Source organism: Acinonyx jubatus, chromosome B3 (genome assembly GCF_027475565.1).
Source record: "Acinonyx jubatus isolate Ajub_Pintada_27869175 chromosome B3, VMU_Ajub_asm_v1.0, whole genome shotgun sequence".
Classification (NCBI taxonomy): Eukaryota; Metazoa; Chordata; class Mammalia; order Carnivora; family Felidae; genus Acinonyx; species Acinonyx jubatus.
This window is the reverse complement of record NC_069386.1, coordinates 60,652,171-60,765,442: the sequence shown is the minus strand read 5'-3', so window position 1 is coordinate 60,765,442 and position 113,272 is coordinate 60,652,171. Positions and strand designations below refer to the sequence as shown.

The window sequence follows — 113,272 nt, the reverse complement described above, 5'->3', positions numbered from 1 at the left end:
GTTTCCTAATTCCCAAAGTAAAAGGGTCAGATTGCATATAAGAAGTTCTAATTGTAGGTCATGTACAGAAAGGTGAGATTAGAAGTCAGACCTGAGTACAAGAGATGCGGGAAATTAGTATAAACTGCAGCAAGACCCCAAGAGTTTGGGAAACCATTTAGTAAGTTTATTAACTCTCAACTAGAAAAATACAGAGTAACTAAAGAAGTCAATGGTGGGTGGGAATAAGAACCTAGGATTTCCCAAAATTCTGGGCAAATGGAGACAAGAAGTCCGAGTAATGGCACATAGCACTTGACAGGGCTTGAACAACACAGGGATTTTTCACTCTATTTATTTTTCTATTTATTTGGGAGAGACAGAGACAGAGACAGAGAGAGAAAGAGGGCAAGTGCATTCACACACAGAGGAGAGGAGCAGAGGAAAAGAGAACCTTAAGCAGGCTCCATGCTCAGCGCAGAGTCCCAGTAGGGCTCAATCCCTCAACCTTGGGATCATGACCTGAGAGGAAATCAAGAGTCAGGCCACTCAACCAACTGAGCCACCCAGGTGCCCCATGGGTTTTTCACTCCAGCCGAAAGAGAACTTCACAGTAGGAGCTGGACACATACATGGGGTTTAGGTTGGCACTCCAGGCTAGAATGAGGCTGTGGAGAACACTGCAGTTCCAGGCATATGAGTGTCCACTGAGAAAATACTGTGATGAAACCCAAAAGTTTCATTTAGTTCTGGGAGTCAAAGTACTTCTCAACTAGCACTGTCCAAAAGAACTTTCTCAAACGATGGAAATACTCTTCATCTGTGACATTCAATACTATATAGTCCCTGGGCATATGGGACTACTGAATACTGGAAATATGCAAGTCCAACCAAGGAACTGAATTTCTAAATTTAATTAATTTAATCTTAAATTTCAATAGCCACACATACAGCTAGTGACTACCATATTGAGCAGCACAACAAAGGCCTAACACAGCCCAAAAGTTCTTTTTAAATATAGCCAAAACAGGGTGCCCGGGTGGCTCAGTCGGTTGGGTGACCGACTTCGGCTCAGGTCATGATCTCACAGTTCATGAGTTCAAGCCCCGTGTCGGGCTCTGTGCTGACAGCTCAGAGCCTGGAGCCTGCTTTGGATTCTATGTCTCCCTGTCTCTCTGCCCTATTCCCACTCATGCTCTGTCACTGTCTTAAAAATAAATAAAACATTAAAAAAACTTTTTTTTAAATTACAGCCAAAACAAACATAATGAAACAAGAAAGCTTTTTTTGAATATGAAGGATATTTCATTTTTGTTTGTAGCCTGTATGTATATATGTTGTGTGTAGTAATTTAATAGTTCCATAAGAAGTTAAATCAATTCTAGGAATTTTACAAGAATTCAGACCCTTTCCAGAGTAAACTTAGATTAACCACATTCTGAAATACATCTGAAATACATCTGAAGATGTATTTACCCAAGATGAAGCAGAAGCCATCTTGGCCCCACATGACCTTCTAAACTAAGGAAAAAGTGAGACACAGCAACAGTAGGGCTGTTGGGCCTGACTGTTCTTGGGCCTGACTTCATCTTGAGTTTAGACTAGATCTGGGCTTTGGAGTTTGGAAGGGCACAACTAGTCTTTCAATGGCACTCATAATAGAATCAGTGAGTGCAGACAAGGATGTTTCTAATTGTAGACTGTCCCTAAGTTTCCTACAAACACAATAAATAATAGAACCTGTATGAGAGTCAACTTATAGATTTCTAGACTGGACTCCGGACCGAGAAATCCAGACATATTCTAACATATTCCTACTGTGATAAAACGAAGAAAAGAGATAATCCAATGCCAAAACAGGTTTATTGGTTATTGTATACAATAGAACGTGAGCACCTTGCAAGTATTCAATATAAAAAGGGCTCCGTACAAGCTGCCTTCCTTTCACCCTAAAAAAGTATACCAACTGGGTGCCTGGCTGGCTTGGTTGGTAGAAAATGTGTCTCTTAGCCTCAAGTTCGTGAGTTCAAGCCCCATATTGGGTGTGGTCTACTTAAAATGAAAAAAAAATTTTTTTTAATTAAGAAAAAAAAAAAAGTATACCAACTCCAGGCAAAAGAGGGAATCAAACTTCAAGTTTACATAATAAACATACTCAAAAGAAGCCCCTGCTTTCTTACAAAAATGGACAAAACCTTCTGAAAGTAAAGCGAATCAAAAGAAATTAAAACTGGGATACTGATGCCTGTTAATAACATTAACTAGTGCCTGTCTATGACACAAAACAGACAAAACATTAAAATTTTTAAAAAGTTGGTATTTTCTCAGCTTTTTTGAGGTACAATTGATAAATTAAAGTTAATATTTTAGGAAAATGTTACTAAGGAAAAAAGTACTGGTAAAGTTATCAGTTCCCAATTTTTTAAAACTTATTGGCAAAAGTTTTACCAACCTTTTTCAGACCAAAAAATACAACAAAAGTCTAAAAGTAGGGGTGCCTGGCTGGCTAGTCAGTAGAGCATGTGACTTCAGATCTTGGGGTTGTGAGTTGGAGCCCCAGGTTGGGCATAGAGCTTAAATTATTAAAAATAAAAACAAAAAAAACAAAAGCAAAACAAAAAGTTTAAAAGCATATAGCTTCCAGATACTAAGTCCGAGATTTTTCCCCTCCTCAAATCCTCCAAACCCAAACTATGAGAAATAATTTGCTCTGACCACTGGGAATATTTCCGCACAGTGACATAATAAAAAAATTTACTTCTTCCATTATTTAACTTATTCATTCCCATCCTAATCAAACTCCAGGCATGTAGAAGTAAGCAACAGAATATCATTTTCCCTAAGGCGTTCCTTCGTGACTGAGGCAAAACTAAATTTCCAACATGACAAACTTAAGCTCTGAGGAAGGTACTGCTGGTAGAAGAAGTGAGCCACCTTCATGGTCTCAAAAACAAATCGCACATTTCTAAGACAGATATGGAGAGGGATTTATCCAAGAATCAGTTTTCTCCAAGGCTGGACAGGGAGGAAACGTAGGAAACGCGGCTTTTCTAAAAGGATGAAAGGTGTCACTTGGAGAGACTCTGGTTTCCTGAGGAAGGGAAGGAGACACTGAAATATCTTGTTTTGTGCATTTTAGATCTTCCTGGTTTTGCACCATCAGTAACTGTTCTATCTCCTCTTTCAAAGATAAACTTGTCTGAAACTCCTGTTTGGGTGTCTTACTGTGTTCTTTTTGAGCTATTCTCTGGTCCTCTAGCCTCTCTGACTCAAGGCAAATGAGTTTATTGATAGAATCCTCGTTGGTTTCTTCCTTCATGGGAGGTACATGTTGAGGTTCTGTTGAAGTCTGTTTATTCTTAGATTCTTCCTTCAGCAAATTTACATGATGAGTTTCATCTAGTACAGAATTTTTACAAAGTAAGGAAAACGCTACTTTTCCCTCTTTCCTTGCTGTCTCTGGCACTGATTTCTTTGGATGTACCCTTGTCCTTATTAGGAGTCCCTGTGCATTCACCCTATATTCTTTTGCAGCTCTCTCTCTGCGCTGCTTCTGGAAATCCTTGAGTTGAAGAAGCTCTTCTGGAAGCTCCATACATGTAGGCTAAGAAAAGAAAACAACACAAGTCTGCTGTAACCAAACTTCTAAATATGGTCCTTAAAATCACTTGCACTACACTTAAAAGTATTTAGTAAGTGAGGATCAACTCAAATGTGTTCTTATAGCTCCCTCTAGTGTATTCAACTATAGTAGTGCTATTTTTTTTTATTATTAACAAATATATTTTAACTTTATTTTTTTTAAGTTTATTTATTTTGAGAAAATAGAGAGAGAGAGAGAGAGAGAGAGAGAGAGAGAGAGAAAGCACACAGGAATGGGGCAGAGAGAGAGGAAGAGAATCCCAAGCAAGATCCTCATTGTCAGTGCACAGCCTGATGTCGGGCTCAAACTCATGAATCATGAGATCATGACCTGAGCTCAAGTTGGAGGCTCAACCGAGTGAGCCACCCAGGCGCCCCTTAACTTAAATATTTTGAATCCACAATTATGTGTGTGTATGTGTGTGTGTGTGTGTGTTGTGTGTTATGCATGTGTGTGTGCATGTATAAAGATTACACAATGAGAAGTGTTCCCTCCAACCTGTGGTCCCAATTGCCTTAGCAAGGGCACTTTCTAAAAAGCAATTTCTTATGTAGCCTCCCAAAGATAGTCTATGCATCTGTGATTATGTGTGTATAAATATCCTTTACTAAATATTTATCTTCTCATTGGATTGCATTTTTCAATTTTTGTTTTCTCTCAAACTTTTATTTTGATAACTCTTTCTAAAAATTATTTTATACAAATGGTTAACAGTGTTATATATCCTTCTGCATTTTGATTTTTTTTAAAGTTTCTTTATTACTGAGAGAGAGAGAGAGAGAGAGAGAGAGCGAGCGAGCATGGGCGGGGGAGGAGCAGAGAGAGGGAGACACAGAATCCAAAGCAGGCTCCACAATGCAGGGCTCGAACTTGCGAACTGCAAGATCATGACCTGAGCCAAAGTTGGACGCTTAACTGACTGAGCCACCCAGGTGCCCCTGCATCTTGATTTTTTAAGCCATAAAGTTTACCTTGGACATTTTTCTATAGTAGCATTTTTAAGGGCTGTATGGATATGCCATAATTTATTTAACCAAATCCATATAGATGGATATTTGGGTTGTTTCCAGTATTCTGTCATTACATAAATGCTACAATAAAGAACATATTAAGAAAATGTTCTCTTTGTTACACGAGGCAAATAATTTTTCCCAGGTTGCTTGCCTTTTGACTTTCTTCACAGTATTTTCACCAAACAAAAATTTTAAACTCAAATTTATTCATCTTTTATGATTTCAGAGTATTTCTGCATTACATAGAAAGGCATTCCCTCATACAACTCAGTAGCAAAATAGCAAATGGTAATCCAATTTAAAAATGAATGAAGGACCCGAATTGACATTTTTTCCAAGAAGACATTCAAATGGCCAATAGGTATATGAAATGTATCTGACATCACCAATCATCAGGGAAATGCAAATCCAAACCACAATGAGTTGTCACCTCAGACCTGTTAGGATGGCTATTATCAAAATGATGGCAAGAATGTGGAGAAAAGGGAACTCTTATGCACAGGTGGCAGGAATAGAAATTGAATTGGTATAGCTATTATGGAAAACAGTATGGAATTCCTTAAAAAGCTAAAAATAGAACTACCATACAGTCCAACAATCTCACATCTGGGTATATATACAAAGGAAATGACTGCACTATCTCAAAGAGACATCTGCACTCCCTTTATATTGTAGCATTATTCATAAGAGCCAACTTGTGTCTATCAATGCATGAATGGATAAAAAAAATGTTACTTTCTCTCTCACTCACACACACACACACACGTATGCACGCACAATGGAATATTATTTAGCCATAAAAAAGAAAAAATCCTGCCATTTGTGATATTGATGCACTTAGAGGGCATTATGCTGAGTGAAATAAACCAGACAGAGAAAGACAAATACTGTATGGTATCACTTATATGTGGAATTAAAAAAAAAAAGCTGATTTCATAGAAACAATAGAATGGGGGTTGCAAGGGGATGGGGGGGAAGGGAAAAGAGGGAGATGTAGGTCAAAGGGTGCAAACTTTCAGTTACAAGAGAAATAAATTTTGAAGGTCTAATGTTCAGTATGGTAACTATAGTTAATAATTTGGTATTGTATATTGAAAGTTGCTGAGATCAAATCTTCAGCATTTTCACCATACACGCACAGAGTTAACTATATGAGGTGACAAATGTGTTAATTATCTTAGTGTCAATAATGATTCCCACAATGTATATGTATAGCAAATTTTCACAATGTACGCTTTAACTATACACAATTAATTTTATCAATTATTCCTCAATGAATTGGGGCGGGGGGAAGAAAAGCATTCCTTATTGTGAAATAATTTTCTTTTAATTCTTTTTTCTCCAATAATTTTATAATCTCACTGTTTACATAAATACTTGATCCAAGGAGTTTACTTTGGTAATAAAAGAAATAGTAATCCAACTCTGATCTCCTCCCCTACAATAGTTAGTCAATTGCCTAAAGCCATTTATTGAATAATTATCTTTTTATCATTAATTGGAAATTCTACCTTTATCCCAACTATACCGATAGATATATATTGGAGCTACTGCTGGGTTCTCTACTATTTTCCATTGATCTGCCTACACACATACCAGTCACAAACTTTTAATTTTTAATTTTTTGTTTGTTTGTTTTTAACTAATCTCTGTACCCAAAGTGGCAAACTCACAGCCCCGAGATCAAGAGTCATATGCTCTACTGGCTGAGCCAGCCAGGCGCCCCACACCTGTTTTATTTAATATAGACTTAAATGTTTTCATAGCTGACAGGATTATTCTTATTTATATTTATCTTTATAAACACTACAATCATAGTTTGCAAAAATAAAGCTGCTGTTAATATTTTTCTTAGAATAGAGGTAAATTCAAAAGTTAATTCAGGAATAACTGATTGCTAAAAATACTTAGTGTCACCATTCATTTAAGTCCTCTTATGTCATTCAGTAATATTTTAATGTTTTCTTTATCTCTATATTTAACATTTCTTATAATATTTATTTCTAGGTATTCTACCTTTTGTTACAATCATATAAGTGGATGTTTTCTCCCATTATGTTTTCTTGCTGTGTGTATGGATGTAGGAAAGCTATCACGTTTTATATCAGTATTCATTTTACTAAATTGTTCCTTTGTGGTAATCTTTTTCCATTGATTTTCTTCAGTTTTCAGTTGTATCATAGGCCAGGCATAATTGTGATTCATCCTGTTCAATTTTTGTAGTTTGTCTTTTTTTTTTCCTTCAAATTTAATTGGCTAATAGCTTCAAAAAAATGTTAAAGTAGTTGTGGTAGTCACAATTTTTGTATTTTCTTGATATTAATGGGAATGCTGTCAGTGTTCCCAATCAAACATTATGTAGACTTCTTGCTTGTGATATATGTTTTATCAGGCATTCCAACTTTAATCAGTAATGTATATAGAATATTACCAAAATTTTTCAGCACTAAACAGTGAGAACAAAATAAAGTTATAAAACTCCTTAGTTTTATGATGATAAATGAGAGATATTTAAATTCTCCAATCAAACCAGGTATGCAAGAATTTTTATAATTTTTTGTTGTTGTTAAACAGTGAGAGCAAAATACAGGAAAGTTACATTTTTTTCAGCATGCATGAGATAATCATAAGACTTTGTTTGTTCCAGTAAAATGGATAATTTGCTAATAGTAAAGCAGAAACCAGCAGCACGTTAAAAGATACTAAAAGATGTATTAGTATAATACATCTAAGTAGGGATCATACCAAAAATGCTATTACTTTATTTAGGATTTTGCTTCAGTATTCCTAAGTGAAAATGGCTAATAGCAGCAGACTGTAACCCTTTTATGTAAGGAGCCAAATAATAAATATTTTAGCCACAAATGCTCTCTGTTGCATACACTTTTTTTAAACAATCCCTTAAAACTATAACAACCATTCTTACCTTCGAGCTGCATAAAACAATCTGTGGGCCAGATGTGGCCTTAGGGCTATAGTTTGCCAACTCCAGGTCTACAGTTCTGTTACATTATGCTGGCTTCTTAAAAATTAGTAATTAAATCTTAAATTTATTCATTCCTTGACAGAACATAACTTAATATTGTGAAAAAGTACTCAAAGAGATGAATTAAGCCCAAGCTATAGCCCCTTCAAAAATATATTACCAAGTTGGCCTCAGGATTTGCTGTAGCTGTGAAAAGTAGGCATCACTGTGCCCTCCACGAGGACCAAGACAGAAGTGGAAGTCCTAAAAATACAGTCACAGACAGCTGTACCTACCTCGGTGCCTCCCAGGCGATCTGCGGACCCTTCTCGATAGGTGTTTAGATAACCATCCACAAGGGTGGTTAGGTCAGACATCATCTCATCCAGGAGTACCAAACGAAGGGGTAGTAGGTAGGTAGCCTCTAGGGCCAAAATTTTCAGTAAAGATGGTGAAAGAGGTCGTGTGAACCACACTTCTGGATTTTCCTAGAAACACCAAAACAATTTTCTCTGAATAATAAGCAAAACTTTAAAGAAAGTAAATGTTTATTCAAGAGTTGCTTAGGAGTTACTGTCATTTTCTTCAGTTATTATCTTCTATCTTCACACTCTGGCTAGCCTTCCAAAAATATACACACACAATTCAAGTATGTATGAGTGTGTGTATGTTAGAGGGAAAAGATGGAGTGGGAGGGTGAGAGAAAGAGAGAGATGGATCAATCAATTGATCCATCAATCAATCAGGACTTCTCATTCAAAACTGAAGTAGACTTAATTATAGGACCAAAACTGAGGCCAATATAGTCATGACCTAAGTTTGTAGGCAGAGCTATTAGGAACTAAGGAAAATTTACCTTACTTTTGGAGAAATAATTGGGATGATTTTTCTTCCATCACCTTAATCCATATTCCCAACAATATGGGAATTCTCTTCCCCTGGAGAATTGCAAATTTATTTCAGAGTACAAATCTGAATCCTGGCTTTTATTCACTTGAGATCACAAACTATTTCCATTTGAAACAATTAAGATTTTGGCAATGCTCATACGCTTACATAACAACTGTCAGTTGTCTATATAATGTGATGATAACCCTGCTCACAAAACACTTGAAAAAATTAATGTCACATGTGGGACATTCTTTAATACCCACCTGAATCAATTTTTGTCTCTCTTCCAGAAAGGAGAGATATTTAGGGGCTACTTTAAGGTGTCTGATTAAACTCTCCTGTAAAGAACTGATGCAATTTGGAAGAAAGCCACCTGTTTCCATGGAAAACTGAAGGACATCTGCTACCTGTGGCATTAAAAAAAAAAAAAAGACTTGTCTGTACAATATAGAATATTTATAGAGACCTATCTCATGGCATAAATAGAGATATATTTAGAAAAATGTCATTAAATACCATTTTCCCCAAACACCCACATGATAGATAATGCCAACAGAAAAGATGTTCAGTCAACTTATTCTAAAAAATTAGGAGGAAAAAAAAAGGAAAAGGATCACCCAACTTTAATGTATCCTTGTCTACTTTGTCTTCTACTCCTTTTATTTGCCTGCCTTACAGTTATCTATTACTCTTTGGTGCCTTTAGACAATGGAGAAAGGAAAATAAATTTCAATAAGTGTTTGTATTACTTATCAGCAACTCTGGGAAAGTGTTGGTAAGGAAAGCGAATAAAATTAAGAAATGGAAGGGCACCTGATTGGCATAGTTGGTAGAGCATTCGACGACTCTTGATCTCAAGGTTGTGAACTGAAACCCCATGGTGGGTGTAAAAATAACTTTAAAATAGTAAAATCTTTAAAAAAATTAAGAATTGGACATATTATTTAATCTGTGTGTGGCAGGCTAAATAATGGCCCCCAGAGACATCCATATCCTAACCCCTGGAATCTGTCAATGTTATCTTATATGGCAAAATGACGTTGTAGGAGTGATTAAGGTAGGGATATTGAGGTAGGGAGATTCTCTTGAATTATATGGGTGGGCCCTAAATGTAACAATAAGAGGGAGGTGCAGAGAGATTTGATTATAGTCACGGGAGAAGGCGATCGGGTGATAGAAGCAGAGGTTGTAGTGGTGCACTCTGAAGATGGCAGGAGCCACAAGCCAAAGAATACAGGTAACACCTGAAAAAGCAAAGAAAGAGACTCCCCTCAGAGCCTCCAAAAGAAACCAACCCTGCTGACATCTTGACATTAGTTCAGTGAAAATGATTTCAGACTGCTGATCTCCAGAACTGTAAAAGAGTAAATTTATTTTGCTTTAAGCTGCTAAATTTGTGGTGATATGTTACAAAAGCAATAGGAAATCAATACATTGTGTTAAAGGGAAAAAATTGGAAAAATTCTGAATTCTTGCTTCCTGTACTATGGAAATGTGAAAAGAAAATATGGAAAGATATGCCAACGTCTCCATATGGGGTCTAATCAAGAAGCCTAACATGCTGACAGCTCAGAGCCTGGAGCCTGCTTCGGATTCTGTGTCTTCATCTCTCTCTCTGCCCTCTTGCACTTGTGCTCTCTCTCTCTCTCTCTCTCTCTTTCAAAAATAAACATAAAAAAAAAGCCTAATGGCCTCAGGAGAACAATGAGAAATTCTCTTACATTAAAAAAATTTAATTTAATTCAAAGTTTATTTATTTGAGAGAGGGATGGAGAAGGAGTGGGTGAGGGGCAGAGAGAGAGGCAAACAGAGAATCCCAAGCAGGCCCCTCGCTATCAGTGTAGAGCCAGATGCAGGGCTTGAATTCATGAACCGTGAGATCATAACCTGAGCCAAAACCAAGAATCGTACTCTTAACTGATTGAGCCGCCGAGGCACCCCCATTTTTATTTATTTATTTATTTATTTATTTATTTATTTATTTATTTATTTATTTATTTATTTATGTTTATTTATTTTTGGAAGAGAAAGAGAGACAGAGCATGAACAGGGGAGGGGCAGAGAGAGGGAGACACAGAATCTGAAGCAGGCTCTAGGCTTTGAGCTGTCAGCACAGAGCCCGATGTGGGGCTCAAACTCACAAACCGTGAGATCATGACCTGAGCCAAAGTCAGATGCTTAACCGACTGAGCCACCCAGGTGTCCCTGCCACATTTTATTTTTTTTAAAGAAGTTTTTATTTTTTAATTTTTTAAATGTTTATTTATTTATTTATGAGACAGAGAGAGAGAGAGAGCAAGCAGGAGAGGGGCAAGAGAGAGAGAGAGAATCCCAAACAGACTCCACGCTGCCAACACAGAGTCCAATGAGGGGCTCAAACCCACAAACCATGAGATCATGACCTGAGCCAAAATCAAGAGTCAGATGCCCAACTGACTGAGCCACTCAGGCACCACTTAAATTTTTTTGAAAGAGAGCACACACACACACACACACACGCATGCACGTGTGCACACAAGCAGGCGAGGGGCAGAGGCAGAGAATCTTTTTTTTTTATATACATATTTATTTTTGAAAGAGAGAAAGTGGGAAGGAGGGACAGAGAGACAAGGAGACAGAGGATCCAAAGTGGGCTGAGAGCAGAGAGCCTGATGCGGGACTCAAACTCACAAACCAGGAGATAGTGACCTGTGTCAAAGTTGGACGTTTAACTGACTGAGCCACCTAGGCACCCTTCTCTCTTACATTTTGGAGGAAGCCAGACATAATCTCCATATAGTGAAAGATCCTGAAAGAAGGTCCAAGGAACATGTAAACAAGAGAAATGGTATAAAGTTCATCATGAGCAGATATATAAAGAGCAAACATGAACTACATTTAACAACATAAAATTGAACTTTTAGGAATATCTGCTAAAAATAATTGGCTAGGGGACACCTGGGTGGCTCAGTTGGTTAAACATCTGACTCTTGATTTGGGCTCAGGTCATGATCTCATGGTCATGAGATTAAGTCCCATGTTGGGCTCCCTGATGAGCACGGAGCCTGCTTGAGATTCTCTCTCCCTCTCTCTCTCTCTCTTTCCCTCTGCCCTTCTCCCCCACTTGCCTGCACTCTCTCTCACTAAAATAAACACTTTTTAATTTAAACATTTTTATTTTTTATTAAAAAAAATTTTTTTTAATGTTTATTTTTGAGAGACAGAGCGTGAGCAGGGGAGGGGCAGAGAGAGAGGGAGACACAGAATCCAAAGCAGGCTCCAGGCTCTGAGCTGTCAGCACAGAGCCTGATGCGGGGCTCAAACTCACGGACTGTGAGATCATGACCTGAGCCGAACTCAGATGCTTAACTGATTGAGCCACCCGGAAGCCCCCAAAATTTTTTAAAAATTAAAAAAATATGGGTGCCTGGGTGGCTGTCATTTAAGCGTCTGACTTCAGCTCAGGTCATGACCTCCCAGTTCTGAGTTCCAGCCGCATATTGGGCTTTGCACTGACCATGCAGAGCCTACTTGGGATTGATTCTCTCTCCCTCTTTCTCTCTGCCCCTCCCCCACTTACACGCACACGTGTGCATGCTCTCTCTCTCTCTCTCTCTGAGTGAATAAACTTAAAAATTTCTTTAAGAAAAAAAAAAGAGGTGAGAGTGGGAGAGAGCCAAAGCATAAGAGACTCTTAAAAACTGAGAACAAACTGAGGGTTGATGGGGGAGTGGGAGGGAGGGGAGGGTGATGGGTATTGAGGAGGGCACCTTTTGGGATGAGCACTGGGTGCTGTATGGAAATCAATTTGACAATAAATTTCATATATTGAAAAAAATAAAAAAAATTTTCTTTAAATTGGCTGGGGCATAGAGATTATTTAAAATATAGTAATAATAATAATAATAATAATAATAATAATAATAATAATAATAAAATGAGGGATGACTGTGTGACTCAGTCAGTTGAGTGTCTAATTCAGCTCGGGTCATGATCTCACATTTCGGTTCCTAAGTTTGAGCCCCACATCAGGTTCAATGCTGTCAGTGCAGAGCTGGCTTTGAATCCTCTGCCTCCTTCTCTTTCTGCCCTTCCCCCACTTATGTGCACGTGCTCTCTCTCTCTCTCTCCCTCAAAAATAAGTAAACATTAAAAAAAAGATAACTGGCTAACTCATTATTTTAAACCTCTCCAAAGGCACTAGGCTTATGTATTCAACATGTCCCTTTAACTGGCATAAACCTAGAAGACTAGAAGAACCTAAAGAAAACATAATGAAAACTAGTGGTTTTACTATTCTCACAGCCAAACCAGAAACACACATGAGCTCTAAGAGCTAGTTAGTATAAACTAAGGATTTCTTATTTCTCTAGAGTTCTTTAGAGCAGAGAAAAACCACATATATTCAGGCTATTTTGGCCTAGAATAGGCTTTGGGGGCATATCTAAGACAACCTGCTTCTCTGAGCTACATGCTGACTAGCCATCAATCCTAACTGATACATATGTGCTAAAGGCACAGATGTGATTATTCACCTCACATTAAGTGATTCATGTCAGACTTCTGAATGACCTCCAAATCCTTTGAGTTTTTGAATGCTGTAGAATATTGAGCTTGCTTCTTTTTTTTTAATTTTGAGATTTTATTATTATTATTTTTTAAGTAATCTCTACACCCAGCGTGGGACTCAAATTCATGACTCTGAGATCAAGAGTTACATGCTCTACCAACTGGGCCATCCAGGTGCCCCAGAGTTTGCTTCTTATTTGACAAATTCTGGAGCAAAATGAGGGGGAAAAATCCTAAATAATTTTAAGTAACTTTTCTGTAGTGCTTTCACAGTTCACCAAGTGACAAGTGGACAAGAATGAGGCACACACAAAAATTCAATCACTCATCAGATAAGCCCTATTTCCTATAAAAGCTATATATGCTGGACTGAATGTATGGTTTCCCCGCATGTACCTGTGTGTCAAAGACATTATTCAGCAAAATTCCATACTGATGAGAGAGGCAATCAGAAAGCCAACGACAATCATGGATAACCTAAGGAATCAGAAGACAAAGACAGAGTAATTAGAACCTGGTTGCTAATCTTAATAGCTGAGGAATCAGCTTACACACTCACCTTCAAAATTCTCTTGTCTTCTAATACCATCTGAAGTCCATTGTTGAAAGCACGACTTCCCAGAAGGAAAATGTCAAATAAGTAAACTCGGCTATTTGTGGCTACCTACAAAAGACCATCCAGACATACAAAGGATAAAAAAGAACTAGGGAAGGGGATCTGAGGATCAAGAAAGACATGTGATAAAATATTTCACATCCTCACTTTTATTTTTTTTAGGTTTTATTTATTTATTTTGAGAGAGACAGTCTCTGGGGAGAGGGCAGAGAGAGAGAGGGAGAGAGAGAATCCCAAGCAGGCTCCTCACTGCCAGTGCAGAGCCCAACACAGGGCTCAAACCCATGAACCACGAGATTATGACCCCAGCCAAAATCATGAATCAGATGCTGGGGTGCCTGGGGGGCTCAGTCAGTTGACTGTCTGACTTTGGCTCAGGTCATGATCTCAGGGTTTGTGGGTTCGAGCCCCACATGAGGCTCTGTGCTGACAGCTCAGAGCCTGGAGCCTGCTTCAGATTCTGTGTCTCCCTCTCTCTCTCTGCCCCTCCCCTGCTCACACTCTGTCTCTCTCTCTCAAAAACGAATAAACATTTAAAAAAATTTTTAAAAAAAGCATCGGATACTCAACTGACTGAGCTCCCAGGCACTCCTCACATCCTCACTCTTTTTTTTTTTTTTTTTTTTTGGTTTATTTATTTTTGAGAGAGTGAGAGACACAGAGCCCAAACAGGGGCGGGGCAGGGCAGAGACAGAGGTAGACACAGAATCCAAAGCAGGCTCCAGGCTCTGAGCTGTCAGTGCAGAGCCAGATGTGGGACTCGAACTCATAAACCATGAGATCATGATCTGAGCCAAGGTCAGACGCTTAACTGAGTCACCCAGATGCCCCTCTCAGATTGTCACTTTTAAAGTAAACAATAGGCACTCAGTGATTCTTAGGAAAAAGAAGTTTAAATTAATCTAAGAAAAACTATCACTGATTTTTCAAAAGAACAGAAAGAGACACAAGCTAGTGGATTTAGCCTTTTGCTTTTTACAGTCTCAAACTTAATGTTTTACCTTTCACGCATGGCCTTTTAGCAATCCAAGGATTATAGGTTGAAAGGGAAGGAACAGCATTTCATTGTTAATAACAAAAAATGCTATTTCTCTGAGTCTCATAATATGCATGGTTGTGTTAGGTGTTACATAAAATTACTCATAAAAAGGGCATGTGGGTGGCTCAGTTGGTTGAGCCTCCAACTCTCGTATCGGCTCAGGTGGTGATCTTGCAGTCGTGAGGTCAAGGCCCACATCAGGCTCCAAGCTCAGTGAGGAGCCTGCTTGGGATTCTCTCTCTCCCTCTCTTTCTGCCCACCCCCCAACCCAAGCACATACGCACATACTCTCTCTCAAATAAATAAAGATGAAAAAAAAATACTACTCATAAGACAAGATCTCTGCCCTTTAGCAGTTTTAAAAAGGCAACAAATAAAGTGCCACTAATGGTAGGATGTGAAACGTGGCTTTTTAGATCAATTTTATACGATTATAAGAATTTCAGATTGTTTCTGATCATAAAGGTCACAAAGGCAGTACTATATTGCTGGATAATCTACTAAGTCAGAGAATGAAGGCAAAGAGAGATCAACTAAGGTCTAGAGAGCCAGTGACATGGCAGTCTAATGCCATCTTTGTCATTTTAGGAGCTGTTGATATAGCTACAATTTCCAGGCCTACCTGGCACCCATTCTCAGATCTTTCATGTTGTCTGCTAGAATATGACACTTAAAACAGACACTCCCTGTGTTTTCTCTACTTCCTTAACTATACGAACTGAACAGGCACATTAGAAAAGTTTGGAGAGTAATTCTCTGCTAGACTATAAACTCTGTGAGAGAACAGATTCACCACTGCACGTATATCAACTAGAACAGAACTAGGAGCATGGATAGCTTAGACATTTCTTCGGTGAACCAATACATGCCACACATTGCTCCTTTCCATTTTTCATATGCAAACAATGTATATGGTTCTGAGAATATGCCTTCGGTTCTATATCCTGCTGTTTTCCACTCATAACTTTTCAAACATTTTTCTACATTGTACTCGTCATCAATTTTTGGCAACTGTGTAAGATCTATCAAATCTACAGTAATGTCTCCTATTGTTAACTAAAGTGGTTTCTGATTTTTCACCATAAAATGATGCCAGGAGACTAGGTTCTCACATAATTTTTTTCATATTTTGAATTGAATTATTTAGGATACATACTTCAGTGTAACCCTGAGAAGTGGGCAGATAGCCAATAATAATAAAATTGATAATCTCAATAGGTAGAGGTAGTTCCTGACTCAAAGAATATTCAGCCTGTTTTCTTGCCCCCCCTTAAAAACTGATGCTGCCGAGGTTGATCCAAAGCCCATCGTATAACTTTTCAAGGCTCACTACAAACATCTTTTGACATAATTGGGATCCTTACCTGACATCTCCCAGGTCCATGAAAATGAAAATGATGTGGCAGAATACTGCTGTGGAACGCTACCAACCAGAAGGTAAAATAAAAATTCTTCATGTGTCTTTGTGGGTTTTTTTTAAGATTTTATTTTTGGGACGCCTGGCTGGCTCAGTTGGTAGAGCATGTGACTCTTGATCTTGGAGTTGGAAGTTCAAGCCCCACATTAGGTGTAGAGACTACTTTAAAAAATTAATTAAATTAAAGATTTTATTTTAAGTAATCTCTACACCCAACGTGGAGCTTGAACTCACAATCCCAAGATCAAGAGTCGCACACTTCACTAAGCCAGCCAGCCGCCTCTGAAATTCTTCATAGATCTAAGGTGAGAGAACAGAGCTGGGAAAGAAGACCTCAAACAGAGCCTTGATGAGCACAGCAATGATGATTATAAAAGTGAACCTATAAAGTGACAGAAGCTCTTTCCTTTTTTTCAAATTTTTTTAATTTTTAGAGACAGAGAATGAGCGGTGGGTGGGTTGGGACAAAGGGAAAGAAATCCCAATTGGGCTCCACTAAGTGCAGAGCCCAACCTGGAGCTGAATCCCACAAGCCTGGGATCATGACCTGAGTTGAAATCAAGAGTTGGACGCTCAACTGACTGAGCCACCCAGGTGCCCATCTTTCCTTTTGAAAAGAGAAAGTACTAGAAGAGTAAAAGACATTCCAAACAAGTTATAGGACAGTGACACTGAGGTGACATTAAGAAAACAATTAAAATTAATTTGCCAGTAAATCCACAATTATTTCAAAATAAAAAGTTTAAAGTATCTTTTACCTGAAGCCAACACAGCTTCCCATGACGACACACATTAGCACCTTCTGTTGCCACACTCAGGACACTCTGCTTCTTGATGTGAAGCATCTGGTGAGAAAAAGGAAGAAAATCTCTAGGGAATAAATGTTCCAAGTATGACATCATGAATGGCACAAGTAAAATGGCTAGCAATTAACAAAATGGGATAATGTTTTCTAAACTTACAAAATTTGACTTACCCATAACACAAGTCTGCTTCTCTCTCTGTCTCTCTCTCTCTCTCTCACGCACAACACTGAACATTTCTAATCCTCTTTTTATTTTTTGCAAAATTGTTACACAACTGGAAAATAAATCATATTCTAGATGCTAAGAGTTGAAAACTCAGATACCTTTTGTTATCACTGATACTATAGCAAAAGATTTCTATCTTTTTTAAAATGTTTATTTATTTATTTTGAGAGAGAAAGAGAGAGTGTGTGAGTGAACAGGGGGAGGCGCGGAGAGAGACAGAGGGAGAGAGAGAATCCTGAGCAGGCTCTGGGCTGACAGCACAGAGCCCGATGTGGGACTCAATCTCCCGAACCATGAGATTGTGACCTGAGCTGAAATTAAGAGTTGGATACTTAATGACTCAGCCACCCAGGAACCCCCAAAAGAGTTCTGTCCTTATGACCAGATTCCTCATGCAAAGAACACTGCCCTGACACAGGCAATTTACTGTACCAGAAGGGAACTCACATAGTGGCTGAGTCTCACAGTATATACTGTTCAGAATGAGAGAAACAAGAACTCAATAGGTCCCTTAAAGTCTTAGATTCATTAAGTGACTCAAAACTGATGTCACGGTATTCCAAGAACACATGCTGGTCCTTCAATTATCTATAATCTTATCCTATTTCAAAACATTATACACTTCTAAAATCCTTAACCCATAATCTATGAAAACATCTATATGATACAAGATTCTCCCCATTTTACAGGCAGGCAAATTACTCAAGAATAGAAGGACATGGTAACTTTCACTAGCATGATATCTTCCTCTAGAGAGCATAGAGTGTTCTGCATTGAGTATCTTTCATCAATGATTAAAAAAAGGGACTGAATTTTAGTTCCATCCTCAGGCAATAGCAAGAAGGCTGCAGAACTTTGAAAACAAACCTGAATTTCCCTATTGACAAGAATTTCCAACAACCTCTCCAAATTTCCAGGTTCTTACCTCATTTTTTGTTATTATCATTTGACCCTTCAAAGAATATGTTGATATATAAAGAATTCTTATAAGTCAATTTAAAAATGGGCAAAGGAGGGGCACTTGGTTGGCTCAATTGGTAAAGCATGTGATTCTTTGATCTCAGGATCATGAGTTTAAGCCCCAAGTTGGGCGTGAAGCCTATGTAAAAAAAATGGGCAAGGGAATAGACATTTCTCCAAAGAAGATATATAAATATGCAGTCAGCACATGAAAAACGTTCAACATTATTATACATCATGGAAATGTAAGTCAAAACCACAATGAGATACCACTTCACACCACTAAGATGGTTACAATCAAAATGACAGATAACAAGTTTTGGTAAGAATGTGGAGAAATTGGAACCCCCATATCCTGCTGATGGCAATGTGAAATGGTATAGCACCTTTGGAAAACAATGGTCGACTCTCAAAAAGTTAAACACAGAGTTACTAGATGATCCAGCAATTGCACTCGTAAGTATCTATCCCAGAGAAATGAAAATATATGTGCAAACAAAAACTTGTACATGAATGTTCATAGCAGCATTATTCAAAATAGCCAAAAAGTAGGAAGAACTCAAACGGTGAAAGGATAAATAAAATATGGTATATCCATATAAAGGAGTATTATTTGGCAATGGAAATAAGTGAAACACTGATAATTGCTATAAAATACATCAACCATGAAAATATGCTAAGCAAAAGAAGCCAGTCACGAATGACTACATATTGTATGACCCCATTTATACAAAATGTCCTAAATAGGCAAATCCATAGAGGCAGAAAAGTTGCCGAGGGCTGGGGACTGGGGAGGAATGGAAGTGACATCTACCAAGTGTAGGGTTTCTTTTGGGGGTATCAAAAATGTCTATGGGTGCCTGGCCTGGCTCAGTTGGTAGAGTGACTCTTGATTGTGAGTTTGAGCCCCACATTGGGTGTAGAGATTACTTTAAAAACAAAAACAAAAAAACTTCAAAAAAAGGAAAATGTTTTCAAATTCTTTGTGACATATTTACAACTCTGTAGATATGCTAAAATCCAGTGAACTATACATTTTAAATTGGTGAATTTTAGGGCATGTGAACTACACCTCATTTAAGTGGTTAAAGAAAAAAGAATCCATGGAAAGCTAATGCTCTCCCAATTAAAAAAATGCACCCATGCGCAAGTATAAGCTTGCATCTAAACAGAAAGCTTAATGACTCCCCTGAAGTCCATCTGTGAACTGTACGCTAGGCTGAATAGTTACTGTCATGTCTGAATATATGATTATAGATGCCTAAAAAGAGAATCTAGAATGAATTTTTTTAAATAGGAGTAAAAAAAATATCTGACTCACCTCTAAAACTGCCAATGGCTTTTTATCCTACTCAAGTCAAACTCAAAATCCTTATAATGTCCAAAATGCCCTGCCCGATCTTCCACCTGTCCCCTTCCATTTCCTATCCTTCTTCACTGTGGTCTTGCATCCCTGCTGTTTGTTCCTTCACACAAGTTAAGTGTGCTTCATCCTCAGAGTCTTTGCACTTGATAATTATGCTTTTTTCAAGTTCTTTACCTAAATATCCAATAGCTAGTTCCCTTCTTTGGGGTCTCTGTTCCAATGTCCTCTCTTCACAGAGGTTTTCTCTGTCCACCCTATATAAAATAGGAACTCCTTGTACTCTACTCCTCAAACCACACTTCATTTTTCTTCATAGCACTTCTCACCAGGTAATATGCAATTGTTTATTTTCTTGCATTAAAATGTAAACTCCCTTAGGGGTGGAACTTTGTCTTTATTATTTTTTTTTATTTTTTTTAACGTTTATTTATTTTGGAGACAGAGAGAGACAGAGCATGAACAGGGGAGGGTCAGAGAAAGAGGGAGACACAGAATCTGAAACAGGCTCCAGGCTCTGAGCGGTCAGCACAGAGTCCGATGCAGGGCTCGAACTCACGGACCGCGAGATCATGACCTGAGCCGAAGTCGGACGCTTAACCAACTGAGCCACCCAGGCGCCCCTATCTTTATTATTATTTACCCCAGACCTCAGAACGAGGCCTGACATATAGCAGGCACTCATATATTTTGTTGAATTGTTATTTTTAAAAAAATGTTCTTATTTATTTTTGAGACAGAGAGAGACAGAACATGACAGGGGGAGGGTCAGAGAGAGAGGGAGACACAGAATCTGAAACAGGCTCCAGGCTCTGAGCTGTCAGCACAGAGACCAACACAGGGCTCGAACTCACAGACTGTGAGATCATGACCTGAGCTGAAGTCGGACGCCCAACCCACTGAGCCACCCAGGCGCCCCTATTTTGTTGAATTATTAGGGAAAATATCAATGATCCTTTAATAAGAGACAAATTTATCAGACATAAACATGATACCTACATGCAGACAATAGCAGGAAGGTCAATACTTACTGCAGCACCAAACTTCTGCTGGAACTGATCAATGACTGTGTATGTCACCTCCTCTTCTTCTGCAGGAGAATGATGGTAATAGGTATGTTTGTCTTCTCTGGCAATAGAATTGCCCTCCCACTAATTTTAGCCATACTCATAAATTCCTCCTCTATTGCAACTCAAAGGTCTAATGTTATTTCATTATCACCTGCATCAGCCCATTACACAGTGAACACTCTAGAGAATAAACAAAAGCCCCACCAACGATAATCTGATGAATTAGATTATTTAATCATCTCCTGTGAAAATCCAGTAATGTTTCCCTCCTCATAGATTTATGTCTTCAATATTTTAAGACATGCCCTTTTTGAAAATCATTATTTTTAATCTTTATTTATTTTTGAGAGAGAGACAGAGTGGGAGTGGGGAAGGAACAAAGAGAAAGGGAGACACAGAATCCGAAGCAGGCTCCAGGCTCTGAGCTGTCAGCACAAAGCCCAATACAGGGCTCAAACTCACGAACTGCGAGATCCTGACCTGAGCCTAAGTCATACACTCACCTAGACATGTCCTTTTTAAAAGGATGCTCATAATAATAAAAAAAAATAATAGTTTAGGGGTGCCTGGGTGGCTCAGTCGGTTAAGCGACCAACTTTTGATTTTGGCTCAGGTCATGATCTCACAGTTTGTGGGTTCAAGCCCTTTGTTGGGTTCTGTGCTGAGAACGTGGAGCCTGTTTGGGATTCTCTCTCTCTCTGCCCCTCCCCTGCTTGTGCAGGCTCTCTCTCTCTCAAAATTAATGAATAAACTTAAAAAAAAATAATGCTTTAAAACAAGTCAGTCCTGGAGATGGGCCATAGCCCATACTTTTGGATTTCTCTGGGTCCTTACGTTTTTAAATCATGCAATTTAAATACTTAGAGGTATAACATAACATACAGTTTCTCTTCATCTCCAACCTCTAAAATTTTGGAGTGGCATAGGACAGTCCACACACCTGTTTTTCTCTATCCATACTCACTCTTCTGGTGATCTCATCTAGTCTCAAGGCTTTTAATATCATCTATGGGCTAACTCTTGCATTTGTATCTCCATGTCAGACCTCTCTCCTCATCTCTAGGCTTACATTCAGACTTCAGTGGACCAAAACTCTTAATCATCTCTCCAAACCTGTTCCAACCAGCATGGTTCTCATCTCAGTTAAATCACTCTCCATACTTCAGGCTACTCAGACCAAAATCCCTGAACTCACCCTCGATTCCCTTCTTTCTCTCACATCCCCATCTAATATGCCAGTACACTGTATTGGCTATGCCTCAACATACATCCAGAATTCCACCACTGTTTAAGATACTGCTACCACTAGAGTCCAAGCTACTGTATCAACTCGTCTTAAAATTATTTCAATAGCCTAACAGGTATTCATGCTTTTACTTTTGTCCTTCTCTCAGTATCTATATAGCATCCAGAATAACTTTGTTAAAACAGAAGTCTGATCATGTTACTCTTCTGCTCAATACTATCCAGTGGGAAGTAGAAATTTTTTAAAATGTCATTTATAATAATATAAAATGTGAAATACTTAGGGATAAATACAGCAAAAGATGTGTAGAACTTATAACTGAGAACTACAAAACACTGCTGAGAAATTAAAGATTTCAGGGATGGATACACTGGGTTAAAAGACTGGAATACTCAATTTTGTTAAGATGCCAATATTCCCCAAACTGATCTACTAATTTCATTGCAATCCCAGTAAAAATTTCAAAGGTTTTTTGGCAACCTGATTCTAAAATTCATGGGGAAGGGGAGCCAGGATGGCTCAGTTGGTTAGGCAACAGACTTCGGCTCAGGTCATGATCTCATAGTTGGTGAGTTAAAGCCCCGCATCCGGCTCTGTGCTGACAGCTCAGAGCCTGGAGCCTACTTCAGATTCTGTGTCTTCCCCTCTCTTTACCCCTCCCCTGCTCACACTCTGTGTCTCTCTGTCTCTCAATAATAAATAAACATTAAAAAAAATTAAAATTCATGGGGAAATGCAAAGAACATAGTATATCCAAAACAACTCTGAAGAAGAACAAAGTTGGAGAACTAACACTACCTGATTTTAAGATCTATCATCAACCAATAGTAAACAAAACAGTTTTTAAAAAAGCAGTAAACAAAATAGTCTTGTATTGGTATATATACAGAAAAATAGATCAATCTAACAAAATATAGCGTCCAGAAATAAACCTACATATATATAGAAAACTAATTTTTGACAAAGGTGCAAAGGTAATTTTAGAAAATAACAGTCTTTTCAAAAAAGGGTACTGGAACGATTGGCTATTCTCATCCAACAACAAAACAAAACAAAACAAAACAACAAATGCTGATCCATACTTCACATCGTGTACAAAAATTAAGTAAAAATGGGTCCTAGACCTGAATGTAGGCTGAAATCATGAAGCTTCTAGAAGAAAACATAGGAGAAAACCTCTGTGACTGAGGAAAAAACTTCTTGATATCAAAAGTACAATCCATAAAAGAAAAAAATGTATAAATTTTACTTTATCAAAATTAAAAATGTCTGCTCTTTGAGACATACTTTAAGAGAATAAAAAGACAAATTACAGACTTGCAGAAATATTTGTAAGCACATATTTGAGGAAAGATTTATATCCAGCATATATAAAGAACTCCCAACACTGAATAATAATAAAACAACCCAATAAGAAAATGTGCAATAGATATGAACAGACATTTCACCAAAAATATTCAGGCGGAAAATAAGGACATGAAAAGATCCTTAACATTCTTAGTCATTAGAGAAATGATAAAACCAAAAATCTTCCAATGGCTTTTCCTCTCATTTCAGAGTAGAAGCCTGAGTCTCTTCAATGATCTACAATGACCTCCATGATAGGCCTACCCGACTACATCTATCTTTCTCCTTGCTCCAGCTACACTGATCTTGCTATTCCTTCAAGATCCTGGCACGTTCCTATCTCAGGGCCTTAGTAGTTCTTCTTTTTTCTGCCTAAAAAACATTTCCCTCAGATACACACTGCTCAATCCTTCATCTCCTCAGGCCTTTGCTCAAATGTCACCATTTCAGTGAGGCCTGTCCTAAATACCCTAAAATTGTAAAACCACTCTCTTCACACACTCTTTCCCTTTTTTCTATTTTTTTTCTCCTTAGCATTTGGCACCAGCATACTATATTTTATACTGATTTATCTTATTTAGTGTCTGCTTCCTATAATGGAGCTCAACGAGGGCAGAGATACTACACTTCAGTATCCTCAATGTCTGGTATATAGTACACCCTAAAATATTAAATAAATAAATGAATCACAGTATTTTATCTTAATTCAGAGCCTAGAAGCAATGGCCCTGCTGAGCATTCCATACAGAACCTTGACTCACAGTTACGTCAACTCTGAAGAGCTCTAGACCACCAAAGAGCTAGCCTAGACAATTCAGAGCCCCAGTACTTACCTGATGGGCTATACTTGAGGTGATTCAGCAGAGAGGTGGTTGGTGACTCAGGGACAGGAGAAGTAGGCTCACATATGTTTAGATCTTCACCTTTCATTTTATCCATCCTTGTTCTTTCTGTATTTAGACTATGCTTACAAAAAACAACACTCAGGTGAACTTGTTCTTTGTTTGCTGATGCCTTACACAGATTTAGCCACACATTGATTTAAAGGTGCCATCAAAAGATAGAAGAAACATCTATTTCTTCTCATTTCTATTACCTCAGGCCATTGAGGAATTATTTAGATCATGAATTAGAGATAACGCTTTCTACCCTAATGTGTACATTTGGGTAAGATAACAATTAAGAAAATTACTCCATCATACCTAACAGAAGATGCCTTTTCTCTCTCTGCACCTTGCTCCACTTCATCCAGCAGTTCCACTGTAAAATAACCAAATGGATTCCAACAGAGGGTCCAATCTGAAAGCAATTAACCACTCCCCTTCCACCCACAGTCTAATGAGGTATCACAAACAGTAATTGGAAATGAAACGTTAGTCCATAGAGGTCTTCATCAGGCAGCAATAGAGCAGAAAAGCCTACCCAAAGTACTGAAGATACCTAGTATCTCCCTGCCAACCTAGCTTCCTTGGTCATTTAGAAGGAATAGAACGCGCTCTACATTTTCTCTTTACCCTTTTGTTCCAGGGCACCTTGGTACTTCTGCAGATTGGTTCCAGAGATTTTCTTTCCTATTCATTCCCACCACTGATACATCTTTCCTCACACTGTGTACTCTTTGGATGTTTTCTCTCAAATCATTCACAGATCTCACAGACTGCTGCCTTAATAAATAGTTCAGTGACAGTAAAAGCAGTAAAAGCTAGACTAGAAATTACCAAAAAAATATGAAAGAAACCTTTCACAGATTCTGAAACAACTTATTTTTAATCTAACAGTGCAGGCAATATTATTATTGATTCTAAGATGTACTTTTTAAACAGCTCTGAAATTGCATATTATTTATAATAAGTGCACATGACAGTTTAATTGGCAGCTTTTTCTTTCTTAGGATGTGAAAAGTAATAGTGCACGGGGGCACCTCGGTGGCTCAGTCGGTTGAGCGTCCGACTTGAGCTCAGGTCATGATCTCGCAGTTGACGAATTCAAGCCCTGCGTCGGGCTCTGTGCTGACAGCTCAGAGCCTGGAGCCTGCTTCATATTCTGTGTCTCCCTCTCTCTCTGCCCCTCCCCTACTCATGCTCAGTCTCTGTCTCAAAAATAAAGATAAACATTAAAAAAAATTTTTTTAATAGTGCACTTTATAATTAATGGCATTTTAGAGTCAATTAAGTATACATAGGTACTAGTCAGAGAAAATCCACTAAGGGGCCATACTATGTTCCAAATGTCTCCTTCCCCTGCACTATCTAGATGTGTTGAGTCTTGGGCAGAGAAAGTGAAAGTCATTGAAAATATTGAGTAGTCAATTATTATTCTTCATTTTATTTTATTTTTTTAATTAAAAAAAATTTTTTTTAATGTTTATTTATTTTTGAGACAGAGAGAGACAGAGCATGAACGGGGGAGGGTCAGAGAGAGGGACCGCGAGATCATGACCTGAGCCGAAGTCGGCCGCTTAACTGACTTAGCTACCCAGGCGCCCCTCATTTTATTTTATTTTTTAAATTTAATGTTTACTTATTTTTGAGAGAGAGAGAGAGAGAGAGACAGAGCATGAGCAGCAGACAAGCAGACAGTGAGGCAGACACAGAATCTGAAGCAGGCTCCAGGCTCTGAGCTGTCAGCACAGAGCCCGATGTGGGGCTCGAACTCAAGAGCTGTGAGATCATGACCTGAGACAAAGTTGGATGCTCAACCAACTGAGCCACCTAGGGGCCCATTTAAATTTATTGTTTGTTTGAGGTTTTATTTAAATTCTAGTTAGTTATCACTTTAATAATTCTTATTCAAAGTGCTTTTCAGGAAGAGTGGAAAAAGGCTCAATCCGTGGCTGACTGAACCACAGGGAAAAGAAGGAGAAGACTGCCCTTTGAACTTAAAAATTATGAAAAAACGCCAAGTCTTGAGAAAGGATTTAGGAAGAGATGAAATCCACATGTACAGTTCACAAAGCTGGTCAGTGGTTAGCCCTCTCTTGAGTTAGGGAGATAGTAGTAGTGATTCCTTTGCCTCTCTTTGCAAACCCATCCACAGCCTAGCTTTGATCCAGGGCAAAGGCTAATAGAACACAATTAGGAATCCCACTACATAGGGGCACCTGGGTGGCTTAGTTGGTTAAGCATTTGACTCTTGGTTTTGGCTCAGGTAGTAATCTCACAGACTGAGCCCCGTGTCAGGGTCTGTACCGTAAGTGCGGAGCCTGCTTGGGATTCTTTCTCTCCCCCTCTCTCTCAAAATAAAAAAATGAACTTTAAAAAAGGAATGTAGGGGCACCTGGGTGGCTCGGTCGGTTGGGCGTCTGACTTCAGCTCAGGTCATGATCTCGCGGTTTGTGAGTTCGAGCCCCGCACTGAGCTCTGTGCTGACAGCTCAGAGCCTGGAGCCTGGAACCTGCTTTGGATTCTGTGTCTCCCTCTCTCTCTGCCCCTCCCCTGCTCATGCTCTGTCTCTCTCTTCTGTCAAAAATAAACAAACATTAAAAAAAAGAAAGGAATCTAGTTTCAAAAAAAAAAAAAAAAAAAGAATCCCACTATGGGGCACCTGGCTGGCTCAGTTGTTAACGTGTGACTCTCGATCTCAGGAAGTGAGTCTGAACCCCATGTTGGGTGTAGAGATTACTTAAAATCTTTTATTTTTTTTAAAGAAAAATCCCACTACTACTACCACCATCACAGCCATTACAAAAAGGTGTTCAAGGGACAGAGAGTGTTTATAGTAGCATACTCAGTGAGAAAGGACAGATAGCTGGCTGCCTTGAAGTAGGGCTAGATTGGCAGTCATTAATTTGGTGAGACTTTCATCTCTCTCAATTCTACTCTCACAAAACAAAGTAATCTTTCAAACAGCAGTAATCTGTCATCTACAGGAGTCCTTCCCTTTCCTCATATCTGCCCCACTGGTAAGAAATGAACAGCTCCACGAGGTCCCCGATCTCCCGTTCTCCCCACATTGATCTTTACTCTTCCTTGGAAGGCTTTCTGCTTTAGACTTCTTGAAAGGAGGAACAGTTCTTGCTCCCCTTTTCTCTTATCCTATTTGGCTTTTTGGAAGCACACTGACCAAAAGAGCTTCCATATCTACTCTTTTTTTGGCAAACAAGTGGACCTACTCTTGCTAAATGGATTTGCTGGCAGAAATGAAGAAGAGAGCTGCAAAATAAACAAACAAAAACGCCAAAAAACAGAAGAACAAAACAAAAACAAAATAAAAAAGAGCTTCTTCTTGCAATTCCAAAATCCAAAAATCTCTGAAAACCAAAAATTGTATCTCTTTTTGGCAGCAAAACCTGAACTGACATACTATTTATATTCCTATTTTATCACTTAGGAGGATTATCTGCAGTTTTCCGGTTTTATTACAGAGTTGTTCCCAGACCCACTTCCAATGTTAATGTAATATTAAACAGTATCTAGTTGGCGTTAGGGTTTCCAAAAATGCAGAATTGTGAATTCTGAAACATTTGGTCCTCAGGTTTCAGATAAGGGACTGCAAATGTACTGTGAATCTGTACTGTTAAATTTAATTGCTGAGCAACATTCTTTTCTGTTCAGATTCCTAACTGCCTACTGGCTGAGTCTCTAGTAACAAGCAGTAGTGGTTCTCACACTGTAAAATTAAGATGATTAAAATTCTCTAGAACTGTTCTGTTCATAGTACCCTCCGAGAAAGTAAGATGAAGGTCAATTCTCAAATACCAACTTTAAGGGTTCATAAACGCAGGGACACCTGGGTGGCTCAGTCATTTAAGCATCCGACTTCGGCTCAGGCCATGATCTCATGGTTTGTGAATTTGAGCCCCGCATCAGGCTCTGTGCTGACAGCTCAGAGTCTGGAACCTGCTTCGGATTCTGTGTCTCCCTCTCTCTCTCTCTCTGCCCCTCCCCCATTCACACTCTGTGTCTCTCTCTCTCTCTCTCTCTCTCTCAAAAATAAACATTAAAAAATATTTTTAAAATTCATAAATGTAATATTAAAGGCAATACAACATCTCATATGTTTTCAAATGTTGGAATGAGGTGGAGCCGTGAGTTTACTGCTATGCAAATCCCAATCCCTGCAGTCAGGGAACATGCACCTCTCACCGTTCACAATCTCGTGCCCAAAAAACATCTTCACTCCTGGAACACTTCGACCAGTCTCCACATTCTTCACTGTTACAGAAAATGATTCATTTAGTTATTAAAAAAGATAATATTTTCCTAAAATTTTAAGAAAATAATGCCCCCCAAAAGTGCCATATCTGAGTTTTATAAAAATCCTCAAATTATTTTCCCCCAAGAAATGAAGAGTCAATAATAAATTACAAAGCTATAGCCTTGTAACAAGTGGTATAAAGAACAGATTGGGGGTGCCTGGGTGGTTCAGTTGCTTAAGCAACAAACTCTTGGCTTTCGCTCAGGTCCTAATCTCATGGTTCGTGAGTTTGAGCCCTGCGTTGGCCTCCACACCTGGCAGCACGAGGCCTGCTTGGGATTCTCTCTCTTCTCTCTCTGTCCTTCCTCTACTCACACTCTCTGAAAATAAATAAATAAACTTAAAAAAAAAAAAAAAAGAACAGAGGGAACAATGGTCCAAGAGGAACTTAAAGGGCAGTGGTAGCAGAGTGAATTTAAACTTCTCCCAAGAATTATTCTAAGGCTCTTGAGGCTAAGGACTATCTATTTATTATATTACTATTGTTTTTTTTTTTTCCACCTAATTCTGGATAAAATTTTAAGGCAGTTGAGTACTTCTAGAGTCCACACCCTGTTTCCTGTCATGCTACATGCTCACAAGTACTGGTAAGGACAATAATCCAACTGCTGGCTCAAATACAGAGCTCTTACGTGAGTAGATAGGTGAGTTAGGGAAAAGTTTAGATGTCATGTCTAAAAAATGATGTCGCTTTTCTAATTTTTTTTAATGTTTATTTTTGAGAAAGAGAGGGAAAGACAGAGCATAAGATGGGGAGGGGCAGAGAGAGAGGGAGACACAGAATCTGAAGCTGGCTACAGGCACTGAGTTGTCAATGTGGGGCTCAAACCCACATGAGATCATGACCTGAGCCAAAGTTGGATGCTTAACTGACTGAACCACCCAGGCATCTCTGGTGTCACTTTTCTAGACGGAAGTGCTCCCAGCAGTTGTATATTTCCATGCTGCTCAGCAATCCAAAATAATCGAGTTTCACCCTCACTATTCCACTGAATATATTCTTACTGAGGTCAAAAATCACCAACTGCCTATTTTTCAAATCTAAAAAAAAAATGTTTATAGTCTTATCACCCTTGTCTCCCATGTATCCTTTGACAATACTGTTCTCTCCTTTCTTTGCCTTATAGGACACACTTCAAGTTTAGTTCTTTTCCTACTAATTTCCTAGAGCTATCATACTGAGCATACTGAAGTAGGCACCATGCTAATTATTTGCCCACATTTGACTCTCCAGTAACATAGCAAGAGAGGCATTTCATTCTCTCTGTTATGGAAGAATGTGAGACTCAGAAAAGTTAAATAACTTAAGGTCACACTACTAAGAAAAGACAGGGTCAGGATTCAAACCTTGGCCTCAGTTATTTTAATACACAACTCCTAACCAATGTTACGCTGTCTCCCTCATTTGCTCCTCCCAATCTCTTTACCCGCCTCTACCACCTCGGACATCCTGACACCATTTTTTTTTAAGTAATCTCTATACCTAATGTGGGGCTCAAACTCATGACCACGAGATCAAGAGTCATTTGGCTCTTCCAAATGAGCTAGCCAGGCACCCCCAACATTCATTATTTCTACAACATGGATTATTTCTCTCAGTTCCACTCACATTTCCTAGGAGACTGACTGTAACATTCTCAAACTGAAATCATTACCTCCTCCCAGTAGAACCAACAAACTTTCTCTTCCCATTTCTATCAATTAATAATAGTACTATACGTGTAATCTTCTGAGTCAGTCATAAATGTAGGAGTCATTTTCCATTGCTCTCTATCCAATTGATTACCAGGTTACTTATCCCATCTCTTATGTATTCCTAGAATCTGTCTCTCTCTTTTCCTTTCCTTGCTGAACCTTAGCTATGACCACTATCATTTTCCCTTTATTGGATCCCTTGGTTGTCAAACTAGTTCCCTGTCTATGCTCTCTGCCTATAGTTTCTCCCTACTTCAATCCTTCCTGCCGTCATAGTGAAAATACTCCTGCTTTGTTCAAATAGTATACAAAATTAGTAAACAAGTGTCAAGAAATACGTTCAACTTCTTTAGAAATATTTTATAAACAGGCCAAAATGAAACAGCACTTTTTACCTATAAAACTAGCAAGAATTTAGGAAAGAATACACATCAGCAATTTTTTAAAAATATCCAATGTTACTGAGTATCACTTGCACATAGCTAGTACTGAAGTAGAAAGGCACAACCCTTTAGAAAAACTATTTGGAAATATGCATCAAAAATATTTTTTTTATTTTTTTTTTCAACGTTTATTTATTTTTGGGACAGAGAGAGACAGAGCATGAACGGGGGAGGGGCAGAGAGAGAGGGAGACACGGAACCGGAAGCAGGCTCCAGGCTCTGAGCCATCAGCCCAGAGGCTGACGCGGGGCTCGAACTCCCGGACCGCGAGATGGTGACCTGGCTGAAGTCGGACGCTTAACCGACTGCGCCACCCAGGCGCCCCGCATCAAAAATATTTAAAATATCTATAACTTTTACCTAGTAATTTCACTTGTAGGAACTATTCCTAAGAAAATAATTATAAATTATAACAAGTATTGGAGCACCAAGTATTGGCTTAGTCACTTAAGTGTCCTACTCTTGATCTTAGGGTTGTGAGTTCAAGCCCTACATTGGGCACCGTGCTGGGCATGAAGTCTACTTAAAAAAAAATGCGTATATATATGTATAAGTATACATATACATATATATATAATAACAATATTAAATTGTACTTCATAATGTGTTACAATGTATATATAATCTACAAATAAAAATTTTATTTTATAATTATAAAATACACTAAATATTTTTATTTTATTTTTTTACAAAATGTTTATTTATTTTTGAGAGAGAAATAGAGTGACAGAGAGAGTGTGTGTGTATACACAGGGCACAGAGACAGGGAGACAGAGAATACGAAGCAGGCTCCACACTGCCAGTGCAGAGTCTGGCACAGGGCTTGAAATCACAAACCATGAGATCATGACCTGAGCCAAAATCAGATGCTTAACCAATTAAGGTACTCAGGTGTTCCTATAGTAAATATTTTTAAAACTATACTGTAAAATGTTTAGCTATTAAAATCCTCAACAAGATATTAGCCAACTGGATCCAACAATACATTAAAAAAATTATTCACCAAGACTAAGTGAGATTTATACCTGGGATGCAGGGCTGGTTCAATATCTGCAAAACAATCAATGTGATTCATCATATCAATAAAAGAAATGACAAGAACCATATATCCTCTCAACAGATGCAGAGAAAGCATTTGAGAAAATACAGCATTGTTTCTTGATAAAAACCCTCAAGAAAGCAGGGATAGAAGGATCATACCTTGAGATCATAAAAGGCATATATGAAATACCCAACGCTAATATCATCCTCCAGGGGGAAAAACTGGGAGCTTTCCCTCTAAGGTCAGGAACAAGACAGGGATGTCCACTCTCGCCATGGTTATTCAACATAGTATTAGAAGTCTTAGCCTCAGCCATCTGATAACACAAAGAAATAAAAGGCATCCAAATCATCCAGGAGGAGGTCAAACTTCTACTCTTTGCAGATGACATGATACGCTACATGGAAAACCCAAAAGATTCCACACAAAAACTGCTAGAACTGATTCATGAGTTCAGCAAAGTTGCAGGATATAAAATCAATGCACAGAAATCACTTGCATTCCTATACACCAACAATGAAGCAACAGAAAGACAAATCAAGGAATCAATCTCATTTACAACTGCACCAAAAACCATAAAATACCTAGAAATAAATCTAACCAAAGAGGTGAAAAATCTATACACTGAAAACTACAGAAAGCCTATAAAAGAAATTGAGGAAGACATAAAAAAATGGAAAAATATTCCATGCTCCTGGATAGTAAGAACAAATACTGTTAAAATGTCAATACTATCCAAAGCAATGTACATATTCAATGCAATATTTATCAAAATAATACCAGCATTCTTCACAGAGCTAGAACAAATGATCCTAAAATTTGTATGGAACCAGAAAAGACCCCAAATAGCCAAAGCAATCTTGAAAAAGAAAACCAAAGCAGGAGGAATCACAACCCTGAACTTCAAGCTGTATTACAAAGCCGTAATCATCAAAACAGTATGGTACTGGCACAAAAACAGACACTCACATCAATGGAACAGAATAGGAAACCCAGAAATGGACCCACAAACATATGGCTAACTCATCTTTGACCAAGCAGCAAAGAATATCCAATGGAATACAGTATCTTCAGCAAGTGGTGCTGGGAAAACTAGATAGCAAAATGCAGAAAAATGAACCTTGACCACTTTATACACCATACACAAAAATAAACTCAAAGTGGATGAAAGACCTAAATGTAAGATGAAAGACCTTAATGTAAGATACATCAAAATCCTTGAGGAGAAAGCAGGCAAAAACCTCTTTGGTCCTGGCCACAGCAACTTCTTACTCAACACATCTCCAGAGGAAAGGGAAACAAAAGCAAAAATGAATAACTGGGACCCCATCAAAATAAAAAGCTTCTGTACAGCAAAGGAAACAATCAGCAAAACTAGAAGGCAACCGAATGAATGGGAAAAGATATTTGCAAATGACATATCACATAAAGGGTTAGTATCCAAAATCAATAAAGAACTTATCAAACTCAACACCCAAAAAACAAATCATCCAGTGAAGAAATGGGCAAAAGACATGAATAGACACTTCTCCACAGAAGATACCCAGATGGCCAACTGACACATGAAAAAATGCTCAACATCACTCATCATCAGGGAAAAACAAATCAAAACCACAAGGAGATACCACCTCACACCTATCAGAATGGCTAACATTAACTCAGGCAACAACACATGTTAGCGAGGATGCGGAGAAAGAGAATTTCTTTTGCACCGTTGGTGGGAATGCAAACCGGTGCAGCCACTCTGGAAAACAGTATGGAGGTTCCTCAAAAAATTAAAAATACAACTACCCTACAACCCGGCAATTGCAGTACTGGGTATTTATAAAACGGACACAGGTATGTTGTTTCAAAGGGACACATGCACTCCAATGTTTATAGCAGTGCTATCAACAATAGCCAAAGTATGGAAAGAGCCCAAATGTTCATCAATGGATGAATGGATAAAGAAGATGTGGTGTGGTGCGTGTGTGTGTGTGTGTGTGTGTGTGTGTGTGTGTATTTTACACAGCAATTAAAAAAAATGAAGGTATTATGCTAAGCAAAATTAGAGAAAGACAAGTATCATATGACTTTACTCATATGAGGACTTTAAGACACAGAACAGATGAATACAAGGGAAGGGAAGCAAAAATAATATAAAAACAGGGAGGGGGAAAAAACATAAAAGATTCTTAAATATGAAGAACAAACAGAGGATTACTAGAGGGTTTGTGGCAGGGGGGATGGGCTAAATGAGTAAGGGGCATTAAGAAATCTATTTCTGAAATCACTGTTGCACTATATACTAACTTCGATGTAAATTAAAAATAAATAAATAAAAATTAAAACAAAACAAAGCAAAACAAATAGACTCTAAATTACAGAGAACAAACTAATAGTTACTAGAGGGGAAGGGATGGAGGGGTGGGTTATTTAGTTGTTGGGGATTAAGTAGTGCACTTGTCATGATGGACACTGGGTTGTGTATATAGAATTGTTGAATCACTCTATTGTACACTTGAAACTAATATAATACTGTATTTTAACTAAACGGAATTCGAGGAATAAAAAAAAATGAAAAAAAAACTTTAAAAAATAAAAGAAAAGAAAATATTTGGCCATTAAATTGGAGTTTCAAATAATCCCAGCAAAAGCTTGTTATTGTGTTAACTAAAAAAAGCATATAACATACCTAACTTACTATGTCAACTATATAAAATCAGTATAATTAAAGACTATATAATTAAAGTCTATATTTTATCTAGACTGAACACTTTGTTGAACAATTATGTGGCATATCCTGATTGTTGTCCATTCAACGCCATTTATTCAGGCTAGCAAACTGCTTAGTCTCTCCACAAACAGGAGTGGTTTCTTGGACCTCCAGGGCATCTCTTTAAGGGGATTGACTCAGCTGGGAGGAACACTGCCCTACCTCTCTGTCCTCTTCCTCCTGTAACTTCTACCAGCCATCACATGATCTTGAGGTTTGAAGGCATGGGCTAAAGATGGCAGAGCAGAAAGATGAAAAATCTGTATCTCCCTCAACTCTGGGGAGAGTCACAGTAGCACTGGGATGCCTGTCTTCTTTTATATAAGAGAATAAACTCCTAGTTTGAGCCACTGGATTGAGTTTGTTTCTAGTAGCTGAGCATTGTTCCCAACTAACACAGGATTAAACATTTCAGGCAACAAGCTTGAAAACTTAGATGCCTCCTACTTAAAAAAATCTTTCAAATTATGGTGCACCTCGCTGGCTCAGTCGGTAAAGCATGCCATTCTTGATCTCGGGGCTGGGAGTTAGGCCTCATATTGGGCCTAGAGCCTACTGAAAATTAAAAAAGAAAAAAGTCTTTCAAATTGTTCCTCATTGCTTTCAGAAGTGTCCAAATGCTATGATATGCTAAGGCCTTCTGATTAGTCCCATGTCTACTTCTCCACTCTTAAGTCTCACTACATCCTCATACTGAAATTTACTTAGGTTTCCTGAATGCACCAAGTTTTCATGTCTTTACATTTTTTGTACATGCTGCTACTTTCTGCATAAAACTATGGTTCTCTCAAAGTGTGGTTCCCCGACTAAGCATCAGCATCACCAAGAAACTTGTTAGAAATACAAATTGTTGGCCCCCACCTCAGACCTTAAGAATGAGAATCTCTGGGAGGGGGGCCCAGGAATCTGTGTTTTAACAAGTCTTCCAGGTGTTTCTGATCCACAGCTAAAGTTTGACAACAACTGGCTTGAAACACCTTCCACTCTTTTCCCACCTAGCTAAATCCCACTCACCTTTGGGACACCTTCCCTACTATCCTAACGCTACCACTCCTAGATCTAAATTAACTGAAACTTTGGGGCACCTGGGTGGCTCATTCAGTTGGGCATCTGACTCTTGATTTTAGCTCAGGTTATGATCTCATGGTTTGTGGGTAGAAGCCCTGCACTGGGGTCTGTGCTAACAGTGCAAACCTGCTTAGGTTCTCTCTCTCCCTCTCTCTCTGCCCCTTCCACACACACAAGCTCTTGCTTTCTCAAAATAAATAAATAAACTTAAAAAAAATTAACTGAACCGTTTGTGTTTCCATGGCATCTTGTGTTTCCCTCTATCAGAAGAGGATATCATACCGCATTATAGCTTTCTGCTTGCTTATCTGTCTCCTTACTAGACTCAGTTTTTTGAGGACAGCGACCATGTAACCCTTATCTATATCCCTGGTATCTGTCATAGTACCTGCAATAAATCAATAAAATATTATCAATATCAAAATAAATCAATAAAATAAACTATCAATAAAATATTACTGAGGGATGCCTGGCTAGGTTAGCTGGAAGAGCACACAACTCTCGCACTCGTGGTCATGAGTAGAAGCCCCATGTTAGGTATGCAGCCTACTTAAAATAAATTTAAAAAGCAAAATTAACAAAAAAAACACAAATGATTATTGAATGAGTTACTATACTGCAAAAGTCTGGTATAGTCCCACCCTAGTCCACAAAGGTCTATTTTAACTTATAACATGGCTTAAGAATAACACTAATCTCTCAAATGCCACGTATACAAGCTTCAATTGTGAACTTGAAACTTCTTTCAGGGAAACAACTATCCTAGCAAGTCAATATTCTAGCTGAATAAAAACAATATATTGGACTTTCAAGGTGAACACATGTAGGAACTAAGAGGGTGGTATACCCATAGAGGGCATGGAAATTCTGAGTCCCTTCCCACATAATTTTGCCAATGCATCTCTTCTATTTGGCTGTTCCTGAGTTGCAACCCTTAAAATGAACAGAATTGAAGCTGGGAGATATAGAGGCTACCTTGTAACCATGATGATGACAGATGATCACCGAGGTGGCAAAAGCACAAGGCACCTGGTCCCTCCTGGCATCTTTGAGTCACTGCACTATTCCTCAGCAGCCTATCTCTACACTTGTTTTTGCATGAGAAAAATTAATTTGTGAATTTGTCTGTTGAAGCCAAAAGTGAATCTACCTTTGTCTTTGTGAATTTGTCTGTTGAAGCCAAAAGGAATTCTATCGAATCGAGTGATGATTTTTAATTTCAAGACACATATGGAAAGAAATTAAAAAGTACCCAATGAAAAAAGAATCTACACATTGAAAAATTTCACTATCATGTAAACAAAAGTATAGAAGTGGGGACAAGCCAGCATATATAGCCATGTTTTCTGTTGGGGAAAATAGCATTCTAATCTTCCTCCTACCTCTTTCCTAGAATAGGAATGATTCCCTCCCAGTTGCTAATGAAGCCCAGAGCCATCACCCAAACTTAGCTATTAATCTCTTAAAAAGCAGAAGATGATGAGAAATAAAATGAGACCTTTCTTCAGGACAACAATCTTGTTAGGGTCCACATGCTGGAGTACTCCCTCAAAGATGCCACAAACCAATGTGAGTTTCACCCTTCTCCACAAAATCTGATTGAGGAAATGGTAGTCGCTGCTGGGATCCATGCTATTTGATGGAAAGGCAGTCTTCAAACAATCTTCTTTAAGTGTCCAACCACTTGAAAATAAAAGAGATCTATGATTTTAAAAATATTTTGGGGGGAATGAGGTTATTTTCCCTTTTCTCATACCTGGAAGGAACAAGAAAAATAAAAACACGAGAGTAATTCAGTTTTGCTCACTCATCTTTTTAGAATAATGGGGAAAGGACCATTGCAAGCACCAACTCTAATTTATACATGGGAAATTGAAAACCATAAAACTTCAGGCAAGGTTTGGGTTCTTGGTCAATATGAGGTAATACTACCTTTCATTGCTTAGCTAAATGGAACAAGCAGAACATTTAGAGGCTTTTAAATGGCATATACATTTATCTTTTTAACACCAACCAACCAACAAACCAAAAATTCTTAAAGAGCAAATGGAAAAAAACCAAAAAACTGATATTGGCAAAATACTTGCCAATACATGCTGCCATAACTGCTCACCCAGAAATCTCTGGGATCTAATTTCTCCTGGTCTCTTCTACATTAGTAACATTTCCAGAATTTGGCAGTTTTACTAACTAAACCGTTAGAACTATTACAATTTTATGCATGACCAATCCAGCTGCCATGTCAGAGCAGTTGAAGAGAGACAACACTAGATCAGAGAAGAGCAAGTCAACCATGGAAACTACCCACTGAGACTAGAACCTTGGCCTCATGCTAAGTCGTCAAAACCTTAGGTAAAGCTTAAAAGCGTAGATACTAAGTGACAGTGGTCAGAATTTGGTTCTTCCGCATCTCAAAGGGGTTCTGTACAAAGCAACACTCAAAGGGTGGGGAGGGGGTGAAAAGGCATTGAAGCCACAGGAAAAGAACTGGTTCACCGGAGAGGGTGTACCAATTTAACGGATGGCTTAAACATTTTCCAGAAAACAATGTCATAAAAATAAAATGCAAAATTCCTCATTGTTAAGGCAAAATAAAGAACTTCAAGTAAATGGCGGACCATACGCTGAGAATTTAATCTCGCCCGCCGATAGATTTTCTCCCCCGAAGAGAAGTTTGGGAAATCCTGTCCCAATTTCACGCAAATGGTGACTCCCTCGAGCTTCATTCAGTCTTGAGCTAAAAAAGAATGGGCTGCTTTTACGGAAGAACTCTTGGACAGTTTTACGCTGGCGTTGGCGGTTACCAAAAGACAGTGCCGAAAACAAACCGAAAAACGCGGCGCCGAACACCCACACCGAGGACCAGACGCCAGCGGGACGCAACCAGGGGTGCCTGCTGTTTCCCAAGGAGCCAATCGGCACGCAGCCCTGAAGCTGACTCCCCAACGTCCCCAGCGGCCAGGAGGTGAGAGGGACTCCAGAAAAAAGGAGGTGCAACTCCCAGCATGCAGTTCTCAAGAGACACACCCTAGCGTTGCCCCAGGAGACGTTTTGTCTATATTTTTGTTTCTCTCTGCAGTCCCTGCCACCTGTGGGTGGGATTTCCACTTTTTGAGTTCTGCGAGAAACGGGTTGCCTACGCTGCCTGCTTCAGGTTAGCTTGTTGTAAAACTGTGGGTCGACGACGTTGCCCTTTTAATGGCGGTCGCTAGAGCCAGAGTGGCATTGCCTTTTTAAGGCCGGTAGCATCATGCTTCCGGGGGCGTGGTCTGCGCTTAGGAATACCCGGCCCTGCGCTGGGCTGATTCATTCCGGGGCTGGAGCTAAAAGCTTCAACGTCGACTTCTGCGCAGGGTGCAGCCTCGCTCCTAATTGGTTGGTCCTCGGACCGCCCTCCTCCGCTCGCCACCTCTGGGTTCCCTCCCTGGTCCGCAGTGAGAACACTGCCCTCTCGTCTCTTGACCCTTGGGCCTCTCTCCCTTCCCTCCCTCTTTCCCGTCGCCGCTGTCGCTTCAGGCGCCCCTGCTCCCGGAGCAGCTTCCGGCTCGGTGATGGGGTCTCGGGCTTCCACGTTATTGCGGGACGAAGAGCTCGAGGAGATCAAGAAGGAGACTGGCTGTGAGTTCGGGTAGGGGGTGGGAACGTGGCCGGGCGCCTCTGGCTGGTCTCAGAACCGAGGACGGCTGTCGTTGAGGTCTGGAGCTGGGGTGCCCAGAGATTGCCGGGGTCCTGGGCAGCCTCCAGCTCTGGAGCTTTGTGGCCGAGGGCTGGAGCCGTGGGCTCAGGCTCCTGTGGGGCTGTCCTTTCCCCTCAAGACGGGAGTCCCCATCATCCTCAGAGCACAGGCACCGCTCTTTTCTTCCTGCTCATGAAAGCGCCCCCCGCCCCCAACTCCTTTGCTTTATCCTACATTGCACCAACCTCGAATTCAGGAGCCCTGGATGGATCCTGTAGAAAACATACTCCGTTCCTGTGACGGTTCTGGGCAAGCACTTAAAACCACTGTCGACTATGAGAAATCACAAATAAATTCTTTCCACAACTGTAAAAATAAGTTTAGAAAGCAAGATCATGTAGCAAGGCTTTGGAAGACGTGACCTAGTGACAGGAGACCTTTAAAGAATCAGGGATCTGAGAGTGTGAGACTTCTTTCATTCTGGACCTGTGGGGAAAAAAGCACGGATACTGTGACCATCAGTTTTTGCTTACACTGAAGACGTTTGTTGTTCTAATTTCAGATATATTGATTTCTACTACGCTGGTGTACTTTATGCATTTGGTATGGAAATTGGATGTGCTCCAAAATCTCAGTGTAAATTTGTACTAGGAACTGATTTTTTATAGTCCAGTCTCTTCCTCATTAACCAGAACATAGGGTCAACAGGGCTTTGGGGATTCAGAAGCTCTGTGTAACACCATCACACTTTTTTTTTTTTTTTAATGTTTATTTATTTATTTAGAGAGAAAAAAGAGAGAATCCCAAGCAGGCTCCTCATTGCCAGTGCAGAGCCTGACCTGGGGCTTGAAGCCATGAACCATGACATCATGACCTGAGCCGAAATTAAGAGTTGGACACTTAACTGACTGAGCCACCCAGGTGCCCCACACATTTTTGTATAGCTCTTGATAATGCATAGAATATTTTCTCCATAATCCTTTATGACTCGTGTATTTTACATGAGTTATGTGTTTGAGCTCGGTCTCTTCATAACCTGTCTTTGATAATGAGGTGACCAGTAAGTAACTCAGTGGCCCATAAACAGGTAATGTTGAAGGATTCTTGGGGGAACTACAGAGTTACTCAAGCAATGGTAGCCTGAGAGAAATTGAATGCTCTCCTGTGTTTTCTGACAAATTTAACTGTCGAGAATCTTCAAGTTGGAAGGGATGTTATCTAGCTGTTGTCAGATTGGTTTACTGCTTTCAGCATCCTCTATCATATGGCCAATAGTCTCTCCATAAAGACCTCTAAGGATGATGAGCACACTACCTACTGATTTTGGGTGAATGACAGAAAGTAGTTAGCTGGTTATAATGTGTAATACTTGTTTGGCCACTTGACCTTATGGTTATTTTATGACTCAATCAGACTCCCAAGAGTAGAAATACAGGCAATTTGGAGTCAGCAAACATTTTATTAAATTTTATGGCCTTGAGCTCTGGCCACACTTAGAAATACTGGAACTACTTTAGGTCTAAGGTGACACCAGAATTAAAGCATTCATACTTAAAATAGAAAGTCACATAATGAGGAAATGTAAGCCATAGTGTGGATGAGAAAAAGCTATTTTTGCCTCAAGATGAAGGGAGCACTAATCCCATTTGGGTTTATTTACATTTGACCAAATGGAAAGGTCCTGAACTGCTATAGAACTGTTCAATTATTTTACTGTGTGGCTTGTGGAGAAACAGAACTACATATTCCTGTAAGAGCTGTTTTCCTAGTTGCCAAAAAGTGAATCAAGCCTGACTGAGATTCTCAACCACAACCAGTACAAATGTACCTTGAACCAGAAAGCCTAATGAAACAACAGGTTACTGACTTTTTGCATTATCTGTATTTGTACTATGCCAGATACTCAAAGCAAATACCGACAAAAGATGCCTTTAAGAGTTATGATTAGCATTATGACATAATGTAGCTGAAATTATGTGCCACCCACCTCCAGCAGTCAGAGAAGACGAGTCTGTGGGCTGGTCTTGGGGAGGACAGGAATTGGGCCCTGATGAATGCATGAACGGATTAGATTTAGGTAAATTAACCTAGGGCATTTTGGGTGGCTTCCAAGAGCATTGTCCCTCAGCCTGCTACAGAGGCATTCCTCTGCCCTGGGAGTTGAGCCGTCAGTTTATCTGGTTAGTATCTAACAGCAGAGTTGATTTTTAAAGCAGTAATTTTAGCATGATGCAGAAGGTTTAGATGACTAAAAACAGATACCTGAGGGTGAAGTGGAGAAGTGGAATTTGTCCAATTTTTGTCTGCTTCTTGTTCCATTAAGAGTTTGAGGAACTATCAATCAGAAACACTTTCAAGTTAAGGACAAGTAGTAAGGCATTTCACTACTTCCTTTGCCAGTAAGAAAATGTAGCATAACTGAGGAAAACTGACTTTATATTCAATATGAAAGGTTTGCATTGGAATTAATGATTATATTTAAACATATTTTCCAGAAGTCTAAATTGATTAGAATTCAAGTGTAACTGGTTTAGCCGGTATTTGAAATTTAATCTCTTAAATGTCTGGCAAACTAATTCTAGGTAAGAATTACCTGTTAACTTCATTTTGTCATCTTCAAATGAGAATAATAGTACCTACTTTATAGGATTCCTCTGAGGACTAAATGAAATAAATTATGTAAACTACTTAGAATAGTGCCTGATAATTGAATTACCAGGTGAGTGTCAGCTGTTATTTTGAACTGTAGATAAGAATCATCTTATTGGGAAAATATTTGCATGTGCTAGTATAAAACTATGTGTAGAGCTATGTAAGTGGGGAGGTGATAGCATTGTATACATTTCCTATTTTCAGGGGACATTGGTCTAGGAATCGAGTACAGATGTTATTTTCTCAACTCTATAGAAATAAAACTTTTAAAGGAATAGAAATCTTGACGTTTCTAACAGTTTAAAAAACACCGTGTAAAACATTTATGGGGCCCATAGGTGGCTCCGTCTGTTGAGCATGTGACTTCGGCTGAGGTCATGATCTTGAGTTTTGTGAGTTCGAGCCCTGCCTAGAGCTGTCTACTGTCAGTGTGGAGCCCACTTGGGATCCTCTGCCCTCCCCTCTCTGCCCCTCCCTGCCCCTCCCACACTCATACTCTCTCTCTCTCTCTCTCAAAAATAAATATTAAAAAAACAACGACAATAACATCCTTAGGGGCACCTGGGGGGGGCTCAGTAGGTTCAGCGACCAGCTCTTGGTTTCGGCTCAGGTCATGATCTCATGGTTCTCGAATTCAAGCTCCACATCTGGCTGACAGCTCAGAACCTGACAGCTCAGAGCCTACCTGGGATTCTCTCTCTCTCCCTCTTTCTCTGTGCCTTCCCCATTCACTCTGTCTCTCAAAATAAATCAACAACAAAGTACTGACTTGAAAAAAAAAAACTTTAAACCATTTTGTGTTGGGGGGTACCTGGCTGGCTCAGTCTGTAGACCATCTGGCTATTGATCTTGGGGTTGTGAGTTTGAGCCCCACGTTGGGTATAGAGATCACTTAAATAAATAAAGCTTTATAAAATAAATAAAAATTAAAGAAGAATAAAGCATTTTGTGTTGTCATAAAACATTTGCTATATATTTTTTTGTTCTGTTACCTTCTTTCACAGTTCCACATTTTCATAAATTAAAACTCAGTTGAATAAAACTTGTCATGGGGGAAGTCACAAGGGTTTTGGGAGTTTCTGTAATCTGCACACTTAGTTCTTTTAACTGTAGCAATAAACTGGCTGTGGATTGCTTAAAACCATCTTTTAAAAATAGCCACTTATCTGTGAGAAACAATTCATACCAATGGAGTAGTAATGAATGCACATTAATTAATTTTAGGGAGAGAGAGAGAGAGAGCAAGTGCATGTGCTCAAGCAAGGGAGAGGGTCAGAGGTAGAGAAAGAGGATCTTAAGCAGATTCCATGCTCAGTGTGGAGCCAGATGTGGGGCTCAACCTCAACTGAAATCAAGAGTTGGACACTTAACTGATTGAGCCACCCAGGCACCCCACAGTCATTTTAGTCTCTAGTTCCAGTATGTGTCATGTGGTATGGGGAAGGTGTGGAGGCTGGTGAGGTTTTCTTTGTTTGAAAAGGTGTACTGGTAGGTTTTTCTGTATGGACAAAGAGCACAGCATGACAAAGGCAATTGCTTGAGAATAATTTCCTGGGCTAGAATCTAAGTGAAAATTCAACTTCATGCCGTTGCCATCTAAGGATGCAAGACCTCTTCATGGCCCTCACCTGCCAAGCCTTGTCGCCTGAAGGTGCTATCTTCTGGTTCCTGTTGAAATTGAAATGCACATATAACTAACACTTTTAGCTGGTTTGAGGTTCAGTAATTTGTAAAGCTCTGTATTTGCCCCAACCAACTTAAACAGTAGTGTAATGAACATCCATATACCTTCCACCTCAATTCAACAGTAACATTAAATAAATAAATAAATAAATAAGTATAAATAAATGTATATGTATATACATATATATGTATTTATGGGTTTTTTTTTTGTGGGTTTTCTTTTTTTGTTTGTTTGGGGTTTTTTTGGTGAACGATTTGAAAGGCAGATATTACTCCTCACTGCTAAATATTTCTGCATGCATCCCCTGAGGTTAGGGATTTTTTTTCCTATGTAACCTCAGTACTATATCATACCTAAGAAAAATTGACAACAATTTTATCATATTATCTCCCATTTACTCCATATTCAAATTTCCCCAATTCTAAGGTAGAGGTTTTTGTTTTGTTTTTTTTAATGCCTTTTAAGTCTCTTGTAATCTTCAGGTTCCCTTAGAGAGTAGGCCACCTCTTGAAGTCCTCTGGTCAGGGGAAATGGAAAGTGTTGGAGTGTGGAATGTTCAGAAGGAATGGTTGGAGTTCAGACTTAAACTTCTCAATCTTTCATCTGGAGTTACCTTTAGTTGCACTAGAATGCTTTACCTAGGTTATCAGTCTGTTCTTCTGCATTACAATTTAGGATAAAGGCAAGGGAAAAATACTTTCCTTATTCCCTTTTCATTTTATTCTTCCCTCTGTCTCCTGCCTAGTGCTTGGCCTTGTCTCTGAAATGCCTTCCTCCTTTAAGCATGAGGCAGCGATGATAGACAGGTTTGTAGTCAGGAAGATTGGCAGGGTCTTTCAAGTAATTTTTCAACAACATAAAATGATTAATGCCCATTAGTAGAGAAAAATACAGCTTCATTCAAGACATGACCATGTACACAGCCTTTTCTGAGAGATCAACTCCAGAGACTTCCTTTGGGTTACCAAGAATTGGTGCAGATTTGGGGCACCTGTCCTATTAGCCTAGTGCCTTCTGTTGAAAATAGTTTCCTGGAAACTTGTCATGCCTTCGTTTGTGGCAGTTCCAATTCCTTTCTGCTTCTTGAAGTTGCTCTGAGCTCTCCACCTTGGAGATTGCTTTATATTCTGTGTCATGGTGTATTTAGCACCTAAATTAAAGCTTGCTATCTCCCCCCCACCCCCCCCCCCGCCCCACCTCCTCTCTCTTCACCTCCTCCTCCTCCTCTTCCTTGTTCTTCTCCTTCTTCTTCTTGTTAATAAACATTACTTCTGAAGTTTAGGAGACAGATTGTGATCTGACCATACTGAGTTATGTTAGAAGTTGATATTTGGCTGTTTTTTTTCTCCGCTGATTTCTATACAGATACATTTCTCCTGGAAGGTAGCAGTTTTATGGTAGACGAAAATTCATGAAATGTTCCATATTTTTAAGGAAACCAGCCATAAGCTGATCTTTTTTTCTGAAATATGGGATGTAATACCATACCAAAATTTACTAAGGGAATTTTCAATATTACACTTTTCTTTTTTTTTAGTGTTTGTTTATATTTGAGAGAAAGAGAAACAGAATGTGAGCAAAAGAAGGGGAGAGAGAGAGAGGAAGACACAGAATCTGAAGCAGACTTCAGGCTCTGAGCTGTCAGCACAGAGCTCTACTCGGGGCTCAAACCCATGAACTATGAGATCATGACCTGGGCCGAAGTCAGATGCTTAAACCATGTGCCCCTCAAAATCCTACTTTAAAAGGTTTCAATGCTCAGTTCTTTGAGATGATCTATGTTGGAAAGATGTCTGATAGCTCATTTGTTAGGTGAAGGAGTTAGACTAGATGACAACATTACTGCCAGTTTTAAAATTGTGTTAATAGCTATACATACTTACATATACATACATGGAATTTCAAAAAGGATTTACAAAAAATTGGTAATAGTGTTTGCTTCTGGCAAGGAAGACTGGGGAACTTGGTTGTGAGAACGGAGACTTTTCATTGTGTACACTTTTATACTATTTCCATTTTTATGATAATGTGTGCGGATTATTTTCTCAAATTAAAAAAAGGGGTACTTGGCTGGCTCAGTCTGAATAGCATGTGACTCTTGATCTTGGGATTGTGAGTTTGAGACACACGTTGGGTGTAGAGATTACTCAAAAATAAAATCTTAAAAAAAAAAAACTAGTACAAAAAGAAATACAATTGAATATTTTCCTTGTTTAAGGAAAGTAGTCTGAAATATATAGTACTCTAAGTACTAAAAACTGATCCAGTGGACTAGATATTCTGCACTTCTTAAAAAGGACTCTAAAGCAATATAGAAAAATTATGAGTTAATAAATGAAAAGTTATTACAACTAGTAAAGTGTACAAGTGGCTGATATTAGATGGTATATAAAGAAATGAAAACAGTGGTGTTGGGATTGTGAACAAGTTTTGTTCTTTAAAAAATCTTTGAGGAAAGTTAGTCATTCTTCAACTGACTTGTTTTTGTTAAACTTAAAGGGAACTTCAGTTCCAGAGCAACCTCTGAGGCCCGTGGCCAGAGCCCGGGTAAACAGGTCAGGTTCCTGAAGAAAATGGCTATGGCTGCCAGAGTCAGGAGAGAGGTAGAGATGAATTAGTGCAGCAGCAATACTGTACTTTCAGGTTCACGACGTGAGGATGATGATGATAGTGCTTAACCTGGAGTGCTTACCTTGTGCCAGACACTTTGCCAAACACTTTCCTCTCCGGGATGAGGTTAGTTCTCCTGACAGCCCCTTTTGCTCGCCCCTCACTGGTGGACAGTGCTGCCACGAACGGAGTCAGGGTGTCAGCCTGGCCCCCACCAGAAAGCACCGGCTGGCAGGAGGTCCCCAGCCGCTTCCTCAGTGCTTGGACCTCTGCTGGCCCTGCGCTGGCTGGGGTTGATTCTCTTTTTCTGCTCTCTAGAGAGCTATTACCCGAGAGCCCAGTTTGGGTGAAACCTGATGCTGAAGAATTCAAGCTGCCCCTAGTGTGTCCTCTCATCCTAGCTCTAGGCCACTCATTTCCTGCTTCTCCCGCTGTGCCCCGGTTTGCTTTGTCCCATTGTTCCTAAAACTGCAAGCAGATTTTGTTGAGCTGGGGGGAGGAGGACTACTATCAGAACTCCTCCAGTCACCCCTTTAAGCCCCTGAAAGCACAACCTAGGACAAAGTCCACACTTGCCACACCCTTTTTGGCTCTTTTCTTTTCTCCTTTGATAACTCTTACCTATTTTTCCCCTGCTACCTCCAATCAACCAGGAAACAAAACTATTTCCCAGAAATTCCTATTGGCATTTTCAAATTCTTACTGTGTACCTGCAGTTATTACCTCATTTTAATTGCCAGCTCGTGCTTGAGGTAAAAAATGACGAGCACAATAGCTTCCTTGCAGATGTCGTATGATGATAAGCTGAACTTTTTACAGATTGCCTAATTTGCTTTCTCAGAGCCCATTCCTTTACTGGAAACTCAGTGGAGCTCTTGCAATCACAGAAAAGAGGCTGACCTGACCCTGTGGTCTTTTACCTAAATGTCAGTCCTGAGGGAAAAGAAAGCTGCTAATGCTTTGTGCAGGAGAAAACCAGATTTTAAAAATAGAATCTGCCCCAGGGTGCTCAGCTGGCTCAGTCTGTGGAGCATGCACCTCTTGATCATGGGGTTGTGAGTTCAAGCCCCACACTGGGTATAAAGATTATTTAAAAATAAAATCGTTAATAAACTAAAACAAAAAAAATAAAAACAGAATCTGTCCCAGTCTTTAATTCAGTACAAATTACCGACCTGGCATTGCCAGCCCGAAACATCATACTGATTAATAGGTATGTGTTTTCAATCAAACCATGTGTTTTCATAGTCTCTGAGTCAGGTGAAAAGGTGAAAGTTTCACAATTTCTTTTTTGTTGTTGTTCTTTTTGTTTTATCTTAGAGAGAATCCCAAGTAGGCTCGGGGCTGTCAGCGCAGAGCCCAATACAAGGCTTGATCCCACAACCATGAGATCATGACTTGAGCAGAAATCAACTGAGCCACCCAGGCACCCCACAGTTTCCTTTTAAACTAAATTTGGCTTTGTTTTGTTAAATCCTAACCACCTGACATTTAATATATAGTCCTAATGAAGACTAGGCTTCATTCCTGAGAGTCTATTTTGCTCTTGATTTATGTACTTTCTAACTCCATTCTTTTGTTAGCTTTTAAAATTCCTGTTTTGACACTAGAAATGAGTTACAGTTGAGACACATCCCTATTTACTCTCTTTGAAGTATATGGTGCACTTGGTTTCTGAAGGTCCACACTCGAGTTGAGTTTGAGTGGAGGGTGACTTCTCCAACTAAGACTAATTTTGTCTTCTTTAGTTTCCCACAGTCAGATCACCCGCCTCTACAGCCGATTCACCAGCTTGGACAAAGGAGAGAATGGGACTCTCAGGTAGGCAGTTCCGTCTGTATTTCCTCTTTATTTTTGGGCAATGTCTGAACAGGGCAGAGGTAATAGGCATCCAGAGTGCAGATAGGAGGGACAAGTTCTTCACTGTCTTTGGGCACCATCGATTCACAAGGGAGTTAAATAAGCAGAACAGTGGCTTTACATTTATCACTAGGTGCTTGTTGCTTTATTCTTAACTTCTGTTGGTTTGGGCAGCCAGCCTTCATGCTGCTCCTAGGAACCACCTAGGTGGTCTAGATTGTTTTGTCCTCTCTTCTCATTTCCCAATCCAACCCTATAACCCTAGGGTACATCAGTTTATTTATATTAATGTTAGATAAGATGTTCAATGTTTCAGTCTAGAGCAGTGGTTCTCCGGGCTCCTGGGTGGCTCAGTTGGTCTGACTTCAGCTCAGGTCATGATCTCACAGTTCATGAGTTCGAGCCCCACATCGGGCTCTGTGCTGACAGCTCAGAGCCTGGAGCCTGCTTCACATTCTGTGTCCCGCTCTCTCTCTGCCCCTCCCCCACTCGCTCTTGCTTTGTCTCTCTCTCTCTCTCTCTCTCTCTCAAATGGATAAACATTTAAAAAAATACTTTTTAGAGCAGTGGTTCTCAGCTGAGGGTCTTTTGCCCCTGGGTGATAAAATGTCTGGAGACATTTTTGATTGTCATGACTAGGGCTTGCTGTTGATGTCTGGTGTATAGAGGCCAGAAATGCTGTTAAATGTCCTGCAACAGACATGATAGGCCCTCCCATGACAAAGAATTATTCTTCCTAAATATAAAACATGCCCAAGTTGAGAAACTCCTGTCTAGAGTTAAGTATATGATTTCAGAGTAATATGGTGTTGTACCACTTCATATTTGTAATCATCTTATCGTAGTCCAATGAAATATCTTGTTACCATTAGCCCCCAACCTAACTCTCAATAGCAAGCATAGCTTTGACTAACCAAAAGCTAGTAGCTTTTCTAGTGGCTGATAGTAAGCAAGAAGTAGTTTGAGACTTCTTTGGAAGACTTCTAGCACAACTGTGGGATGTAGTATAAATGGGGAAGAAATATGGTTGTTAAGCCTTTGTACATAATCCTTGGACAGAATAGCTAGAGAATTGTGATAAATCCATAGAGATGTGTTTGTGTAGGGCCAAATCGCTAGAAGCTGGGATTGACTCAAATCATGCTTTTTAGTCATTAAAGTCAGCAACTATGGAATATCTACCATGTGCAAAGACCACACTGGGTGATTTTTCTTTTTTCTTTTTTTTTTTTATTGAGGCAAATACACATAATATAAAATTTACCATTTTAACGTGCACAATTCAGTGGCCTTAACTGGATTCATAATGTTGTATAACCATTACTACTATCTAGTTCCAGAACATTTTCATCACCTCAGATGGAAACCTTACACCCATTAAGCACTCACTTTTTTTTTCTTTTTAATATTTTTTAATGCTTGTTTATTTTTGAAAGAGAGAGAGACAAGGGCAAGCTGGGGAGAGGCAGTGAGAGAGAGAGACACAGAACCTGAAGCAGGCTGTCAGCACAGAGCCCGATGCAGAGCTTGAACCCATGAACCACGAGATCATGGCCTGAGCCAAAGTCAGATGCTTAACTGAGTGAGCCACTTAGGCACCCCTAATCTGTCACTCTCTATTCCAGGGACAACCACTAATCTATTGTTTTCTCTGTAGACATTTCATATAAATGGAATCATACAATATGTGGCTTTCTGTGACTGGCTTCTTTCATTTAACATGGTGTTTTCAAGGTTAAATAATACAGCATGTATTGATATTTCATTTCTTTTTATGGCTGAGTAATATTCCATTATATGCATATGTTACATTTTGTTTATCCGTTGATACGTTGATGGACATTTAGGTTTTTCACACATTTTGACTGTTATGAATAGTGCTACTGTGAACATTTTGTGTGAATATATATTTTAATTCTCATAGGGTTTACAGCTAGGAGTAATATTGAAGGTCATATACTAATTTTGTGCTTAATTTATTGAAGAACACCAAATTGTTTTCCACAGAGGCTGCACTGTTTTACATTCCTACCTGCAATGTATTGAGTGTTCAAACTTCTCTACATCCTCACCAACACTTACTATCTGTCTTTTAATTCTAGCGATCCTTGTGGGTATGAATGATTTATCATTGTGGTTTTGATTTGCATTTCCCTGCTGGCTATTGATAAGGAGCATCTTTTCATGGTTGACCTTTTTTGTTTATTAATTAATTAATTAATTACGTTAAATTCAGGTTAGTTAACAATGTATTGGTTTCAGAAACAGAAGCCAGTGATTCATCACTCACATATAATACCTAGTGCTCATCCCATCAAATGCTCTCCTTAATGCCCATCACCCATTTACCCACCCCCCCCAACCCTGTTTGCATGTCTTCTTTGGAGAAATGCCTTTTCAAGTCCTTTGCCAATTTTTTAATTGGTTTGTCTTTTGTTGTTGATTTCCAAGAGTTCTTCCTGTATTGCAGACACTAGACCCTTATCAAATATATGATTTACAAATATTTTCTCCTATTCTGTGGCTTGTCTTTTCATTGTCTTTGTAGTATTCTTTGAAGCACAAAAGTTTTAAATTTTGATGAAGTCTAACTTATCTAATTTTTTTTTTGGTCCATGTACTTTTGGTATCCTATCTAAGAAACCATTGTCAAATTCAAGGTCATCAACATTTACCTCTGTGTTTTTTTCTAGTAGTTGTATAGTTTTGCTCTTCTGTTTAGGTCTTTGATTCATTTTGAGTTATCATGTGTGTGTGTGTGTGTGTGTGTGTGTGTGTGTGTGTGGTGTGAAGTAAAAGTCAAACTTTAGTTTTTTGCATGTGGATGTCTACTTATCCTAGCACCATTGGTTGAAGAGACTATGTACATTTGTACTTGAAAAAATACATCAGGGGCTGCCTGGGTGGTTCAGTCAGGTGGGCATCCAACTCCTGGTTTTGGCTTGGGTCATGGTCTCCTAATTCATGGTTTCAAGCCCCACATCAGGCTCTCTGCGCTGGTAGCTCGGAGCCTACTTGGGATATATTCTCTCTCTCTCTCTCTCTCTCTCTCTCTCTCTCTCTCTCTCTGTCTCCCCCTCTCTCTGTCTCAAAAGTAAATAAATAAATAAACAAACTTTAAATATATACACATACTTAAAAAAAAGAAATCAGACTAAAATCCTTTTTTTCTTTCAGTTCTAATACTTGAATAATTTGCTTGAGTTTAGGTTTACATCTTCCTCATAAATTCAAATTTAACCACTACGTAAAGTTCTAGAATTCACATGCATTTTGAGTCCTTTTCTTCTTTGTGGAAACTGAGTTATCTGTAAATGTCATGTGTGTTTTGATCACTTTCATTATTTGCAGGAAAACAATGGAAAGACTTTCATAAAAGGAGTTGTTTCTTCTCAGGGTGAAAATTTTGCAGGTGTCAACTAGTGTTACCTACTCATTAAAATCTTGGTAAGATTTGGGGCGCCTGGGTGGCTCAGTCGGTTAAGCGTCCGACTTTGGCTCAGGTCATGATCTCGCGGTTCGTGAGTTCAAGCCCTGCGTCAGGCTCTGTGCTGATGGCTCAGAGCCTGGAGCCTGTTTTCAGATTCTGTGTCTCCCTCTCTCTCTGACCCTCCCCGTTCATGCTCTGTCTCTCTCTGTCTCAAAAATAAATAAAGGTTAAAAAAAAAAATGTTTAAATCTTGGTAAGATTTGCTCAATTGCTAAAACACCATTTCATACTCTATGGAAAGCCAGTGAACTAATTTACTCATCTGATAGGTATTTATTGACTATCTGTGATGTGCTGGGTACTGTTCTCAGTGCTGGTTTTACACATTCTTGGTTGGGGAAGAGGTAGTAGAAAGTGATGCGATATTTTTTTATTTCCTAGTTACCTAGATCTAACTGATTTTTTGTACTCAGTTTTACAAAGCCCTAGGTCTTAAATTTGTGCTTTGATCTCCATGTGGTGTGAATCAAAATATGGGATTATCCTAAGCCTTGAGTATAAGAGGAAATTACCCTATTGTACTACACAGTAAACCAATAGCATATTGTATCTAAACCATTTTTTGGACCCACCTACTATCAGGGCATTGCTCTGGCTATGCTTCCTGACACTACCATCTCCGCCTCTGGCCATCCCTTAGATATTCTACCCTCTTCCCCAGCCCCGTCTTCTCTTCTACTCCCTCTAGCCGTAGAGAATACCTGCTAGACTCTAAAATCTTCTGTAATATAGCATAATTTAGTTCTTTCTAGCCTTCACTGCCAAACCCAGCTCAAGTCCTGTCTTGACTTTTTCAGGGTACTCAGCCAAATGCAAGTGACCAATCTTTTGTTCCCTAGAATAGGATCTACTTTCTTAAGAAGGCTTTTGGCAAAAATATTTTCCTTTCTACATTTTCTTTACTTTCCTCTTCCATGATGCTCCCATGTCTGGGACCTGAAGCCAAATTCAGCAGAGTCAGAAGCTATACCATGTATCATCCACAGCATTTGTATTCTTTTGTAGTGTCAGTCCCAGTGGGAACATAAAGCAGAAACTTTGGAAGGCTTTGATTAGGAATTGAGCTTCTGCAAAGTGCTTTCAGAGATTTGCCCCAAAGTATGTTTTATAGAATACCAGTTCCTTGGTCTGCCAATAGGTGTTGCATAAAAAGAAGAAACATAATTATCGACTAAACTGTGCAAAGCTTGGGGCGCCTTAGTGGCTCAGTTGGTTAAGTGTCCGACTTGGGCTCAGGTCACGATCTTACGGTTTATGTGTTCGAGCCCCACCTCGGGCTCTGCGCTGACAGCTCAGGGCCTGGAGCCTGCTTCAGATTCTGTGTCTCCCTTTCTCTCTACCCCTCCTCCTTTCCTGCTCTGTCTGTCTCTCTCTTTTTCTCTGTCTCAAAAATAAATAAGCATTAAAAAAATAAATACGGGGTGCTTGGGTGGCTCAGTTGGTTGAGCATCTGACTTCAACTCAGGTCATGATCTCACAGTTCGTAAGTTTGAGTTCTGTGTGGGGCTCTGTGCTGATAGCTCAGAGCCTAGAGCTTGCTTTGGATTCTGTGTCTTCCTCTTTCTCTGCCCTGCCCTACTCACACTCTGACTCTCTCTCAGGAAATGAACAAATGTTTAAAAAAAATTTTTTTTAAATAAGTGAACTGTGCAAAGCTTGGTAAACAAGGTTTAACAGGCTTCTTTTTTATGGGTTTTCCTGGCATCTTTAATATGCTTAAGTGAATTGGGCCTCTTCAAGAAGAGAGTATTATAAACAGTATTTACCAAATTGATTTTTGGAATTTTCCTGTAGACTTTTTTACATGGATCACCTTCCAGATGGATATTTCATAGAATGTAAAAACATACCGTAACCTCACAAATCTCATTTTCTTCAGAGGCCGTTATTTTAGGTCAAATGTTTCTACCACTGCTGTTAAAATTGATCTTCCTGAAATGGCATCTGTCCTGTAAGGGGTCTTGAAGTGGTCCTTTGTAGGTCAGGTCAAGATGAGAGCCTGATCAGCACCTGAATACAAAGATGATTTCTTTTGTTTAAATATCTTCTGTATTGATCTAATCTATGGTGTTAGAAGTCAGGATAGTGATTACCCTTTGTGGAGGGGAGCAGGTAGAGACCAAAGGATCATGAAGGAGGTGTTTGGGTACAGATCATAAACCATTTCATGATTTGGGTACTGGTTATTATCTTTACTTGGTAAGAGTCATCATGCCAAATACTTGTGATTTGTGCTCTTTTCTGTAGGTATGTTATACTTTGGTAAAAGTTTGCTTGAAAAATAGCCTCTGTTTTGAGCAATTTTAATATTGACTCTTTGTCACATAATACTTTTTCTGGGGGCTCCTGGCTCAGTCGGTTAAGCATCCAACTTTGGCTCAGGTCATGATTTCACAGTCTGTGAGTTCAAGCCCCGCGTCAGGCCCTGTGCTGACAGCTCAGAGCCTGGAGCCTGCTTCAGATTCTGTGTCTCCCTCTCTGCCCCTCCCCTGCTCATGCTCTGTCTCTTATCTGTCTCAAAAATAAATAAAAACATTAAAAAAAATACTTTTTCTGAAATAATCCCATGATGAAAAATATTCCTCGATGTTAAATCATGCAGTTTAGGTTGACTACAGGGGATAGTACAAACCAGCTAAACTCTGCAAGAAAGTTTTTACTGGGAATTGCTTGTTGGCTGTGTTGTTACATATCACTTAAAAAAAGACTGCCTGTTGGGAATGCACACTGGTGCAGTCACTCCGGAAAACAGTATGGAGGTTCCTCAAAAGATTAAAAATAGAACTACCCTATGACCCAGCAATGGCACTACTAGGTATTTATCCAAGGGATACAGGTATGCTGTTTCGAAGGGGCACATGTGTTACAGAACCAGGTTGGAACACTGGTGGAAAAACCAAGCGGCAGCATTTGGAGATCTTGGTGGATCAGAGATTTACTTAACACTGGGGGGCTCAGAGGAGACTGTTTCTCCAAAGATCTGAGTGCCAAATGCAAGTGGGGAGGGTAATTTATAGTTGTCAGCTTCCATATCTGTGGGGGTTTTCGTGCGCGCAGCAAACAAAGGAAGAAGAACCCAGAGGAGAGGTCTCTAAGCTAGAGACCAGAGTTTGTTTTAGCCCCATTGGCCATCTTTGGTGTACTTTATTCCCTTCTCCAACACATGCACCCCAATGTTTGTAGCAGCACTGTCAACAATAGCCAAAGTATGGAAAGAGCCCAAATGTCCATTAATAGATGAATAGATAAAGAAGATATGGTATATATATATATATATATATATATATATATATATATACACACACACACACACACACACACACAATGGAGTGTTACTTGGCAATCAAAAAAATGAAATCTTGCCATTCACAACTAAGTGGATAGAACTAGAGGGTATTATGCTAAGTGAAATTAGAGAAAGACAAATAGCATATGACTTCACTCATATGAGGACTTTAAGATACAAAACAGATGAACATAAGGGAAGCAAAAATAATATAAAAACAGGGAGGGGGCAAAAACATAATAGACTCTTAAATATGGAGAACAAACAGGGTTACAGGAAGGGTTGTGGGAGGGAGGATGGGCTAAATGGGTAAGGGGCATTAAGGAATCTACTCCTGAAATCATTGTTGCACCATGTGCTAAGTAACTTGGATGTAATTTTAAAAAATTAATTAAAACAAAATGAAAAAAAATAATATAGCAATTAAAAGACAGCAATTTGTCAGAGTGGATTACAAAAAAAAAAAAAAGACTACCTGTAAATTTTAGGAGATTGTGTCCTGAATGATAGCTGTTTATCTGCTTAAACACTGAGTGCTTTTTAAGGTTTATTTTCTTGTTTGACTTTATTCAGAGGACAGATGATTTCAGTGTCCCAGACAAGCACTTCCTTGTACACACTGGTATTAGTTATTTCAGAATAGGTTTCACAGATGAGAACTGTGATACTAGTCTAATTCTCACTCTTTTAGCAGATAATTTTCCTTTCTGAAACCTTTAAATATCTCCTTTTGATGTTCTGAAACTTCACAAAGATGTACCTTTTTGTGGGTTATTTTTCATTATTCACTGCTCAGTATTAGGTGAACCTTCTCAATCTAAAAATACATCCATTAGCTGGGAAGTTTTCTTCTTTTATTTCTTTTATTATTTCCTCCCCTCTCTTTTCCTTTTTGATCTTTATGGCTTATCTGTTGGCTGCTTACTGGACCACAAAGACTCAACTTTCACTCATATTTCCTGGCTGTTTTGACTTTTTCCTTTGCTTTCTGAAAGAAATCCTTGAATTTATTTTTCAGTCATTTTGATGAACTTTTTTTATCAGTCCACAGCCTATTTTTAATTTCTAAAGACCTCTCTTTTCTCTGACTTCTGTTCTATCGTAGTAACTTATTTTTGCTTTATAGATGCAAAAGCTTATCAAATGTCTATGGGGTTACTTATTAGAATCTTTTAGAACTTCCTTGTGTTCCCTGAATTATTGTTATCTGTATTCATCTTGATCCTACTCTTTTGTGCAATTAATTTTCCCAAAATATTGGGTGAACTTTGGTTGTCCATTCATATTTATGAAAAAGCCTGCATGGATTACTATAGAAAATTGGCATGGGTTTGTTTGCGGTTGCTTTCACCACAGGTCTTTCCTGGATGGAAGGGCTGACTTCAAGTCCTCTATTCTCTGAGCAGGGCCAGTTGGTAGACCTCACTTTAGGGTATATGGTCAAGGAGCAAGGGTACAGATTCCCCCCCTCCCTTCTTCAAATAAAAGGACTGTGTTCCTCAGAGGCCAACTTCTCGTATTTGAATTCAGCCCTGCCCAGGTAGCTCTTTCCATTTCTTTCCTAACAGATCATATGGTTTTATATTGTTAAGATGGGCGTCAGCAGCATTGGGCAGCTGGCCTATTCTTTAAAAATTCCTGTAATTACCCTGAATGTGGCTTCCCTTACCTGGCAGTCCTGAGTGTGGTGCCTTGCTGAGATTCTGCAGGGCAGAATGGCTCTCAGCTGTGTTGCAGCCTTTTCATGGGCCCTCCTCTGACTACTTGTCACTACATTTGCACTTATTTTCTACTTCCAGAATTTGTCACAGTTGCTTGGTTACTAGCACACGCCTCCCACCCTGATTGTTTATGTCACGGATATATTCTGATAACGTGTGTGTTTCTGCTGACATTTCAGGGGGTTTTAGAGAGTGAGAGAAGGTAAATGTGTGTGTGCCCAACATATTCAACCAGAGGTCACATGTAGCCTTGCAGATTAGCCAATCTGGCCCTGGAATGCTGCAACAACTAACAAAGTTTAGATTTGGCACTTATTGACACTTTACATGAAAATAATTCTCTTGTGGAGAGCCTGGGTGGCACAGTTCTTTGAGTGTCCAGCTCTTGGGCTTGGCTCAGGTCATGATATCACACTTTGTGAGTTTGAGACCGACACTGGGCTGTGCACTGATGGTGCAGAGCCTGCTTGGGATTCTGTCTCTCCCTCTCTCTACCCTTCCCCAGTTTTGCACAGACACTCTCTCTCACAATGAGTAAACAAACTTAAAAAATAAAGTAAAACATTAAAAAAAGAAAATCACTCTATTATCAAGACAACAACAACAAAATTATATTATCAGTTTAATTTAAAATATTAATTAAATGGGGTGCCTGGCTGGCTCAATTGGAAGAGCATGCGACTCTTGATCTTGGGGTTTTAAGTATAGAGATTACTAAAAAAATAAACTAAAATATTAATTACGTGCTTTAAATAATGGATATTATTTCTGTGTTAAATATAAATAATAACATTTCTATTATGTCACTTGAATATGGAATGCTTTTAAATTTCTTAATATGTTCCCACAAGTGTGTCCTATTAACAGATTTTAATGTCCTCATTATGTATAAGTCATCTAAGCATCGACCCAGAATACTGAAATACAAACAGTTTACTGTAAGGCTAATTCTCCAAGTAAGAGAAGGAACCTGCACAGTGAAGATCAGTGTAGAGGGCTGGCACTTCTGGTTACTAAAAGTCTCTCAAACATCACTGTGCCGGTGAAGGTCTGGAAAACCACTCTTCACTGGGAATTTCTTGGCCACAAAGAATGCTGTTATATGGTTCTGTTCTCAGACTTGCTTACTTCTAATAATAATATCTTTTCTTGAGGTACCTGGGTGGCTCAGTCGGTTGAGAGTCTGACTTCAGCTCAGGTCATGATTTTATGGTTCATGAGTTCAAGGCTCACATCAGGCTCATTGCTGTCAACACAGAGCCCACTCTACATCCTCTGTGCCCCCTTCTCTCTCTGTCCCTCTCCTGCTCAATCTCTTTCAAAAATAAATAAACATTAAAAAAACATCATATCTGGGGCACCTGGGTGGCTTAGTTGGTTAAGTGTCCAACTTGGATTCAGATCATGATTTTGTGGTTCTCTGGGTTCAAGCCCTGTGTCAGGATCTGTGCTCAGGATCCAGCTCAGAGCCTGGAGCCTGCTTCAGATTCTGTGTCTCCTTTTCTTTCTGCCCCTCTCCTGCTTACACTCTGTTTCTCTCTCTCTCTCTCTCTCTCTCAAAAATAAATAAACGCTAAAAAAAATTTTTTTTAACGTTTATTTATTTTTGAGACAGAGAGAGACAGAGCATGAATGGGGGAGGGGCAGAGAGAGAGGGAGACACAGAATCAGAATCAGGCTCCAGGCTCTGAGCCATCAGCCCAGAGCCCGATGCGGGGCTTGAACTCACGGACCGCGAGATTGTGACCTGAGCTGAAGTCGGACGCCCAACCGACTGAGCCACCCAGGCGCCCCAAAAATAAATAAACATTAAAAAAAATTTAAATATATGTATATGTATCTTCTCTTAAAATATCTTTGAGGAATATTTTCCTAGGTATGAGATAGACTATAATATTGGCGTGCTTTTTTAACGTACACACAAATTTTGAACAAAATCTTACACGTAGGATGTGTACTGCTTAGAGGATATATTTTTCTCTATTAAGTTTGTGTTAGTGGACAGATTTAAGAAGTTGTTTTAGAGAAATTGCCTTGATCTCCATTCTACTATAGAACAACTAATAAAAATAAACTGTATATTTATTTAACAGTTTACAAACAATTATTTTCTATTCTTTCGTTTTCATTTTGATACTATCAATAGTATTCCTCTTGGTCTTATGGAACTGCATTGTATATACAATCTAAATTCCAGGAGTAGAATTTTTTTAAAAAGTGTCAAAGGACAGGGTTAGGTCTTACTGACATTGGAAGTCCAAGTCTAGATCCCCTTTGAGACTGAAGTTCAGGCTTGGTTGTGTACTCTCCACCTGATACTAGACCTGGTATTTAAACTGTGCCTTTTTTCAGCTAAAATTACTTCAGCTTGTTAGACATTAAACTGAGGTATGTGGCTATGAAATTCAAATGAGCCTTAATCTTCATTTAGAAGGAAGTAGTTATTGTTTCTTAACCTGTGTCAAAGAAGAAGAACCACTTTGGTGATAATGTGGACTTTGTATTACAGAATAAATTATGTAATAAGAGCTTAGTACATTTGTTGAATTAAATAATCAAGACCTCCGTAGTTTCCTTTGTCTTTTATCGTCTTAAGCAACCCAGTTATCTTAAGAATCGCTTCTTCTGGTTTATTCATTGATATAAAAATTATTACCCTAAGGAATCAAGGAAAATTAGAATCCAGGGGTGTGTAGGTGACCTAGTTGGTTAACCGTCCCACCCTTGATCTTGACTCAAGTCATGATCTCATGCTTCGTAGGATCGAGGCCCACTTTCAGGCTCTGTGCTGACAGCATGGAGCCTGCTTCAGATTCTCTCTCTCCTTCTCTATCTGTCCTCCACTGGGGCCTGTGCTTGCTCTCTGTCTCTATCTCTCTCAAAATAAATAAACTTTAAAAAAAGGGGGGAGGGGGAGATTAGAATCCAGAGTTATTGTTCCAGAGCTTTGTGCTCAGTTCCCAGGTCAGTTTCTACCTGTGTCACCACCAGTTGTGCTGGAGATGAGCTTCTTGAATTAATTCAGCACCATCTAAATAAATGTTAAACCATTCTAAGAGGAACAAGAGCATTGAAGGCTCCTGGATAAAATAGGGACATTTCATTAGCACTTAGTACAAAGCAGGTAGAGGAATAAGGTCTCTCTCTTCTGTTAGTAAACATCTTGAAGGCAAGAATCAGGTTTATTCAAGTTTATATTATTCTTTTTCTTTACTTTTTATCTGGAAATTGTTTTCTTTCTTTTCTTTTCTTTCTTTTTTTCTTTCTTTCTTTCTTTCTTTCTTTCTTTCTTTCTTTCTTTCTTTCTTTCTATCTTTCTTTTTAATGTTTATTTTTGAGAGAGACAGAAACAGAATGCAAGTGGGTTAGGGGCAGAGAGAGAGGGAGACACAGAATCTGAACCCGGCTCCAAGCTCTGAGCTGTCAGCACAGAGCCTGACACAGGGCTCCAACTCACGAACTGCAAGATCATCACCTGAGGTAAAGTCAGACGCTTAACTGGCTGAGCCACCCAGCACCCCATTATCTGGAAATAATTTTAAACTTACAGGAAAGTTCCAAGAATAATGCAAAGAACTTTCACATACCTGATACTCAGATTTAGCAGTTAACATTTTGCCACATACTTCAGTGTGTATTTCCTATTGCAAGGACATTCTCATGTCAAAGTCAAGAAATTTAGCATTTTGATATAGTACTATTATGTAATTCCATGTTCTGTATGGCCTGTATTCCATTTTTACCTATTGGTTTAGTAATATCCTTCATAGTAATGTTTTTCCTAGTTAAGGATCATGCATTGAGTTCAGTTATACATTTCTTTAGTCCCCTATAATCTGGAACAATCCTCTGCCTTTCCCTGTCCTTCATGACATTCTTATTTTTGAGGAATACAGCACAGATATGTTCTAGACAGCTTTATGTTCTTGGCACAGGATATCAGCTAAGAAGGTTTTAGAAAATACTTATTGAACATTTTTGGGGAGAGCACCTTTCTTTCAGAAAGTTTAATATGGGAAAGAAGTGTGTGTTTTTTAAGAAAAAGAGCATATGCTCTGACATAGGGACTTAGATTTAAATCCTGGTTCTGCCACTTACTACTTCAGTAGCACAGGGCAAGTTACTTTATCTCACTGACTCTCAATTTCCTCAGCTCTAAAAGGGTACAGGTAAAACGCCTTGAAGAAACGAGATAATGTGTATAAACAGAGTGACACATAATGTGTATATAGTGAATGGCAGCTAATAATACTCGCTTAAGTGTAACTTCCAAGCTGTGAGAAGATGATTGCCCTTGCCAGGTTCAAAACTTAAATACTTCTGTAGCTCTGAGTCGGTAGGAGAAATGGAAGAAGAGCCAGAATCGGAGCAAGAAGTATGAAAATCATTTAGTTGTCACATTTTATTCTTTCCTTGGACACTGCCTAAGAATTCCTTGCCTTTCACAGGTGCTGTAGATCTCACCGAGAGTACAGAATTTTTGCTACCTCCCACAGACTCTGTGTTGTTTAATACTTTGCGTTGCTGTTCACTCTCCATACCTAATAACCAAGTACAAAATGGTAATGTTCAAAGAATGATTTACAGGGACAGCTCAGTATTTGTTCGTCAATTGGTTTATTGACGTAACTTGTGTGCTGAATTCACTGGAATGTGGCATAGTCAAATCTGGCCTCTTCCGCTCCTGAGTTGGTGTGAGAAACACTTGGCAGCTACTAAAGTGCAATTCTTTGCAGTTATTTGGTATAATTTGCCACAGAAGTAAATTCCATGAGGTAATGATCTTGCTAGGTTGTACTCTGGCATGACTAAAGGAGTTCCTGCTAAGGGCCAATAATCTCTAACTCAAGGTGATTCTCTTGGCAGCCGGGAAGATTTCCAACGGATTCCAGAACTTGCCATCAACCCACTGGGGGACCGGATCATCAATGCCTTCTTTCCGGAGGGGTGAGTCCCTGCAGTTGTTGGGCTTCCTTTCTGAGGCTAATCTGAAATAATGATATTGGTTGGGTCATCTCAGATCCGTGATCCTCTTGATTATACTGGGCATCCTTAACTTAGTCATATCTAGAAGATCTCTTCTCTTCTACCCTCCTTCCCATTTTTAAATTTCAAATAGGTATATAAGCCTGTTTTCAAACTTCTATGTTTATCTTTAATGTAAAACTAAAATTTTTTAAACTCATATTTGGAAATAATTTCAAATTTATAGAAATTTGTAAAAATTGAAAATAATACAAAGAACTCCCAGACTTATCTGTTGTTACATTGTTAACATTTTGCCTCATTTGCATGTGTTCTCTCAGTTCAAGCCAATGAAAATATAATCCAATCGCATATGTAATTAGAAATTTTCTAGTACCCACATAAAAAAAGTAAAAAATAAACAAGTTAAATTAACTTCATTAATATATACTTTATTTAACCAATATATTTAAAATATTATCATATGATATATAATCAATATTTTTAAATTAATACATTATATTTTTTTAATATTAAGTCTTTGAAATCTTATGTATAATTTATACCTACAGCACCTATCAGCTGCTGGAATATTAGTATAAAATATTATGTATTTTATTCTTTTTTCCAGCTTTTTTGAAATATAATTGTCATATAAACATTGGATAAGTTTAAGATATATAGCACAGTGATTTTATATATGTATATATTGAAAAATGATTATCACAATAAGGTTAGTTCATCTATCACCTCACATAGGGACTGTTTTTGTGTAATGAGAACTTTTATAATCTATTCTCCTAGCAACTTTGAAGTATACAATATAATACTGTTACCTATTCTCACCATGCTATGCGTTACATCCCCAGAACTTATTCATCTTATAACTGGAAGTTTGTACCCTTTGACCATCTTCACCTGTTTCTCCCATTGCCTATTTTATCTTAATAGATCAATCATATGCCAATTTTTATATCCTTTATAGCACTCCCCCCCCCACCCCCACTCCAATACACGATCCAGTCTGGGTCTGTTGTCATGTCTCTTTGGCCTCCTTTAACGTGGAACATTTTCACAGCCTTTATTTTTCTTTTAAAACATTGGCTAAGGATGCAGTCCTCTCCACCACACACAGTTTGTCAAATAGATTTAGGTTGGTCTAACGGCTTTTGATATGCTTCACTACCTAATACACTGCCATCAAAGTACTGGGTAAATATTTATCCATCTGATTAGGTACTTTTTTCTGAATAAAGCTTATTATGTATTGTTTTAAGTAATCTCTTTAACAATTTCTTCCTGGTTCCTTGTAACGTTATCTGTATGACCCAAAAGGACTTTAACAAGTTCAGCGGTTGCCAGTTTCTTAATAATGAGACTAAGTGTCAGTGAGGATACTATCAGATAAAATACCTGGAGAGGAAATTTTAGAACTCTGAATTGGGAGCAAAGGAATTTGCAAGTTGTGAAGTTGGGCATTTAGTACATTTGAGTGACAGAGGGGAAAGACTAGCAGCTAGTTTATTTGAAGACACGAATCTAATCAAACTGAGACCTGCTCTCTTCAGATTCATGTTGACCATGAAGAATCTCCTGCCTGTCTTCATTTTCTCCTTTTTCTCTCCCTGAGAAACTACCCTGTTTGTTTCAGGTGTGGTTTTTGTGCTGAATTCTTGCATTTTTTCCCACTTCCTCTTCAGTCCATACCGAACATTGACCCTGTCCAGAGATAACTTTCACAACTGTGCTTTGTATCCAAACATTTTGGAAAAGTAAGCCTAGTAGAATCATTTTGCCAACAATTTTTCAGAGTTCCATGGTGACCATTGATTATTTGAAGAAGCGGTTCTTGGGAAGCTGTTTTATAAGGCCCAACCACCTTTGTTGTGACTACAGTATTGGCCGCCATCCTATGAAACATTCTGCTAGAGACAGTAGGCAGGTGCACATGAGGAAGTTGAGGCCCACACTGGGCTATACCACTAAGCTCTTAACAAGCTGCTCTTCTGCTTCTTGCTCTTAATAAGATACAGAGATTTGGTTTCTGGGTTTTTTGTTTCTTCTCTATTCTTATGCAAGTGGAATTTTTTTTTAATGAGATTTGAAAATGGAGCATTAGTATTTAGTTTCCTTTAACCTTTCAGTCATGTGTCAATAATATATGTATTCATTAACCTGTTTGTTCTGGCATATAACTCAAATCTTATTCCATATTACTTGATTCCTCAGATCTTATGTTTTTTTATGAGATACTGCTCCATTAGCAATATATAGCTAACTTGAAAAACTAATGGTCATTCTTTTGAGTACATTGAGCTCATTAGCTAGCTTTTGAACTCCATCCTTAGAAAGTCTGATCAGCGTGTTTCTGCCTGGCACTTGAGAGACTTGACGTATGACAACTATTCAATGGGGCAAGAAAAGAGTGGAATTTACTTTTAGGTAGCCACAGGAACCAGACAACCTATTCTTTCCATGACTACCTTAGATAAATAACCATATCACATTGGATATTCTCCTTTAATTAAAGAATATTGGGGGCAATGGGATGCCTCAGTTGGTTAGGTGTCCCACTCTTGATTTCAGCTCAGGTCATGATCCCAGGGTCATGGGATCCAGCCCTGCATCAGGCTCCCTGCTGAGCATGGAGCCTGGTTAAGATTCTCTCTCCCTTTCCTTCTGCCCCTCCCTTGCTTGTGTGTGCACACTCTCTCTTTCTCTCTAAAATATAAATAAATAAATAACATTGTTCGTTCAAGTTTTAGAATTCTTTCTTCTTTTTATAAGTTTATTTTAAATGTTCATTCTTTTTTTTTTAAATTTTTTAACGTTTATTTATTTTTGAGACAGAGAGAGAGCATGAACGGGGGAGGGTCAGAGAGAGAGGGAAACACAGAATCTGAAACAGGCTCCAGGCTCGGAGCAGTCAGCACAGAGCACGACGCGGGGCTCCAACTCACAGACCGCGAGATCGTGACCTGAGCCGAAGTCGGACGCTTAACCGACTGAGCCACCCAGGCGCCCCAATGTTCATTCATTTTTGAGAGAGAGCACGCATGCTGGAGGGGCATGGGGGGGACAGGGGATCTGAAGCCAGCTCCACGCTGACAGCAGACAGCCCAGTGCAGGACTTTAACTCAAGAACTGCGATATTATGACCTGAGCCAAAGTCGGACGCTCAACCATAATTTAGACTCAGGCACCCCTGCAATTATTTCTCATAGGGTTACTGATTTGCCTGTGGCATGATTAATTTTCTCTAATTGTAACTACCAGAAAAGCTTTATATATGAGTATTCCAAACATAATCATGAGAAATGGGGGAAAAAAATCTATCCAGTTATGAGGGAATAATAAAATCAGGACAAGTAACACAATTATTTTGCAGACATTTAAAATGTTTCAAAGTGTTTATGTTGATTGGAGACATGCTTAAAAGTTTAAAACAGGATAGAAAATTGTGTATGCATACAGTATGTACACAGTTATCCAGAATGCATAGAAAAATAAATGGAAGAAAATATATTAATGATTATAATTGATTGATAGAGCTAGGAATGGTATTTTTCCTTCTATTTTCCCCCCAAATTTCCAAAAATGTATTTATTGCTTTTATAACAAAATATTTATTTTAGAAGTTGCTTTTCCATAATATGCCTTAACCTTAAAATATGTGGTATAGGTGTATGTGATTTCAGGGGAAACACGAGAGGTGGCTGGGGAGTCATTGGGTTGACATGGCTAATTTACTGCTCACTGTAAACCCACTACAGCAGTGAGTTCAAGTCCTGGCTTGCCTGATAGTGTAGCCTTGGTGCTACTCAAAATCCTCCTTGGGAAAAGAGATACAAGAAACATCAGTAGGTGACTCTGACCCTGCTAAATTCAGTTGCCTCTCCAAGTCTGGTTAATCATTTATAATGTGGGAAAAATAATACCTATCTCACAAAGTTGGGTTGATGCTTAATAAAGGTATTTTATGAATCCTAAAGAATCACGCATATGGGGAAAGACCTCGTTAAATGGATTTTAAGGCCACTCTAGCTAAAACTGTTGCCAGCATATTGAATTCCTAGGAAAGAATTACCCCGATTGACATGGTATTCTGTTTGTTCCATTTCCCAATCAGAGAGGACCAGGTAAACTTCCGTGGATTCATGAGAACTTTGGCTCATTTTCGACCCATTGAGGATAATGAAAAGAGCAAAGATGTGAATGGACCAGAACCACTCAATAGCCGAAGCAACAAACTGCACTGTAAGGAGATAAAGTTTTCTGCCTTAAAATATTTGCTTTCATTTCTTACAAATCATGTATTTACTCATTCATTCATCGAAGAAGCATTTACAAGAGTATAGTGATGAAGAGCTCAGACCCTGAAATTAAACTGACTGGGTTTGAATCTCAGCTCTACCCCTTTTTGGCCATGTGATTTTGGGCAAATGACTTAAAAACTTTGGGCTTTGGTTTCCTCTTCTGTAAAATGGGATGTTATGGGATTTCACATAGCGATGTTGTAATGATAAAATGAATTGTAATATGTCAGGTACTTCAAATAGTGCCCGGCAGTAAGAGTTAGCTGCTGATATTATCCTTAAAATTCATAGAATGCTTACCATGTGCCAGGCAGTGTGTAAGTGCTAGAGCAACAACAGTGAATAAAACCCAGCCCCACCTGTAAGGAAGAATGGCAGTCCTCAGCCTATCTTAGAATTTGGTTGCTACTGGGGTAGGAGTAGGGGTAGACAGCTGTCTTAGTGCAAGATTTAACTTTTGTCCCCATGCCTCTTGCCTCCTTTCCTTGGACACTTGTTATATTTCCCTCTGCCCTTGTTGGCTCATGTATGGTATTGCCCTTACAACACTTCTCCAGAAATTGAAATTGAATTTCTCTTTTCACTCAATGTAAGCTGAAATTGAAATTGTATTGCATTGATGAGCCCAAGCTTTTCTTGCAAAAGTGTACAGTGGTATACAGAGAGGTCTTTGAAGCCACAGAATAAATGGGGCCCATCAAGTTGATATTGGATTTTATTGATTTATAGTAAAATAAAAGGCTTTTTAATATGGAAATAACTACAGATAAATCATAGAATATAATGCCAAATTGACATACATTTGAAAGATGCAGAGCACCTGGCTGGTTCAGTCAGTAGATGTGTGACTCTTGATATTAGAGTCATGAGTTCCAGCCCCATGTTGGGCATAGAGATTACTTAAGAAGAAAAAAAAGAAAAGAAAAATGAAACATGGGTAATTGAAACTGAAACTTTTAATTTATGGCCTTTGGGCTACATCCTCAGATCTCCCTGGCTATAGGACTATAACTTCACTCCTGTCTTGGTAAAGAGTTTCAGAAGCACTGAAATAAATTTTGTTATATAGGACAGGAAAGATTTTTGAACCAAAATAGCAAAATACTATTCTTCTTTACCACAATATCGGGTACCTTACTGAAGAGCAGAAAACTTAAGTACAAGCAAAACAGTATAGAAGAAAATAGAACTCTAATGAGTTGTTCTCAAATTTATGGAATACTTTATGTTTGTTAGTGAATTCCCATTTCTCCTTTCAAGACTAAATACTACTTGAGACAAAGCCTATGTCTTAACGTTTTAAGAATTTCAGCATAGAGGTGCTTGGGTGGCTCATTCGGTTAAGTGTCCAACTTCGGCTCAGGTCATGATCTCATGGCTCTGCTGACAGCTCAGAGCCTGGACCCTGCTTCGGATTCTGTGTCTCCCTCTCTTTCTGCCTCTCCCCTGCTCACGCTCTGTCTCTCTCTACTTCAAAAATAAACATCAAAAAACAATTTATTTTTAAGTTTCAGCGTATATTTAGTACATGTTTGCCTGATTCTGGCATTAGCATAATAGAAAATTTCTTATTCAATGTGGTCAGACCAGGACTTGATCAATAATTGAAAAAGCCAGCTATGGCATGGAATCATAGAAGAGTATACATGATTTAACATTTTATTTTACCTTAAAATATTTGAAAACGCATTCACTGCCCAATCTTTTGATGAAGGACTAAGACTTTTTGTTTTGTTTTCATAAAAGTCTGCAGATGGGAGTCGTGTGATGTTTTTGTATAAAGCACATCCATAATGTATAGTCTGGGGTTTCTGGTTGCAGTTTCTTTCAAGTGGAAAGAGAATTTAAAGATACTTGTAAAGCACTCCGCAAATAGAATCTTTCTGGTGTTTACATTTTTTCCTTAATCTTTTTCCTTAATTGTTCTGCCACACTTAGGTTAGCAGCAGTTGTTTTTTTTTTTCAGTAACTTAATTTTGAGCCTTTCAGAAGTAATCTAATTTTCCTAAAAACAATAACTTTGTTTCCACGTACACATTTCACTTTGTATTTATTATATAGTTTTATTAAGTACACATAGCACAGTTTTAGGGCAGTGGATACATCTGACTCTTGGTGACCATCCATTTCAGCTGGTGGAGTAGACACTCAGGTGTTGCCCATTAGCTACGAGTATGCAGTGAGCCACCCCATCTATTCGGACAGTTTGCAGAGGGAAGGGGAGCGTCCATGAATCAAGTGAGTTGGTTAAGGAGAAGACAGTTAAGAGACATTCTGTGCTCCACGAAACTATGCTTGCTTTTCTAATCCAGGATTAGAGGAGACTTTAAAGGTCATCGGACCTAACACAAACCTTTTACCTGAATTCCCTCTCTAGCATGGGCTATACTTTTTTCAAATCATGAATTCCTTTGGCGGTCTGGTGAATCCTACTGACACTATCTCAGAATAGTTTTGAATGCATAAAGTCAAATATGTAGGCTTATGTGCTTCTGTATTATATATTAAATAACAGGATGTAACATTAGAGGCTGTGTAACATTAGAGCTGTCTATCTTTTTTATTATTATTGAAGTATAGTTGACATACAATATATTAGTTTCAGGTGTACCACATAGTGACTTGACATTTATGTCAAATGCATTAATGTCATATGTATGCATGGCATATATTATGAAATGCTCACCTCAATAAGTGTGGTTACCATCTGTCACCATACAAAGTTATTACAATTATTACTGATCATTTTCCCTGTGCTGTGCTTTACATCCCTGTGACTTATAACTAGAAGTCTGTACTTTTTGATCCCCTTCACCTGTTGCTCATCTCCTCACCCACCTCCCTTCTGGCAGCTACTATTTTGTCTCTGTATTTGTGAATCTGTTTCAGACAGCTCTGTATCTTGACTGTGGTGATGGTTACATAAAACTACATAGGTGGATAAAATTGCACAGAACTACACACACACACACACAGAGTGAAATCTGAGTGAGCTCTGTGGATTGTACCACTGTCGATTTCTTGATTCTGATGGTATGTTATAGTTAACGCAAGATATTAAACATCAGGGAACGCTGGTGAAAAGTATATGGGACCTTCCTATGTATTTTATTTTTGTAACTTCCTGTGAGTCTCTACTCTAAAATGAGTAAGAAAAAAAAGAAAAAACAGCCAACAGTACATTGGTGAAAGCAATAGAGAAACACATTCCACATGTTTCTCTTTGTGTATTTCTTTCATGGCATTTGTTAATGTAAAATAGATTTTAGAAAAACACTTAATAAAGTCTTTGTCAGTATTTTGTTGTATACAATGGAGCAGTAGGTTAGAATACCCAAAAGGTATGAATATGTGTCAGACCAGAAAGAGGTTCCCAGTGGTCTGCTGCAGAGCTCTTTTCGCTTTTTGTTGTTCTTTTCATCAGTGACTTTCATTGAATCTGAAATAAGCAAATATATCAAGTTTCTGGTTGACTGTAAACTTGTAGGCATAATGAATACAAGACACCACAGAATCAGAGCCAGAAGAGATACTGATAACCTGAAAAATGTTGGGCTAAATCTCATAAAATGAATGTTTTAAGGGCTATATCTGGGGCACCTGGGTGGCTCAGTCGGTTGGGTGTCAGATTTCGGCTCAGGCCATGATCTTGCAGTCCTTGGGTTCGAGCTCGTCACCAGGCTCTGTACTGACAGCTCAGAGCCTGGAGCCTGCTTTGGATTCTGTGTCTCCCTCTCTCTGTCTGCCCCTTCCTGCTTGACTCTCTCTCTCTCTCAAAACAAATAAATAAACATTTAAAAAATTAGAGAAATTGGGGGCACCTGGCTGGCTCAGCTTAAGTGTCTGACTCTTGGTTTTGACTCAGGTCATGATCTCACGGTTCGTGACTTTGAGCTTCACATCAGGCTTTGTAGATGGCCCATGAACACATGATGTTGATGTTCAACATCGCTAATTATTAGAGAAATGCAAACAAAAACTATAATGAGATACTATCTTATACCTGTTAGGATGGGTACTATCAAAAAACAAATAAAAACAGAACATAACAAGTGTTGACAAGGATACAGAGGAATTGGAACCCTTGTCCACTGTTGGCAGGAATGTAATATGGTATAGCCACTATGGAAAACAGTATGGTGGTTCCTCAAAAAATTAAAAATAGAATTACCATATGATTTAGCACTTCCACTTCCAGGTATATATCCAAAAGAATCGAAGGCAAGATCTTGGAGAGATAGTTGTACAGGCAGTCATGTTCTTAGCATTATTCACAATAGCTAAAATAAGAAAACAACTCAAGTGTCCGTCCAAGATTGAATGGGTAAGCAAAAATGTGCTATATAAATACATGGGAATATTATTCAGCCTGGAAAAGGAAGAAAATTGAAATATTCTACAACATTATGCCACTTGAGGCATAATGCCACTCATGAAAAGATGCTGTATGATTCTACTTCTATGAGGACTTAGAGGTAGTCAGAATCTTAAAGACAGAAAATATAATGGTGGTTGCAAGGGATAGGGGGAAGGGAGAATGGGGAGTTATTATTTAAAGGTATACGGGGGTGCCTGGGTGGCTCAGTTGGTTAAGCGTCCTACTTCGGTTCAGGTCATGATCTCATGGTTCATGAGTTTGAACCCTGCATCAGGCTCTCTGCTGTCAGTGTAGAGCCCAGTTCAGATCCTCTGTCTCCCTCTCTCTGCCCCTCCCCTGCATGTGCTCTTGCTGTCTCTCTCAAAAAGAAATAAACATTTTAAAAAAACAATAAAGGTGTAGGGTTTCAGTTTTACAAGATGAAGATGGGTGGTTGTGATGATTATACAATGTGAATGTATTTAATGCCACTGAACTGTACATTTAAAAATGGTTAAGATGGTAAATTCTATGTGTATTTTACCGCAATAGAAGAAACAGATAAACAAGTACGTAAAGCAAATTGAACCCCTTGTGGTAAAATTTCTGCCTTATAGACCTTTTACTCAGCAAGCAGATAATAGTAAGAAGAGAAAAAAACTGCAGTTCGTTAGCTTTGGATTCCCATAGCTTGATCCAGATATTTTATGCAACACATCTATAGAGTCCTTTCTTTGTAGTTTATTTCCTTTATAAATTGCTGTGGTCTAAGTACATTAGTTCACACTGACCCCAAAGAAAATATTCCAAACAGATTTGGAAGTTACTTGGTGTATCACTTAGGATACCTTTAGCTGACTCATCTGGATTATCTCACTTTACAAGTCAGGGGAGGCAAGTGTCAGAGTTTATTGTGTTTTTTCTATTGCTCTACTTTGCCATCCTTAGGATCTGCTTCATCCAAAGGCATGGCTCCTCATGGTCATACGATGGCTTTCAACAACTAGGCTATGTGTTTCCCTGTTCACATCTGACAGAAATGAGACAGACAGCTGTAGATGAGAGTCTGTTAGGAAGGAGGAAGATCTGAATGCCACAGAAATGGCAAACTTTAGGATGAGATAGAATAATCGCAAAATGCCGTGCAAGTTATCCATAGTTTTTACCATTACTTTAATCTTGGCTTTCAAACCAACTTTTACAGGAAGCTGAAAACCAATTGAATTCTTTTGCAGTCTGGGGCACCTGGGTGGCTCAGTCAGTTAAGTGTCGGACTCTTGATCTCAGTTCAGGTCTTGATCTCAGGGTCATGAGTTCAAGCCCTGCATTGGGATCCACACTGAGCGTGGAGCCTACTTTATAAAATTTTTTTTTTCACATTTATTTATTTTTGAGACAGAGAGAGACAGAGCATGAACAGGGGAGGAGCAGAGAAGAGAGGGAGACACAGAATCTGAAACAGGCTCCAGGCTCTGAGCCATCAGCCCAGAGCCTGACGCGGGGCTCGAACTCACGGACCATGAGATCATGACCTGAGCCGAAGTCGGACGCCCAACCGACCAAGCCACCCAGGCGCCCCTGAGCCTACTTTAAAAAAAAAAAAAAAGAATTCTGTTGCAGCCTATCTGTTGAGATCACATTCATGTAATTAGATCGATGAAACCAAACCTATAGGAGAGTCCTGGACATCTACTTATGTTTATATATTGGTTTTCTCTGAATTTCCCACAGAGCTATGAAAGCAACAAGATGGCGCTTCCTGGTGTAGACTGAGAGCAACTGAACATTGTATATCTAGCGATATATTTGCCACTAAGACACATTTCCCTTCCATAGGGGGTGTATTACTTTAAAATATGAGTTTCTGGAACCAAGTTTGATTATGATCCATCTTTTACACAGAACAGGAGCTCTGAGAGCACACTTTGTCTTCTTTCTTTCTTATGCTGCAGTGAAAGAATGTCAAGGGAAACCCCCAAGGCTGAACTATACCTAAGCACACACAGTACTACTGCTCTGTCTGTCTCTTGGGAATGGTTACTAATTGCTCTATCTCCTCTTCAGATCAGTGAGGTTATAATGTCCTACATGAAAGGTTCACCCCACCTTGTGGTGCTCCAGGGTGTGGTAGGTAGGGGAGAGGTTTATAAGCTTCCCTTTGATGTTCTAATTGTCTAATTAAAAGATTTCAGTTTTTAATTTTTATTATTTCTTTTTTTAAATGCTTTATTTATTTTTGAGAGAAACAGTATGAGCAGGGAAGGGGCACAGAGGATCCAAAGCAGGCTCTGTGCTTAAAGCAGTGAGCCTTATGCGGGGCTCAAGCTGACGGAACCGTGAGATCATGACCTGAGCCGAAGTTGGATGCTCAACCAACTGAGCCATCCTGGCCTCCTAGTGTTTTCATAATGAATGATGTGGGAAGGGAAGTAAGTTGTCTGCGTGAAGCTATTTTATTTGGATGATAGGAGTATTGGTAAAGTAGAATTAGGGAAAGTGGCCAAGAAGAAATAGTGAACAGCATATTCGCAATAGCTAAAAGGTAGAAGCAACCCAAATGTTCACCAACAGATGAAAGGGTACACAAAATGCATTGTATACATACAGTGGAACATTATTTGGCCTCAAAAAAGGAGATTCTGCCACACGCTACTTGGATGAATCTACTTATGCTTAAAAAAAAAAAAGTCAAAAGGATAAATATTGTTTGATTCTTCTTAGGTGAGGCTCCTAGAGTAGCCCACAGTCATAGAGAAAAAATTGCCAAGCTAAGGGTAGAGGGAAATGGGAAGTTATTGTTTAATGGATCAGAGTTTCATGAGGAAGATGAAAAAATTCTGGAGTGGATAGTGGTGATGGTCACCCAACAATGTGAATGTACTTAACTGTACATTGTAAAAGGGTCAAAATAGTAAATTTTATGTGTATTTTACCAAAGCCTTTTTTTAAAAAAAGAAGAATCGGGCACCTGGGTGGCTCAGTCGATTAAGTCACACGACTTCAGCTCAGGTCATAATCTCATGGTTCATAGGTTCGAGCCCCGCGTCAGGCTCTGTGCTGACAGCTCAGAGCCTGGAGCCTGCTTCAGATTCTGTGTCTCCGTCTGTCTGCCCCTCTCCCACTCATGATCTGTCTGTCTCTCTCACAAAAATAAACATTAAAAGAAAGAAAGAAAGAAAGAAAGAAAGAAAGAAAGAAAGAAAGAAAGAAAGAAAAGAAAGAAGAATCAATGATTAAAAAGTAAAGATTTGACTAAAATCATTCATTTGATTTTTTCATTAAGCAAATATTGGAGCAAGTGCTGTTTGCCAGGTACTAATTTAGGTCTATGATACAATGATGCATAAATCAGATAAGGTCTTTGCTTTCATAGAGCTTATGATCTCATAAGGGAGTCAGACTATATATGGGAAAAGACAGACGAAGAAATAAATCTTATGGCTTTATGACTGTGGCAGTTTCTGTGAAGGAAATGAATAAGGTGAGATGAGAAAGTGATAGGGAATGTCACTGTATACAAGGAGTGGTGAGTGAAAGCCTCTCTGAGCTAAGAATGAGCCAGCCATGCAGAGAACAGAAGAGAGCTCTAGGCACAGGGAACAAGTAGGGTCCATGAGTACTTGATCTGTTCAGAGAACAAAGCAGCTGTCCCAAGAAAGAAGTGAGTGTTGAGAAAGGAGGGCAGAGAGGTAATGGTAGGGAGGTGACATTTATTGAGCTCCTACTGTGTGCCCAGCACTGTTTAAAGTGTCGTTTTTAAATTTATTTATTTATTTTGAGAAGTGGGAGAGGGACAAAGAGAGAGAATCCCAAGCAGGCTCTCCCTTGTCAGCAAAGAGCCTGACATGGGGCTTGAACTCAAGAATGGTGAGATCATGAGCTGCAATCAAGACTCTGATGCTTAACTAACTGAGCCATCCAGGCACCCCACCATATTGCTTTGACATCCATGTCAGGAGCTCAGAGGAGAGGTCGAAGCTGAAGTTGCACATTTGGGAATCATGAGCACTAGAAAGCATTTAAAGCCATGGAACTAGATTAAAGCCATGGACAGCTCAAGATTAGGGGAGTCCAAATCACAGGACCAAGAATAGGGAGATGAAAGAGAGATGAGAAGAGGAAGGGTGCCTGGGTGGCTCAGTCAGTTAAGCGTCCTGGGTCTTGATCTCAGGGTCGTGAGTTCAGGCCCTGTGTTGGGCTCTGCACTGGGCATGAAGCCTACTTAATTAAAAAAGAGAAAGAGAGGGAGAGATGAGAAGAGAAAATAGAGCATTGTTAACAAAAAGGCTCGGTCATTTGTGCATTTGATCATTTGTTATCTTGGGAAAAATGTGTTTGCTGGTTCAGGGCCAGAACTGCCTGATTGGAATCCAAGTCAGTTAAGAAATAACTACTATTGCTGCATTTTTTTTCTGAAAGGTCCTTTCAGGTAATCTCTGAATTTACCTGATGTCTTAGTCTGCTCAGGCTGCTGAAATAGAATACCATGGACTGGGTGGCTTAAACAGACATTTCTCACATTTCTGGAGACTAGAAGTCTGAGAACAGGGGGCCAGCATAGTCAGGTTCTTTGGCGAGTGTCCTGATTCACCCAGAAGGGGCTCCCGTTTTCTTGCCCTATTCTCACTTGGGGAAAGAGGTGGAGACTGACAGAAGGAGAGATTTCCTGTCTCCTCCTTTTATAAGTGCATTAATTGCATCACAAGGGCCCCGCCCTCATGACCTCATCTAACCCTACTTACCTCCCAAAGGCCCCACCTCCTAGTAGCATCACATTGGGGATTGAGGGTTCTAACATAGGAATTTTGGTCGGGATTGGGGGGATAGAAACCTTCAGTCCTTGGCACCTAGGTTTTAAGAATTAACAGTTCTAGCTTCTGTAAATACCTTGGCAGAAAGGGGCGGGTTGTTTTTCTTTTAATGTTTACTTATCTTTGAGAGAGGGAGAGAGAGCGCGAGCAGGAAAGGAGCAGAGAGAGGGAGAGACAGGATCTGAAGCCAGTTCTGTGCTGACAGCAGTGAGCCTGATGCCAGGCTCAAACTCACAAACCATGAGATCATGACCTGAGCCAAAGCTGGATGCTCAACCGACTGAGCCACCCAGGTGCCCCGAAAGGGGTGTGTTTATAACAGGTACCTGATTAAAAAATTCTGGCTGGCTCAGTCAGTAGAACATGCGACTCTTGATCTTAAGGTCATGAGTTGGAGCCCCACATTGGGCATGGAGATTACTTTTTAAAAAATGAAAATAAATGGTTGTTTTAAAAAAGAAACAAAAAAATGTTGTTTAAAAAAATTCAGAAAGTTATTTATGGGTTATATAGCATAACTATATATGGATTATATATAGATTTCCCTTCTGAAATCATCCTGAAGATTGCTTAATAGGTAACACATTTGATGTATTTTAGAAACTTGACAGCATGTACAGGGGTATGTGTGTGTCTGTGTTTTCACTTTGGGGAATATTTTAAACAGATATTCCTTTAGGAATACTAATGATCTTTGTCTCCTTTCCTTTGGAATCCAAACCTCCATGGGGCGCCTTGGTGGCTCAGTCACTTGGGTGGCCAACTTTGGCTTAGGTCATGATGTCGTGGTTCACGAGTTCGGGCCCCACGTTGGGCTCTGTGCCCTGGAGCCTGCTTCAGATTCTGTGTCTCCCTGTCTCTCTCCCCCTCCCCTGCTCGCACTTAGTCCCTCTCTTTCTCTCTCTCAAAAAAAAATTAAATAAATAAGCATTAAAAACAATTTTTTTAATTAAAAAAAATAGTAACCTCCTAAGCATATAAATTCTCAAATTTGGTAAAGATAGTTAATCAACTAACCACATTAAGAGAAAACACATCAGAGAAAGTCTTTCCCAGTTATTTCCCCCTCTAGAATTTTTTAAAAGTTTATTTATTTCAGTTATGTCCACACCCAATGTGGGGTTCGAACTCACAATCCTGAGGTCAAGAGCCGCATGCTCTCCCAACTGAGCCAGCCAGGCGCCCCTCTCCTCTAGAATTCTAATATGTACCTTATAACGAGCAGGTTAGATTTTTCTAAAATTTTTTAACGTTTAGTGGACTCGCCTCCTTTTGGCAGCGGTAGGGGTAAGGAGTGGAGGAGGGGTGATGTTTAAATTTGTAGATACTCATCCGGGTTCTCATGCCTTTGTACCTAGTGTGAGCTCTGCCTAGAATGCCATCTGTCATCAGATTTGTCTGTCTTTCAAGACTATGTTCAAATGTTACTGAACCAGAAAGGCATACGTGCCATACGTTTTGTTCCCCAGCATTTCAGATGTATGATAACATTGCAAATGTAGTGAAGTGAGTAGTGTGTGTTGCTCTCCTCTACTAGCTTATGAGCTGGTGAGGACAAGACCTAAATCTGTATCTTAATAATTAGAGAAGTGGATTTTGGCTTTTTAGTATTTACAGAACCCTACCCAAAACAAAAAATGTTAGTGGCGTACTGTAAGCGAATCCAAGCCTCAAAACCGCACTCCGTTCAGCTATAATTACAAGGCAGTCACCTCCTCATTGTGATTTTTCATAGTGCCAGTAAAATCATGCAGTGGTAGCTCTTCAGCAACATGAATTGTCTCTTACATATCCTAGTTTCCAGAAAACGTATTTATTATTAACGGGAGAGAAACATGGTAAGGCCAGGAGACCATCAGATTCTCAGCATTTTTATTTGCAGCTGAAGTTCTTTATTTTCAGGGCTCCAGCATGGAAGACAGTGACTTGAAATTTGGCACAAATTTCCCAAAGTGGCCATTTTCCCAGAGCACTGTTTTGTGTAGTCCGCTTCTTTGCCTGCGTGGCACCTAAGGCTGGCACCCTGTGAGCGGTGCATGGGTTTTGTGAGATGACCTCATGTATAGAACTACTAATGGGCTTGTTTGTTTTTTAAACATTCTAAGGTAAGATAAAGGACACGCAATTGTTTCTTTTTATTATTAAGTTCTCTGATTTGCCTGAAGAAGGGACATATTTTATCAAGGTTAGGATGCCATCAATTATGAGATGCATTTCAATTTCTTAAGTGTTAGGTCTTTAAAAGCTCTGGAAGTAATGTCCACTGCTCTTAAAAAACTATTTGTTGTCAAATTTCTGTCTAGCGTCCTTTACATATTTACTTCCTTGAGAAGGGGCAAAACACTACTGAATTTCCAGTAACTTTTTGTTTTTCCCTACCAGTTGCTTTTCGACTATATGATTTGGATAAAGATGACAAGATTTCCCGTGATGAGCTATTACAGGTAGGTGGGAGAGCTGCCATGCATGCGAACAACTGTTGGGGCCTCTGCCTGCTTACTCTTTTGGGCAGGAATTGTTCTTCCTTTCAGTAAGCATTTATTTGCCACCTGCTGGTGCAGAATCCTGTCCTAACTATAAGTCAGAGCCACATGACCTGGGGAAACTTGAAATGGCTCATTGAGTTCTCAAAAACAGATGTCTCTGCTATTTAAAAGCTAACTAAATGTCTTTTGGGTGCTGACCAGCAGAGCTAAACTATGCGAGATGGTCTAAGTCAGATAGTTGAGTTATTGTCACGTCAGTTTATTGACATCCAGGTAATTCTGATGACACTTGGGTAAATGCTGCTGTCTCGTCTGTCCTTGGCCTTGACATAACAGTCAAGGAGCTATTGCTGGGCCGGTGTACACTGAGCCACCTGCTTACTGTCTTTTGTTGCTTCTGAAGACAATTCCCTGTCTTTGCACTAGCAGTGACTACTAGCATTTCATCCTCTTAGCATTGCCCTCCCCTTCCCCTCCCCGCCTTCCTTAAATACACAGTTAGAGGGAAGAAAGTTCTCCTTTTCTCTTTTCTTTAATACTTACGAATCTGGAGGACCCTAGGAGGCTAACACATTCAGGAATTTCCATGAGGAGATTTCTCTATTTCTAGATACACCTAAAAAGTAAAGTGGTTTCCACTCACCCTGAAGTAAATCTGAACTCACTCAGTGTCCTGAGAAGTCTTCTAAGCTGAAGATTACTCAGGCCAAATTAAGGACCAACCCAAGGTATTTCTATATTTCTATGTCTGAGCACAAAATTCAAAACAGTCTGCAGGTCAATGTTAACGTTCTTCATTTTGAGTTGGGGATATCGTTCTTCAATGAGAAGAGTTTATTTAAAATTGCTATATATGGGCTTCTGAGTTCTGAGGAGAAAAGGCAGAGGCAGTTGCTCTATAGTTGAATGTTTTCATCCTGTGGCCCAGATCTGGCTGCCAGAAAGATTTTTTGGAGTGGTGGGTTGATTTATTTTCTATTACTAGGATTTTAAAAAAGCCAGAGGCAGGGAGTGGGGAGATCATATGACCAGAATGCCAGTCAGTGCCACCAGAGTGTTCCTCAGGGCCAAACTGACTTGAGGACAAATGTGTTCATGAGCTGTCGAGATGACAGAGAACTAGTTTTACTAGTTTTACCGGTTTTAGCAGGAAGAGGATATGAACATGTTACCAAAGTAAGAAGAAAACAAATTTCATCTTCCTGGACACTTCCATGTCCAAAATATTTGGTGATATGCAATTCTTAACTATTCATTCAGTGGATATTTAAAAGTTTGTGGTGAGTTTCTCCTAGGGGAAGACTGAGTGGTTGTTTTCTAGTATGATTTTTATAAAAAGTCCTGGTTGAACTCTTGGAGATGACAGATATGTTCATTATCTTGATCGTGGTGATGGTTTTATGTGTGTCTACATATGTCAAAACTTAACAGATTGCACATTTTAAATATGTATAGTTTATTGTATACCAACTATACTGCAATAAAGATAGTTGCTCTACTCATTTTATGAGGCTAGCATAACTTTGATGTGAAAACCTTATAAAGACTGCATAAGAAAATTACAGGGATACCTGAGTGGCTCAGTCAGTTGAGTATCTGACTCTCGATTTCAGCTCAGGTCATGATCTCATGGTTCAGGAGTTGGAGCCCCGTGTCAGGCTCTGTGCTGACAGGGCGCAGCCTGCTTGGGATTCTCTTGTTCTCTGTCTCTCTCTGCCCTTCCCTCCCTCTCTCTCGCTGTCTCTCTCTCAAAATAAATAAACAAACTTTAAAAAAAGAAAAGAAAATTACAGCACAATCCCTTTCATTCACATAGATGTAAAAATCCTAAACAAAATATTGGCAGATTAAATCCAGCAGTGTATAAAAAGGATATTGGATTCTGGCCAAGGTGGGTCTATATCAGGAATTCAAAGTTAGTTTAAAATTAGAGGGGCGCCTGGGTGGTGCAGTCGGTTAAGCGTCCTACTTCAGCCAGGTCACGATCTCGCGGTCCGTGAGTTCGAGCCCCGCGTCAGGCTCTGGGCTGATGGCTCAGAGCCTGGAGCCTGTTTCCGATTCTGTGTCTCCCTCTCTCTCTGCCCCTCCCCCGTTCATGCTCTGTCTCTCTCTGTCCCAAAATAAATAAAAAATGTTGAAAAAAAAATTTTTAATTAGAAAATTAAAAGGGGTGCCTGCGTGTCTCAGTCTGTTAAACATCTGACTTTGGCTCAAGTCATTATCTCTCAGTTTGTGAGTTCGGGCCCCACATTGGGCTCTGTGCTGAGAGATCAGAGCCTGGAGCCTGCTTCAGATTCTGTGTCTCCCTCTCTCTCTGCCCCTCCCCTGCTCACTCTCTGTCTGTTTTTCTCTCTCTTTCAAAAATAAACATTAAAAACATTTTTTTAATTAGAAAATTAATATACTTTGCCATATTAACAGATTAAAGAAGAAAAATCGGTCTTTTCCACAGAATAAAAGCATTTGACAAAATTCATCATCCATTCATGATTTTTTTTAATTTTTTTTTTTTTTTTATTTATTTATTTTTGAGAGGGAGAGAGACAGAGCGTGAGCCAGGGAGGGGCAAAGAGAAAGGGAGACACAGAATCTGAAGCAGTCTCCAGGCTTAAGCTGTCAGCACAGAGCCCAACATGGAGCTCAAACTTATGAACTGTGAGATCATGGCCTAAGCTGAAGTCGGACAGTTAACCAACTGAGCCACCCAGGCACCCCTAAATCCTTTTTTTTTATTTTAAAATTTATTTATTTATTTTGAAAGAGAGAGAGCACGCACACATGGGAGGGAGGGAGGGAGGGAGGGAGAGGGGGGTGGGGAATTCCAAGCAGGCTCCATGTTGTCAGCACAGAGCCCATTGCGGGGCTCGATCTCACAAACCGTGAGATCATGACCTGAGCCCAAAATCAAGAGTCAGACACTTAACTGACTGAGATACCCAGGCATCCCCCCCCTTTTTTTTTTTTTTTAATTTTAGAGAGAGAGAGCGCAAGCAGGGGAGAGGGGCAGAGGGAGAGAGAAAGAATCCCAAGCTGGCTCCACCCTCAGTGCAGAGCCCAGTGCAGGACTCGACCCCACAACCCTGGGGTCAAGACCCGATCCTAAATCAAGAGTTGAAATGGAGAGTCAGATGCTCAACTGACTGAGCCAGCCAGGCACCCTCATTCATGATTTTTTAAGAAGTCATGGAAAGTGCTCGTTTTGGCAGCACATATACTAAAATTGGAATGATACAGAGAAGATTAATTAGCACGGCCCCTGCAAGGATGACATGCAAATTTATGAACCTTTACATATTAAATTGAAAAAAAAAGACATAAAAACAGATAGAAGGGAGCTTTCTTACACTGATGAAAGGAATATACAACAAACCTTAGCAGATATTAACCAAGTGGGAATAATGAAAGCCCTGTTTGCTAATGAACTTCCAACTACAGCCCTCAGTGCCACTGTGGATAGCTGACTGGGCACAGAGGCCTGGATGACTACATGGGCCACTGGTCGCTGGGACCTGGATCAAGCCACTTCTAGACCCTCTTGTCCTCTTGAACACATTGTATGAGTGATTCCTCAGACAACACCACTCCTATCCCCACAGAGCACACATGCTCAATGCAGTTCTCTAATTCTAAAAATAAAACACCTCAGGAATAATTGGATGCAGATCTGAAGAAGGTGCTATTTGAGGATGAATTTGTCTAGTCAGCCACAGACGATCGGGGAAGATGGCAAATGACTTGTCCATTTATTATTTTTGCCAGGATTGCCTCTTTCTATTAATCCTTCAATATGTACCCCAATTTGGGGTACAATTTGTACCCCAAACGTACACCTTCCAATTTTCAAGAATCAGTTTGTGAAAAGAAATAACCAGTGTTGATGCAAATCCATATTTCAGCTCTTTTTTTCTTTTCAGAAAATCCTGTAATTTACTTTTAAAAGTCTGTGTCATGAGATTGGATAAGGATGTAAGAGGTGGGGGAAAGGAAGGCTTGTGAACAGCTGGGCTGGAAGGCCTTTCTTTCTTGTGGAAAAGCTCAACTCTTATCTCTGAAGACAGAGGTGGCTGACTACAGTAATGTGAGGCATCACAAAAGCACCCTGTCCCTCGTTTCATATCACTACGGTTGCTTATTGTGCTTAAAGTAGCAATTTCCAGAGTATATTTATGCCCTAAAGAATTGAGGGGAGGGGGGTTCTTGGTTATGTGTGAAACAAATTTGGTGAAACAGTGTTCAAATTCTCTTTACTATAGCCCTTTAAATATTTTTGTTATTTTTCTCAAAAGAAGGGTTTAGTATTTAAGCCTTCAAGTGTCTTTATGTTTCTTGGTTATACTTGAGAAATAGCTGGTTTAATATAATCCGCTGCTTCAAAGAAGACTACTGCATTCATGTGGGGTTCCTAGAAAGCTCCACCAAACTGACTTAAACCAATAAGGAACTAGTTTGCCTCATGCAATAAGAAATCTTGGGATAGATTATCTGGGTTGGTGCTGTACCTGAGTGACATCCAGGAATCAGGCTTCTGTATTCTTGCTCTGGCATGCATAGCACATACGACTTTCACCTCATAGTCGCAAGATGGATGCTACGCCACCAAAGCATCATGTTTATATTCCAGACAGGAAGAACGGGAAGAGCAGAATGCAAACGACTCTCCCCCAGTGAAACTTTGCCTTCCTTTCCAGTGACCTTGCCAAAGAGTTCTGCTCACATCTTTATCTAGAATGGCCTAGATGAGAAGACAAGGGTTTCAGCTTTCTGGCCGTTATATTTAAGGACATCAAAGGAAAAGAGGGTGGGAGTGAATTTTCCTTTAATCTTATAAAAGAGTTCCCCTGACCCCCAAGTCTCCTGTAATTCCTGGCTTTTGGTCTTGCAGGTGCTACGTATGATGGTCGGAGTAAATATCTCAGATGAGCAGCTGGGCAGCATTGCAGACAGGACCATCCAGGAGGCTGATCAGGATGGGGACAGCGCCATCTCTTTTACAGAGTTTGTTAAGGTCAGTCAGTCACCTCTTGGTTTGAAAATGTTGAAAAGCTTTAAAATTGTTGTACAAGAGGGAGGGAGAAAAACATTCAGATAAGAACTTGGGACAGTATCTCCTCTTTTGACCTGCATAACTGTAATTGGGTTTTGTTTTGTTTTGTTTTTTCCAGGTTTTGGAGAAGGTGGACGTAGAACAGAAAATGAGCATCCGATTTCTTCACTAAAGGACTGAGACCAAACTGTTCTTGCTTTTGAGTATTTAAGAACTGGAACTTGAGAGTCCTCCTCACCACCAGCCCCACCTCCACCCCATCATTCCGCCTTCTCCCAAAGTACTACTGCTGTTGCATGAGAACCCCAAATACGGTCTGTCAACACAAACCTGCCTTTGGTGTATAAACAGGGCATTACAGAATGGTACACCCGTCTATTTCTGTTCAGTATCATTCGCCAGTTATCTCCATTTCTAAATACCATCTCCCCTGGTTTGCTGCTGAATGCCACATGTCCATCCAGTCTGAGAAAATGAGAGAGGGACTCCTGCCAAGAACCAACCAGCAAAGCTCTTTCACTGGATGTAGATGAAACCGTGCTGCCTTCCCTCCAGCCAGGCTTTGGCATGCTCCTTCATCTTTTTTTTATATCTTTTTTCATCCCTCGCTTTCTACTTCTCTCTCACCCAACAGATCATTCACTTTGTCTTTCAATCTCTCTGCTTTTCTTTAAGCTTCAGTCCCTCTGTTCTACTTGGCACCCTAAGCTATGCCTGTTAAATGTATTTCTCACTTGGCAGGATAGTGCAGTGGTCTGGCAGTTTTTGTCTATCATCATTCTTAAATGGGTCTCTGGGATGTTGCCTCTCCAGGAGGTTTTCCATAACCAACATTTCTCTCAGAAAAATGATCATCTCCGGTCCCCTGCACTCTGCTCTGTCATCAAAGGGCCGTTGGTTGGGGATGTTCTTCTTGAAAGGTAGTGGCCTTGGTGAGAGGTGTAGAGCCAAGTGTGCTAGGTGGCTTGCCCAGGTCGCTCTACCTCTGGCCTCTGATTATCAATATACACACCTACGTGGCTACTCATGTTAGTACAGTGTTGACTCTTCAGAAAATAGCCATATGCCTGCAGGTTTATTTAGTTTGGGGGCATCATCACCACCAGAATGGCTGCTCTGCCAATATGCTTGAGGCCTTTCTCATGGCTTTTTGAACAAGGAGCCTGGGCATTCTAAAAGCCTGGTATGTCCCCACTTCTGCAGCATGGTTTATGCCTCAGTGTTATGTGCCCTGGAATGTTTTTCATTTCACATTTCCAAACTGGAAGATTAGTGTAATGGAAGTGCCTAATTCATCCCAGTCCAAGAGATTTAAAGGTTATCTTCAGTGTCTTGATGTTTTGCACAAAATTCTCTCTGAATTTTACCATTGGCAAATATTAATGCTGGAAGCCATAGTCGGCTCCTAAAAGAGGTCCAAAGCACTGAATGTATTATTATTAGCTACCTGGTTACGTTGACTTCCTAGCTCCTCTTGTAAACCACTAATATCTTGGAAACAAGGAGTCTGGCACCAGTGGCATGACCTGAAGTGGCATTACAGGCTTTTGCATGAGCCAGAGCAACTTCTCTGCCTATCCAGCTTGGTATCGTCCTGTCTGAATCAGGCTGTTGTCATCCTAACATCTGTTTATGAGTCTTTATGTCTATATATCTGCCCTTGGCCGATTTTCTCTGACTCATTGATTGCTTGCTTGCTTGCTTGCTTGCTTGTTTCCTTGCTTTGGAAGGCTATCCAAGAAGGGAATTGCTTAAAAACAGAAATGCTGCAAAGGGATTGGGAAGGGTGGGAAACAGGAGTGGCCAGGCTGGATGACTCAAGTATAAATGACTGAGAAATTCTTAATGAAGTATCGGTCTAACTTTGTGATCAAGTGATGTATTATAGGAAATGTATAAAAGGGAAGAATTTTCTGACACTGGTCTGTTAGAGAGGTACTTCAGAGGCTCCTTGACTTGCATATTTAAAGTTCCTAAGTTTATGGCTTTTTCCTCCTTTTGGCTGTATAGCAAACTGTTTGAATCCACAGTTGTGCCTTACTGTTCCATTAAAATTGTATTCTTCGATCCATCAATAAATACTTGTGGTTAAAACAAAATAACTTGATTTTGTCCATGTGTTTCTAAGAATTTTATAGAACTCAGTCCCCTTCTTCAAGTATGAAATCCCAAACCGTGTTTCCTTTATTCAGGTTTACATCTGTACTATCAAATGCATGTTTGCTCTACTGCTGCCTGGACATAGGATGTGGGGACATTCGCATCCTCGGGGTGTGTACTCTGTGTCTCTGGGCACAGCTTTGTTACTTCAGTCACTTTCCATTCACTCCAGGTAGGATTCCACTTCTGTTCTTGACTCCCTGGCTTTTTAAATATAGAAAAGACCTCTAAAAGTAGGCTGTGTGTTTATTGCATGATATTAAGTTGTCCACCCCCTCATGCCTGTGCAGCCTCAGTGACGTATTATACCCAGTTGTTGTTACACGGCTTTTCATATCTTTTAAGACTCAGTGACTGCTTCGTCTGTAGGGTACGAATATCTCTTTTTAGATTTAATGGCATGCTACAGGACCCAAAGCAGTAATAATAGCTGGAATCAGTCATACAAATTCTAACACAATACCCTCTTGTCCTTTCCCATCCCTCTGCCTCAAAAGTTCATTCCAATGACTTGCACGGTGTTTTGTTTCACGTTGAATCTAATGTTAGGATTCAGTGAAAGTGCAAAATAGAAGAAGTGACCGTTTTGGAGAAAACTTAATGTTACTGATCATGGCCATAGGAACAGCAGTCTTGTGGCTACAGTAAAAAATAGTATGCTGACAACCAGGAAGGGCTCCTGACAAAGGATACCATATAAAAAACTAAATAGCTCAGTAAACAGTCCTGTGTAGACTAATCCTAAATAGGTCATTAACCCCGAAGGCATTGCAGCATGAGTTTATAAAAAAGACCTCAAGTCATTAAGAAGGGTCTAAAAAGTGCTGGTTTTTATGGGTGTAAACTTCAATAAAATGGAAATTAAGTGAAACATCACTGATAATAAAAAGAAATTTTTAACATTACTTCATGCCATTCAGGCTGTACTTGAATCTATGTACTCAATGCTATGTGCCCTGGTTGAGCTCAGTGACTCCTGTCTGATTTTATACAGATGTCATATCTTTTTCCTTCTCACTTTTGAAAAAGAAATGATTGATAGTGACATCAAATGGTGACATGGGTTAGAGGCTTATATCTGCAAACAACTGTATAGATTATGGAGAGAAAGCATTATTCTCCATGATGCTGAATTTCTTGAGGGTAGGAGTTGTGGTTCTGCCAATAATGGAAGAGCAAATTTCTAGTAGTTATTAAAATATTCTCTGCAGAATGACAGCTGGGAGAAAGGTGACACGGAGACTTCCATTATTTTATGAAACACTTTTTTAATGTTTTATTTATTTTTGAGAGAGAGACCAAGAGAGACAGAGCATGAGTGGAAAAGGGACAGTGGGAGAGAGAGACACACAAAATCCAAAGCAGGCTCCAGGCTCCGAGCTGTCAGTGCAGAGCCCGATGCAGGGCTCGAACCCATGAACCAGAAGATGATGACCTGAGCTGAAGTCAGATGCTTAGCCGACTGAGCCACCCAGGTGCCCCTTTATGAAACATTTTCTAAGAACTGACTCAATTTCTGAATAAAACTCATTTTCAGAAGAATGCATGTGCTAAATTTTGGATGTATTTTGTGCTGCCTGCTGCCTCTTCCTGGCAGATGTAGAGACAGAATCACAAATCTGGGTAGCATACAATGTGTGTTTGCAAAAAGTAAATGTATTCTGTGCACTCCTCACCTGTGCCCAGGAGTTCTAATCTATGAGATATCAGATATTGGGGGATGGCTAGAGAACAGAAAGAGGCAGATATCAGCAAAGTTTGCAAAAGGGGAAAAGAGAAGATTTCATTAATGATCCACTCATCTGTTTGACATTATTCCCTGGGAAAATTTTATTTTGCTTTTTATTATTTTTTTAAGGTTATTTATTTAGAATCTCTACATTTAATGTGGGGCTCGAACTCACAACCCTGAGATCAAGAGTTGCATGCTCTACTGACTGAGCCAGTCAGACACTGTTATTCCTTGGGAAAATATTAGAATGTGTCATTACGTGGTTTTTGAAGACATGGAAAAGAATTTGATGGTAACCAGGGTGCTGATGTCTTTGGCAAATAATTGAATATGCCAAATTATTCTCCTTCCACTTATTTCAAACAGTTGTTAACTTTATACATCAGACCAATGAGATAAATAAGTATTATATGTTGAAGATGGAGAATATTTGATTATATTATAGTTGTATTTGAAGATGGTAGTTGAATAATCATGCACCAAGAATCTAAAAGATCATTGTCAAAAATAAATAAATAAATAAATAAATAAATAAATAAATAAATAAATACCGGTGTTAAGAGAACATTTTTCTTTTTCAGGAAAAAGAAGAACAAAATTGGAGGAATCATATTTCCCAGTTTAAAAATTTACTTACTACAAAACTAGAGTAATCAAAACACTGTGGTATTGGCATAAGAATAGATTATGGAGAAATGGGCTGGAATTGTGAGTCTAGAAATAAATCCTCACATATATGATCAATTGATCTTTAACAGGAATGCCAAAACAATCCAATGGGGGAGACAACAGTCTTTTGGTATAACTGGGGCAACTGGATATCCTCATGCAAAGAATAAAGTTGGATCCCTACCTCACACCATTAAAAAAAAAACAAAACCACCTCAAAATGTATCCAGTCCTAAGTGTAAGAGCTAAAACTTACAGAAGAAAATATAGGCATAAATCTTTATGACCTTGGATTAGGCAATGGTTTCTCAGATAGGACACCAAAAGTACAACAAATAAAAAGTAGATAAACTGGACATCATCAAAATTTAACGTTTTGGTGGTTCAAAGGACACCATCCAGAAAGTGAAAAGAATGGGAGAAAATATTAGCAAATCATATCTCTGATAAGGGACTTGTACTTACAATATATAAATTACAACTCAGTAGTAAAAAGACAACCCAATTGTGGAACCCTGGAGCACTGTTGGTAGGAATGTAATATGGATGCAGTTGCTATGGAAAACAGTATGGCAGTTCCATAAAAAATTAAAAATAGGATTACCATACAATCCAGAAATTCCACTTATCAGCATATGCCCAAAATAACTAAAAGCAGGATCTTAAAGAGATAATTCATATACCCAGGTTCATAGTAGCACTTTTCAGAATAGCCAGAGGTGGAAACAACTTAAATGCCTCTTGACACGTAAATGGAAAAACAAAACATAGCATATACATACAATGAAATATCATTCAGCCTTAAAAGGGAAGGAAATTCTGACACATGCTATAACATCGATGAACCTTGAGGATATTATGCTAAGAAATAAGTCAGTCACAAAAGGATAAATACTGTATGATTCCAAGGCCTGGGTGGGAGATTGGGGAGTGACAGCCAGGAGGTATGGAGTTTCTTTTTGGAGTAATGAAAATATTCTAAAATTGTGTTGATGAATGCACAATTTTGTAAATATTCTAAAAGCCATTGTATTGTACTGTTCAAATGGGTGGATGGTATGGTATGTGAATTATAGCTCAATATAGCTGTTTAAAATAAAAGATTTAAAATAAAAGTATTGGATTTAAGGAAAATCTGTCATGCCATGCAGTTTTCTATCATCCAATCCTTTTCCGCATCCAAGGACAAAGACATAGAAGTGTGATGTTTACTAATTTTTTAAAGTAACATAAAGCTGTAAAAATGGTTAATACAAGACCCTCCATGGAAGAATAGAGACTAAATCATCTTAAGAGTTTGTGTTCAATCAATAGTGGCTAATATTTATGTGGCATTTACTATATGCAAGGTACTGTTCTGTATGTGTGACAGATGTTAACTCTAATCCCCACAGCAACTGTAGGAGGCAAGTTATCATTATTATCACCATTTTACAGGTGAAGGGATTAAGACACAGAGAAGCTAAATGGTTTTTTCCCAAGATCAAAGTCACACAGCTAGTTAGTGGTGAAGCGTGGATTCAAGCCTAGGAACTCTGATTGCAGAGTGGATACTCTAAGTCATTTTACTCTCCAGCAATCTAGACTTTTTTTTAAGGTTTAATTTTTATGTAATCTCTACACCCAACATAGGGCTTGAACTCACAACCCCGAGACCAAGAGTCACATGCTCCTCTGACTGACTGAGCCAGTCAGGCAACCCCAGCAATCTAGATTTTTAATAAGCATAAATATCAATTCCTATATTTAAGCCAAAAAGAGAGATGGCAAGAAAGAGAAACCTATGTATTAAGTTTTATTTATTTAATCACTACATCCCTTGTGGAGCTTAAACTCATGACCCAAGATCAAGAGTCACATGTTCTTCGAACTGAGCCAGCTAGGTGCCCCAAAGACCATCACCTTTTAAGGTCATTGACAAACTGATGTATTCCCAAGGAACAATGTGCTGAGGGGTTCAGGACAACTTACTGTCTTGGGCAATTGTAGGAACTGAGGCTTTAAGGTAGAGAAAAGAAAAGAAACTAGCTATATCCAGGTAGTTAAGGATATATTCTTGAAAGGCTCTAATGTTATTTTTCTAGATGACAGAATTAGGTAGTCTAATGTATAATTTAAGAGCATAGACTTAGGGGGGGAAAAGAGCATGGACTTTGGAAACTGATTAGGTGGGTTCAGATCCTGGTTCTGCCCCTTAATCAGGCACATGAACTTCAGTGATTCACATATCCCTTCTGTGTCCTTTTCCTCAACTGTTCAGATGATGATGATCACAGTATCAACTTCATGGGTTGTTATGAAGATTAAATGAGTGCCTGACACATTAAGCATTATATATACGATTTATTAACAGTGGATGGAAGTGGTAGGTTTATAGGTTCCAACTTGTTGTAAGGAAGAATTTCTTTTTTTTTTTTTTAATGTTTATTTATTTATTTTTGAGAGAGGGGAGGGACAGAAAGAGAGGAAGACAGAGAATCCCAAGCAGGCTCCATGATGTCAGCACAGAACCCAACACAGGGCTCAAACTCATGAACTGTGAGATCATGACCTGAGCCAAAGTCAAGAGTCAGATGCTTAACCAACTGAGCCAAGCATGCAACCCTAGAATTTATTTTTTTTTAATTCAAATTTATTTTTTAAAGTAATCTCTACCCCCAACATGGGGCTCAAACTCATAACCCCAAGATCAAGAATCACATGCTCCACTGACTGAGCTAGCCCAGTGCCCCAAGGAAGAATTTCTTAATAATTATACTATTCAAATGAGGAACAGGATATTGCCAATACTAGTGCATTCCCTAGCCCTTAGTTGCTAGAATTGCTTAAGCAAAATCTTTAATGAAAATTTTTTTTAAATTTTTTTTAATGTTTATTTATTTTTGAGACAGAGAGAGACAGAGCATGAACAGGGGAGGGGCAGAGAGAGAGGGAGACACAGAATCTGAAACAGGCTCCAGGCTCTGAGCTGTCAGCACAGAGCCCGACGCGGGGCTCGAACTCACGGACCGTGAGATCATGACCTGAGTCGAAGTCGGACGCTTAACCGACCAAGCCACCCAGGCACCCCTTTAATGAACATTTTTGTCAGGAATCTTGCAGAATTACTAAATTACAACAGAGGTTTACCCAGATGATCTAGAATTCCTGCCTAATTGGTTCATAACATAATTACTACGTTCTCCATGTACATATAACAGTATTTTACAAAAGTAGTTTTTATTTTTATTTTTGTTTTTGTTGTGTGTGTGTGTGTGTGTGTTTATAGGAACACACATAGGTATCTCTGCAGAATTTTTAAACATGAAGGACATGATTGTTAGGAAGAGGAAATAAATGAGAAACACTCTGTATAATCCCTGTTGACACTATTTTATGGTTTTGTATTTGGTTCTTTTCTATTTGCCAGTGCCCTAGGAAGAAAACTATCTATATTGGGGAATGATTTTCAAAATATTTTTTAGCTAGTACTGCACGATCTATCAGAATGTACGGTTAAAGCTGAGTCCCAGAGATCCTCTGCTATGCTGGGCAGTAAACCCTTCGGTTGCTGATAGAAGGTATGTTCGGGAGAGTCCTGAGTGTAAGAGGAGGCAGGCAAGGAAAACTTGGGTTTGGGACAATGGTACTCTAGAGCAAGTGTGGAAGCATTTTAATATTTTAATAACTGAGTTAAATATCAATCGACCCTGCCAATATCCTGGATTGAAGAGACTATCCTAGGGGTACCTGGGTGACTCAGTTGGTTAAGCATCCAACTTCGGCTCAGGTCATGATCTCACTGTCCATGAGTTTGAGTCCCACACTGGGCTCTGTGCTGACAGCTTAGAGTCTGGAACCTGCTTTGGATTGTGTCTCCCTCTCTCTCTGCCCTTCCCCTGCTCATGCTCTGTCTCTTTCTCTCTCAAAAATAAACATAAAAAATAAACAAATAAAGAGACTACTCTTTCCCCAATTAATTATCTTGACATCTTGGTCAAAAAGACTATAGGGGTGCCTGGGTGGCTCAGTCAATTAAGCATCCAACTTCAGCTCAGGTCATGATCTCCCAGTTCGTGGGTTCTTGCCCCACATCAGGCTCTGCGCTGACGGTAAGGAGCCTGCTTGGGATTCTCTTTTCCTCTCTCTCTCTCTCTCCCCTCCCCCACTCACACTTTCTCTCTCAAAGAAAATAAACTTTAAAAATTTGACTATAAATTGAAGGGTTTGTTTCTGGATCCTCAAATCTATTCTATGGATTCTGTAGTCCTATCCTCATGAATATTACACTGTCTCAATAACCATAGCTTTGTAGTCAGTTTTGAAACTGGTAGTATATTTCTGACTTTTTTTTTTTTCAAAATTGTCTTAGCTATTCTGGGACTTTTATATTTCATTATACATTTCACGATCAGCTTGTTAGTTTCTACAAAAAAAAGAGTGCTAGGATTTTGTTAGGTATTGCATTGAATCTAATCAATTTGAGAACTGTTATCTTAATATTGAGTCTAACAATCCATGAACATGGAAAGTCTCTTTACTTTTTTAGATCTTAATTTCTCTCGGTGTGTTTTATATTTTTGGTGTATAAATCTTCAACATGTTATACTAAATTTTTTCCTAATTATTTTATTCTTTTTGATGCTATTGTGAATGCGTTGTTAATTTCATTTTTTGTTATTAATGTAGAGAAATAACAGTTGATTTTTGTATACTGATCTTGTAGCCTGCAATCTTACTAAACATATAAGTTCCATTAGTCTTGTTTTTGTTTTTCCTCTGTGTGTGTACTCCTTATGATTTTCTACAGAGGATCACGTCACCTGCAAATAAAGATAGTTTTGTTTCTTCCAATCTGGATGCCTTTTGTTTGCTTGCCTTTTTGCACTGGCCACACACACCCTCCAGTACCATGTTGAATAGAGGTGAAGGGAGCCTGTGTCCTTCCTTGCCTTGTTTCTGATCTTAAAGGGGAAGTATGAAGTCTCACCATTAGGTATGATATTAACAGTAGGTTTTCCCGTAGTTGCCCTTTATAAGTTTCTGTAAAAATAGGACTCCTTGGCTCCATCCGAGGACCTTGGAAATTGTATCTCAGGGAGGTGCAGCCTTAGGAATCCATTCTTCTGGAAAGCAGCCCGTTTGACAGTCGTATTGGTGTTTGGGGACCTACACCTCCTACACTGGAGCCCTCTGCCGCACAGCCTAAGAGTAACTTCTAATTACCCTACCCGCCTCTCGGAACAATCCTGGAAGAAAATATCTGAAGAGCCCTACAGCTGAGTGTAGGAAGCAACAAAACTGTCAGTTATAACGTATGACATTCGGCAGAAGGACCCTACTCTCGTGTACTGACCAGAGCTGTAAACAGCGGTCTGACGTTTGGACCCTTTAGGAGTAGAAACAGGTCAGACAGTCAGATAGAAACTGGAGCTATTAAATTGTCTGCCTAGGTGTGGTGTCATGCGCAGGATTAAAAGCTCCCGGCCCGAGAATGAAATTATCAGTATAGTTGAACCTAACGGTGGCTTTAAAAAGTCATACGGCCTAACCAGACTACCCTTCCAAGAAGTGACACATCTTCTACGTGGAAATAATTTTACATTCCTAACAAGTGAATTACAACAACGTCTTTTCCTATTACCTCAACCCTGGGACCCAATCCGACCAAAGGAGAGATGGAAAAGAGATGGGCCGGCGTTATTGATTGACGTACATTCCGTCCAACCTACAGCGGGAAAAGAGGGCGCTTGCGCAAGTCGTTATCCAGTGAGGACTCAATGGCAGAGACGGGGGCGGGGCTTGTGGAAGCAGCTGCCGCAGGGTTGGCGGATTTGGGAAGGAGCGAAGATGGCGGAGTGAGGCGCACCGCCAGGAGCCGGCCTTTGGGCCGGGGGCGGAGAGGCCCCCGGACGGTCGAGTGCTTCTGCTGACTGGTGCGAGGTAAGCCGAGAAAGCCGGCGATGAGGGAACTAGCAGGAGGTGGTGCGGTCCAGTCCGATAGGGGACGGGAGCGCGCAGAGCCTGCCTGCGGCTGGCGCGGGCCTCGGCCTGACACGGATTTCCTTCTGCGCTGTCTCAGGGCGGTGGTACTAGCCTTCCGGGGTGTGTCTCACCGACACTTCGACCCGCCGATGCCCTTCTCGGTTCTTTTTGGCTGCCTTTGTGTTTTCGGCTTATTCCCCGTTGACTGCACCCACGCGGGTGTATATCTGCCAGCGTCTGCGTTGTCCAAAGCTTTATCTTTTAAAGAATATGTTTATTTTATTGATTTGTCTATATCCCTTGCCTCACGGCTTCCTGCCCGCTGTTTTGCGTGAGTCTCCGACATCTATCGAGGCTTGTTGCGGCCTTGAATAATTAGTGTCTCTTCTCCGTTGACCTTGAGATTTGGTGTAACAAGCCCCCCCACCCCGGGATTTAATTTGTGTGTATCATTCACGTTCTCTTGTTACCTATCCATTCGTTCCCACTCCCATCTCTCAAACTTTAAGATGCGAGTAAGCACCTTTGTCCTTGCATGACCTGGTAGTGGCTTAATGGCGCATTAATCTCGGCTGTCTCAAGGTCTCGGTAGAATTCACCGTTGTTTGTTTCCAAGAGCTAAAACTCGGTGTACAATTTTTATTTATTTATCTTTTATAAAGAGAATGAGAGTTTTGGAGATATTACTAGAACGCAGTTTGTGTGATGTGGTGGGGTCGCGAAGTGTAATACTCTCAGTATTCGGTTCTTGTGTCTGGGGTCTCTTTGTAATTTGGGTTTTTATAACCTCTCATTCGGTCTTTCAGTTAAATTCTTCGAAAGTTACCGAACAGGTAGGTTTCGGAATTGGTGAAGCCTGTTTAAAATTGGCACGTTGGTTCGACTGACATGTCACAATACGAATGAGTGTTTCTGGTATGGTCTTTGCTGACTCTTGATTTAGCAAAGCTGGAAATATCAGGTAAAGAAATGGCTTCTAAATAAGACCTTTATCTTGCTTTTCTCAGGAGTCTTTGTTTTTTTGTTTTTTGTTTGTTTTTCCCTTCGATTTCATGTAGAAGAAGAAAGAAGATACATGGGGCAGAGGAAAGGAATAGAACATTATTCCTTCCTACCTTAAAACAGGGGTGTGGTCATCTATAGTAAAGCACAGGTCTTTTGTGAGAAGAGGGACCATAGCATCATCAGATTCTCAGTGGGAACTGTGTTCCTTGAAAACTTGAGAACCACTGATCCAAGAGTTTTGAAATTAGTTAAAATTATAAAATCTGTATAAAATGAGGGCCAGTGCAGATAGAGAGTAACTTCTTTCCATTCCTTTTGAGTAGTTTTTGATAGTGATGTTTTTTAAAATACCTTGGTTCATTGGAATAGTTTTGCCCCCAGAGGCATATAGCACAAGTGAGGGCTGTATCCTTTCTGTAATGCTCTTTTTTATTTTTCCTTATCACAGGAAGAACATTTTCTTTGGCTTCCAGGTGCTTTTATATTCCTCTTGAGAAGAAAATAAAATTCTGAACTCAGGATTTGGCAAGTGAGTAATAGTGGCTAATGCTTTCAGATACTGTTTAAGCGGCTCAAAACATAGCTAGATAGAAGTGGAACAATAAGCTTCAACAGAAAATGAGCATCACAAGTGATTAGAAATTATATACATTTAAGTTAAATCTTATATTCTCAACAAAATCAGTGTATTAAGTATAAAAAAAGAAAAAAATGATCATTTGCCCAGACTAGTAATTTTTATTGGATAAAGGAAAAAAGGTACAGACTTAATTAGATTGAAGATCAACTGATAAAATATAAATGTTATTAGGCAGATTTTAGAGTATATATATATTTTTTTAAGTTTATTTTAAATATTTTGAGAGAGAGAGTGGGACAGGGGCAGAGAGAGGAAGAGAAGGAATCCCAAGCAGGTTCTGCACTGTCAGTGCACAGCCCAGTGAGGTGCTCCAACTCATGAACTGTTAGATCATGACCTGAGCCAAAGTTGGAGGCTTAACTGACTAAGCCACCCAGGTGTTCCTCGAATATATTTACTTAAGTTTTAATTATAGATAAATATTGGTATTCTAATTTTTAATTTCTAAAGCTTTTCAGTACACCTTTATTTTTTATTTATTTTTCTTGTCTTTTTAATTTTTTTAAGTTTATTCATTTCAAGAGAGACGAGAGAGCAAGTGGGGGTATTGGGGTCAGGAAGAGAGGGAGGGAGAGAATCCCAAGTAGGCTCCTTGTTGTCAGCTCAGAGCCCTACATGGGGATTGATCCCAAGAACCATGAGCTCATGACTGAGCTGAAATCTAGAGTCAGACACTTAACCAACTGAGCTACCCAGGCACCCCAAGGTCATACTTCCTTTGAAGGTACTAGGGAAGGATGTGTTTCTTCTAATTTTTGGTGGTTCCTTGGCTCGTGGCAGCATAACTCCAGTCTTCACATGGCATTTTGTGTGTGAGTGTGTCTGTGTTCTAAGTTCTCTCTTTTATGAGGATACCAGTCATGTTAGATTAGGAGCCCACTCTGTTCCAGTATGACCTCATTTTATTTTATTTTTATTTTTTAAATGTTTATTTTTGAAAGAGAGAGAGACAGAGTGTGAGTGGGGGAGGAGCAGAGAGAGAGAGGGAGACACAGAATCTGAAGCAGGCTCCAGCCTCTGAGCTGTCAGCACATATCTGAACACAGGTCTCGAACTCTGGAACTGCAAGATCATGACCTGTGCCAAACTCAGACACTTAACTGACTGAGCCACTAGGGTGCCCCAGTATGACTTCATTTTAATGTTTGTTTATTTTTTGAGAGAGAGAGTGCATGTGCATGTGGATCAAGGAGAGACAGAGAGAGAGAATCCTAAGCAGGTGCCAAGCTCAGTGCAGAGCCCAATGCAGAGCTTGATCTGAGGACTCTGAGATCATGACCTGAGCTGATCAAGAGTTTGATGCTCACCTAACTGAGCCACCTAGCTGCCCCCGATACGACCTCATTTTAACTAATTATATCTGCAGTGATTCTGTTTCTAAATAAGGTCACATTTTGAGGGACTGGGCATTAGGATTCCAATTTATGAATTTGGGGAGAACACATTTCAACTCAGAACATCTACTTAGTGCTATACCTTGATTGTATTACATCTACTTAGTGCTATACCTTGAGTGTATACCTTGATTGTATTGAATGGGAATCATTCAATGTACAGTTGCTTTAAGGATTAAAATATATACTGCTTATAAAAGGTACTTAAGAGTAGTCACAATCATAGAGACAGAAAGTAGGGTGTTGGTTGCCAGGGACTTCAGAAAGGGAAATTGGAAGTTCTTAATTTAATGGGGACAGAGTTTCAGCTTTGCAAATGAAAAAAGTTAAGACATTTGGGGTGGTGATACTTGCACAACAATATGAATGTACTTAATACCACTGAACTGAACACTTAAAAAGGGTTAAGATGATAAATTTTATGTTATGTGTATTTTACCACCAAAAGAAGTTGAAAAAAGGTAAGTAAAAATTCCACTACTGGGGCTCCTGGGTGGCTCAGTCAGTTAAGCATCCTACTTCAGCTCAGGTCATAATCTCATGGCATGTGATTTCAAACCCCACATCACGCTCCGTGCTGACAGCTCAGAGCTTGGAGCCTGCTAAGGATTCTGTGTCTCCTTCTCTCTCTGCCCCTCTCCCACTTGCACTCTTTCTCTCTCTCTCTCAAAAGTAAACATTAAAAAAAAACACAAAACTTATCTGAAACAATAAGGATATGCATTGTATTTTTTAAATGTGTTCTGAATTTACATAAGCGAAGTAAGAAAGGAGTGTTAAACTCCCATAATACATCACTCTTCCTGTCCTTAGAGGAAGTAAAGTGGATTAGTTATTTATTGATGCATAACACATTACCTAAAACTCAATGGATAAAAACAACAGGAAACATATCATCTCTCACAGTTTATGTGGGTCAGGACTTACAGAGCAGTTTAGCTGGGGTTTTCTGGCTTGGGTTCTTTTCTAATGTTGCAGTCAAGATATTGGTTGGGGTGACAGTTATCTAATTCCATGGTGGCTCATTCACATGGCTGATAAATTCATACTGGTGGTAGAAAGCCTCCATTCCTGCCAGTGTCAGCCTCTCTAAGGATGCTTAAATGTCCATGGCATCTGGCTTCTCCCAGAATAAGCAGTCCAAGAGAACAATGTAAAAGTCATAGCCCCCTCCATGACCTTGTCTCAGAAGTCCCTCACTGTCACTTCCTTCTCATTCAGTTGGTCACTATTTTGACACCCAACTACTATACCACAATAGAAACCAAGAGTCAGGCACTTAACCGACTGAGTCACCCAGGCGCCCCCATACATTTTTATTAGAAGGTATTGCTGAAGCAATTTTTTTAAATTTTCTTTATTTTGAGAGAAAGAGCATGAGTAGTAGAGGGTCGGGGGGGGGGGGTGGAGAGAGAGAATCCCAAGCAGGCTCTGCACTAACAGCACAGCCCACCATGGGACTTGAACCCACTAGTTGTGAGATCACAACCTGAGCTGAAATCGACTCTGTCACTTAACTAACTGAGCCATCCAGGTGCCCCTAAAGGAATTTGTTTATAAGACACTCTATATAGGTTCCCTATTAAGAAAAGGTGCGCTTTTTTTTTCTTTTTTTCTTTCTATAATTTATTTATTTTATAATTTACATCCAAGTTAGTTAGCACATGGTGAAACAATGATTTCAGGAGTAGATTCCTTAATGCCCCTTACCCGTTTAGCCCATCTCTCCTCCCACAACCTCTCCAGTGACCCTCTGTTCTCTATATTTGCGTCTCTTATGTTTTGTTCCCCACCCTGTTGTTATATTATTTTTGCTTCCCTTCCCTTATGTTTATCTGTTTTGTATTTTAAAGTCCTCATATGAGTGAAGTCATAAGATGTTTGTCTTTCTCTGACTAATTTCACTTAGCATAATACCCTCTAGTTCCATCCACATAGTTGCAAATGGCAAGATTTCATTCTTTTTGTTTGCCGAATAATACTTCATTGTATGTATGTGTATATATATATATGTGTGTGTGTGTGTGTATATATATATATATATATATATATATATATATATATCGCATCTCCTTTATCCATTCATCCATCAATGGACATTTGGGGTCTTTTCATACTTTGGCTATTGTTGATAGTGCTGCTATAAACATTGGGGTGCGTGTGTCCCTTTGAAACAGCATACCTGTATCCCTTGGATAAATACCTAGTAGTGCAGTTGCTGGTTCGTAGGGCAGTTCTGTTTTTAATTTTTTGAGGAACTTCTATACTGTTTTCCAGAGTGGCCGCACCAGTTTGCATTCCCAGAAAAGGTGCTCTTTTTAAAGGCTTCTTTGGTGTTTGGTTTGCGTAGAATTCTTTTAGCATATTTACTCCTGGAAAGAACTAGCTTGTATCTTCTTTCTTCGTCAACATTACTACCAGTTATCTTGTCATTATAATTGAACTACAGAACAGTCTAATGACTGATGCAAAATTTGAATTAGCCTGAGTGAGCTTATATAATGAAACAGCTCTGTTGCCTGTGGTGTTCTAAAGGCCCTTTGTGGTTCTTCTGTATTTTTTACTCTTACTTCTACTTTTGCATCAATGCAAATTCTGTAATTCTCTTTCTCCTGATTTGATTCTGAATTAATTTATGTTTGCCTTTATTTTAATTCCAGTATAATTAATATCCAGTGTTATATTGGATGTACAATATAATAATTGGATCAGATGTACAATATAGTGACTCAGCAATTTCTTGCATCATCCAGTGATCATCATGGCACGTGCACTTCTTAATCCCCATCACCTATTTCACCCATCCCACTACCCATCTCCCTTCTGGTAACCATCAGTTTGTTCTTTATAGTTAAGAGTCTTTGTTGGTTTGTCTCTTTTTTTCCTTTGCTAATTCGTTTTGTTTCTTAAATTCCACATAGGAATGAAATCACAAGGTATTTATCTTGCTTTGATTTATTTTGCTTAGCATTATATTCTCTAGCTCCATCCATGTTGTTGCTAATGGCAAGATTTCATTCTTTTTGGCTTATTCAGCTTTTTGGCTTTCATTAAGCTTATAGCTGAGTAATATTCCATTGTATATATACACTATATCTTCTTTATCCATTCATCTGTTGATGGACACTTTGGCTGCTTCCATAATTTGGCTATTGTAAATAATGCTGCTATAAACATAGCAGTGCCTGTATCCTTTTGAATTAGTGTGTTTGTACTTTTTGGGTGGATACTGAGTAGTGCATTTACTGGATCATAGGTAGTTCCATTTGTAACTTTTTGAGGAACATACTGTTTTCCACATTGGCTGCACCAGTTTGCAGTCCCACCAGTAGTGCAAGAGGATTCCTTTTTCTCCACATCCTCGCCAACACTTGTTGTTTCTTGTGTTTTTGATTTTAGCCATTTTGACAGGTGTGAGGTGATACCTCATTGTAGATTTTTTTTTTAATGTAGGCTCCATGCCTAATGTGGGGCTTGAACTCATGACCCTGAGATCAAGAGTTGGATGTTCTACTGACTGAGCAACACACAGGTGCCCACATTGTAGTTTGATTTGCATTTCCCTGATGATGACTAATGTTGAGCATCTTTTCATGTGTCATGACTTCTTTGGAGAAATGTTTAGTCATGTCTTCTGCCCATTTTTTAATTGGATTATTTGTTTCTTTGGTATTTTGAGTTGTATCAATTCTTTATATATTTTGGCACTCTTTATCAGATATGTCATTTGCAAAAAAATTTTTTTCATTGAGTAGTTTGCCTTTTTGTTTTATTATTTCTTTTGCTCTGCAGAAGCTTTTAATTTGGGTATAGTCCCAGTAGTTTATTTTTGCTTTTATTTCCCTTGCTGTAGGAGACATATGTAGGAAAACGTTGCTGTGGTTGATGTCAGTGAAATTATTAACCTCTTCAAGGATTTTTATGGTTTCAAGTCTCACATGTAGGTCTTCAATCCATTTTGAGTTTATTTTTATGTATGGTGTAATAAAGTGGTCCAGTGGCATGTGGGTGGCTTAGACGGTTAAGTGTCTGACTTTGGCCCAGGCCATGATCTCATGGTTCATGAGTTCGAGCCCTACATCAGCCTCTGCCCAGGGATTCATTCTCATTCTCTCTCACCCTCTCTCCCTCTCCCTCTCTCCCTGTTTCTCTGCCCCTCCCCAACTTGTGCATGTTCGTGCTCCTGTGTGTGTGTGTGTGTGTGTGTGTGTGTGTGTGTGTGTGTGTACATGTATATATATATGAGAAAGGGGTCCAGTTTCATTCTTTTGTAGGTAGCTGTCCAGTTTTCCCAACATTATTTATTGAAGAGACTTTTTCCATTGGATATTCTTTGTTGAAGACTAGTTGACCATATCATTGTGGGTTTATTTCTGAGTTTTCTTTTCTCTTCCATTGATCTATTTGTCTGTTTGTGTGCCACTACCCTGCCGTTTTGATTACTACAGCTTTGTAATAAAACTTGAAGTCTAGAATTGTGATGCCTCAAACTTTGCTTTTATTTTTCTTCTTCTTCCCTTCTTCTTCTTCTTCTTCTTCAAGTTTATTTATTTATTTTGAGAGAGAAACAGATCACAAGCAGGGGAGGGACAGAGAGAGAGGGACAGAGAATCCCAAGTAGGCTGTGCCGTCAGCATAGAAGCTAACACGGGGCTCGATCTCATGAACCGTGAAATCAAGAGTCAGACACTCAACCGACTGGGCCACCCAGGTGCCCCTGCTTTTCTTTTTCAAGATTGATTTGGCTATTCAGGGTCCTTTATGTTCTGTATATATTTTAAGATTGTTGTAGTTCTGTGAAAAATGCTGTTGGTATTTTGATAGGGATTGCATTAAATCTGTAGATTGCTTTGGGTAGTATAGACATTGTAATGATATTTGTTCTTCCAGGGGTGCCTGGGTGGTTCAGTCAGTTGTCTGACTTCTGCTCATGTCACCTCATGTCACGATCTCACAGGTTTGTGGGTTTGGGCCCTGCATTGGGCTCTGTGCTGACAGCTCAGAGCTTGGAACCTGCTTCACATTCTGTGTCTCCCTCTTTCTCTGCCCCACCCCCATTGGAGCTCTGTCTCTCTCTCAAAAATAAAAGCATTAAAAAAAAATTTTTTTTTTAAACTATTTGTTCTTCCAGTCCATGAACATGGGATGTCTTTTCATTTCTTTGTGTCTTCTTCAGTTTCTTTCATCACTGTTCTGTGGTTTTCAGAGTATAGGTCTTTTACCTCTTTGGTTAAGTTTATTCCTAGGTACTTGATTATTTTTGATGCAATTGTGAATGGGATTGTTTTCTTAATTACTTTCTGCTGCTTCATTATTACTAAATATTATATATATTATTATTACTATATATTATTAGTATATAGAAAGGCAACAGATTTTGTATTCTCAGATTTTGTATCTTGAGACTTTACTGAATTCATACATCATAACGTTCTAGTAATTCTTTGGTGGAGTCTTTAGGGTTCCCCCCCCAGAAAAGTAGTTTTGTGTTTATTATTTTTTTTAATGTTTATTTTATTTTTGAGAGAATAAGAAGGGGGAGGGGGAGGGGTGGGAGACAGAAGATCTGAAGTGGGCACCACGCCCACTGTAGAGAGCCTGATGTGGGTCTCGAACTCAGAAACCTTGAGATCATGACCTGAGCTGAAGTCTGCTCAACCAACTGAGCCACCCTGGTGCTCACTATTTGGTTCATCTACAAATAGTGAAAATTAATTAATTTATTTTAGAGAATTTTTTTTAATGTTTATGTACTTTTGAGAGAGCAAGAGAGCATGTGTATGCGAGCAGGGGGACAGGCAGAGAACAAGGGAGACAGAGGATTCCAAGTGGGCTCTGAACTGACAGCAAGAGAGCCTGATGCAGGGCTCGAACTCAAGAACCATGAGATCATGACCTGAGTCAAAGTCTGACACTTAACTGACTCAGCCACCCAGGAACCCCATGTTAAAGTTAGTTTAAATTTTCCTTTTGTGATTTTTGATTTAAGACTTTGTCTTGTCTTCAACCTAGGTTACTCAAATTCAGTTTAGGGTTGAGGTATTTTTTTTATGTGACATAGTAAAAATGGAGGCCCAGGAAGACGACTTAGCCAGTTGCTTATTGGCCATTTTTGTAAGTTAATTTATTTCAGCTTTTCATAAGCATTTGTTACATGTTTTTTATTGTAAAATAATACATAAGATATATCATTGTAACCACTTTTAAATGTAGAATTGTGTGGCATTAAGTGTATTTATAATAAACATTTTTTTAAAAATGTATATTTATATTGTATAACCACTACCACTGTTTCCAGAATTTATTAATCATCCCAAGCAGAAATTAATTAACTCCCTTCCCCACTACCCCCAGTCCCTAGTTACCTCTTCTACTTTGTTTTAGGTACCTCATGTACATGGAATTACATTAATATTGTCCTTGTTTGTTTGATTTACTTTTGCACATATTTGCAATTTAAAAAGTGTTATATTTAGCAATGAACTGATGATATTTTTACATACTTCTATTTGGTGACCATGGTATAGTACACATTGTTTTACTTGTGGTTATATTTTACAAAAACATTTTTTTAAGTATTATTATTATTGTTACTAATTTTTTTTGGTTCAGTTTCTGCAGCTGCTACTACTAAATAAAAAACCATTTTTATTAATTTCTTATGTACCTTTCCAGAGTTTCTTTCCACATATAAAATCAAATACAAAAAAAAAAAATAGTAATAAAATAAAATACAAAGACATTTCCCACTTCTTGCCTTTTATCCAAAAAGGAGAATATGACAAACTTTGATCCATATTTTTCTTTTTGCTTCTCTTACCAAATTTTCATAGTAATACACAGCTTTTTTTATTCTTTTGACTGCTGTATAGTATCCACCTGCTTACAAGTACCATAATTAATGTAGCCAGTTCTGACTAGAAGGTCATCTGGGATGTTACTGTTATTTATAATTACAAACAGTGCAATTCTGATCTACCTTATGCATGTTTTTCTACACATTACAGAAAATGTTTTTAATAGGTTGTCCCAGCCTAAGATAGTTCTTGTTACATCGCATTCTTGGCAACACTGTGTATTAAGTAATTTTTCTTTTTTTTTTAATCACAAAACCTCATTTATTACAGTGTTAGTTTTGTTGCTCTCTAGTAACAGTACCATGAAAGTATTCTCAGACTTGATACAAGTTGATTTTATCTAATAAGTTGCATTTCTTTTCTCTTTTTTTTTTTAATTAAAAAAATTTTTTTAATGTTTATTTATTTTTGATAGAGAGAGTGAGACAAAGCGTGAGCTGGGGAGGGCCAGAGAGAGGGAGACACAGAATCGGAAGCAGGTTTCCAGGCTCTGAGCTGTCAGCACAGAGCCCAATGCGGGGCCCAACTCACGAACCGTGAGATCATGACCTGAGCTGAAGTCAGACACTCAACTGAATGAGCCACCCAGGCGCCCCTAAAAAAAAATTTTTCTTTTTAATGTTTATTTATTTTTGAAAGAGAGAGTGAGACAGAGCGTGAGCTGGGGAGGGCCAGAGAGAGGGAGACACAGAATCCAAAGCAGGATCCAGGCTCTGAGCTGTCAGCACAGAGCCTGACGCGGGGCCTGAGCCACGAACCATGAGAATGTGACCTGAGCCGAAGTCAGACGCCTAACCAACTGAGCCACCCAGGCGCCCTGTCTTTTTTCTTTTTTTTAAATTTAATTTATTGTCAAATTGGCTAACATATAAAGTATGCTCTTGGTTTTTGGGGTAGATTCCTGTGATTCATTGCTTACATACAAAACCCAGTGCTCATCCCAACAAGTGCCCTCTTCAATGCCCATTACCCATTTCCCCCTCTCCCACCCCACCCCCATCAACCCTCAGTTTCTTCTCTGTACTTTTTCTAAATTTTTTTTTTTTTACATTTGTTTATTTTTGATAGAGACAGAGTACAAGTGGGGGAGGGGCAGAGAGAGAAGGAGACACAGAATCCAAAGCAGGCTCCAAGCTGTCAGCACAGAGCCTGACATGGGGCTCAAACTCACAGGTGCCCCTCTTCTTTGTATTTAAGAGTTTAAGTTTGGGGCGTCTGGGTGGCACAGTCCGTTGAGCGACCGACTTTGGCTCAGGTCATGCTCTCACCCTCTGTGAGTTCGAGCCCCGCATCGGGCTCTGTGCTGACAGCTCAGAGCCTGGAGCCTGCTTCGGATTCTGTCTCCCCCTCTATCTGTCCCTCTACCACTCATGCTCTGTCTCAGAAATAAATAAACATTAAAAAAAAATTTTTTTTAAAAAGAGTTTACATTTTATTTACTTAAGTAATCTCTACAGGCAACGTGGTGCTGGAACTCACGACTCTGAGATCAAGAGTCACATGCTCCACAGACTGAGCCATCCAGGCGCCTCTATTTTACAAAATTTTTATTGTTCACTGTTAGTCTTAAGTTGTTGAAGATAATTTAAAGTAAAGATTATACAGGGGTGCCTGGGTGGCTCAGTCAGTTAAGCGTCCGACTTTGGCTCAGCTCATGATCTAGCGGTTCATAGGTTCATACCATGTCGGGCTCTGTGCTGACAGCTCAGAGCCTGGAGCCTGCTTTGGATTCTGTGTCTCCCTTTCTGTCTGCCCCTCCCTCACTTGTACTCTGTCTCTGTCTCTCAAAAATAAATAAACGTTAAAAAAAATTTTCTTTCAAAGTAAGATGATAACAGCTTTTAGTACAAGTAGTTCTATCAAATTGGGAGTACAGCTGCTTTTATTACTTTATTATTTTTTTAAGGTTTATTTCCTTTTTTTTTTTTTTCAACATTTATTTATTTTTGGGACAGAGAGAGACAGAGCAGGAACGGGGGAGGGGCAGAGAGAGAGGGAGACACAGAATCGGAAGCAGGCTCCAGGCTCTGAGCCATCAGCCCAGAGCCCAACGTGGGGCTCGAACTCATGGACCGCGAGATCGTGACCTGGCTGAAGTCGAACGCCTAACCGACTGCGCCACCCAGGCGCCCCAAGGTTTATTTGCTTTTAAACACACATGTTCTGTGTAGAATCAGGGCTATAAAAACTTGAGGCACCTTACTCCATTTGCATAATAGGAAACGGATATGTGTGTGTCTTGTTTTATAATACAAGTTTTTATATAAATGTAATTTTTTTCTGTTGTGCTTATATATTTTTTCTGACTAATGCTTCTGCTTTTCTGATGACAATACTGAATTCGATGTTATGGTTGGACATTTTCTTTTAGACAGTGTGTAATCTAAAATATATTTTCTATGTGTTTTTAAATATTTTTAAAAGTAAGCTCATGCAGAAGTACCTGTCTTAACCTCCCTGTTTTTAATTTATTTTGTATTTCCAGGTATTCTGTGTTTCTCCTGGAGTAGGTAGTCCTTCTTCTTTTACCCAGCCACTTTCCCTTTCTTGAAATGTGGATATCTCTTCTGTACATGTTTTACCTCCATGATTTGGATTGGAAAAAGCTGCTTTTCTTTTGGTTCCACTTCTCAGATTGAACATAGAGAAGCTCCTAGGATGCAGTCGTCTTGCTGAGCGCTCCAGGAAGAAAGAAGCAACTGACATGCATGTTCTGCTTTTGCTTAATTATAAAGAAATTATTTTGGAAGCTGGGGCTGATGTTTAATTTCAAACAGGTGCTTAGATGTTGGCATTTTTTAAATTCTTTACCTTTTGTTCCAAACAAGAAGACTAAATAAATAGCAAGTATGGATGACATAAGGTTTTTTTTTTTAATGTCTTCCAATTTCAGCCACTGTCATAAGCACAGTTGAATCTGCAAGAGTAAATTCCAAATATGTGTTCTAATATGAAATGAAAGAGATGCTTAAAAATTAACATATTAATATCTAAATTCATCGTGTGAAGTACGTTTGCTGGAAAAGAACAAAGGTCTAATTTTGCAATAAAACCTTTGATGTAATAAAGAAGCATAAAGACAAGATACTGCAAGGTTAACAGAGTCTCTGTAAACTACACATTTTCACATGTGTAAATCTACATTTTGATGAGAAGAGGGATTTTTCTCTTAGAGAAGGAAGCTGTTGGCTTCTGTCTCAGAAGTCTTTGGACCACATTATGCATTTGTTAACCCTGTGAATCCATGCTTGAGTTTAATGAAAGGTTTGAAAAGGAAACAAAACAACTTCAAGTCCAGTGATGGAACCCTGTTCATCTAGCTCAGATGAGAGGCTGTTATATTTCAAATTACTTCATTCTTTTTTTGCAGTCTTACATAACACTTGAGACTTGGTTTTCCATACTGCTAAGGCAGGAAGAAGAGTGGCGTAAGTGGTTTTTCTGTTCAGAAAATATGGTGGATCCTACATTATGACCTGCCTTCAATTTTGGACATGGTGGAATGGAGGGCAGGGGGATGAGAAGAGTTTCCGTAAGATTCCTTTCTCCTGAGAAAAAGAAGCAAAAATGCCTTATGCAGCTCCATCTGACTTCATGGCATTTTACATTCTGTAGCTTGATTTTTGTAAAAATTTAAATAGCCTTTTTCCTTTGATCCAAGGTGGGTACTCAAGTGTTTAGTTTATTTTTCTAGGTGAGGCTGTCAGGTCTGGGACTCAGGTAACTTTACGCGGTTGGAACTGAACTTTCTCATCAGATAATGGACCTCAAAAGCAATGTTCCCAAACTTGTGGTTGATTTAGAAGAAGTTCAGGGTCTGGAAAAAACCTCAAACAAGAAAAATAGTTCAGTAAGAAATACGGATCTTCCTTCTTTCTCTTAAAACCTGCACCATGTGATGAACAGACTATTGTGTAAAGAAAGCTGTTCTTGCTTCCAGATCAACAGAGGACCAGTGTCTGAATTGTCAGGTCTTTACATAAAAAGAATAAAACCGTATGGGTCTTTGTGAGAGAGAACTTAAAACTTCTTAGATGCAATTAAGAACACATTTTCTTAGATCCTATCTGTGACTTAGGGAATTTGCCTAGGGCCATACATGCTGTGATGCTGAAAACTTAGAGCAGATTTACCAAAATTTAGCAGTGATAGAAATGACCAAAAATGGGAAATGTTGAGCACTCTTAATGATTAGCTAAATTGGTCAAACTATTTGAATTGTCATAAGAAAGCTTTTTAGTAAAATACTCACGTAATATAGATAAGGTATAATTTCCTTTGAAGATAAATACTGAGTGGTAAAGCATAGAAGTAACTTCGGATAAAGGTAACTTAAATTTTTCTCTGACTTCTTAGCCAACTTATATTTTCCTTTAGTATTTTGGAATTGTTAAAGACAGAATGGAACCTACATACATGAATCTCACTGGTATGTTGAGAATTTATATCTTCTGTTGTCTGTTATCCATCTGCCCTGTGTCCTTTTTGCAGTGTTTTGGGTAGGGTCATTTGGCCCAGGGGATAGGGACTCTCTACGGTCAGCACCAGTGAAACCATCTTTGGCCCACTTGTTGATTATGTATCAGACTCATCTTCTCCATTTGCTTTGTCTTTTTTATTTCATACCTAAAAGAACCACTGCTGAATGATCTCGTTCAAGTTGTTCTTGCATCTTTAATTGTTGTCACCAGATGGCATCTACCAAAATGGTACATGCCAATTGTACTAGCCCAGGGTTTACTAAATACACCTACATTCCCCCCCTCCCCTGGTCTATTTTGTCCCCTTCTTGATGGCAAAGGCTGTAATTTTAGGCGAGAATATGCCTACTTCGTTCCCTTTGTTCATCCATGTCACCTGGCCGTTTTTCTTTTTAAAAAGTTCAACAAAAACGGGATATGTGCAATAGAAATATATATATATATATGTATATTTTAATACTTGTGGACAAATGTTACAAGTTGTTTAAGAACAACAAAATCACCAATGTCTTCCATTTTGAGATGTGTATAGTTTTGTAAGCATTAGTGCTTGGTAGCATATTGTAGTGCCATGTTAGGGGTTAGTGCATGAGCCTAGTAATAATTTAAACTTCAGGATGAATTATTGATAATAACCAATAGTGTAAAATGAGTGGAAAATTGAGACCTTTTCTTTTTTCATAAATATCTCAATCGTGATCTTCTCTCTGGGGAAAGACGATTAAGGCCAAAAAGACTCATTTATGAATAGAAATGTGGGATCACAATGTGAAATACTATGTTTGAGGTTATTTAAGCTTTCTCTGAGGTAGCTGGAAACCAGCTGCCCTTGTGTCTTAAGAAGCCTCAAATCAAAATGAGTCCCCATTTCATGATTCTGCTTTTTTGCTCTATTTGAGATGAAACTGTTCTTAGGTCGTTTTCACACTGTGTGTCTCGTAGGTTTATTATTATTTAATCCACTCCTTTTGCATCAAGAAATTCTTTTATAGTTTGCATGTCTTACTCAGATGCTATGTTAATCAAGTGCTTTTCTAATCTGCAGACAATTTACATTTCCTGTCTGCAACATGCTACTTGTTACCGAAGAACACTGGTCAGTAGTTCCGTGTCCTTCATTAATTTGTCACGGGCTTTTCCTGTTTCAGAATCTGAATTGTGTGTTGATGGGATTCCAGACCTTTTTATGAGAATTGGAATGTAGCTAGATAGAGCTTACCCAGGTTGCCCTGTAATAACTATCTATTTTGCTTGGTTAGATAGAGTAAGCCACCTCAGACAGCTTTCACTTTTTTCTACTTTTCCTTGTGGAAATAAAAGTTTTGTTCTGAAAGCCTAAGATAGCTTTCTGTGGAAGAGAAATTCCTACCTCTAAAAGCTGCCTTGAGAACTTGGAAGGGGCAGTTTTCTGAGGTGATTTTTAAAACTCAGTATTCTGAGAGTTCAGGATTTATTGACACAGGTTCTACAGTTACCATGATGTGAAATGCAAAACTAATGAGGTATGTCTCCTGTACAGAAGCAAGCTTAAACAAATAGACTTTGCAGCAGCAGATATCCAGGGACCCAGGTTTAGATTCTCATAGTGTATTTAAAGTAGTTGTACTCTTGGCTCAAGAAGTTTATTACCTGGGAGAATCCATTTCTGAAAAGCATTTAAACATTTTTAAAAATACCTCTGAAAAGGTAATGAATGCAAAATATCAAAATAGCACAGTATATAGGAAAGGATACTTCCTATTGCAAAAAATAAAAAATAAAAGCCATAAAATGAATAATTTTCAAGAGGTAGAATTTTAGTAGCAATAACAGTTTTGCATGTATAGTAAATTGTATTAGCCAAGTTGTACAGTTGAATAAATATTATTACTTGAGGTTGTGAAGCTCTGCGATCAACAGAGTTGCACAAAAGGAAAAAGATGTTTTAGACAAAGAACATATAAAAGGTACGTATAAAACTGAATGTATATGAATATATCATTGTGTGAGAATTAGCAACTTTTGTGTAAGTTTAAAGGTTAGAGACCCTATTTGTTTCCTAAAGCAGAGGGTTAGAGCCATTGAATGAAATTTTTCTAGTGGTTAACCTGGAAACAAATGTACTACTGATGTAGCTCCACTGAAGCCATCATGTGGGGACTTTGCTTGATGTTCTTGTCCGCAACAGGCATCTACAGAATAGCAGACTTTGTTGTTTGTCACCTCTTCTTTTCTCTGTTTTCGGGGTGCATTTTAAAAAATGAAAAGTTTGTTGTGTGTGTATGTTTGGGTTAAAAACAAGCCAAGAACTTGGATAGCTGGGTTTTCCTTAGGGCTGTGGTAAGGGAGTGGTAGGGGAGTTAGAATTTAAAGATGTAAAGCAAAGGATTGAAGGGAATAGCCAAACACAGTATGTTGGTTTTTTAAACCCTGTCTGATGTAGCTGTGCTGAGGACTTCGGCCTGTGACTGTTTATTTTAATTTAATAAAGAGCCCAGCAAACTAGTTTCTTGATCTGGGGAATCACACACCTCACATCAGGCTATAATAGTGGAATAGTTCATTTTGGCTATTAGCGCCTTGAAGTTCCTTGAAAAGATTGGGTCTATGTTCCCTTGTTTTCCCAGGGAAAAAACTAAAAGTGGAGTGGATTTAAGAAAATAGTGCCTCTTGAATATTTAATTCTTATATGGCAACTCCAAAGGATGGGGAGAAGGCTATATTAAATTGATTATAGCTCCTCTTTTAATGTCTTACGCCAGCAGTTGGTGTTAGAGACATTGGAATAACCAAGCAATATTCACTCATCTGCACGATCATGAGGACACCGCGGTGTATTATAGTGATGTCAACTTAGTTACTTAGAACAATTAAAGACTACTCTTAACAGCCACGTTATAGTTGTAAATGCTAAAATGTGTTACAAGTTTTTGTAGTCTCTGAGTATGCAGTTATTTTTAATGTTGTGGTCTCATGTTTACTCTTTGTGTACCTGTGATATGCAAAATATGAAGAGACCCTTGGCCTCCAGGAGTTTACATTCTCATGGTGCTGCTGTTGCAAGCAAATCGCTTCTAGTTTATTCAGAACATTGCTTGGCTATTAACCATACCCTATTTGGAAGGATCCCTTGGTCAACAGTTTTCAAAAGCAGAAGTCTATGCTAAATTTCAGGGCATTGATTTTGAGTTTACATTTTATTAGCTCTGCTGTTCATAAACTCTCTTTCCCCAGGGGGCTGTGCAGATAAAGCTCATTAATGTGAATCAGAAACCATTCTGCCTAAAAACATCTTCATCACTACACCACCTATGCTCTTCTATGCTATAGGTGTCAATAAATGGCCAAGAAAACTTAACTGCTCAATTCTCTTTCTTTTCCCAGAGTTTTTACATCATTCTTTACCCAAAAGGGCCAGGATTTGCAATTAAGCCTTTTATAATTGAGTAGTGGTCCTGATTTTAACCTCTTTGTGTGTGACTTTTGTACCTCTATTGAGATAGCATTGTGATGTGGAGCACCTGCCCTGCCTGCATTTCTAAGCAATCACTTTATTAACCCACATTTTCAGTTGAAATTTGGCATGCATGCTTGTTATTTTTCCTAATTCCTCTGAATCAAGGGGTCTTTTCTGCATGTTTATTAAAACTGGGTCTGAATGAAAGTGGAAGCAACCAAGAGTGGCAGGCCCGTAACTCTGATTTTAGAGTACTAATATTTTAATGCATGATTGAAAATGTCCAGTGTTATATGGTGACTAGTAGATACATATATATATGCATTTATTAATGAAGCAATAGAGACTTAAACCAATAGCCTGAATTTACTGTTTGGATTATTCGTTTTCATTTTCTAATTAAAGATTATCATAACTTCCATTGAAAATGGGAGCTAGAAGATAAACAGGGGCGACCACAAGACATTCAAACTGTCAGGAATAGAGAGCATGACAGTGCTCACTCTCTCACCTCTTGCCTGCTTCCCTTAGTCCCCAAGCATGTTTAAAAACAAAACTAAGGCACAAACTAAGCATGTGGAATAAATAAATAAGCTGCTATGGCTCTAGTAATCAGAAAGGTGCAGAGTTTCAGAAAGCGTAGGAAAGTAGGGAATACCAGTGTAGATTATAGAAAGTAATGTTAAGTATGGGGATTTGTCTGATAAAATTTATGTGGCTTAAGTTTGGATCTCTTAAAACTAGTATCTTGGAATTCAGTATCCTATTTCAGATATTCCAGCATTTTCAGGTAACCAGCCAACTCTTCTGAATGGTACTGGTACTGACCAGTCATAAAGGTTCCCGCAAAGGAGACTGTTCGATTTTGTAGAAACAGTGCTAAAAATGTTGACAAATCTGTGACTTGGGTTCTCTTTTGTTTCTATATTATATAAATGTATTGTGTTTTTAAAATTTATAGCCAGAGCTTTATCCATGATCTTTTGCTTAGACTGCATAATTTGTTGCCTAAAGCTTTTGATCCCAGGTGAACAGGAACAGGTTTCCTCATAAAAACAACAAAAATCCTTGCCATTCATTTTCTTACTTGATGTGGAAAATAGATCAGTTTATTGTGATAGCTTAAAACTTTTGAGAATATTCCTTAGAAATAGCCATTATAAGTGCAAATGATCATGAAAAATAATGTACAAATGGAATTCATATCTGAGTGGCCTAAACAGAAGAGAATTCAGAATTAGAATAGATGATTCTCACTAGGCCTCTCCCAAGTTTCATGTTTGATTGAAAAATAATTTTTCTAAAGTCATTTTAACCTGTTTGCTGTGGGGTTTTGATCTAAATACCTTTAGGAATGCTTAAGTGGAAATTGTGACTTTCTAGTAGTTCAGAACTGAATTATACTTATAGTCATTGCAGTGTTTAGTCTCCACTTAAGTACAGGAAGTGAGATGTCATATCCCATATATAAATTTTCTCTTTGCCACTTATTGATAATGTGGTCAACCAGTGAAACCAGTAAAGATACAAAGAAAGTTTCTCTTTGTTCCCATTATTCCACAAAAGCATATTAAAATAGTTGGAAAACCAAGCATCACAGATTTCTCTAGGAACTGTTAACTCCTAAACCTCCTTTAAAATCAAAGTAGATCTCTTGAGGTTGCAATTTTCAAAAGGTTTTTTCTCCTTTGGTGATAGTATGCCATGCCATCAGTTTTTCTCCCAGGTATAAGAACAGTATTGTGGCAATACATTATCGTCAGCCCTTCAACAACAGTAATAGTCTTGGCACTTACCTTAAAACCACCCATCCTTTACAGTCATATTAGGTATCATTCACATATTTTTATTTACTGTCCTACAAGTACAGTTGTTTTTACTTGCTGTTCTGCATTTTCTTCACTTGCACCATTGGTAAAATGTTAAAAGGATTTCATTGAATGTTGAAAGTATTACAAAAGGCAGCTTGCTTTTTTTAATCTATGCATCCTTGGGATTTCAGAAGAAATGTTATTCTTTGATGTAAAAGGGAACTGCTATACGAGTTGGAAACTCTGTACCTGTGTGTGTGTATATATTTTTTGGCAATAAAGCAGCATGGGCTGAGAATGCACTGAAACTTCACTGTGTGTCACTCATTACTTGGAAGAGGTCATTTCTAATAATGCAGATTACTAAGATGGGAGGAACCAAACCAGAGACGTAGGCTGAGGTAGGCTCCAGATGTCAGAAAAGACAAAAGACCTGGGTGTCGATAACCTATTGTAGCAGTTTCTGCTGTAGACCAAGAGGACTGGCAGCCATATGAACAAAGAGGCATCCCATTTAAACTCTTGTCATTCCCACCTTTAGGGCTAGGTATGAACAAATGTTTAATTTCTGGTAAGGAATTACTGAGCTAAGTACAATAATGATAAAACTATTGCAGAGAATCCTTCCTATCTGAAATATATAACACATTTAAAATGCTTTTACATTGAGTATTTAAACATTAGCTACCTTAAAGAGGCTTAACACTGTAAGAAGAGATGCTTCTTAATTTAGGGGAAAGTGTTTTCAAGTTTAAAGAAAGTAGGGGTTCCTGGGTGGCTAGGTTGGTTAAGATTCAGACTTTTGCTCGGGTCATGATCTCACAGTTTGTGAGTTCAA

General features: G+C 39.1%; 2 protein-coding genes and 1 non-coding gene across 3 annotated transcripts; 2 read left to right on the top strand and 1 right to left on the bottom strand.

Annotated features, from left to right (window-relative positions):
- Positions 1 to 1,541: 1,541 nt before the first annotated feature.
- Positions 1,542 to 38,510, bottom strand: EXD1 (exonuclease 3'-5' domain containing 1). The gene is made up of 11 exons (XM_053224149.1): positions 36,826 to 38,510; positions 28,213 to 28,281; positions 24,331 to 24,388; positions 23,962 to 24,089; positions 20,497 to 20,555; positions 16,870 to 16,956; positions 13,599 to 13,703; positions 13,436 to 13,516; positions 8,755 to 8,898; positions 7,897 to 8,088; positions 1,542 to 3,583 (listed from the first exon to the last, which is right to left on the bottom strand). The coding sequence occupies exons 1-11, from the start codon at positions 36,956 to 36,958 to the stop codon at positions 2,945 to 2,947; spliced, it is 1,695 nt and encodes a 564-aa protein (XP_053080124.1). The 5' UTR covers positions 36,959 to 38,510; the 3' UTR covers positions 1,542 to 2,944.
- A 130-nt stretch (positions 38,511 to 38,640) lies between these two features.
- On the top strand, positions 38,641 to 84,387 carry CHP1 (calcineurin like EF-hand protein 1). Its single transcript, XM_015064912.3, has 7 exons — positions 38,641 to 38,945; positions 47,698 to 47,770; positions 61,173 to 61,253; positions 65,401 to 65,528; positions 77,138 to 77,199; positions 82,124 to 82,246; positions 82,404 to 84,387. Exons 1-7 carry the CDS (start codon positions 38,879 to 38,881, stop codon positions 82,455 to 82,457), a joined length of 588 nt encoding a protein of 195 aa, XP_014920398.1. The 5' UTR covers positions 38,641 to 38,878; the 3' UTR covers positions 82,458 to 84,387.
- Positions 80,432 to 80,540, top strand: LOC113602148 (U6 spliceosomal RNA). The gene has a single exon (XR_003423510.1). It is a non-coding gene; the product is annotated as a U6 spliceosomal RNA (small nuclear RNA).
- Positions 84,388 to 113,272: the final 28,885 nt, after the last annotated feature.

Coding starts and splice junctions, on each gene's coding strand:
- EXD1 (XM_053224149.1), bottom strand. CDS start 36,958: ATGGATCCCAGCAGCGACTACCATTTCCTCAATCAGATTTTGTGGAGA. Junction 13,704..16,869: donor GGAAGCTGTGTTGGCTTCAG/GTAAAAGATACT, acceptor GGTCTTTTGTAG/GTAGCCACAAATAGCCGAGT. Junction 3,584..7,896: donor ATCGCCTGGGAGGCACCGAG/GTAGGTACAGCT, acceptor TTCTTTTCTTAG/CCTACATGTATGGAGCTTCC.
- CHP1 (XM_015064912.3), top strand. CDS start 38,879: ATGGGGTCTCGGGCTTCCACGTTATTGCGGGACGAAGAGCTCGAGGAG. Junction 47,771..61,172: donor GGAGAGAATGGGACTCTCAG/GTAGGCAGTTCC, acceptor TTCTCTTGGCAG/CCGGGAAGATTTCCAACGGA. Junction 61,254..65,400: donor AATGCCTTCTTTCCGGAGGG/GTGAGTCCCTGC, acceptor TTTCCCAATCAG/AGAGGACCAGGTAAACTTCC.